Here is a 144,179-nt window from a genome sequence, read left to right on the forward strand (position 1 = left end):
ATATTAAAGAAATGGTTCAAATGGCTCTGAGCACTATGGGACTCAACTGCTGTGGTCATCAGTCGCCTAGAACTTAGAACTACTTAAAGCTAACTAACCTAAGGACATCACACACATCCATGCCCGAGGCAGGATTCGAACCTGCAACCATAGCAGTCGCACGGTTCCGGACTGCGCGCCTAGAACCGCGAGACCACCGCGGCCGGCAATTTCGATATTATTTTCTTTGTTTTTATCATCTAATTTTTTCCGTCAAGGTTATTGCATTCACTGTATCAATTCCTCATTTTGCTTGAATTTCGATTTACTTATCAGTCCTTCCTTGCAGTAAATCGTTATCTACCTTATTTTGTCCATAGTGAATTGGAATTTAGGCTATGTTTCAAATGTTTCTATGACGATTAGTATGCAAAAAAAAAACAAAAAACTACACAGCTTATGTCGAAAAATACATTTTTCAAGTCATTGCACAGTCAGTATAAATACACCACTGGGCATTACAATTGCTACACCAAGAAGAAATGCAGATGATAAACGGGTATTCATTGGACAAATATATTATATTAGAACTGACATGTGATTACATTTTCACGCAATTTGGGTGCATAGACCTTAAAAATCAGTACCCAGAACAACCACCTCTGGCCGTAATAACGGCTTCGATACACCTGGGCATTGAGTCAAACAGAGCTTGGATGGCGTGTACAGGTACAGCTGCCCATGCAGCTTCAACACGATACCACTGTTCATCAAGAGTAGTGACTGGCGTATTGTGACGAGCCAGTTGCTCGGCCACCATTGACCAGACGTTTTCAATTGGTGAGAGATCTGGAGAATGTGCTGGCCAAAGCAGCAGTCGAACATTTTCTGTATCCAGAAAGGCCCGTACAGGACCTGCAACATGTGGTCGTGTATAATCCTGCTGGAATGCAGGGTTTCACAGGGGTCGTAACACATCTGAAATGTAACGTCCACTGTTTAAAGTGCCGTCAATGCGAACAAGAGGTGACCGAGACGTGTAACCAATGGAACCCCATACCATCACTCCGGGTGATACGCCAGTATAGCGATGACGAATACACGATTCCAATGGGCGTTCACCGCGATGTCGCCAAACACGGATGCGACCATCATGATACTGTAAAGAGAACCTGGATTCATCCGAAAAAAATTACGTTTTGCGATTCGTGCACCCAGGTTCGTCATTGAGTACACCATCGCAGGCGTTCCTGTCCGTGATGCAGCGTCAAGGGTAACCGTAGCCATGGTCTCCGAGCTGAGAGTCCATGCTGCTGCAAACGTCGTCGAACTGTTGGTTGTTGTCTTCCAAACGACCCCATCTGTTGACTCAGGGATCGAGACGTGGCTGCACTATTCGTTACAGCCGTGCGGATAAGATGCCTGTCATCTCCACTGCTAGTGATACGGGGCCGTTGGGATCCAGCACGGCGTTCCGTATTACCCTCCTGAACACACCGATTCCATATTCTGCTAACAGTCATTGGATCTCGCCCAACGCGAGCAGCAATGTGGCGATATGATAAACCGCAATTGCGATAGGCAATCCGACCTTTATCGAAGTCGGAAACGTGATGGTACGCATTTCTCTTCCTTACACGAGTCATCACAACAACGTTTCACCAGGCAACGCCGGTTAACTGCTGTGTGTGTGTAAAAGAAATCGGTTGGAAAATTTCCTCATGTCAGGACGTTGTAGGTGTCGCCGCCGGCGCCAACCTTGTGTGAATGCTCTCGCGTCTGTAGCACGTCATCTTCGTGGTGTAGCAATTTTAATGGGCAGTAGCGTAGATTATTTCGTCTTTTCTTTTTAAACCCATAATGCACCTGACGAAATTTGAACCCACTACCTCCCGTATGTGACGCACTTATTCTCTCCATTACACCACCCAACCGGTCTAATTAACACAACTTTTTTTTAACGCCATCGTGCGTCACGCAAAATTCCGAAACTTTTTTCGTCAGTTGCTTCCAAAGGAGGGTCACGAGGGCACGGTGTGATTCCTGGCATCTTAACCTACATCTCCGCTCATTTGTTTCCAAAATGTCGATCCCGCCGTTGGGTAACTCTCCCCATGAGAACCGCTGGCGTCACCTCCCCTCTTGGCTCGGGCCACAGTTTGACGCCCATTACTCCACACCGCTCCAGAGAGAGGCCAATCTAGTCACTCAAGAGCCCTGACTGGTACGTTGTCAGGTGAGCTTGTCAAAGAGCTTCTAAGTCAACAGAAACACGTGGATGACCTGTGCCCGGAATCGGTGTTGAGTACAGGAAATAAATACACACTCACGTTACACGATTATACAGTTTCACTACAAAACGTTTTTATTTTAGCTAAAGTTACATACACACAGTGTATAGAAACTAAACAAAGATGTACATGGCTGTTTATCTATTTACAACACCGCTAAGTTGATCCGCGAAGAGCCTAAAGGTATGATGGCTGACTATGCAGAATGCGATGGTGACGAAAGCGTGACGATGATGAAACATGAAAGTGATACGGGTGCATTAATTCCGCGACATTACATCTTCAACGATGTGGGACCCCGCAGATTCTGCTAGGTCTCGTCGTCGATCTGCAATAGAAATATAAGTCTTAGTGCTGGTATTTCGCTTTTAAAAACATAAAAAATGACAAACAACTGTAGCACATATGGCAAAAGGCCATTTGTCATACACTGAAGCGCCAAAGAAACTGTTATAGGCATGACTATTCAAATACAGAGATATGTAAACAGGAAGAATGCGGCGCTGCGGTCGGCAGCGCCTATATAAGACAACAAGTGTCTGGCACAGTTGTTAGATCGGTTGCTGCTGCCACAATGGCAGGTTATCAAGATTTAAGCGACTTTCTACGTGGTATTACAGTCGGCGCACGAGCGATGGGATACAGCATCTTCAAGGGAGCGATGAAGTGTGTATTTTCCAGTACGACCATTTCACAAGTGTACCGTAATGTCAGGAATCCGGTAAAACATCAAATTTACGACATCGCTGCGGCCGGAAAAAGATCCCGCAAGAAAGAGATCAACGACGACTGAAGAGAATCGTTAAATGTAACAGAAGTGTAGCCCTTTCTCAAATTGTACAGATTTCAATGCTGGGTCATCAACAAGTGTCAGCGTACGAACCGTTCAACGAAACATCATCGATATGGGCTTTGGGAGCCGAAGGCCCACTCGTGTACCCTTGATGATTGCACAACACAGATTTACGCATCGCCTTGGCCCGTCAACTCCGACATTGGACTGTTGATGACTGGAAACATGTTGAATGGTCTGAAGAGTATCGTTTCAAATTGTATCAGGAGGGTGGAAATGTACAGGTATGGAGACAAGCTTATGAATCCATGGGCTCACAAGTCATCAGGGGACTGTTCAAGCTGGTGGAGGTTTTGTAATAGCGTGGAGTCTGTGCAGTTGAGTGATATGCGACCCGCGATATTTCTAGATACGACTCTGACAGGTGACACGTACGTAAGCATCCTGTCTGATCACCTGGAGTTATTAGGTGCATTGTGCATTCTGACGGACCTCGGCAATTCCAGCACGACATACGTCCAGCATTGCTACAGAGTGGGTACAGAAACACTCTTCTGGCCGTCAAACTCCCCAGACAAGAACCTTTTTGAGCATATCTGTGATTCTTTGCAAAGTGCTGTTCAGAAGAGATCTCACTCTGTCATACTCTTACGGATTTATGGACAGCCCTGCAGGATTCATGGTGTCAATTCCCTCCAGCACTACTTCAGACATTAGTCGAGTGTATACCACGTCGTATTGCGGTACTTCTGCGTGCTCGCGGGGGCCCTACACGATATTGGGCAGGTGTACCAGTTTCTTTGACTCTTCAGTATATTTAATAGTAAGAGGAAGTGAAAAAGCTGGCCATTATAAATGAATCTTTCACCATTCTAAAAGTTTATAACTCCTCCAGTGCGCGATATGATCTTGCCTGACATTCACAAAGTGGTGGCTCATTCTTTCATATCCGAAGCCAGTGGCGTTAGTGGTACAGAGTAATGAAATTTCTTGTGAACCTTGCCATAAACCACTGGCCCACTTTCTTTAAATAAAGAAAATCAACAATGCAACACTGGAATTTGCTTAATTTTTCAGCTCTTCCAGGAGCTCCTCGACAGAAGACTTAAAAGTGTTTGGGCTACTGCTAAAATTTTTGAGTTCTTGTGGTACCTTATTGAAAATGGATGCAGCAGAATACTGCACAAGAGTCAAGGAAGTGCATTCCACATGCAGATTTGATTTCTGCCTAGTATTAACCGAGTGAAAGCTGCTAACTCTTGGGAATAAGCTAATATTGCTAACAACAAACGACGTTAAAGAAAATATATGCTGTGAGGGCAATGTCAGAATTCCCAGACCATTGAACAGGGGTCGACAAAAGATTCTCGAACTTTCACCACATATAGCTCGAACAGCCCGTTTTTGAGCCAAAAATACCCTTTTTGAATCAGAAGAATAACCCCAAAAAATAATACCATACGACATAAGCGTATGAAAATATGCGAAGTACACTACTTTTCGTGTTGAACTGTCATTTATTTCAGATACTGTTCTAATGATAAATAAATCAGCATTTAGTTTCTGAACAAGATCCTGAACATGAGCTTTCCGCAACAGCTTACTATCTATCCGAACGCCTAGGAACTTGAACTGTTCCGTCTCGCTTATAATATGTCCATTCTGTCTGATCAAAATATCGGTTCTTGTTGAATTGTGAGTTAGAAACTGTAAAAACTCAAATTATGTACTCAAGATGGATATACCGGCCCCAAGATTCAGATGAAACTCACCTCCTGCGATGTACACAGCTTAGGGCAGATTAATGTATTGGTGCATCTCATAAAGCCGGTACCTTTTGCGATATATCTGCGGTAGATATCGTCGTATGCTCGGTCAGGACCTTTGCAGACAATGTAGTTGTGTATAAGAAGGGATCAGCGCCGGAACACTGTAGCAAAATGCAGGAAGACCTGTAGATGATCAGTGATTGGGGCAGGGAGTAGCAGCTGACCCTAAACGAAGACAAGTGTAAAGCACTGCACGTGAGTAGGTGAAGAGATGTACTACGGTACTGTTTGATTACACTATTGGCCAAAAGTCAGTGGACAAAAATTATGTAGAGTAAGATACCTTCGAGTGACCACGCAGATCGACCTAAAGTGGAATGAACACGTAAAACAAATAGTAGGGTTATCAGATGCCAGAGTCGGATTGACTGGGAGAATCTGAAAGAAACGCAGTTCATCCACGAAAGAAGTGGCTAAAAACGCTCTCGTTGGAGTGGCAGACGCTACACGAGAGGTATTGTACATCACGGAGAGTTTGGCACGTCTATATTTCTGGAACTAATAAGCATACACAATGAATTTTGCTGTTTGATGAACGGGAAATTCAAAAAGTTATTTTTTCATACCTTCTCACAGGTGTTCAGTATGACCCCCTCGAGATGCATGGCATATGTCAATGCGGTGCTCAAATTGTTCCCATACTGCAGCGAGCATATCTTGAGTTACAGCTTCCACAGCTCTGTTATGTCATGCCTCAGAGCATTCATTGTTGTTGGTAACGGAGGCACATTAGCAGAGTCTTTTTATAAAGCCCCACACACTGTCAGGTCAAGTGACCTTGGAGGTCGGTAATGTAAGGTTGAATCGTTTGGTCCAGTGCGACCGATCCATCGCTCAGTAATCCTATGTTTTAAAACTTCACACACTTCCAGATGCCAGTGTAGTGGTGCCCCATCCTGTTGGTAAATGAAGTCATTTGTATCAGTCTACAACTGTGGGAAAGGAAAGTTCTAAAGCATATCGAGATATGTGCTTCCTGTACTAGTGTTGTCCTCAAAGAAAATAAACCGAACACCTTTTCCAGTGAAACTGCACAAAACACATTAAATTTTGGGGAGTCCCTCTCGTGTTGTACAAATTCATGTTGTTGTTCTGTACTCAATATTCTCATATTATGATGATTCACTTTTCCATTTAAATGGAATGTTGCCTCGTCACTAACCGACGTGGAAGGAAACTGTCATCTTCCATCTTGCCGAGAACGAAGTTACAGAACTCCACACACTGTTGTTTCTCACCTTCACGAAAAGCTTACAGTTGCTGAATTTTGTACGGTTTCATGTGTAAACGTCGACGCAACACACTCGACACGGACATCGGGGGTATGTTGAGCTGTCGAGTTACACGGCGAACGGATTTCTGCTGACTCCTCGTGAAAGTACGGTGTACTGTATGCGTTGGGCGTGTGTTTCAGACACCCGGCGACGGCCCGGCGATTTGCCTCTACACAAACAACCTGTTTATCGGAATTGTCCATGCCATCGTCTAACGCTCCGTGTTAAAGGAGGATCCAGACCATACTTAGTACGAAAGTCACACTGAACAGTTATTACTGACCCGTACTGCGAGAAACGTAGAACACATTGTTACTAGAATTGAAGTGGACGAACACTGCAGCTACCTAGCGGGAACCATGTAAAGCTCGAGAGTTTGTTCTTTCCAACAGTACGTTGTTCACACATATATCTCAAATGACATAATAATTATGATTTTTTAAAATCGGGTGATTCTTTTTGATACACCCTGTATTATTTCCTCCCATATACACTGTGTGATTAAAAGTCTCCGCACAACGACAAAAACGTACGTTTCTCATATTAGGTGCATTGCGCTGCCGCCTACTGCCAAGTACTCCACGTCAGCGAGCTCAGTAAACATCGTGAGAGAGCAGAATGGGGCGCTAAACGGAACTGACAGACGTCGAACGTGGTCCGGTTACTAGATGTCACTTGTGTCATACGTCTGCACGCGAGATTTGCGCACTTCTAAGTATCCCTAGGTCTACTGCTTCCGATGTGATAGTGAAATGGAAACGAGAAGGGACACGTAGAGCACAATAGCGTACAGGCCAACCTTGTCTGTTAAGTGACAGAGACCGCTGACAGTTGAAGAGGGTTATAGTGTATAATAGGCAGATACCTATCAAGACCATCAAACAGGAATTCGAAACTGCCTCGGAATCCACTACAAGTACTATGACAGTTAGGTGGGAGGCGAGAAAACTTGGAATTCATGGTCGCGCGGCTGCTCATAAGTCACACATCACGCCAGTAAATACCAAACGACACCTCGCTTGGTGTAAGGAGCGTACACATTGTACGATTGAACAGTAGAAAAACGTTTTGTGGAGTGACGAATCACAGTACACGATGTGGTGATCCGAAGGCGGGGTGTGGGTATAGCGAATGTCCGGTGAACGTCATCAGCCAGTTTGTGTAGTGTCAACAGTAAAACTCGGAGGCGGTGGTGTTACGGTGTGGTCGTGTTTTTCATGGAGGAGGCTTGCACATCTTGTTGTTTTGCGTGGCACTATCACAGCACAGGACTACATTGATGTTATAAGCACCTTCTTGCTTCCCGCTGTTGAAGAGCAATCCGGGGATGGTGATTGCATCTTTCAACACGATCCAGCACCTGTTGAGAATGCACGGCCTATGGCGGAGTAGTTACACGCTAATAATATCCCTGTAATGGACTGGCTTGCACAGAGTCCTGACGTAAATCCTATAGAACATCACTGGGATGTTTTGGAACGTCGACTTCGTACCAGCCCTCACTGACAGAAGTCGACACGTCTCCTCAGTGCAGCACTCCAAAAAGAATGGGCTGCCATTCCCCAAGAAACCTTCCAACATCTGATTGAACGTATCCAGAATGAGATTTTCACTCTTCCATCATAGAACAATTGGTTGCTTTTGGAGTTAGATGTAGACTGAGTACAGGCTGCTCTTTAGTCAGACTTGGGGCACCAGCGGGGTGCAGAGTGGTGACGCACCTGGTCAGCCCTTGATCTGGACGGCCTGTGGGTGGGCTTGCTGCTGCAGCTGCTGGGCGCCCTGCGGCTGGTGCACCTGCTGCAGCAGCTGCTGCGCCGGGCTGAGCGTCTGCTGCAGGTAGGCCGCCAGCTGCTGCTGCGCCTGCGACTGCAGGTTGCTCTGGATCTGCGCCAGGTACGGCGACTGGTAGATCTGGACGCCGCGGCCCTGAGGGACCGCGCCGGCTGCCGGAGCGGCAGCTGCGGCGGCAGCGGGCTGGTAGCTGAGTCCCGCGGCGGCGTCCGGGATGTACATCAGCAGCGGCTGCAACACACGCACAGTGCCACAGTTCAGTCGCTGTGCTGGAACTTGGAACTCCGATCAGGAAAGGCATGGATCCGAGGGGTCAGAAACTCCACAAAAAAAAGTTTTTACGCTACTGGCCATTAAAACTGCTAAACCAAGAAGAAATACAGATGATAAACGGATATTCATTGGACGAATATATTATACTACAACTGACATGTCATTACATTTTCACGCAATTTGGGTGCATGATCCTGACAAATTAGTACCCAGAACAACCACCTATGGCCGTAATAACGGCCCTGATATGCCTGGGCATTGAGTCAAACAGAGCTTGGATGGCGTGTACAGGTACAGCTGCCCATGCAGTTTCAACACGATACCACTGTTCATCAAGAGTAGTGACTGGCGTATTGTGACGAGCCAGTTGCTCGGCCACCACTGACCAGACGTTTTCAGTTGGTGAGAGATCTGAAGAATGTGCTGGCCAGGGCAGCAGTCGAACATTTCCTGTATCCAGAAAGGCCAGCACAGGACCTGCAACATGCGGTCGTGCATTATCCTGCTGAAATGTAGGGTTTCGCAAGGATGGAATGAAGGGTAGAGCCACGGGTCTTAACACATCTGAAATGTAACGTCCACTGTTCAAAGTGTCGTCAGTGCGAACAAGAGGTGACCGAGACGTGTAACCAATGGCACCCCATACCATCACGCCGGGTGATACGCCAGTATGGCGATGACGAGTACACGCTTCCAATGTGCGTTCACCGCGATGTCGCCAAACACGGATGCGACCATCGTAATGCTGTAAAGAGAACCTGGATTCATCTGAAAAAATTACGTTGTGCCATTCGTGCACCCAGGTTCGTCATTGACTACATCATCGCAGGCACACGCCTGCGCGGGATTAGCCGAGCGGTCTAGGGCGCTGCACTCATGGACTGTGCGGCTGGTCACGGCGGAGGTTCGAGTCCTCCCTCGCGCATGGGTGTGTGTGTTTGTCCTTAGGATAATTTAGGTTAAAGTAGTGTGTAAGCTTAGGGACTGATGGCTTTAGCAGTTAAGTCCCATAATATTTCACACACATTTTTTGCAGGCACTCGTGTCTGTGATGCAGCGTTGAGGGTAACCACAGATTCGGTCTCCGAGCTGATAGTCCATGCTGCTATAAACGTCGTCGAACTGTTCGTGCAGATGGTTGTTGTCTTGCAAACGTCCCCATCTGTTGACTCAGGGATCTAGACGTGGCTGCAGGATCCGTTACAGCCATGCGGATAAGATGCCTGTCACCTCGACTGCTAGTGATACGAGGCCGTTCGGACCCAGCACGGCGTTCCGTATTACCCTCCTGAACCCACCGATTCCATATTCTGCTAACAGTCATTGGATCTCGCCCAACGCGAGCAGCAATGTCGCGATACGATAAACCGCAATCGCGATAGACTACAATCCGACGTTTATCGAAGTCGGAAATGTGATGGTACGCATTTCTCCTCCTTACACGAGGCATCACAACAACGTTTCACCAGGCAACGCCGGTCAACTGCTGTTTGTGTATGAGAAATCGGTTGGAAACTTTCCTCATGTCAGCACGTTGTAGGTGTCGCCACCGACGCGAACCTTGAGTGAATTCTCTGAAAAGTTAATCATTTGCATGTCACAGCATCTCCATCTGCCGGTTAAATTTTGCGTCTGTAGCACGTCATCCTCGTGGTGTACCAATTGTAATGGCCAGTAGTGTAAGTACCAGACGGTTCGAGAACTTGTACAGAAACTGAAGGAGGTGGGAAATGAATTTTAATCCAACGACATTGAAATACAGAAGGTGTTCAAAATGTTGCGGCACAAGGTCAATCGCCGGCACGCTAGTCGGGAACGACAGGGACGAGAAGGCCGTGAGAAGAAGTCAGCCAATCGCACACTGAACAACCTCCCTTCCAGGACGACAACGCGACAGCAGCGTCCCCTACGTGGAGCCAATGTCATCGCCGCAATCTACTGGTGACGATCAACTTCAAGATTAGCCATCTAGATAGCAGCGTCAACGATAGCGACTTGTACAGCAATTCGGGAAAGACTTTTGTCAGTTAGAAATCAGCAGTCATTGCAAAGGCTGATTATTTCGTATGTCGCCCTCTGCTTGCGACACATCTGTGTATTTGCCAAAGTTAACTAATAAAACTCATTAATACGAGTTATTTGATTGTTTGTCTAGCGAACCGAGTATGCAAGGCTTCCTAGACATTTTTTTCACTCGCGTTGACTGTACAGTCTACACAGATTCTTTTGTTTTTTGTTTTCCTGTAATCGAATTTTTATGTTGTTCTCAAACTGCAACATTTTCTAAACTTTGTACGTTAATTAATTTTCCGAATTTACTTCTGACCGAGATTTTCGTTAATCCCATCTGCCGAGTTCTTGTAGTGATACTTCCATGGAAACTTTCACACCTTAACACATATTTATTTAGAAGCCAACAACAGATTGTCATAGATTTAGCTTTAAAATCTTTTAATATAACGAAATATTTTCATAAAAAAAATTTTGCCGGCCGCTGTGGCCGAGCGGTTCTACGTGCTACAGTCTGGAACCGTGTGACCTCTAGGGATGCAGGTTCGAATCCTGCCTCGGGCATGGGTGTGTGTGATGTCCTTAGGTTAGTTAGGTTTTAGTAGTGCTAAGTTCTAGGGGACTGATGACCTCAGATGTTAAGTCCCATAACTGCTCAGAGACATTTGAACCATAAAAATTTTCATCCTCTATTTCACCTGTATAAGTGTCGAATTTTCAATAACACTGAAAAATTTTTTTTCCTTAAAGAAAAAGCCAAATACAGATTTTCATAGCCTTTGCTTAAGAAATTATTTCATTGTGAAATATTTTCATAAAAACTTCCGCCCCTATTTCACCCTCTTAGCGGTTGGATTACCAGAACAACTGAAAAATGTATTTCTTTTATTTCTAACGCAGAATACCGTTATCAATTTTCAAAGATGGGGCTTCATAAATGCTTTATTAGTAAATCAATAATTACTTTTTTTTTTTAAATTCAGCGGTTTCCTTAGTGGTAGCATTTCCAAAAACACTGAAGGAGCAATTTTTTATTTTTATTTTATTTTATTTTTCCTTCTGACTGCGAAACCAAATACCAGTTTTGGTACGACTGACTTCAAAATTACTTTAACAGCGTCATGCTTTCAAAAATCTTCTAATCCCCTACTTCAGCCCCTCTGGGGTAAAATTTCGAAGTCGCTTACTAAACGATGCCTATACTATGAGATCAGCACCCTATACATATTTCTAGTTTTTATCCTTAGCGGTTTGGACTGAGCGGTGATGGGTCAGTCAGTCTGTTCAAAATGGTTCAAATGGCTCTGAGCGCTATGGGACTTACATCTGAGGTCATCAGTCCCCTAGAACTTAGAACTACTTAAACCTAACTAACCTAAGGACATCACGCACATCCACACCCGAGGCAGGATTCGAACCTGCGACCGTAGCAGCCGCGTGGTTCCAGAATGAAGCACCTAGAACCGTTCGGCCACAGCGCCCGGCCAGTTAGTCAGAATATTGCCTTTCATGTACAGAGAAATATAAAAGGCTGTCCTAACAGACTCCTCATCGTCCACCCAAGACCGCTAAAGATAGAAACCAGAAATTTGGAGAGGGTGTTGATCTTATACTACAGGCATCGTTTAGTAAGAGACTGTTCGAAATTTTACCCTAGAGGGGCTGAAGTAGGGATTAGATTTTTCAAAACATGGCGCTGCTCAGGTAATTTTGAAGTCAGGATGTCGAAAACTGGTATTAGGTTTCGCAGTCAGAAGTAAAAAAGAAACTTGCTTCAGCACTTTTGGAGTTCAGCCACTAAGGAGGTCAAATAATAGCTGAAAGTGTTCTTTGAAAATGAGTATTTATTACGGTACTAAAAAAGCATTTTTAAAGCTACATCTATGAAAACTGCTATTTGACTGCTCTTTTAGCTACAAAAAATACGCGTTTCAGTGTTTTTGGAAATTAATCCACTGAGGGGGTGAAATAATAGAGGACCAAAATTTTCTTTATATTAAAATATTTTTAAACCTAAAACTATGACAATTTGTATTTGACTTTTAAGAAAATAAGGGTTGGGGGACGAGTTTCTATGGAAATATCACCACAAGAACTAATAAGGAAGGATTAACAAAAATCCCCGACTCTGCGTTTTGGTCGGATTTACATTCGGAAATACTTGTATGGCGTTAACTGACGTGCGAAGTTTAGGAGATGTTGCAGTTTGTGAAAAACATAAAAATTCGATTAAAGGGAAACAAAAAGATCAGTGCAGACCATACTGTCAACGCGAGTGAAGAGGCGGGAGCCAAGATAGTTACTTGCATACAAATGGAATAAAAAAAAAGGTGCTTCACTTTTTGAAAAGTACACATTGGTCATTTGCAAGAAATTAAAACTGTAGATCAGCCAACGATCCAAATTGTAAAACACGTTTTTGGTTATTGCCATTGTGATTCAGGGAAAGAATGTATGAACCACCTCCACGACTTGGGTGCCAGCAGTCTGTCTCTCAAAGCCGTTGGACTGCAGCTAACCCCGTCTCCTCCCAAGGTCGCGTTAACAACTTCTGCAGGAGGATGTCCACCTGCTTAGCTTAGTGGCAACGTGCTTGCCTCCCATGTAGCGGGCCCGGGTTCGATTCCCGACCGGGTTGGAGATTCTCTCCGTTCGTGGACTGAGTGTTCTCTTGTCCTTATCATCATTTCATCCTCATCCCTGGCACTCAAATCGCCCAACTTGGCGTCAACTGACATAAGATTTGCACTCAGCGGCCGAACTTCCCCGTTGGATCCTGCCAGCCAACACCGCCATAGCTCATATCATTTTGAAGGAGGATTACGGGAAATCTGGAAACAGGAGAGAGGTACAGGCAGTATGTAAGTTTGCGAGGACAGGTCCCTGACCTGCGTCTAGACAGCTCAGGTGGGAGAACCACACCCGAGAAAGGCAAAGTCTTGCTCCCCGTTTTGTAGTTTTACATACTGGTCTATTACTGTATGTTTAATTCTTCCGTGATCGGACTTTTAAGGAAGTTGAATTACAACAGATCACGTTCAGCACAAAATTCAAATGTCTACATTCTGTTAGTGAAATATCTGTAATTAATAGCCATCAGGATCTGTTATTAATCACAATAAAAATTAATTTATTTCTTCCCCGGAATGAATCTTCGCAACTATGAATTCCACACTGAGACTACTGTAAACCACGCTGATAATTTGTCATTCTGGACAAGCTACGATTTAACGGATGTTAATTCATTCATTCATACAGTTTTCGATTATTACTACCATATTCCACAGGTCGTTAAGCCACGTAATTTCTAATCAGTAACTTTAGTTGTACCCACACTAGGAAAACTAACGCTCACCCTTGTAGCTCAAGTTATACACTGAAGCAGCAAAGAAACTGCCATACGCATGCGTATTCAAACACAGAGACATGTAAATAGGCAGAATACGGCATTGCAGTCGCCAACGCCTATGTAAGACAACAAGTGTCTGGCGCAGTTATTAGATCGCTTATTGCTGCTACAAATAGCTCTGAGCACTATGGGACTCGACATCTGAGGTCATCAATCCCCTGGACTTAGAACTACTTAAACCTAAGGACATCACGCACATCGCCGGCCGCGCTGGTCTAGCGGTTCTGGCGCTGCAGTCCGGAACCGCGGGACTGCTACGGTCGCAGGTTCGAATCCTGCCTGGGGCATGGGTGTGTGTGACGTCCTTAGGTTAGTTAGGTTTAAGTAGTTCTAAGTTCTAGGGGACTTATGACCTAAGATGTTGAGTCCCATAGTGCTCAGAGCCATTTGAACCATTTGATCACCCACATCTATGCCCGAGGCAGCATTCGAACCTGCGACCGTAGCAGCGCGGTTCCGGACTGGAGCGCCTAGAACCGCTTAGCAACCGCGGCCGGCTATTACTGTTACAATGGCAGCTTGTCAAATTTAAGAGAGTTTGAACGTGGTGTTACAGTTGACGCACGAGCGGTGGGACATAGATTCTCCGAGGTAGCGATGAAGTGCGGATTTTTCATTAAGAACATTTAACGAGAGTACCGTAAATATCAGGAATCCGATAAAACATCAAATCTCCGACATCACTACTTCCGGAAAAAGATCCTGCAAGAACGACGACTGAAGAGAATCGTTCAACGTGGCAGAAGTGCTGCAGATTCCAATGCTGGGACATCAACAAGAGTCAGCGTGCGAACTATTCAACAAAACATCATCGATATAGGCTTTCGGAGCCGAAAGCCCACTGGCGTGCCCTTGATGACTGCATGATATAAGGTTTTACGCCTCGCCTGACCCGACAGCATCGACATTGATGACTGGAAACATGTTGCCTGGTCGGACGTGTCTCGTTTTAAATTGTATCGAGCGGATGGACGTGTAGGAGTATGGAGACAACCTCATGAATCCATGGACGCTGCATGTCAGCAGGGGACTGTTTAAGCTGGTGGAGGCTCTCTAATAGGGTGGGGCGTGTGCAGTTGGAGTGATATGAGACCCCCGATACGTCTAGATACGACTCTGATAGGTGAAACGTAAGCAAGCATCCTGTCTGATCAGTTGTATTCATTCGTTCCCATTGTGCATTCTAACGGACTTGGGTAATTCCAGCAGGGCAATGCGACACCACCCACGTCTAGAGTTCCTACATAGTGGCTCCAGGTACACTCTTCTGAGTGGCCCCAAACGCCCCAGACATGAACATTATTGAGCGTCATCTGGGATGCCTTGCAACGTGCTGTTTAGATCTCCACTCCCTCGTACTCTCACGGATTTATGGACAGCCATGCAGGATTCATGGAGTCAGTTCCCTCCAGCACTACCTCAGACATTAGTCTAGTCCATCCCACGTGGTGTTGCAGCACTTCTGCATGCTCACGGGGGCTCAGGTGTATCAGTTTCTTTGGCTGTTCATTATATATATATATATATATGATTATTAATGGCCACGCGTAATGGCCGTGTGTTTAGAACCGCCATGTCACAGATGGCGCGACCCCAACCGCTGGAGGTTCGTGTCCTCCCTCGTTCATGGATTCTTGTTGTTGTTCTTAGCATAAGTTACTTTAAGTAATGTGTAAGTCTATGGACTAATGACCTCAGCAGTTTGGTACCTTAGGAATTCACACACATTTGAACATTTGATTATTACAGTAATCAATATTGCTCAAATCCTTAATACAACTCTTCCTCTCAACAACATTTCAGCTTTTACTGAAACCAATTACCATATTTACGATCCGACCAATGCTTATATCTCCAGACACGTGTGTAGTTGCAGGGCTACTCACCACATACTGGAAAAATGCCAGTGTGGCTCGAGTTGCTTGTGCAACAAAAGATAGGCACATAACGTATAAAATGTTTCAGATTGTAAGACTTTATGGCAAGTGCATGCTAACCGGAGAGTGCAGGTGTAACAGGCACAATACTCCTACACAGTTTGGCACACAGTTTTAACATAAAATGAATTACTAACTTCGATTCTATAAGTGCACTATGGGTTCAAAAGTATCCAGACACCACCAAAAACGTATGTTTCTCATATTAGGTGCATTGTGCTGCCATCTGCTGCCAGATACGCCATATCAGTGACCTCATAGCAGAATGGGGCGCTACGCGGAACTCACGGACTTCGAACGTGGTCAGGTGATTGGGTGTAACTTGCGTCATACGTCTGTAAGTGGGATTTCCACACACATAAATATCCATAGCTCCACTATTTTCTTATTTGATAGTGAAATGGAAACGTGAAGGGACACGTACAGCACAAAAGCATGCAGGCTGACCCCGTCTGTTGACTGACAGAGACCGCCGACAGTTGAGGGGGGTCGTAATGTGTAACAGGCAGACATCAATCCGACCATCACACAGGAATTCCAAACTGCATCAGCATCCGCTGCAAGCACTATGACAGTTAGCAGGGTGGTGAGAAAACTTGGATTTCATTGTCGAGCGGCTGCTCATAAGCCACACATCACGCCAGTAAATGCCAAACGACGCCTCGCTTGGTGTAAAGGGCGTAAACATTGGACGATTGAACAGTGAAAAAACGTTGTACGGTACGCAATGCGGCGATCCGATGGCAAGTTGTGGGTATGCCGAATGCCTGGTGAACGTCATCTGCCAGCGTGTGTAGTGCCAACAGTAAAATTCGGAGGCGGTGGTGTTATGGTGTGGTCTTTTTGCGTGTGGCCGGCCGCTGTGGCCGAGTGGTTCTAGGTGCTTCAATCCAGAGCCACTCGACTGCTACGGTCGCAGGTTCGAATCCTGCCTCAGGCATGGATGTGTGTGATGTCCTTAGGTTAGTTAGGTTGAAGTAGTTCTAAGTTCTAGGGGACTGATGAGCTAAGATGTTAAGTTCCTTAGTGCTCAGAGCCATTTGAACCATTTTTTGATGACCTCAGATGGTAAGTTCCACAGTGCTTAGAGCCATTTGAACCATTTATTTTGCGTGGGACTATCACAGCGCAGGCCTAGGTTGTCATTTTAAGCACCTTCTTGCTTCACATTGTCCTCGCCGACCGACATCGATACTTCTCCTCAGTGCAGCACTCAGTGAAGAATGGACTGCCATTTCCGAAGGAACCTTCCAGCACCTGACTGAACTATGCGTGCGACAGTGTCATCAAGGCTGAGGGTGGGCGACACTGTACTGAATCCCAGCATTACCGATGGAGGTCGCGGTGAACTTGTAAGTGATTTTCAGCCAAGTGTCTGGATCCTTTTGATCACATAGTGTATCACACATTATTCCACAGTCTCCATCCATTACATCTGTCCTCATTAGCATTTTCAAGATGCCATCACACAGGTCTTCTCAGTGTAGGAAGACGGATGGCACAGAGTCCATTACCTGGTGCTGGAAGAGGTTAGGGCCGAACACGGGAGACTGCTGCAGGCCAGCGCCGCCCAAGCCAGCCAGCTGCGTGTAGGGCGAGACGGCAGCAGCTGAGGCGGCAGCTCCCAGGCCCAGCTGCGAGTAGTCCGGCGCCTGCAGCTGCGGCTGCACAGCTGTGGCCGCCACGGATGCAGGGATGCCGGGCCTCGGGGACGTCGCGTACTTGGCGTACAGCTGCTGTGGCGACAGCGCCTGTGGGTGATGGAGAGTGGCGTCATGTCTGCACGAGATTTGCTACAGTCAGAACCGCAAGGGGAGAAGCTTACAAGGGAACCTCCCCATCGCACCCCCCTCAGATTTAGTTACAAGTTGGCACAGTGGATAGGCCTTGAAAAACTGAACACAGATCAATCGAGAAAACTATCACAGCACAGGCCTAGGTTGACATTTTAAGCACCTTCTTGCTTCACACTGTCCTCACCGACCGACCACGGCGCTCTTGAGCTCACACGGTCCTTGATGTTGCCTACGTTGCCTCAGTTTGTATATTTTGCTAATTTTTTCATAGTTCCACACAACTTCTTCCTGTTTTCTCGATTGATCTGTGTTCAGTTTTTCAAGGCCTATCCACTGTGCCAACTTATAGCTAAATCTGAGGGGGGTGCGATGGGGAGGTTCCCTTGTTAGTAGCATGCATGTGCTGACTGAAAAGCAAGGAAGTTTAGAATAATGTCGTTTCAAGTTTTCAAGCTACATCTCTCCACTACAAAAACTCAAGCATTTGGTAACTACCACCTGTATGTAATGAAAAGTGGTGAATCTTCTTAACTGCTATACTTTCACCAACTGCGACATGGTCGCTTATACAAACAGCGATCCAATACTGTTAAGTGTCTTTATTTATTCCAGTCTTTGATCACAAAATGAATTCTTTGGACGATGACCGGTTTCAGTCCGTAATGGTCATCCTCAGGTGTAAAAAAGATCTGAGGATGGTCATTACGGACTGAAAACGGTCATCGTCCAAAGAATTCATATTGTGATCAAAGACTGGAGTAAAAAAAAACATTTAACTGCTAGACTTACTATGCCGAGTTCTCTTGGACAAGGCGATTTGTTTGCAAAGGTATATCCCTAGATATCCCACAGACCAGTCTTCCTTTTTTGTTTCTTGCAACCTGTGTGGCTTTTTTTTCAGTCTCGTGTAGTTCTGTATGCAACTGTGTTAATGTTGTTTCAGTCTATTCCTGAGCAACTTAATATCTATTGTTTCACACACCGACATAGCGACCAGGTGGCTATAATTAAACTATCCCTATTTAACACGTTATAACACAGAAACTAATTACCGTGTGAGTACCACACTCGGTATCATTAGTGTGAGGAACATATCGAAGAGAAATAATGCAGAATCAGCTAAATTGAAAAACTTACACACCAGTGTCCAGAAGCGTCTGAAAGCGCAGGATTGTATTCTGTACAACAGAACTGGCTACCTCTCTTGATGTGCTGCGTTTCAGATCAGCATACGTGTGGATATTCCCCTGGTTAATCCTGTCCTTCAGGTAGCCCCACAACCAGAAATCACAGGGAGTGAGATCAGATTTTCGTTCCGGCCAAGCATTTGGAAACGATCGGCTGATAATTCGATCGTTTCCAAATGTGTTTGGGAGAAGCAGGTCAAATTCATGAGCGATGAACGGTGGGACCCCATCTTGGATGAAAATTCTGATTTCAATGCGTCTCTCCTCTGTAGGGCGGGTATGACCTCCTGGCAAAGCATATCGCAGTCATGCTGGCCAGTCACACTGCAGGTATTTGGGTCCTGAGCGCCACCCTGTCCAAAAAGCAATGGGCCATTGATGAAAGTAGCCGTGAAGCCACACCATACGGTTACACGTTCATCATACAGAGGAACTTCATGCACAGTGGTTGGAGGTGAAGATCCCCACACTCGGCAATTCTGTGTGTTCGTCTCTCCCATCAGAGAAAAATGAGATTCGTCTCTCCATAGGATGGTCCAGGGCCAGCCCTCGTCAACTTCAATCCTTGCGAGAAAGTGGAGAGCGAAGTCAAAACGTCATTGTGCGTTCTGTGGTGTAAGCTGCTGTACGATAAGGATCTTGTACGGATACCATTTGAGAATAGTTCAAAGCAGCTTCCATACAGTGGACCACGGGGTGTTCAAATATCGTGACACAGCACGCATTGTACCTGACTGTCGGGAATTTGTTTGTCTGCCACAGCAACAGCCATTTCATCAACCACCTGTCGTCGGCTGGTCGTCGGCCTCTTTCCAGAAATACGCCAAGTTCCCCAGTTGATTTGAACTTCTTCATCATGGTCGAGTAGAGAAAGAGGACCATTCCATAATCCTTTAAGCTGGCGATATTCTCAAAGTGCAGCTGCAGTTTTGCTGTTGTTTTGATAATAGAGCTTCACCTGCTTCTTTCATCCAAGCTCGTGTTGTCGTGTCAACAAGTATACTGTGACTGGTCAGGTGCGTGAGACTATGAACTGTGGGCCATAGTTGGAACTGGACGTTGGCGCTGTGACGTATGGAGATTAATTCTACGAGGTTTGGTACTTGTACAGTAATTGGTTTCCATGTTAAATAGGAAAAGTTTAATTATAACCACCAGGTATTTTGACCTATTGCGACTTCTGTCTTGTAGAAAGTAGACTTACGAGAACCATGGGAGGGCTTTAACTATATTGTTTATAATTAGACAAAGAAATCAGTCACAAGTATGGTTTATGAAAGATTGTTTCAATCAAATCGATCCCAATTCCATATTTCTTTCAAATCCATCTTTATATCGATCATTTACACTTCCTCTCTTCACTGTTAGGCCTTGTACTATAATCATGACAAGGTTTTGTGCGCTGAGATAGATAAAGACTTTTTCTTTCAAATTTTATAAACCTACGAGAGAAATTTTCTGTTCCTTACACAAGGATACAAAAGGTTAATAAAGTATGAAATTTGTTGGCACACTTTCCAGGAAAAACAGTGAACTATCAATAATATAACTTAATTAAAAAACCACACTCGTGATAGAATTTAAGTTGTTGGTTTTAATTTTGTAGGTGACCGATTTCGATCTTCTAAGAGCTACAGTGTTCTCGACACCAGCACGACATGACATTTTATTGAACGATTAAGACATGCGTGTGAAAGGTAAGCTTAGGATAAAGAATATACATACAAGGAATGACTTATAGACGAGAACTATGTAATGAGATGTTTTATGTTTTATGCTGTGATCAGAGAAAGTATGTGAACATTTACAGGGAACAGTATTGGACATGGCAATAAATGGTCGACAAAATGTAGAGTATATAAGAAAAATAAAATATGATTTTCTGTTCCAGCGACAAAAATGAGTCTGAAAATCGAATGTAAAGCTACAGTGTACAGTATAAACAGTGTATCACGTATTTTACTCACTGACCACTTATAATGTGACAGGTTATCAGTAAAACTCTATATATCGGTCAGAAATTCAAAATTGATAACGGTTTGACTTAAATAAACTTATTTAAACCGTACTTCTGTCCAAGTGTATTATTGCCTTAGCAAAATTCTTGGGCTGTTCTCTGCCACAACTGCTCTGCCTGATGATAGCTACTGCTCTGCTATGTGGAGCTGAGACAGGGATAGCGAGGTAACTTCTGAATGGGACGGTCTACAGTTCGTTTATAACATACGAACCGTCAGGAGGAAGTAAGAGATCTGTATGAACCATTACAAACTATGATGAAAGTGTAGCAAGTACCATCCCTCCATCCAGCTTCTGGATATCTCTCACACGTTCTACAGACCCTTCAGATAACAGTACGGTAATACCGGGAAACCATTCCGCTGATGGAGAAGGAATCCAACTACACGAAAGTGTGCACTGTTTGCTCCCATACAAGAGGATCTGATGAGAAATGTTAAGGAAATAAACACGGAATTATTGTAAAGAATACGATGTTTCTTTGCGGGTAACACCTTGCGTCAGGAAATACTACTCTGGACACAATGTGTATACAAAGATAATAAAAATAAAACAAATGAAAATATGTGCGTATAGTAGTTTTTCTCACAGACTGATATAGCTTTGGTTAATATTATGCTAATATTTGACCACATACTACGAGAAATTACAACAAATAAAGCGAAATATGGACAGTTATATAGTTTAGGAAGATATAAATAACATTGTAAAAAACTTAAAAGCTTTTTGAGCAGTTCTTTTTATGAAGGTGATCTGTTAAGGTACTAAACCACTCTATCAGCATTGTTACAGTTGTCCGAGCCAACATAGTTTCAATTCATGTTCTCGTTTCCAGTAGCAAAGCGAGAGATCAATGACGCATAACGTGCGGTTGTGTCTGATTCTGGACTAATACACATTATGGAATGCAAAAGTTGAGGGCACCAACTTGAAAATGTCGCCAGATACTGATTACAGGATTGCTATTGTGTCTATTATAAAGTAAAAATTTAATACCGATTTTATACTGCTCCAAATTCTGGAAAATGGTATTCCAGGTAGCCACTGAGAGAAACTTTGGAGTCAGTGATGCTAAAGTTTAACATTCTGTCAAGACTGAGGTTATCAATTGTAAGTGACTACCTCGGCAGAAAGAGAATGTGTGAAAGTATTGGCGGCGTTTGATGCTGAAAGAACAAGTCTAAAATCCCACAGTTGTCTTAATGTCTGTACCACCAAACTCAGTGAAAATATAATTCTTCTTATTCTACATTATTTTAATTCGAGTATCACATTCAGCAACTGGGGGACCACGTTCCAACCAGCTGAAACACAAACATTTGCACGGTGGCAGTTAACCGATGCCTTTTGCATTCAGGAGTTAACAGTGGAAAATTCTTTGGTCCTCTGACTTTGAAAAGATGTTGGTACAACTTATTCGCCATTAGATTCCATGTGGTCTATTAAAACAGAAACCTCTTTCTAATGCCGTCATATGTCAGGACGCAAGTAAACATTTATGACAAACTGATTGCCACACAAAGAGAATTGTGTAGATTTATGATTGATGAAAATTGTGACAGTGTCCCAATAGACAAAAGAAAGTGCTTCCAGCCGCACCAGTGTGATTAAATATACAATATCTCTTGGAAGAGTGCTCCTCATTCATTTTGAAGTGGTATGTAACTGCCGTATCGTTGATGCTTCCATCCTTATGTGAGCACTGTACCACCTGTGACGTCAATGGTGCACACTCAAGTGACATGTGAGGTAATGTTTCCATTCCACACCCACCACACCCTGTTCAGCTCTCTGATGGCCAGGTCCCAATATGGGCCTAGCTGCTGACTACCATCTTTACTGATCATGCTGTCAGATACTTTTACCTCTGTCACTTTTTTTTTTTACACTACAGCAGAAACCATTTGACATTTAATGGTAAAAGTCTCGTGGAATGCAGTTCAGAGTCCCTTTTCCAGGGCATGTCCTACTAGCATTGATTTATCTGGGTGATGTTGGCAGAAACACCTCTCATGTTGTCCGCCCCCGTTAGCTGAGTGGTCAGTGTGGTGAAATGCCACGTCTACGAGCCCGGGTTCGATTCCTGGCTGGGGCAGGAGATTTTCTCCACTCAGGGACTGGGTGTCGTGTTGTCCTCATCATCATTTCATCCCCATCCCCGACGCGCAAGTCGCCTAATGTTGTGTAGAACGCAATAAGTACATGCCCTCGGAACGCGAACTTCCTCGAATGGGGGACTCCCGGCCCACAATACCGTACGCTCATTTCCGCCTCTCATGTTCTGTGCAGTCCTATTCAACAATGTGTGCACTCTGATCAGCACAAAACTGACCTCATGCACACAGTATTTTGTACACTCCTGGCGTTTTGAGGGCTAGCTTTCGGAGGCATCGTCAGCTGTTGAAATTTTGCGGGAGGATTGAATCTATTTTATACCTTTTCTGGAGGAGTAGAACTGCCAAAACAGACTTACCCTCGTTGGAAGCCGTTTGCTTGTGTGTGTTGGGTAAAACAACTTGTGAAATCTGTCTTCAGGTCTCTAGCAGAAATTTCACAACTCATGAGACCACAGAATGTGCACAGTGTACAAAACACCATGAAGGTGTGGACAGTTTTGTGTCATGCACTGTTGAGCAGCACCATATGCAACATAAGAGGCACAGTTATATGAGGCTCAAGCAATGACACCACTTAACAGTGACTGAGAAACACTCATCTGAAGGCTGTTGGGTACTTTACCACTTTACACAGCTGGGAGACTGGGAATATGCTATTACTTTATATTCATGTGAGACTACACATTCCTACAAAAGGAGTAGTGGAAACATTCTACTACTTCATATGTTGTTATGTGTTAGGCATCTGTCATTTGCACAGAAAACATCAATGACACTGAAAACTGGAGGCAGGGACTTAACCTTGAAAACCATGGAATTCGGAATCGAGTCCTAGTCTGTTACTAATATTTTCAACAGTCTCGAATACTCTAATCAACTTTACATGGAATAAAATTTCCACTAACAGGAAGAATCTCGTGCCCTGTGGAGTGCTGTATGTTACAAGGCTGCAGCAGGTACCTGGTGCGGCTGCTGCTGCGGTTGCTGGTAGTAGGTGACCACTGGCTGCTGCTGCTGCTGCTGCAGCTGTTGCTGCTGTGGCTGGTAGAACAGCTGCGCCGGCTGCTGGTAGTACTGGGGCGGCAGGAATGCCAGCTGCTGCTGTGGCAACAGCTGCAGCTGTTCGGGCTGCAGGTACTGTACTTGCTGTGGCTGTGCGTCCAACTGTGCCTGAAGCCACAAAGAACATTGCTTGCAATTGGATGCCACTGCAGAACCTGCAATCCTGACAGACAGTAAGTCAGACCACAATATGTTCAGTCACTAATATAGATTGCTGCAAAAAAACGAATCGAAATAGCATCGAGTATGAAGGGAATTTCTCCAATCCAATCTGCAGAATTTGCTCTCATCAGTTGTTTAGCTAGGCTGATTACTCCATAAGATTTTTGCAGTGCATGTATAACTTAACTGTTGGAAAGAATGTAATAGAGCAATACCATTTTCTTCCCTCTCTGTTCCATCTGCAGATGGGCATGGGAGAACCACCTTCAAAATACATCAAAATTTCTCTAGTCTTCCTGTTCGATGTCATTATTGAATATGTCTGCCCCTGGTAGCTGAGTGGTCAGCACAAAAGAATGTCAATCCTAAGAGCCTGGCTTCGATTCCCAGCTGGGTCGGAGATTTTCTTCACTCAGGGACTGGTGTTGTCCTAATGATCATCATTTCATCCTGGTCGACGCCCAAGTCGCCGATGTGACGTCAACTCGAAAGACTTGCATGCGACGAATGGTCTACCCGACGGAAGGACCTAGTCTCACAACATTTATTTATTGAAGATGTATGGTGAAGCATTTCTTTTATTTTTCTGTGGTGTGGTACTAAGTATAGAAGCCATGCTGAATTATGCAATTCTTCTCCAAATATTCTCACTCTCTTCTTAATTCAGTTTGGTAAGGTTCACACAGGTACAGCATTCCAGAAGGGGTTCAGTCATAGGTTTTTTAACAGTCTTCATTGAGACCCAGTTATCCTTCATAGAATTTTCCCGAATCTGCTGACTGGCATCTAACTTTTTCTTAGCTAGATTGATCTGATCTTTTCACATTAAATCTCTTGGGACAGGCAATACTAGGTACTAGATGCTTGTCACTGAAAGTGTACCAAGTAGTCAAACACTATCTCGCTTTTTCGTCTGTACACATTCGCTATCCTACCATTATTTATTTTGAGTATCAGCTCTTAGTCTTCCCGACAATCCCCGAGCGTCTTGAAGTTTTCCAACAATTCTTTGACCATTTAGCCTGTCTAGGTACCTGTGTGTCACAAATATAGCCTTATAGAGCTAAAAACGTCATCAACCATACAGTTTGTACAATGTAAGCGTATGTAAAACATAGCAGTGCTATCACACTTCCTCGATGTTCCATTAGTCTCCGTTATAAAGATACAGACTCAGTTCTGTTTTATGGCAAAAGACAAATACTTGTCAGTAATTTCTTTAAGGTCAGTACCGCCAATAGACTGTTTTTTATTTGCAGTGTTGGACACTGTGTCTAATAGTGTATTTTGAATTGACAGTATGCAATTTTAGGTACTGTATAACATGAAACACTTTATAATGGAACTTTAAAGCCGAAATCATGATCTTGTAAATGTAACACTGCAAATAAAAAACAGTCTAATGGCGGTACTGACTTTAAAGATATATATTATGACTGTGGACCCACATTATTAAAAAATTATTACTTGTCAGTAAATTCAGTAAGGACGTTTTGTTTCGACTGGATGCCAGCAATGAACTATATGAGACGCTTTTCATAAATAAAGGAAGTAGAATGAATTTGGGTTCCAGTGTCAAAATTCCATGAAACGTAGATGCGTAGGCTTTCCATGAAAAAATGAAACATAATTAATTTGGGTTCCAGTGTAAACACGCCCTTAAGCTCACGTAGTTGCTTCAAACTGCCCACCCACGTTCCTTTGGTGTTGACCATGGGCTACTAGCAACAAATTGTGAAAACTGCGTGAAAAATTTGTCACAAAGCGACAGCTCCTGCCGGTCATAACAGATAAGTTTATGTGATATGACATTTTTCCCCTGCTTTCTTTGTTTCCAAACAGCTCTGGATGAAGCTACAGGATGTTTTGTGTCACTGCGAGTCAGATACATCCATTTGTTTCGTGCCTAACAACAGAACATATCTGTGTCAGAAAGTTTCGTGTTAGATTGCATGGACGAGCTTAGAGATGGGGAATCTCATGCAGCATTCCTCAGTCTAATGTACTGAAATCGTGGCACGTCCTATCTGTTCTATTCGCTCCACGCTTGACTGTAATTCTTTAAGTCTGTGGAAGGTCTGATCACATTCCAATCATATACCGGAACTCGAGGGAAAATAAAACTGTAGAGGGAAATTTTATTAAAAAACTTTTTACTGGGAAACCTACATTTCTAGTAACACAATTTTCCTCTACAATCTTCCTCAACCTTCACATACTTGGTACATCTCTTGACAAGATTCTTAATTCCATCCTAGCAGAAGCTTTGCGGCTTCTTGCACCACCTCCGCAATTTCTTGACGGTGCTCCTTCATCCAGCCAGAAAGTTTGCTTAGGACAGTGTAGTGCTTTCTCTGGAACCTCAGACCAGGAATTTAAAAACCACTAAAGTGTATACCGAGCTGCGGCAAGACAGGGATTATCCTGAAGCAAAGATTCTGTCTCCTGTTCGTCTTCAATTCAGTTTTACGATTTCACAATAGCTCACAACAGCCATCAACACTAGCTGTTTGACTTTTAGAAGTATAATGAATCAGCACTGGAGCTTTCATATCCCAAACCTCCACTGTCCTATTCTTCCCATAAAGATCTCACGAAATTTCAGTAGTAAACCTGTTCTTGATGCACAACGACTCTCTTGTAGCGTCTGTAACTGTAGTTTGTTGAGCATCTCTGTAATTCTCTTGCTCTGACTGAACTTTGGAACAGAAAATAAAAATTGCCTTTGAAACATCTTGGCAGAGTAAAACTGTGTGCCGGACCGAGACTCGCACTCGGGACCTTTGCATTTCGCGGGCAAGTGCTCTACCAACTGAACTACCCAAGCACGACTCACACACCCCGTCCTCACAGCTTTACTTCTGCCAGTACCTCAACTCCTACCTTCCAAACTTTACAGAAGCTCCACTGCAAACCTTGGAGAACTAGCATTCCTGAAAGAAAGGATATTGCGGTGAGCCACAGCCTGGGGGATGTTTTCAGAATGAGATTTTTCACTCTGTAGCTGAGTGTGCGCTGAGATGAAACTTCCTGGAAGATTAAAACTGTGGCCCTGCACACAGTTTTAATCTGCAGAGTGAAAATCTCTTTCTGGAAAATTGCCTTTATTTATTGGCTGGTGCTCCTATTTCAGTTGCTGTAGTGACAGGAGAACACTCTCTGGAAAGCAGACACTATCTGTAATTCAGTTTCTCACAAGTGTGTGACACAGTGTCAACTGATGTTCCAGAGGATTCTTTAAATAATGGCCGAAATTGTTGCACCCTCATAGGCCACATCTGGAGAGGTCAACTGGATGGCTGCTGTATGCTGTAGTATCTGTTCGCTTATCGCTGTCTGGCTTCTGTACATACTGTACTTGTTCCTCCTATTGCACACTGGCTGCTGTTTGCTACTGTACCTGTTGCTCCTATTGTTGTCTTGCTGCTGTATGGTATTGTACCTGTCACTTACGTTGTTTTCTGGATATTGTATGCTGCCATATCTGTCGCTGTTACTGCTGTCTGGTTACTGTATTCTGTGGGAGCAGTTGCTCCTACTGCTGTGTGGCTGCTGTATGGTAATGTACCTGTTAGTTGCATTGCAGTGTGGCTGCTGTATGGTAATGTACTTGTTACTTACATTGCAGTGAGACTGCTGTGTGCTGACGTACCTGTTGCTGCTGCTGTTGTTGCTGCTGGACAGCAGGAGCTACGTATCTGGCGCTGGAAGCGGGAGCCGCAGCTGCTTTGGCGGTTCCCCTCTTCTCCTTGGCCACAGCTGCCGCCTCGGCAGCCGACACCTGTCGCGACTGCGCTGCAGGCGATGACGTAGGAGCTGGACTCAGTGCAGTGCCGGCAGCTGCCACGGCAGCAACCAGCAGAGATACCACCAGAACCTGTCGCAGACCAGACAGCCACTGTATTGGGGGATCGTGTGGAGTAATCTATATTTACATCTATGCTGATGCGCCAAAGTAACTGGTATAGGCATGCGTAATCAAATACAGATACAGGGTGAAAAGTATTTAAACCGACAAACTCTGAAAGGTTGTAGGGGGACGTCAAAACAAATATTTTTCCCTAACGTCATTTTTTCCTATGAGGAGTATTTAAACCGGTAGAGGAAGATTTCTCTGGCGACAAATTAATTAAACCAACAAAAAAGTCCAGAGGGGACATATCTGGGGATCGAGCAGGCCATGGTACAGGACCACCTCTACCAATCCACGTTTCTGGGAACCGTCGGTCAAGGAATCGACGCACACGACGACTGAAATGTGCCGGCGGCCCGTCATGTTGGAACCACATGCGTTGTCTTGTAGGGGGCGGGACTTTCAGCAATTCTGGCAATGCTCTGGCGAGAAAATTGTAATAGTGCCTGCCATTTAATGGCCTAGGTAGCAGATACGGCCCAGTTAAACAGTCCCCAACAACGCCGACATACACATTAACGAAGAACCGCACTTTATGAGCGCTAGTAACTGTGGCATGTGGGTTATCCTCACTCCAAATATGCGAATTATGCACGTTGAAGACTCCATCACTCCTGAACGTTGCTTCATCGGTAAACAACACAGAGGATGGAAATGTAGGATGCATTTCACAGTGTCCCAGGTACCACTGCGAAAACTGTGCTCTGGGTGGATAATCAACTGGTTCCAGGTTGTGGACACGCTGTAAGTGAAATGGACGTAACAATTGCTCTCGAAGGACTGTTCTTACATTCGTCTGATTCGTCCCCATGTTACGTGCAATTGCACGAGTGCTGATTGAATGATGCCGTTCCACATGCTGCAAGACAGCTTCCTCAACTTGCAGCGTTCTTACCGTGCGACGGCGTCCCTGTCCAGGTAATCTGCTAAATGACCCGGTCTCACGCAGACGTTGGTACATAGCAGCAAAGGTCGCATGATGCGGGATACGGCGATTAGGATATTGTTGTTGATAAACCCGCTGTGCAGCTCGTCCGTCGTGGTGCGCTACGTAGTACGCACCAACCATATCAGTGTTCTCACTCCAGGTGTATCGCTCCATTAGTAAACAGAGACAATGCACTACTACACTGGTGGACAGCAGTTGCCTACAGCTGAAGAGCGTAATACGTCGTCTAACAACTGAAGAGCGTAATACGGCCTCCACCGGTTTAAATACTCCTCATAGGAAAAAATGACATTAGGGAAAAATATTTGTTTTGATGTCCCCTACAACCGCCCAGAGTTTGTCGGTTTAAATACTTTTCACCCTGTATACGTAAATGGGCAGAATAAAGCGCTCCAGTCGGCAACGCCTATAACGATAAGTGTATGGCGCAGTTATTAGAATGGTTACTGCTGCTACAGTCACAGGTTTTCAAGATTTAAGTTAGTTTGAATGTGGTGTTATAGTCGGCGCACAAGCGGTGGGACACAGCATCTCTGGGGCAGCGATGAAGTTGAGATTTACCCGTACGACCATTTCACGGGTGTACCGTGAGTATCAGGAATACACTAGAACATCAAATCTCTGTCATTGCCGTGGCCGGAAACACATCCTACAAGAACGAGACCAACAACAATTGAAGAGAATCGTTCAACGTGACAGAAGTACAACCCTTCCGCAAATTGCTGCAGATTTCAATGTTGTGGTGTGCGTACTGTAAGACCTTCGGTACACACACCATCAGATTATTTGACTTGTCGCTCTAACGAAGTAGGCGAGTGTCAGCAATATCTCTCGTGGTCTTATCGTGGCGTGTTTATCTTCTACCATTAGGTAAGACGATAGAAATGCCAGTTGTACGCTTACAGTAGCATATTGACGGTGACCAACTTTAAACAGAACTTGATTAATTTTCACACACATTTATTAAAATAATAATAAGCGTAAACATTACTTAACTTGATTCTGGATGCTATTTACAATTGACTATCTGAAGTCCCTTTGGTCTTGGTACGTTAATCTTATTCTCACATATCTCTGATACTTGACACAGTGTCTATACATTTCTCTTCATGGCTATGTACAGGAATATGATGATCTTATTAGGCGCAGACTGAAACTTGACTGCAGACTAATGCAGACTAATGCAGACTGGTACAGACTAATGCAGACTGGTACAGACAAATGCAGACAAATGCAGACTGACCGATCGGAGGTCTGTACACTCGTTATAATACCTCGCGCGTTCAGGTATCACTGCGCGAGTGTGATCCGCGAGGGGGAAAGGTTCTACGTTAGCAGCAATCTCATTGGCTTAGAGATATATTAATACGCGGATCGGAGGAAGCAGAATTTGGTCCGTCTCTAAGACAGCGCCATCTCGTAGTGCGGAGACGGACGAGCACTGCGCCTGCACTGTTGTGCTTAGCGGGGCGCGCTCTATTGGGAAAGTTGTGTACGCGCTGACTACGCGGAACTATGTACAGAACAAATGCTGGGCCATCAACAATGTCAGCGAGCGAACTATTCAGCGATACATCATCGATATGGGCTTTCGGAGCCGAAGATCCACTCGGGTACACTTGATGACTGCACGACACAAAGCTTTACGCCGCACCTGGACCAGTTAACACCGACATTGGACTGTTGATGACTGGAAAAATTTTAAAATTATAAGGAATGTAGCAACCATTCGCGGAAACATAATTTATTTATCTTGTTGCAAATAGATTTCGACTGATACCAGTCATTATCAGTGCTAAAACAAATACAAGAGACAGGGCATAAACAATAACTGCTTTAACAAAGGATAAATTTGACAATAAAACATAGTTACATCAATTGCAACATATACAGATGTCGTAATTAAAATTCAAAGTCATACCATTTTTCTAACCGATACACGCCATAAGTAAATGTACTGTCCAGATTTCTATCATGAAGTGACATCATAAGCCAACACTGCAAGAAGACAGCATGAGGTGGCGCACCGTTTCAATAAGCGCCCTCTGTGTAAAATACAAAAGTAACGTGAAATATACATTCGTATGTAGAATGACAGATGGCCATTGATACCACTATTCGGTATCGTCATTATGACAAATAAGTTTAATTTACTAAATTTGTGTGAATGGAATCATATTTTAACAAGTTTATCTCTTCTTACAGTTTTGACGATAGTCGTTCTGACATATATATTTAATTTGTTGCTATCATCTGACAAACAACGTTCAGATGTTTTCACTTGTTGTCATTATTTAAATTGGTATTATCAATTACCATCACGGTATAATTTTTTTGTAATGTGATATGTTCCTTATTGCTTGTATGTATTTCACATTACTTTTGTATTTTGCATAGAGGGCGCTTATTGCAATGTGGCGCCACCTCATGTTGTCTTGTTGTAGTGTTGACATATGATGTGTCACTTCATGATAGAAATCTCTTTCGAATAGCAAATGGGGAAAACGAATACAGATCTTTCTGTACGAGCACTGATATCTCTTATTTTATTACGATGATCATTTCTTCCTAGGTGGGGTGGCGCTAACAAAATATTTTTTTGTATTCAAAGAAGTTTGTCGTTTACATTTATGCTCTGCATCTCAGAATAAAGCTGAAGTTTTTGCAAAGCAGGAGAATATGTACTGGTGGAAGAGAACCTGAGAGGGAAGGTGGTGAGTCGTTGTTGGACGGCTCAGTAGGTAGAACGTTTAAGCATGAAGGCATCGATCTAGCTCTGAGTCCTGGTCTAGCACATTTTTAATCCTCCAACAAATTTCACTGTAGAAAAGGCTGGCAGCCTCATTTTTCTACTGTATGCTGTTGGTCCTTCCCCTTTCAGTCAGGAATCCAATGACCACAAGGGCTGGCTGTGCAAGTCGATTATATCATTCACGAGCCGGAACACAAACCAGGTGCAGACAAAGAGCGGATGACCATTGCTGCGAAAGTATCCTACTGTAATGTTAAAACCACGGAAACTGATCTGCAGAGTTTTGTATCAGCCTATAGTATTACCTTTTGTGACAGTACAGCGAAAGTAAATATAGATTGCGCAGACACAGTCAGTAAGGATGCTGCGTATAGTAGACCTTTTTAGAAGGGGGTGAAATAGTCGGTGAAGTTTTTTTGAAAAGAAATAATTACTAAATGATCTTTAAGGTTGCACCTGCGACAACTGCTATTTGAATTCTCGATTAGAAATAAAAAATTAGGTCTTTCAGTGTTAGTGCAAATTCAATCCCTAAGTGGGTGCAATAAGCGACGAAAATTTAAAAAAAAAAATATTTCCTTACATTAAAATAATTTTGCGGATAAATTGATGGAAACTGGTATTTCACTTTTCGGTTAGATGCAAAAAAATATTTCTTAGGAGATGAAAGATGCTGTGAAATACCAGTACAAGAACGCAAAAGGCAAGGTTAACAAAAGATTTGGACTGCAGCTTCCAAAACCGGTTTTTGCTCAGAATTGCATTCGGAAAATACTATGCTTACACGGCCTTCATTAGCGTATTAAGCTTTGGTGTTGCCGTTGTTGCCGTTTGTGAACAACATAAAAGTTCTATGAAATAAAAACAAAACAAAACAAAAATCTAATGGCCATACAGTCTATGCGAGCGAAACAGAGGGTGCTAAGCAAGTGTTACAAGTAAAATCAGTCATCTCTACATATGGTGGAGGCTTCTTCACAGATCATGGAATTCTTTCAGGCTCTTCCCGGTACATCAAATGTATAACAGTGGATGTTGCTGCTAATAAACTCAATTTCTATTGAACAAGTATTTTACACTATACACATTACAGGACACAGAAATAACTTCCATGTTGACTTTGCTGTATTATCTATGGTTGAATAAGGATTCAGCATTCTGGTGTGAACCAAAAAAGTTAAAAATAGGATTGTATTATCCACTGCCTCTTCAAACGTACATCTATAATCACATGACTACTCTGCTACTCACAGTTGAGTGCCTGGCAGAGGGTTCATCGAACCACCTTCAAGATACTTCTCTGCCGGTCCACTCTCGAACTGTGAGCGGGATGAACGAGCACAATCTTTCTGTGTGACCTCTGATTTCTCTTATTTTATCATGATCATCAGCTAGTGGATAGCATATGAAAAAAGGGGGAAAGGAACAGCAGACCACTCTCCCAGCCATCTGGTTATCTAGATGCAGGGGGTTAACAGTCCATGTGGTTACATGATAAGAAATAACGACCGTTACTAAGAGTCTTGTGTTGCCACGGAGAATAGATAGTTATTGCTCTGCAAAGAACATCAGTTAGCCGTGCAATGGGAGGTCAATAGAAGTAATTTAATATACGAGGGTTGGAACTTAAATAGTGGCAACTATTTATTCACAACCGAAACAAAATAGTTACATGTTTGCACCTGTTCCTGTCCTTCGGAGTAGTCACCAGTGTTGTGTAGAACCCGTCGCCAGCGATGTGGAAGACGTAGTATACCGTTAGCAGAGCCTGTTCTGTTGATGGTGCGAATGGAGCGGTCTACTGCCTATCGAATCTCTGGAACAGTTCTGAAGCGAATGCCACGAAGCAGTTCCTTCATCTTCGGAATCAAATCAAAGTCACAAGGACTTAAATCCTGGGAGTATGGTGGATGGTACAGTACTTCCCAGTCCCATCGACCGAACAGAGCAGCCACAGCTTGCTCTGTATGCGCCCGCGTATTGTCGTGCAAAATGATGGGAGGGTCGTGCAGAAAGTGTCGCCACTTCTTTTGCAAAGCTGGTCGCAGGTGATGCTCCAAAAAGGAACAGTAATACTGTGCATTGACGGTCTGCCGTGGAGGAACGTAATGCGTTAGGATAACAGCATCAAAGTCGTACACGAGAATCACCATAACTTTAGACCGCTCCATTCGCACCATCAACAGAACAGCCTCTGCTAACGGTGTACCACGCCTTCCACTTCGCTGGCAACGGGTTCTACACAACGCTGGTGACTACTTTGAAGGACAGTAGCAGCTGCATACTTGTGACACTTTTGTATCGGTTGTGAATAAATAGTTGCCACTATTTAAGTTCCAACCCTAGTAAATGAGGAAGAAGTAACTTTTGCTTCTTCGAAATGACGGCCTTCTTTTAAATTTTAATACACTAAAATTTACTTGTCCAAGCGCAGATAATTTGTAGCAAATTATTTAGGGTTAACTAGTGATACACTAACGGTACATACTCCACTTTGTTAGTCTAAACATGGACTTGTAACACCTTCCTGAAGGTTGTCTATTACGATGGTGCCTCCAGGACATGCTGAATGAAATAAATGAACCGACGATGATGGTAAAAAATATACAGTCCCCGTATGTACAATGTAGAGACTTGAAAGAAATCGTAGAGGATAGAACACGGGAATTCATATCAAATGACAAAAGTTATGGGAGCATCTCTCAATAAAATTCCCTTACACGCAATAGTATAACAAGTGCTCTGCATGAGGTCAAACTCTTTTAATATCTGGGAGTTTTCGTGTAAAAGGGCGCTTGCTGTACTAATCAAATCGGTTGTCCAGCTGACATAGCTGATTGGAATTACGACAGGAAGTACGCAGATACTTGGGGAGAAGTGTATTCTCAAGATCTCTGCAGGTTACTTAGACTGTTTTTTGGATGATGGAAAGAAAAATAATTTCAATAGTTAATATGAATGGCAGAAATTTGTACAGTAAGGAGTTCTTATATTTAATAATATTTGAGTTGTGGTGCCGGTGAAGGCATCACGAAATCATTTAGTAAATGATACAGATGACAGTAACAAATTGTCTTGATCTTCCTCTAAAACTGTTTCCCCACCCACAGATTGACGATTCCTTCAAGTCTCGGCATGGGTTCAATCAAGCGAACCCTTCATTTAGTCAAGTTGTGTCACTTAAATTCAGTACCTCCCCATTAGTTACTCGTTCTGTCCGTCAAATCATAAGCATTCTTTCGTAACGCCACATTTCAAGAGCTTCTGTTCTCTTGTTATCTAAACTTCTTATCGCCCACATTTCGCTTCACAAAATCATGTAATATATAATTAATATTATACAGGGTAATTTAAAAATCATGTCCCATAGAACAAAGTCTACATTGGTAATTCACTAGTATTGGCTCATCGGACGTGGGGTCTAAAATGGTACCTGAAGAGCCACGAATGCTTATTCATCTTCGATACAGAACCTATTTTACTTCGAGCTCTTTGCTTTACACATTTCGGGAGGAGTTAGGGACCAAAACAAAAAAATAAAAATTTCCTGGTGAACATCGGTCCTACAATGCATACCTCAAGTGGTATGAGAACAACTTGGTCAGTAAACGAGATGTATTGCACAGTAGCGAAGAGGAACAAGTTTTCATAGCTGTTAGTGGTATGCACTTTAGAGCCCATGTTCCCTCGACTTTTTTCTTGTTTTTTTTTTTCATTTTACTACTCCTCAAAAGTAATTAGATTCCAGCAGAAGAGATGAAGAAGTGCTCGTAACTCTTGACGCATGAAATTTAGAACCTTCTTTGTTCCGAATGATCGTTCCTGTCATATCCGTAAGGACTGTTTTGTAGTGTGGGCCAAAACTATTGAGTCCTCAGCGCAGGCTTTGTCCTGTGGGGCTTGACTTTTCACTCACCCTAGCAGTTTATAAGGAAGGATGCATGGGAAATGCAGAACGGGAAAATGAGCACAATCGATTGACGACTTGGAGATCAATAAATAATATTCACAGCTGATGGAAGTAATAGTAACTGCAGTTCATTAATATGTAAGGACCTCAATCTGAACCTGAGGAGATGGATTAACCGCTCTGACCGTCTAAGGACTTCCCAGCAGGCAGAGCACCGTTGATGACGACAGTGGAAACCAACTTCTGGTTTCGATCTGGGTGTACCATCACCAAACATATAGCAAGTGAGTTGTGCAGTTCTTTTACAAAAATTCATCCGATTGCTGCCTGTTCCTGTACCCCACTAAGCCTAAAACTATACTGTGCGTAAACATTTGAAGATTTGAAACTTCCTACCAGATTAAAACTGCCTATTAGACTAGGGTTCCAGGTTCAACCTCGTCTTTCACGAGCAATACAAGGCGTCACTCGTGCCTGGACTGTAAAAGTATTGCCGGCCGATGTGGCCGAGCGGTTCTAGGCGCTTCAGTCTGGAACCGCTCGATCGCTACGGTCGCAGGTTCGAATCCTGCTTCGGGCATGGATGTGTGTGATGTCCTTAGATTAGTTGGATTTAAGTAGTTCTAAGTTCTAGGGGACTGATGACCTCAGATGTTAAGTCCCATAGTGCTCAGAGCCATTTGAACCATTTGTAAGAGTATTACCCACTAAAGGCAGGATTCTGGGCTTAAGCACCGGTCTTGCTCCGTAGTATAAATCTGTTTGGCAATTTCAGATCTTCATATGTATACTCAAATTATTACTTTAGACATAGTAGCTAGAGAAAGTTCGGTCTCGAAAACCGTCATGCGGCTGGGACAGCGGTGTGCTTACCACATGTCTCTACATATCCGCATCCAATGACGCCTATTGGCTGAAGATGACACGGTGGTGCCGTTGGGCGTTCATGGCCTGTTCAGGTGGAGTTTAGTTTTTTTAGCTAGAGAAATAGACAATACGCAAAACACCTTACAGAAAAGTGCACATCCAGCTACAGATATATAGACAGGATATGAGGTTTCTTTCTGAAAGAAACAATCTTATCCAAATTTTTTCATGATTAGCCTACGAGGGTGGTTTAGTAGATAAATCCCCAATTTTTTACACCTAAAAGCAAATGTAAGAAAACATACTTGAAGGAGTGTGGTATCTGACGTTTCTTCAGAACGTCGGCGGAGTTTCGAACTATTCCGACAGAGAGAAGAGTCGTAGTGAATGATCAAAATGATCTACGGAAGACATTCATTACTAGCAACGTGCTGTAATTGAGTTGTTGATAGCGGAAAAAGAAAACACCGTGAACATCCAAAAACCTTAAGTACGCTGTACGGCAGTGGTGCCTGTGGTAGTAGTTCTGTGGGGCTGTTGGTTAAAGGGAATTGGAGGGTCAGGAAGGGCTGAAACTGAGTTCCACAATCGGCCACGTTCGAGACGTCCTGCGACAGCATCTGCTGAAGACACTATCGATCGCGCGGTTGCCAGTGCTGGTACACACCAGTGCAGCAGCTATCCACAAGCCACTGGTGAACCCTGCAAGGGCGTGTGCAGTGACTGACACCCTCTGATATTCAGATGTGTGCTCAGGATGGGCTCCACTAATACTTTCAACATATCACAAGACTGAAAGAAAATCCACTTGCCGCCGCTGTGACCGAGAGGTTCTAGGCGCTTCAGTCTGGAACCGTGCTGCTGCTACGGTCGCAGGTTCGAATCCTGCCTCGGGAATGGATGTGTGTGATGTCCTTAGGTCAGTTAGGTTTATGTAGTTCTAAGTCTAGGGGACTGATGACCTCAGAAGTTAAGTCCCATAGTACTTAGAGCCATTTGAACCAAAATCCACTTAGTCCCAATTGTTGCAACTCTTGAAGTACTTTGAGGCCAATGAAGAGGCCTTTCTGTTAAGGATCGATACAGGTGACTAAACAAGGGTGCGTCAGTTTCAGCCAGAAACAAAAAGGCGGCCACTGGAGTCGCACCACCTACCATCAAAAAAATGAAAGTTCAAGGCGGGACGACAGTCTTTTGGGATAATTATGGTGTCATTCTCGTGTTTCCAAAAGGATGAACCATTAATTGAGATGCATGTGTGAAGACTCTGAAGAAACATAAGAACCATCCAAACAAAATCTTTCCAGCCGGTGTGGCCGTGCGGTTCTAGGCGCGTCAGTCTGGAACCGCGAGACCGCTACGGTCGCAGGTTCGAATCCTGCCTCGGGCATGGATGTGTGTGATGTCCTTAGGTTAGTTATGTTGAAGTAGTTCTAAGTTCTAGGGGACTGATTACCTCTGATGTTAAGTCCCATAGTGTTCAGAGCCATTTGAACCAAACAAAATCTTGCTCCAGCACGACAGTTCACAGTGACACACAAGTACCACAACCCAGCTGGACATCATTGCAGGATACACAATATAACCCAGACCGGCTGTCCTCAGGCTTCCTTCTATTTGGGGTAACTACGGATGTTCAAGAGCATTTGGAACGCTCTTTTAAGATGAGGACACCACAACTGAAGCAGGGGAACTGTGTCTGTGAGAACACACGATATTTTACCAACAGAGAATGCAAGCTCTTACACAGCGTTGGTATAAGGCTATACAACGTGAACGAGACTACGCAGAAACGTTGTAGATGTTAAGGAAATATTAGCTGAAACTGTCACCTAAGTCCAGTCCTCAAGAGTGAACATAATACGTTCTGAGGAAAATAAGTTGTGGGGTGTATTCAACGAGCCTCGTAACTGTAATGCTGAGGTGAACACTCGGGTATCGTATTAACGACGCACCACTGAAAGTACATCCTTTTGTGGGTGGAGACGTCCTTGCACGGTCGCCAGCGGTACTCACCGAGACGGTGTGCATGGCGGCCAGGGGCGGGTTTGGCGGCGACGGCAGCAGCGGCGGCGGACCTTGGCGAGGTGTGACCGTGGCGGCGGGCAGCCGCGCGCTCTTATAGCCGCTGCCGGCTGCTCCACTTTCACTGACAGGCGGGCATGCTGGGGCTGCGTCCCCCTCACGGGAGGAGCGGCGCCTCTGATGTCGCCCAGACCAGCGGCCGGCCGGTCCACGCCCTGGCAGCAGCAAATTTTCCTCGCGAGCTTCCGCCGGCGCGTCTCCGCCATGCACGCCAATACAGCGCCGTCGTCCTTACTGTAGCTAACCCTTCTAAGCGCCTCACGTGTGGGACCTACGTTGTTGTTGTTGTGGTCTTCAGTCCTGAGACTGGTTTGATACAGCTCTCCATGCTACTCTATCCTGTGCAAGCTTCTTCATGTCCCAGTACCTACTGCAACCTACATCCATCTTAATCTGCTTAGTGTATTCATCTCTTGGTCTCCCTCTATGATTTTTACCCTCCACGCTGCCCTCCAATACTAAATTGGTGATCCCTCGATGTCTCAGAACATGTCCTACCAACCGATCCCTTCTTCTAGTCACGTTGTGCCACAAGCTCCTCTTCTCCCCAATTCTATTCAATACCTCCTCATTAGTTATGTGATCTACCCATCCAATCTTCACATTTCGAAAGCTTTTATTCTCTTCTTGTCTAAACTATTTATCGTCCACGTTTCACTTCCATACATGGCTGCACTCCATAGAAATAGTTTCAGAAACGACTTCCTGACAGTTAAATCTAGATGTTAACAAATTTCTCTTCTTCAGAAACGCTTTCCTTGGCATTGCCAGTCTACATTTTATATCCTCTCTACTTCGACCATTTGCTCCCCAAACAGCAAAACTCCTTTACTACTTTAAGTGTCTCATTTCCTAATCTAATTCCCTCAGTATCACCCGACTTAATTCGACTACATTCCATATCCTCTCTACTTCGACCATTTGCTCCCCAAATACCAGAACTCCTTTACTACTTTGTCTCATTTCATAATCTAATTCCCTCAGCATCACCCGACTTAATTCGACTACATTCCATTATCCTCGTTTTGCTTTTGTTGATGTTAATCTTATGCCCTCCTTTCAAGACACTGTCCATTCCGTTCAACTGCTCTTCCACGTCCTTTGCTGTCTCTGACAGAATTACAATGTCATCGGCGAACCTCAAAGTTTTTGTTTCTTCTCCATCGATTTTAATACCTACTCCGAACTTTTCTTTTGTTTCCTTTATTGCTTGCTCAATATACAGATTGAATAACATCGGGGATAGGCTACAACCCCGTCTCACTCCCTTCCCAACCACTGCTTCTCTTTCATACCCCTCGACTCTTATAACTGCCAACTGCCATCTGCCTTCCGCTTCCGGTATTTTACCCATACCACCTTCAGAATTTGAAAGAGAGTATTCGTATCAACATTGTCAAAAGCTTTCTCTAAGTCTACAAATGCTAGAAACATAGGTTTGCCTTTCCTTAATCTTTCTTCTAAGATAAGTCGTAGGGTCAGTATTTCCTCACGTGTTCCAACATTTCAACGGAATCCAAACTGATCTCCCCCGAGGTCGGCTTCTATCAGTTTTTCCATTCGTCTGTAAAGAATTCGCGTTAGTATTTTGCAGCTGTGACTTATTAAACTGATATTTCGGTAATTTTCACATTTGTCATCATCTGCTTTCTTTGAGATTGGAATTATTATATTCTTCTTGAAGTCTGAGGGTATTTCGCCTGTCTCATACATCTTGCTCTCCAGATGGTAGAGTTTTGTCAGAACTGGCTCTTCTAAGGCTGTCAGTAGTTGTAATGGGATGTTATCAATTCCGGGGGCCTTGTTTCGACTCAGGTCTTTCAGTGCTCTGTGAAACTCTTCACGCAGTATCATATCTCCCATTTCATCTTCATCTACATGCTCTTCCTTTTCCATAATATTGTCCTCATGTACATCGCCCTTGTATAGACCCTCTATATATTCCTTCCACCTTTCTGCTTTCCCTTCTTTGCTTAGAACTGGGTTTCCATCTGAGCTCTTGATATTCATACAAGTGGTTCTCTTTTCTCCAAAGGTCTCTTTAATTTTCCTGTAGGCAGTATCTATCTTACCCCTAGTGAGATAAGCCTCTACATCCTTACGTTTGGCCTCTAGCCATCCCTGCTTAACAGTTTTGCACTTCCTGTCGATCTCATTTTTGAGACGTTTGTATTCCTTTTTACCTGCATTTTTATATTTTCTCCTTTCATCAATGAAATTCAGTATTTCTTCTGTTACCCAAGGATTTCTACTAGCCCTCGTCTAATTACCTACTAGATCCTCTGCTACCTTCACTACTTCATCTCTCAAAGCTACCCATTCTTCTTCTACTGTATTTCTTTCCCCCATTCCTGTCAATTGTTCCCTTATGCTGTCCCTGAAACTCTGTACAACCTCTGGTTTAGTCGGTTTATCCAGATCCCATATCCTTAAATTCCCACCTTTTTGAAGTTTCTTCAGTTTTAATCTACAGTTCATAACCAATAGATTGTGGTCGGAGTCCACATCTGCCCCTGGAAATGTCTTAGAATTTAAAACCTGGTTCCTAAATCTCTGTCTTACCATTATATAATCTATCTGATGCCCTTTAGTATCTCCAGGATTCTTCCATGTATACAACCTTCTTTTATGAATCTTAAATCAAATGTTACCTATGATTAAGTTATGCTCTGCGCAAAATTCTACCAGGCGGCTTCCTCTTTCATTTCTTAGCTCCAATCCATATTCACCTACTATGTTTCCTTCTCTCCCTTTCCCTACTGTTGAATTCCAGTCACCCATGACTATTAAATTTTCGTCTCCCTTCACTACCTGAATAATTTCTGTTATCGCGTCATACATTTCATCAATTTCTTCATCATCTGCAGAGCTAGTTGGCATATAAACTCGTACTACTGTAGTAGGCGTGGGCTTCGTGTCTATCTTGGCCACAATAATGCGTTCACTATGCTGTTTGTAGTAAGTTACCCATACTCCTATTTTTTTATTCATTATTAAACCTACTCCTACATTACCCGTTTTTGATTTTGTATTTATAACCCTGTATTCACCTGATCAGAAGTCTTGTTTCTCCTGACACCGAACTTCGCTAATTCCCACTATATCTAACCTATACATTTCCCTTTTTAAATTTTCTAACCTACCTGCCCGATTAAGGGATCTGACATTCCACGCTCCGATCCGTAGAACGCCAGTTTTCTTTCTCCTGATAAGAACGTCCTCTTGTTTAGTCCACGGCCCGAGATCCGAGTGCGGGACTATTTTACCTCCGGAATATTTTAACCAAGAGGACGCCATCATCATTTAATCATACAGTAAAGCTGAATGCCCTAGGGCAAAAATAACGTCTGTAGTTTCCCCTTGCTTTCAGCCGTTCGCAGTACCATAACAGCAAGGCCATTTTGGTTAGTGTTACAAGGCTAGATCAGTCACTCATTCAGACTGTTGCCCCTGCAACTACTGAAAAGGCTGCTGCCCCTCTTCAGGAACCACACGTTTGTCTGGCCTCTCAACAGATACCCCTCCGTTGTGGTTGCACCTACGGTACGGCTATCAGTATTGTTGAGGCACTCAAGCCTCCCCGCCAACGGCAAGGTCCATGGTTCAAGTAAAGTAAATACACTGCTGGCCATTAAAACTGATACACCACGAAGATGACGTGCTACAGACGCGAAATTTAACCGACAGGAAGAAGATGCTGTGATATGCAAATGATTAGCTTTTCAGAGCATTGACACACGTCTAGCGCCGGTGGCGACACCTACAACGTGCTGACATCAGGAAAGTTTCCACCCGATTTCTCATACACAAACAGCAGTTGACCGGCGTTGCCTGGTGAAACGTTGTTGTGATGCCTCGTGTAAGGAGGATAAATGCGTACCATCACATTTCCGACTTTGATAAAGGTCGTATTGTAGCCTACCGCGATTGCGGTTTATGGTATCGCGACATTGCTGCCTGCGTTGGTCGAGACTGTTGGTCGATGACTGTTAGCAGAATATGGAATCGGTGGGTTCAGGAGGGTAATACGGAACGCCGTATTGGATCCCAACGGCCTCGTATCACTAGCAGTCGAGGTGACAGGCATCTTATCCGCATGGCTGTAACGGATCGCGCAGCCACGTCTCGATCCCTGAGTCAACAGATGGGGACGTTTGCAAGACAACAACCATCTGCACGAACAGTTCGACGACGTTTGCAGCAGCACGGACTATCAGCTCGGAGACCATGGTTGCGGCTACCCTTGGTGCTGCGTCACAGACTCAACGACGAACCTGGGTGCACGATTGGCAAAACGTCATTTTTTCGGGTGAATCCAGGTTCTGTTTACAGCATCATGATGGTCGCATCTGTGTTTGGCGACATCGCAGTGAACGCACAATGGAAGCGTATGTTCGTCATCGCCATACTGGCTTATCACCCGGCGTGATGGTATGGGGTGCCATTGGTTTTACGTCTCGGTCACCTCTTGTTCCCATTGACGGTACTTTGAACAGTGGACGTTACATTTCAGATGTGTTACGACCCGTGGGTCTACCCTTTATTCGATCCCTGCGAAACAGTACATTTCAGCAGCATAATGCACGACCGCATGTTGCAAGTCCTGTACGGGCCTTTCTGGATACAGAAAATGTTCGACTGCTGCCCTGGCCAGGACATTCTCCAGATCTCTCACCAAATGAAAACGTCTGGTCAATGGTGGCCGAGCAACTGGCTCTTCACAATACGCCAGTCACTACCCTTGATGAACTGTGGTATCGTATTGAAGCTGCATGGGCAGCTGCACCCGTACACGCCATCCAAGCTCTCTTTGATTCAATGCCCAGGCGTATCAAGGCCAAAGGTGGATGTTCAGGGTACTGATTTCTCAGGATCTATGCACCCAAATTGCGTGAAAGTGTAATCACATGTCAGTTCTATATTTGTCCAATGAATAACCGTTTATCATCTGCATTTCTTCTTGGAGTAGCAACTTTAATTGTCAGTAGTGCAGCTACACTGAGGCGCCAACGAAGCTGGTATGGGCGTGCGTATTCAAATACAGAGATATGTAAAGGGCAGAATATGGCGCTGCTATCGGCAACGCCTGTATAAGACAACAAGTGTCTGACACAGTTGTTAGATCGGTTACTGCACCTACAATGACAGGTTATCGAGATTGAAGTGAGCTTTAGCGCGGTGCTGTAGTCGGCGCACGAGCGCTGGGACACAGCATCTCCGAAGCAGCGATGAAGTGGGGATTTTTCCGTACGACCATTTTACGAGTGCACCGTGAATATCAGGAATTCGGTAAAACAACAAATCTCTGACATCGCTGTGTCGGCATTTCCGGAAGTTGCTGCAGATTTCAGTGCTGGGCCACCAACAAGTGTCAGCGAGCGAACCATTCAACGAAATGCCTTCGATATTGCCTTTCGGAGCCGAAGGTCCGCAACTGTACCGTTGATGACTGCACGGCACTAAGCTTTACGCCTCACTTGGGCCCGTCAGCACCGACATTCGACTGGTGGTAACTACAGACATATTGCATGGTCAGACGAGACTCGTTTCAAATTGTATCAAGTGGATGGACGCTTACGGGTGCAGGAACAACTTTTCAAACTGGTTGAGGGTCTTGAATGGTACGGGACGTGTGCAGCTGGAGTGATACGTCTATATATGTTTAGACACGACTCTGACAGGTGGCACGTACGTATGCGTCCTGCCTGATCACCTGCATCCATTCATGTCCACAGTGCATTCCGACGGACTTGAGGAATTCCAGCAGAACCCTGCGACACCACACACGTCCAGAATTGCTACAGAGTTGTTCCTGGAACATTCTTATGAGTATCAACAATGGCCATCAACCGCCCGAGATATGAACATTATTGAGAAAATTGGGATACCTTGCAATGTACTGTACAGAATAGATCTCCATTCACTCGCACTCTTACGGATTTATGGACGACGCTGCAGGATTCACGGTGTTAATTTGCTCCTGTACTGCTTCACATAGTCGAGTCGACACTACGTCGTGTAGCGGCGTAGGGACCCTACACGATAGGTAGGTGTACCTAAGGCGTACCTTGGCTCTTCAGTGTATTTCAGTGTGCTATCATGCATGCCATCATCTCGCTCTTGAAGCACAGAGTGTTGCGTCGATGGAAGGATAAGTGGCTGGAAGTGACAGATGTGAGCTGCTTCCAGTAAAGCCGACTAGGCGGCAGTGGAGCACCTCCTTTCAGCCACAAAGGCGGCATGAGGCTCTCCTTACTTGTCTTCACATAAGCCACAGTCTTATGATGCATGGCTTCTTGCTACAGTGAGATGATCCTCCAATGTGTGGTATTGGTGGCATATAGATAACAGCCACATTTTAGTAGACTGTATTTTGTTTTCGGACCAGAGGGCAGTGGTACATTTGTCTCAGATTTGCCCTCTATTTTATGTGACATTGAAACGAATGTGGTCAGTGTTTTAAGACACTGTGATGTGTCCAACTTATTTACAAAAATTGTAGGGAGTCGTTCTTAATATGTTAACAGGATGACTGGCTTTCCCACGTATTTTGTAATTTGTCCGCAAGTCATATTTCCCTGTACTTTTCTTTTACCTCGTCGGTGGTTTTACTTCTATTTTAACCCCATGAACAGCAGCTTTCACCTTCCTCTGTTGTATTAAGGCGTGTGGGACAGAGCGACTGTAGGGTGAGAATGAGTAGGTGTGTCGTTTTATAGGTTTCCTCCTCACTGTGTGACAACTATTTTAGCCGTTTCATCCACATTCGTTTCCTTTTATATGCGTGAGGGAGCTGGTAACCTAAACGCTAAGCATCTGTAATCTTAAAACTTCCTGGCAGATTAAAACTGCGTGCCCGACCGAGACTCGAACTCGGGACCTTTGCCTTTCGCGGGCAAGTGCTCTACCATCTGAGCTACCGAAGCACGACTCACGCCCGGTACTCACAGCTTTACTTCGGCCAGTACTTCGTCTCCTACCTTCCAAACTTTACAGAAGCTCTCCTGCGAAGCTTGCAGAACCAGCACTCCTGAAAGAAAGGATATTGCGGAGACGTGGCTTAGCCACAGCCTGGGGGATGTTTCCAGAATGAGATTTTTACTCTGCAGCGGAGTGTGCGCTGATATGAAACTTCCTGGCAGATTAAAACTGTGTGCCCGACCGACCTTTGCCTTTCGCGGGCAAATGCTCTACCAACTGAGCTACCGAGGCCAAACTTGGAAGGTAGGAGACGAGGTACTGGCAGAAGTAAAGCTGTGAGTACCGGGCGTGAGTCGTGCTTCGGTAGCTCAGATCGTAGAGCACTTGCCCGCGAAAGGCAAAGATCCCGAGTGCGAGTCTCGGTCGGGCACACAGTTTTAATCTGCCAGGAAGTTTCATATCAGCGCACACTCCGCTGCAGAGTGAAAATCTCATTCTGGAAACATCCGTAATCTTCACAAAAAAAAAAGGCTCAGTGAATTTAAATACGGACGTGCACTTTCTCTGGGCATGTCGCGTTGTGATAATTCTTCATATAGAGAAATGTCCTGTTTCTACGCTGAAAATAATAAATATACACTGACGTGACAACAGTCACGAGATAGCGATATACACACAAACAGATGACGGTAGTATGGCGTACATATCGTATAAAAGGGCAATGCTTTGGTGGAGCTGTCATTTGTACTCAGGTGATTCATGTGGAAATGTTTCTGGGGTGATTATGGCGGCAAGACAGGAAATAACAGACTTTGCACGTGGAATGGCAGTTGGAGCTAGACGCAAGGAACATTCCATTTTAGAAATCATTAGGGAATTCAATATGCCGGCCGCGGTGGTCTAGCGGTTCTAGTCGCTCAATCCGGAACCGCGGGACTGGTACGGTCGCAGGTTCGAATTCTGCCTCGGGCATGGATGTGTGTGATGTCCTTAGGTTAGTTAGGTTTAAGTAGATCTAAGTTCTAGGGGACTGATGACCGTAGATGTTAAGTTCCATAGTGCTCAGAACCATTTGAACCATTTTTTTTTTTAGTTCAATATTCCCAGATTCACGGTGTCAAGAGTGTGCCGAAAATACCAACTCTCAGGAGTTACCTCTCACCACGGACAATGTAGTGACCGATGGCCTTCACTTAATCACCGAGAGCAGCTCGAAAATACAAAAGCGTTGGTTCATGCATCTACATATTGGGACTCTGTTATGAAGGAAGCGGCCGAGATTTGTTTAAACAACAATTTCAACAGAGACCACGGATACACTGTCCACAAGGCATGGGGGCGGGCGTTGGACATCGAAAGAAAGCAAAGACAGATGCGCGACGCGGGAGCGGCGGCTTCAAATGTTTTTTCAAAGAAAATTCCGCCTTGGCTGTATGAATGATTATTAAATCTGCGACAGGTTTCGCATCACTTATCGGTGCACCCTCAGGCAATATATATTGGACGTGAATGGTGGGGAGTGGCTACAGGTCAATGTTCAACGTTACTATGTTACAAATAGCGTGCGTATATTGCCTGAGAATGCACCGATAAGTGGTGCGAAACCTGTCGCAGATTTAATAAAAATCACTTTTAAAAAATGTCTAAGTTTGGCTGTGGTTGCCCGCCCTACAAAACAACATGTTTCAAACGTGGCGCCTGACCCTGGTGCCACCTGACGTCACCGGTGCTGCCACGGGCAATAGCTCCGCTGGCCGACCGGGTCGACTTAAGCGCGCACAGCACATTGGGTCTATCTGATTGGCTACTGATGATATCATCATGCCTATATAAGCGAGAAACCGTAGCAGCCCCAGCAGTCAGTGAACTCCTGACGACGACGGCGGAGATGGTCATCGAAAGCTCGAGGATTTTATTCGAATTGACGCGGCTTGAGAACCGAGAACGTGTTATTCAGTCGCGTTTCGTACAGTTTCCGGTGGTAGCAGATAAGCAACACTGCATAAAATACACACAGAAATCAATGTGGGACGTACGATGAAGTATCCGTTAAGATAGTGCGGCGAATTTTGGCGTTAATGGTCTGGCAACAGACGACCCATGTGAGTGCCTTTGCTAACATCACGACTCCGCTTGCAGCGCCACTCCTGGGCTCGTGACGATCTCGGTTGGACGACTAGGAAATCATGCCGTGGTTAGATAACCCCCGATTTCAGTTGGTAAGAGCTGATGATAGGGTTCCAGTGTGACGCAGACCCCGAGAAGCCATGGACCCAAGTTGCCAACAAGGGACTGTGCAAGCTGGTGGTGGTTCCATAATGGTGTGGGCTGTGTTAACGTGGCATGCTCTGGTTCAAGTGATGAATGAAAATGGTTCAGTTCGGCTGGTTTGAGACTATTTGCTGCCATTCATGGACATCATGCCCCCCAATAAGAACGCAATTTTTATGGATGATAATGCACTGCGTCAGCAGGCCGCAATTGCTCGCGATTGCTTCGAAGAACATTCTGGGTAATTAAAGTGAACGATTTGGCCACCCAGATTACCCGACATGATAACGTTTATAGAACATAATAGGGAGATCGATTCATGCACAAAATCCTGCACCGTCAACACTTCCACAATTATGGACAGCTATAGAGGCGGCATGGCTCAGTATTTCTGCAGTGGACTTCCAATGACCTGATGTTCCGCTTCATGTTTGTTGCAGCATAAGAACTGTTCCATAAAATTTTGGGCTTGCAGCCGCATAAATTCAGCTTCTTCTTCTAATATTTCGGCTGAATACTGTCCAGCCATCTTCAGAGCGAGTCGAGGTGACTGACGCTCCAGCACTTGCTCCGTCCTTTTAAACTCGAGGACAGAACCACTGCGGATGCGGCCAAAGCTACACAAGGCGCCAGAGACGTTGATAGGCGACAAGGAGGTGCAACACATGCGATAACTTGTTGAATCCATGCCGCGTCGAGATGCTGCACTACGCCGGGAAAAGGAGACCGACACGATATTAGGAGGTATCGAATGACTTTTATCACCTCACCGTTAGCTTATATGAGTATGAAGTTTCAGTCTACGCATCCCGCAGGCACGAAAATACTAAAGTATCCTTTTAGTAGAACTTTTTATTGCTATTCTGCATCTACATCCGCAAGACTTTTCTGCAATTCGCGGAGGGTTCACAGAACAAGTTTTAGGTTATTTCTCGATCGTTCAACTCGCGAACAGCACATAGGAAATGCGATTCCTCTCATTTAATAACGATGGTCATTTCTCCCTTTATAGATGGCAGTCAAAAATGTATTTTCGCAATCTAAGGACAGAGTTCGTGACTGAAATTTCGTGATAAGATCTCGCCACAACGAAAAAAACCTTTGTCTCGGTAGTTGCGACTTCTGATCAAGTAACACATGTCACACAATCTCTCCCTAGTTCATCATAATACAAAATCAACTGCCCTTCTTTGAACTTTTTTTAAATTTTCTCCGCCGATCCTGTGTGGCAACGAGGCCGAACCAGACATCAGTAATCCAAAAGAAAACGGAAAAATGTAGTGTAGGCAGTCTGTTTAGTAGAGTTGTCGCATCTTCTAAGTGTTCTGCTAAGAAAACGCAGTCTTTTGAAGAGCAATTCGGGGATGACGATAGAATCTTTCAACACTATCGACCACCTGTTTATAATGCACGGCTTGTGGCGGAGTGTTTATACGACAATAACATCCCTGTAATGGACTGGCCTGCACAGAGTCCTGACCTGAATCCTACAGAAAACCTTAGGGATGTTTTGGAACGCCGAATTCGTGCCAGGCCTCACCGTCAGACATCGATATCTCTCCTCAGTGCAGCACTCCATGAAGAATGGGATGCCATTCCCCAAGAAACCTTACAGCACCTGACTGAATGTACGCCTGAGAGGGTGGAAGCTGTCATCGAGACTAAGAGTGGGCCACCACCATATTTAATTCCAGCATTACAGATGGAGGGCAACACGAACTAGGAAGTCATTTTCAGCCAGGTGTCCGGATATTGTTGATCACATAGCGTATGTGCCGCTGTAAGCGTTGGTCTTTTCTCGAGGTAACTGAATCCAAATGTATATTGGATGCGTTTCCGCACCCCATGTTCGTTCGTAAATTGGTTGAAATGGCCTTGCATTTACCGGTAACAGCTGTCAGATTTGAAGCCAGTTGTACACTGAGCTGATAAAAGGAATGGGGATAGTGACATGCGCGTATGCAGATTAGTATCGCGTACACACAGTATAAAACTGCAGTGAATTGACGCAGCTGTCATTTGTACTCAAGTGAGTCATGTGAAATGGTTACCAACGTCATTGTGGCCGCACGACGGGAAATAACAGACTGCGAACGTGTAATGGTAGTTGGAGCTAGGGAGTTCAATATTCCGAGACCCAGAGTGTCAAGAGTGCGCACTGGAATACCAAATTTCAGGCCTTACCTCTGATTACCGACAGCGCAGTGAGTATTGGCCTTCACTTGACGACAGAGAGTAGCGGCGTTTGCGCAGAGTCATCAGTGCTAACAGGCAAGCAACACTGCATGAAATAACCGCAGAAATCAACTTGGGACGTTCGACGAACGTGTCCGTTAGGACAGGGCGGCGAAATTTGGCGTTAATAGGCTATGGCAGCAGACGACCGACTTGAGTGCCTTTTCTGACAGCACGGCACCGCCTGCAGCGGCTTCGTGGGCTCCCGACCATATGGATTGGAACGTAGGCGACAGGATAACCGTGGTATGGTCAGATGAGTCCAGATTTCAATTGGTAAGAACTGATGGGAGGGTTCGAAAATGGTGCAGAACCCACGAAGCCATGGATTGGAACATAGGCCACAGGATAACCGTGGTCTGGTCAGATGAGTCCAGATTTCAATTGGTAAGAACTGATGGGAGGGTTCGAAAATGGTGCAGAACCCACGAAGCCATGGATTGGAACGTAGGCCACAGGATAACCGTGGTCTGGTCAGATGAGTCCAGATTTCAATTGGTAAGAACTGATGGGAGGGTTCGAAAATGGTGCAGAACCCACGAAGCCATGGATTGGAACGTAGGCCACAGGATAACCGTGGTCTGGTCAGATGAGTCCAGATTTCAATTGGTAAGAACTGATGGGAGGGTTCGAAAATGGTGCAGAACCCACGAAGCCATGGATTGGAACGTAGGCCACAGGATAACCGTGGTCTGGTCAGATGAGTCCAGATTTCAATTGGTAAGAACTGATGGGAGGTTTCGAAAATGGTGCAGAACCCACGAAGCCATGGATTGGAACGTAGGCCACAGGATAACCGTGGTCTGGTCAGATGAGTCCAGATTTCAATTGGTAAGAACTGATGGGAGGGTTCGAAAATGGTGCAGAACTCACAAAGCCATGGATTGGAACGTAGGCCACAGGATAACTGTGGCCTGGTCAGATGAGTCCAGATTTCAATTGGTATTCGAAAATGGTGCAGAACCCACGAAGCCATGGATTGGAACGTAGGCCACAGGATAACCGTGGTCTGGTCAGATGAGTCCAGATTTCAATTGGTAAGAACTGATGGGAGGGTTCGAAAATGGTGCAGAACCCACGAAGCCATGGATTGGAACGTAGGCCACAGGATAACCGTGGTCTGGTCAGATGAGTCCAGATTTCAATTGGTAAGAACTGATGGGAGGGTTCGAAAATGGTGCAGAACCCACGAAGCCATGGATTGGAACGTAGGCCACAGGATAACCGTGGTCTGGTCAGATGAGTCCAGATTTCAATTGGTAAGAACTGATGGGAGGGTTCGAAAATGGTGCAGAACCCACGAAGCCATGGATTGGAACATAGGCCACAGGATAACCGTGGTCTGGTCAGATGAGTCCAGATTTCAATTGGTAAGAACTGATGGGAGGGTTCGAAAATGGTGCAGAACCCACGAAGCCATGGATTGGAACGTAGGCCACAGGATAACCGTGGTCTGGTCAGATGAGTCCAGATTTCAATTGGTAAGAACTGATGGGAGGGTTCGAAAATGGTGCAGAACCCACGAAGCCATGGATTGGAACGTAGGCCACAGGATAACCGTGGTCTGGTCAGATGAGTCCAGATTTCAATTGGTAAGAACTGATGGGAGGGTTCGAAAATGGTGCAGAACCCACGAAGCCATGGATTGGAACGTAGGCCACAGGATAACCGTGGTCTGGTCAGATGAGTCCAGATTTCAATTGGTAAGAACTGATGGGAGGGTTCGAAAATGGTGCAGAACCCACGAAGCTATGGACCCAAGTTGATACGTTGGGGGCGGGGGGGGGGGGGGGGGCACCGGCGCCAGTCACTTTCTCCGTTCGCTTCACCCGGATCGATTGTTTCCCCCTGGCGTTGCTTATCCTTGCCTCGTTACCCGGCGGTGGTGCTGGTGGGCTGGCGGGCAGACTGGGTTTTGGCTTCGGAACGGCCGGTACGTGTCGCTGCTCAGAGGGCGAAACTTGTGTTTGCGTGGAGTTGGCTGGATTTGACCGGTCTATGTGGCTCGGATTGCGGAAGCGGGCCTGTTATTGCAGGTTCTTAAGGCGTGACTGGGCCATGGTCTTCCACACAGGACGCTGAGCAATGTGTTATTCATTTTGGCTAGTGGAGTTGAACTATGTACCACGCAGCTGTCTTCTGAAGAAGTAGACATTCAAGCTTTATAGTTTTGCACTCAGGCCTACCCGTGTTATAACTAGCTTCTACCTTTCCTCATGAGTGTGAATATTGTATTAGAACTGCGACGTACTGGTGTAATAATATTATGCTTTGTATTATCGTTGCCCTTTCAAAACTAGTCTGTTTGTGCTGGGGCAATTTTACATATTTTGAAATTTGAATTCTACAGTTAATGCTTTTAACCATTTTTAATTTGCCGTTGTCTTGATGTGATCTATCTTTGCAGAATTTTATCTTACTATATTCTGGGGCTCTTAACATTGTTTCTTTTGGCTCTGGCTGTGTGTTTGTGCTTTTCTGTTGCAACACTGCAGCGGGCACCTAGTCCATGTGTAAATCGATGTCCGGAGTACGACGCCTTGGCCGACCAGTACCAGAGGGAACGGGAGGTTCTCGCTTCCCGCGCCCGGATTCCCGGGTTCGATTCATGGCGGGGTCAGGGATTTTCTCTGCCTCGTGATGACTGGGTGTTGTGTGATGTCCTTAGGGTAGTTAGGTTTAAGTAGTTCTAAGTTCTAGGGGACTGATGACCATAGATGTTGAGTCCCATAGTGGTCAGAGCCATTTGAATTTTTGAACGGGAGGTTCTTTAGGCGGCGGGAAAAATGGCAACCGGTACGGCTGCCACTGAGTTCTTCGGGTTGCAGTGAGTGGGGATCTTGCATCAAGTTAAGTTTCCTCTGCATTGGGATGCCAAGGCGTCTGTTTCGTTTGCTATACTGCTGATATATTTATCTTCAAAACCATAAAGGAAGGACACTAGTGTTCTGAACTATACCTTACGTGCAGCGGGAGTTGAACTTATTTACATGTTAAAGAGAAATACTTGATGGGTAGCGGAAATTGGAAATTATGTGAATTGTTCTATTGTGCTTGCCCGAGTGACCTATTTAAAAGAAACTTATTTCATTTTTATTAGTAAAGTGCCCTTTATTAAATGAAACTGATTTTACGTTTTATTGTTTAAGTGCTTACAGTTAGTGTAGAAGTTATAAGAAGTTCTTGCTTGCAAATAATTCAGTCAGAAAGGTTTTGTGTAATGTATTTTTCTGACGGTGAATAACAGACACTTCTAGAAACCCTTTGGGTTAAACTGTTGATCAGTAATAAATTAGTTGTATCTTGCAAGTTCTCTGTACGTGTTATTACTTCACTTGTCACCGGTTTGCACGTACCACATGTTGTCAACAAGCCACTGTCGAAGCTGGTTCCATAATGGTGTGGGAATGGAATGGACTGGGTCCTCTGGTTGCACTAAACCAATCACTGACTGAAAATGGTTATATTCAACCACCTAGAGATCATTTGCAGCCATTCGTGGACGTCATGTTCCCAAGAACCCGTATCATGTCACCAAGCCACAACTGTAGTAACAGCCTGTCCGAGTTTTCCCGGAAACTTTGTCTTGAAATTTCAATAGCAGACCTCTCCTTGATGCACAAAGCCTCTCAGGCAACGTCTAATAGTGGAGTTTGTTGAACCTGTTTGTAACGCTCGCGCGCAGACTAAACGATACCGTGACGAAACTCGCCACTCTTCGCTGAATCTTCTCTATCTACTCTATCAGTCCCATCTGGCACATCTGTATCTACATGGATACTCTGCAAATCACATTCAAGCGCCTGGCAGAGGGTTCATCGAACCAGCTGCACAATAATTCTCTATTATTCCAATCTCGTACAGCGCGCGGAGGAAACGAACATCTGTATCTTTCCGTGCGAGCTCTCATTTCCCTTATTTCATTAAGATGATCGTTTCTCCCAAATTAGGACGGCGTGCACAAAACATTTTCGCATTTGAAGGACAAATTTGGTGATTACAATTTCGTGAGAAGTTTCCGCTGCAATGAAATACGCCTTTGTTTTAATGATGTCCACTGCAATCCTGTACGATATCAGCGCCACTCTCCCCCTATTTCGCGATAATACAAAACGTACTGTCCTTCTTTGAAATTCCTCGACATAAACCGTCAGTCTGGTAAGGGTCCCATACGCACAGTAGTATTCTAAAAGAGGACGGACAAGACTAGTGTAGGCTGTCTCCTTAGTAGATCCGTAACACTTTCTAAGTGTCCTGTCAATAAAACGCAGTCTATGGTTAGTCTCCCCCACAACATTTTCTACGTGGTCCTTCCAATGTAAGTTCGTAATTATAAATCCTAGATATTTAGCTGAATTTACCGCTTTTAGATTTGACTGATTTATCGTGCGACCGAAGTTTAACGGATTCCTTTCAGCACTCATGTGGACGACCCCATGCTTTTCGTTATTTAAGGCCAATTGCCAATTTTTTCTCCATACAGATATCTTTCCTAAATCGTTTTCCAATTTTTTTGATCTTCTGATGATTTTACTACTCGATAAACAACAGCATCCTCTGATCCCGGTAAGAATCCCAGATACACGAACAGTACTCAAAGGTTCGGCGGGACAAGGGTCGTATAAGCCACTTCTTTCGTGTTTGAGTTACATTTTCTTAACATTGTTCCTATGAATCTGTGTCGGGCATCTGTTATTCCCACCATTTCTTTTATGTGGTCATTGCACTTACGGTCGCTCAGCACAGTTACTCCTAGATATTTTACTGCAGATAGTATTTCCAGCGGTTTGTCGTCAACTATACGGTAATGGATATATTTTCCTATGTATGCGCAATATGTTAAGCTTCTTTCCTTACAGGGTCAACAGCCGCAGCCAGCATCATCCATCAAACCTCTGCAGGTCATTCTGCAAATCGATTCTGTCTTCTGGCGTTGCTTTTTTGTTATAGACAACCGCAACATCTGCGAAGAATCTTAAAGTCCTTGCGACGCTTGCTACTGCAGCAATTACATACACTGTAAGCAATAACGGTCCTACGACACTTCCTTGGGGTACTCTCGAAATTACAGTTACATCTGTCTATTTTGTTCCGTTAACACGATGTCTTGAGTACTGTCTACAAGGAAGTTCTGACTCCAGCTGAAAATCTGGTCTGATACTTGACAGACTCGTATTTTTGCCACCAAACGGTAGAGCACGTCATCAACCTGAGCGTCGTTGTCTGCCGCAATGTGGTGTCATGGGGGACCAGAGTGACCTATTAGTGGAATCCATTTTTAAAAAGGAGATTTTTGTTCTCCAAAAAGCCATAATTCCTGAGTATAAAATACCTTCCACAGTTCTACAACAGATTGCAGTCAACGCTACAGCCCTATGATTATGTACACTCTGCAACCTGCACAGTCAGTTTAGAAATATTTGCTATACACTCAAGTTCCAAAGAAACATGGGTTTCAGGCGGAATGTTACCATCCTGATTTAGTGTTTTTTCCCAAATTTTTTTTTTTTTTTTTTTGGTCATCAGTCTACTGACTGGTTTGATGCGGCCCGCCACGAATTCCTTTCCTGTGCTAACCTCTTCATCTCAGAGTAGCACTTGCAACCTACGTCCTCAATTATTTGCTTGACGTATTCCAATCTCTGTCTTCCTCTACAGTTTTTGCCCTCTACAGCTCCCTCTAGTACCATGGAAGTCATTCCCTCATGTCTTAGCAGATGTCCTATCATCCTGTCCATTCTCCTTATCACTGTTTTCCACATATTCCTTTCCGATTCTGCGTAGTACTTCCTCATTCCTTACCTTATCAGTCCACCTAACTTTCAACATTCGTCTATAGCACCACATCTCAAATGCTTCGATTCTCTTCTGTTCCCGTTTTCCCACAGTCCATGTTTCACTACCATACAATGCTGTGCTCCAGACGTACATCCTCAGAAATTTCTTCCTCAAATTAAGGCCGGTATTTGATATTAGTAAACTTCTCTTGGCCAGAAATGCCTTTTTTGCCATAGCGAGTCTGCTTTTGATGTCCTCCTTACTCCGGCCGTCATTGGTTATTTTACTGCCAAGGTAGCAAAATTCCTTAACCTCATTGACTTCGTGTCCATCAGTCCTGATGTTAAGTTTCTCGCTGTTCTCATTTCTACTACTTCTCATTACCTTCGTATTTCTCCGATTTACTCTCAAACCATACTGTGTACTCATTAGACTGTTCATTCCGTTCAGCAGATCATTTAATTCTTCTTCACTTTCACTCAGGATAGCAATGTCATCAGCGAATCGTATCATTGATATCCTTTCACCTTGTATTTTAATTCCACTCCTGAACCTTTCTCTTATTTCCGTCATTGCTTCCTCGATGTACAGGTTGAAGAGTAGGGGCGAAAGGCTACAGCCTTGTCTTACACCCTTCTTAATACGAGCACTTCGTTCTTGATCGTCCACTCTTATTATTCCCTCTTGGTTGTTGTACATATGACCCGTCTCTCCCTATAGCAGACCCCTACTTTTTTCAGAATCTCGAACAGCTTGCACCATTTTATATTGTCGAACGATTTTTCCAGGTCGACAAATCCTATGAAAGTGTCTTGATTTTCTTTAGCCTTGCTTCCATTATTAACCGTAACGTCAGAATAGCCTCTCTCGTCCCTTTACTTTTCCTAAAGCCAAACTGATCGTCACCTAGCGCATTCTCAATTTTCTTTTCCATTCTTCTGTATATTATTCTTGTAAGCAGCTTCGATGCGTGAGCTGTTAAGCTTGTCAGCTCTTGCCGTCTTCGGAATTGTGTGGATGATGCTTTTCCGAAAGTCAGATGGTATATCGCCAGACTCATATATTCTACACACCAACGTGAATAGTCGTTTTGTTGCCACTTTCCCCAATGATTTTAGAAATTCTGATGGAATGTTATCTATCCCTTGTGCCTTATTTGACCGTAAGTCCTCCAAAGCTCTTTTAAATTCCGATTCTCGTACTGGATCCCCTATGTCTTCTAAATCGACTCCTGTTTCTTCTTCTATCACATCAGACAAATCTTTACCCTCATAGAGGCTTTCAATGTATTCTTTCCACCTATCTGTTCTCTCCTCTGTATTTAACAGTGGAATTCCCGTTGCACTCTTAATGTTACCACCGTTGCTTTTAATGTCACCAAAGGTTGTTTTGACTTTCCTGTATGCTGAGTGTGTCCTTCCGACAATCATATCTTTTTCGATTTCACATTTTTCCTGCAGCCATTTCGTCTTAGCTTCCCTGCACTTCCTATTTATTTCATTCCTCAGCGACTTGTACTTCTGTATTCCTGGTTTTCCCGGAACATGTTTGTACTTCCTCCTTTCATCAATCAACTGAAGTAATAGGTATGCGTATTCAAATACAGAGATATGAAAAATGAAATGATCGTCTGGCATTTATTCGCCGGGATATCCCCTTCGCGCTTCGGTCGCCGTATCACAAGTCTTTCTGGTTGACGCCACTTCGGCGACTTGCGTGTCAATGATGAAGAAGGACACACAACCAGTCCCTACCGGGAATCGAACCCGGGCCCCCTTGCGTGATAAGCGGTAACGCTACCGCTGCGCTACGGAGGCATAATACGGGCATAATACGGCGCTGCCGTCAGCAACGCCCATATAAGACAAGACTCCGGCACATTTGTTAGAATGTTTACTGCTGCCACAATGGTAGGTTATCAAGATTTAAGTGAAACAGAACGTAGTACTATAACCGGTGCACGAGTGATGCGACACAGCATCTCCGAGGTAGTGACGAAGTGGGGATTTTCACGTAAGATCGTTTCACGAGTGTACCGTGAATATCAGGAATCGGGTAAAACATCAAATCTCCGACATCGGTGCGGCCGGAAAGACATCCTGCAAAAAGGGGACGAGCGGAAACTGAAGAAAACCATTCTTGACAGAAGTCCAACCCTTCCTCAAATCGCTGCAGATTTCAATCCTGGTCCATAAACAAGCGTGCGAACCATTCAACGAAACATCATCGATATGGGCTTTCGGAGTCGACGGCCCACTCGTGAATCCTTGACGACTGCATGACACAAACTTCACGCCTCGCCTGGACACGGAAACACAGACATTGGACTGTTGATGACTGGAAACACGTTACCTGGTCGGACGAGTCTCGTTTCAAATGTATCGAGCGGATGGACGTGTGCGGGTATGGAGACAACCTCATGAATCCACGTCCCCTGCATGTTAGCGGGCGACTGTTCAAGCTGGTGGAGGCTGTATAATGGTGTGGGGCGTGTGCAGTTGGTGTGATATGTGACCCCTGATACGTCTAGACACGATTCTGACAGGTGTCGCGTACTTAAGCATCACCTGCATCCATTCATGTTCATTTGCATCCCGACGGACTTGGGCAATTTCAGCACAACAATGTGACAGCCCCACACGTCCAGAATTGCTACAGAGTGGCTCCAAGAACACTCTTCTGAATTTAAACACTTCTGCTGGCCACCAAACTCCCCAGAAATGAACATTACTGAGCGTATCTGGGATACCTTGCAACGTGATATTCAGAAGAGAACTCCACCGTCTCTTACCGATTTACGGACAGCCCTGCAGGATTCATGGAGTCAGTTATCTGCAGCACTTCAGACATTAGTCGAGTCCATGCCACGCCGTGTTGCGGCACTTCTTCGTGCTCACGGGGGCCCTGCACGATATTAGGGAGGTGTATCAGTTTCGTTGGCTCTCCAGTGTATTAATCACTGCCTTTCTCCTCCTTAATTTATTTTGGAACAGTTCCGAAACGTCGGCTGGTATGTCATCGTTTTTCTCCTGTTTCCATCTTTACATCGTCTATCGGCTTGTTTCGATACTCCTTCTTGGTCGCTTCTCTCTAGGACAATGCGCACCGACAGTTTCAATAACATTGTTGTTACCGAGCGAGGTGGATCTGTGGTTAGCACACTGGACTCGCATTCGGGAGGACGACGGTTCAATCCCGCGTCCGGCCATCCTGATTTAGATTTTCCGTGATTTCCCTAAATCGCCCCAGGCAAATGCCGGGATGGTTCCTTTGAAAGGGGACGTTCGACTTTCTTCCCTAATGCGATGAGACCGATGACCTGGCTGTTTGGTCTCTTTCCCCAAACAACCCCAACCTAATGTTGCTGTTAGGTGGCCTGGGTTTCCAATTTCAGGCATAGTCACGTCTCCACAATGTGGCTTTTACGGTCGTCTGTTGATTTTTCATCAGTGGTGAGTCTTTATATTTTTCCAATCAAACACGGATTCATTCCGTACAGTTTTTCTCCAAGGCCTTATTTCAGCTCCTTCTTTAGGTCAGTACCTGTGACTCCTAGTGCTCATGTGCGCCGCCTGTGCCTGCTACCCTCTGGACTTATCATCTTGTAATCATCCAATTTAGGTGGTTTTGGCAATTCGAATACAATACGAACGTTGGGATACAGTGTATTTTTACGAACCAGTGTTAAATTAGTCGTATTCGTTCCTCTGTCCTTCTGTTAAAAAGCTAATTCTTACCTTCTAATTCATATTATACTTTTTCACATATGTATACCCGAGAGGATGCGATTAAATCATCGCAAAACCGGTTGCATATGATCCTGTAACAAAGGAAATGCTAAAAGCTAATGCGTCTACCAAGAACTTTTTAAAAGATTGTAGAAGCTTTTAAAAATTGGCAAAAAATATTTCTATCATGTACCTAAGCTGTGTATGCCCAAAGAGTACAGAGAGTTTAGTTTATTTCCTGAACTGGAAAAAAAAGAAAAGTAGGATGTAGTATACACGGCTTATAAGGACGGAAGAGTTTATACTGACAAGGAACCCCTTGAGTACGAGGTCACTTGTTCAATCTTTAGTAAGGCTCATTTGAAGGTGTTGTGTAAACAGTTACGACAGGAAAAATATTAACTGCTAATGACTCACCATGTGCATCAGGAGGGCGACAGAAAACGGAGTCCGGTAGGGGTAGAGATCAACCTCCTATTATATGTTTCTATTACACTCCACAAAATGTGCATCGTCGACATTCATGAAATTTTCAAAACAAAGCATTAACTTGCACATGAACACCGAATGAAAAATGATGAGCAACAGTGATCACAAAGGTTCACACCATCAAGATCTAAGGTGAACTCTTTTGGGGTTATAAACCGTGCAGGATGTTCAGCTAGATATCCACTCTTAAAGAATGCGTATAGAATCATATTGATGTAAAGGGATGATGAGAACTGATGGATTGTGATGCCATGCAACCAAATGCTAAACAGTCTGTCGTGGAGCTTATCGGGAACTAGCTATCCTTTAAGGCGTAGCTGCAGAGAGTGCGATAGTATGTTTTATACTCAGGATAAAAACATCCAGAGACCGAATTTGTCAACTTGTATCAGGTGGTACGAATTGCAACTTCACATACTTTTCAGGAGGGATAGTTTCCCCTAAAGGAGTATAATATTATACGCAAACCAGAAATCAAGCAGACGTAAGTTATTTTCATCAGCTGCTGGCCAGATACAGTGGTCATACCATAGTTATAGTTCTCTAACGCTCATTTTCCCTCTTTTGCTTGCTGTGACGCAAATATTCCCTATTGTCCTTGCAAAATCTCGCACACAAGAAAGAGTCATAGATTGCAGAGCACTTCCAACTTCTGACAGCACTATAAATAACTTTCCAGCCAATTTACCTTCCAGATTAATAGACGGTATTATTTTCCATGAATGCCTTAAGGCAGTTATATTAGTTGATCTTGCACAACTCTCTTCGTACCTATAATTTCTAGGGTTCCCTTCACATGTATTTCATCTTCAAGCTCCGATTGGCCAGAGTTGAAAACAAATTCGTTATTGAACGATGGGATAAGTTTGTTAACTGATCTACAAATTTTCGGGCCGATTCAGCAGTTTGCTGCACATCGTTAAGTTGACGGTTTGCTTGGAATTTCGTTATCTTACGTTTTTCATTTCTGCAGCACTGTTTGAAGTCATGCAACGATCCATTGTTTCCCTTGAAATCATTTTAATCTATGCCGCGTGCAATTTGATGTGCATAACGTAGTAGGTTACTATCATGCACATCCTGTAAATTGTATCGAGTATTCTTGAAACGTGCAAAGACCAGTTTTTGTAACAAGTGCGCCTCGTCTTCCCTTGAATATCCGTAGTTTCTCGTATGCAGTGCACAGTGATATTGCTGCGGACTTATTCGAAATCTGATCATAATTGCTTTTTCACTATGTTCAGGATGATCTTCCACGCACGTATTTATGTTTAGCACCTCCACCTTGGACAACGATTGCCCTTTACTGCGTTTGACTGAAGACGAGATTTGTGGCTCCCTGTCCGACAAGAAATATGATCTACACGGGTCGATACAGTTTCAATACCACTTATTATCATTGCTCTCCTCATGTACACTGTCCGTACAGTTGAGCGTATATAACACCACATATTCCACTGACTCATCTAGCAGAAACGCTAATATTTCATCTACCACACCTTTCTCAAGCTGCGAAATACCTTGGATTCCTTTGTGACGCTACGTCTACTCCAGCAACTGTTGTTGTAGATACACTAATGGCCATTAAAATTGCTACACCAAGAATAAATGCAGATGATAAACGGGTATTCATTGGACAAATATTATACTAGAACTGACATGTGATTACATTTTCACGCAGTTTTGGTGCATATATCCTGAGAAATCAATACTAGAACAACCACCTCTGGCTGTAATAACGGCCTTGATACGCCTGGGCATTGAGTCAAACAGAGCTTGGACGACGTGTACAGGTACAGCTGCCCATGCAGCTTCAACACGATACCACAGTTCATCAAGAGTAGTGACTGGCGTATTGTGACGAGCCAGTTGCTCGGCCACCATTGACCAGACGTTTTCAATTGGTGAGAGATCTGGAGCATGTGCTGGCCAGGGCAGCAGTCAAACATTTTCTGTATCCAGAAAGGCCCGTACAGGACCTGCAACATGCGATCGTGCATTATCCTGCGGAAATGTAGGGTATCGCAGGGATCGAATGAAGGGTAGAGCCACGGGTCGTAACACATCTGAAATGTAACGTCCACTGTTCAAAGTGCCGTCAATGCTAACAAGAGGTGACCGAGACGTGTAACCAATGGCACCCGATACCCTCACACCGGGTGATACGCCAGTATGGCTATGACGAATACACGCTTCCAATGTGCGTTCACCGCGATGTCGCCAAACACAGAGGCGACCATCATGATACTGTAAACAGGACTTGGATTCATCCGAAAAAATGACGTTTTGCCATTTGTGCACCCAGGTTCGTCGTCGAGTACACCATCGCAGGCGCTCCTGTGTGCGATGCAGCGTCAAGGGTAACCGCAGTCATGGTCTCCGAGCTGACAGTCCATGCTGCTGCAAACGTCGTAGAACTGTTCGTGCAGATGGTTGTTGTCTTGCAAACGTCCCGATCTGTTGACTCAGGGATCAAGACGTGGCTGCACGATCCGTTAGAGCCATGCGGATAAGATGCCTGTCCTGTCGACTGCTAGTGATACGAGGCCGTTGGGATACAGCACGGCGTTCCGTATTACCCTCCTGAACCCACCGATTCCATATTCGGCTAACAGTCATTGGATCTCGTCCACCGCGAGCAGCAATGTCACGATACGATGAACCGCAATCGCGATAGGCTACAATCCTTTATCAAAGTCGGAAACGTGATGGTACGCATTTCTCCTCCTTACACGAGGCATCACAACAACGTTTCACCAGGCAACGCCGGTCAACTGCTGTTTGTGTATGAGAAATCGGTTGGAACCTTTCCTCATGTCAGCACGTTGTAGGTGTCGCCACCGGCGCCAACCTTGTGTGAATGCTCTGAAAAGCTAATCATTTGCATATCACAGCATCTTCTTCCTGTCGGTTAAACTTCGCGTCTGTAGCACGTCATCTTCGTGGTGTAGCAATTTTAATGACCAGTAGTGTATAATATAGTCTTTGGTTTGTTTATTGTTGCCTTTGCTGTGCTCTATATCAACACCCCTAGCACCGCAGCACTGCTGTGAGTTACTCATCGACTAGGCAGTTCAACTACGCTCCGCAGCCTCATGCTGTGCTCGCTATTCGATACCTCCACCGTCCTGCCCCCTGTTGCCAATAGCAGCCCATGTTGTGATTGCACGGTAGACAACTTGTGGGGCGTTGAATGCCGCAAACATTGTTAGCCTTTTGCGATCTCCCACTCGAGGGGTTGCTAGTGAGTGAGGTAGCCCTACGGTCCCCACAGAGCTCACCGATTCTGCTGACTTCGCCTGTGGTATGAACAGGCGTGTGGGATCGCGCCATGTTAGTACAGGACCATATCCGCTGTGCAAAGCGAACGTTTATCTAACTGGTTTCCTGCTTGCTTTCGAAGCCTTAGGCCCTACCGGAAGCTTGCGCACCAGTGGAATAGACTGAGTCCCGAGGGCGCGGTGGGAACGGCCCACTTTTACGGAGAGCGCGTGGTGCGACTGAGGGCCCCGGAGCGCGCCGACCGTCCACCGTGCAGAGCGGAAGCCCGAGGCCCGGCAGGCGGCGAAATCTCGCCCCTCCCACGCGGGCCAGCGGATCGGCTTTCCGGCCACCCGGTCCTGCACCCCCAGCTCACTTTACGGAAGGCCACTTCCACTACACTCGAGAGAAAATTTTGGGACTCTATGAAACATAATCAAACGTTATGAAATACCTGGAAGAAAGCGATCTACTGGTACGTAACTGGCATGGATACTCACGAAATACCGTTCTTGGGAATAACAACTGGCTATTTATTCATACAGAGTAATGAGTCCCTCCGACATGCGCCATCAGCTTTGTTTCTTAATTCGAGATTTCCATAACGCTTTCGTTATCATTCCGCACAATCGGCTTGTGATTAGGTAGTAACGTCTCAGATGTGCGACTATATTCGTAAATCCTATCAGAAAGCTCACAGTGCGTAAGAACTCACAATAAGCCATCCAGTGAAACGGGAGTAGTAACTGGGGTTCCCCAAGGGAGCATTCGGGTATTTACAAATTCCCATTAACAAACACAAGACTGCAAATCGTCAATACATTTATCAATGCGCTAGCTATACTTCCCTTAGTTATACATTACATCATGCAATACATGTACTCGTGTCTGATAATAAGCGCGTAATCTTTTGCCATATACTCACATAAATTCTGAAGGCGACAGGCGTAAAATACAGGGAGCGAAAGGCAATTTACAATTTGTACAGAAACCAGATGGCAGTTATAAGAGTCCAGGGGCGTGAAAGGGAAGCAGTGGTTGGGAAGGGAGTGAGACAGGGTTGTAGCCTATCCCCAATGTTATTCAATCTGTATATTGAGCAAGCTGTGAAGGACACAAAAGAAAAATTCGGAGTAGGTATTAACATCTATGGACAAGAAATAAAAACTTTGAGGTTTGCCGATGACATTGTAATTCTGTCAGAGACAACAAAGGACCTGGAAGAGCAGCTGAACGGAATGGACAGTGTCTTGAAAGGAGGATATAAGATGAACATCAACAAAAGCAAATCGAGGATAATGGAATGTAGTCGAATCAAATCGGGTGATGCTGAGGGAATTAGATTAGGAAATTCTAACGCCGGAAATGCATATCCTCCTATTTCCATCTATTGTACTGTAAATTTTTTCCTTATTTTGTTACCTGAATATATGACATTTCTTTGCCTTTATATATTGTAATTGTTTTACTATTTGTATATATATATATATATATATATATATATATATATATATATATATTTATGCATTTATGTCGATGTATAATTGGTTTGTTGTGTAAAGATTATTTGTGTTTTTACGCTGGGTCTTGCCTAGGGAAAACTGCTATCGAACGATTACATCGATAGGTTGTGTGAAGAATCAAAGTGTGTAGGATCTTTGGTAGTGTTAACTCTGCCGCGTGGAGCGCGGGCAGAGCAGGAGAGTCTGGCTGGAGTAGCGAGTGGAGCAGGTGTGTTGTGTGACGCTCCCGCGAGTTGCCGCGCTTTCGGGGTTTGGCAGCATGTAATTGCGCTCGACTCGCGATGATAGTTTCTGACATGGTGTCGCGGACGGGAAGTATTAGCTGGCGCACATCAAGAGCCCGTTTCGCCTGGTGACCGTGTCGAGAAGAAGGCGCGCCAACATCCAGCTTCTGCAACAGCGACGGCCGACAATGAGTGACTGTCGCCACCTCCTCGATCGACGGCTTCAAACATTCAATCAACCAACAAGGAAGACTAAAAGCACGTAAAGTTTCAGAACTGTATGGCAGACCTCAGCTTTTCAAATTGTTCCATTTGCCTCGCAAAATTACAGCAACTTAGCATGAACGTTTGTTGCTCATTGTCCCAACTGCATTGCCAAGCAGGGTCCCTTCCTTTTCCGAAATGAACCCGAGTGTCGTTGAAATTCAAACGCCAGCATAATTCCATTTCACTGCTTTAATTTCAAAGTTCAATTTAAGTATTCATAGCTGGCTACAATAGTTAGATTACACAAGCACAAATTAAGAGTGCGAGTTTTGTTACCGTATTTTAGCTTACCTGTGACTGCAGCTCAGCTTGGTACGTACTAAATTTTACTATTGTTAATTGTTCAGAATCGTTTAATTCAAGTTCAAAGTTAAATCTCTTCTTTCTAAATTGCGTAGATTCAAGTAGCTTTAGAAATGATTGTTGAGGTAGTCCAAGACTAACTGTATTTCGATGTGCTTCAGAAAGAAAGCTCACTATTAACTTCAGTCACTAAATTAACTTTCGATTTTCCGGTTTCATTAATTCTTTTGCTAAATGAAGTGTAGCGAAATTTATTACTTCTGACAAACTTTCAGTTTTCACACTACACGTGTCAACCTTCAGTTGCCACGCTTCTAGTGCTAATTATATGTGTAATAACCTTTCTTTTTCAGTTATTATAGTAATTGTCCATAGGACTGGCGACCGTAATTTCCCCCAAATCTCAAATATCTAATTACCGCTAGTTGATTGTTAACGTAACGGCCGCACATTTACTTTCTTTATTAACTTTATCCCTATTTCAAAATTAATTTCCACCGGTTTCACTTGCATTTTTCCTTTCATTTAGATGTAACCCTTTCCTCCCTCTTTACCGACAGGTTAACTTCGGTGACGATTGCTTTTCCAAAATTCCCATTAGGTACACGCGGTTTCATTTTTCACTGTCATTAAGGTCGATAAGTGAGGGGGAGGTTACAAAATGAGACACTTAAAGTAGTAAAGAAGTTTTGCTATTTGGGGAGCAAGATAACTGATGATGTTCGAAGTAGAGAGGATATAAAATGTAGACTGGCAATGGCAAGGAACGCGTTTCAGAACAAGAGAAATTAGTTAACATCGAGTACAGATTTGTCAGAAAGTCGTTTCTGAAAGTACACTCCTGGAAATGGAAAAAAGAACACATTGACAACTGTGTGTCAGACCCACCATACTTGCTCCGGACACTGCGAGAGGGCTGTACAAGCAATGATCACACGCACGGCACAGCACACACACCAGGAACCGCGGTGTTGGCCGTCGAATGGCGCTAGCTGCGCAGCGTTTGTGCACCGCCGCCGTCAGTGTCAGCCAGTTTGCCGTGGCATACGGAGCTCCATCGCAGTCTTTGTGTCCGACACAATTACTGACAAAGACTTCTTAGAGTGCCTCTATGACCAAAACCTAAGCGACGACTTCTCGAAAGACGACTTTGACAGCGAGGTCAAAATAAGATTTCGAACAGGACCCAAGGGCAGGGGTTACAACCATCAGGTCCTTGAAGTCCCACCGAAATTATACTGGTACCTAACAAAAAAGGGCAAAGTGTACATAGATTATCAATCACTAACTGTCAGGGATTTCACAGCCGTTAGCCAGTGTTACAACTGCTGTGACATTGGGCACACAACGAAAGGGTGCACCGAACAAGCCGCTATCTGCTCAAGGTGCGGTAAGAAGGGCCATAAACGTGCCGAGTGCCGAGCCAAGGAGGCCATCGACTGCATCCCTTGTCACAACAGGAATCGAAGGTGCAACAAAAGCAAGGGAGGTGCTTGTCAAACGTACAAACAACTCCTAGACCGCCTAATTGACAGCACAGACTATGGAAACTAGCAATCCCTCAAGTCCAACCGGTGGGAGACATAAACCTACCCAAGCACAGACGCACCCATACAAAGCACCCTCGACAATAAATCGCAATCATCAGCGTGCCATAACTTGGCGTAGGAGGCAGAAACTTCTCCCTGACGGCTACATCCCAGGACTGTCACACAACACGAACTTGGAAGACAGCCACTATGCAACCATCGAATTCATAGACGACCTCACGTTAACTGGGCAGATACCATCAGACGCAGCCAAACTAATCAAGAGACAAATCCTGCATTGGATAACTTTCCATACGACGCTAATGAACAGAATTGACGAACTAGAAGACGAATTAATAGTAACAAGCGTTACATCCTCACACAACCAAGACAACCATGACACATATAACCAACCGCAGCAACATCACAAAAGCACGACGCCGAAGAACCAAGACTACACTTCTATTCCAGTGCGCCCCCGTACCTACGACACCAAAAAATGCGAGGGGCGCATAAAGCCTGTCAGATTTGTACAAGGTGAGACCCTAAACCCCAAAGAAACAGACGTACTAGACATCCAAATCAACAAGACTGGCATACTGACGAAAGACCAACACACTGACAACACCACTCATCATCTGCAAAACAAACGAAAGATATGGCACACTGACATACCCACAGAAGACGACGATGACATATACTGCTGCCCTTACGCCAATGAGTGCAGCGTACACAATCATCAAAGTAACAAGACCACCCCTGGGCAACCTGAAGCGACACCCGAAAGAGCCAACAGCACACGTGTGACAGAAACATCCAAGGAGTCTAAACAACCGAAACGCGAGGGGAAAGTAGTTGCGTGTGACGATAATTTCCGACAACCGCGGGCGCCTCCACCCAGTGCCACAAAAGTTCCTTCTACAGGCGACCCCGGCCCCCTCTCATCACCCAAGTCCGTGTCTGCAAGAGGAACACCAGCACCACCAGCTGCTCCCCCTGCGCACACCAACAGCAGCATCAACAAAGCACCCATCGCAGAGGGGCAGCGTGTAGCTGCCACTCAGCCACGACACCCCAAGACGGCGCAGACGCCGACACCCGCTGCCACCACCAGCGATTTTAATTATAACAACATAGATTTAAACTTAAAATTAAGTAGATTAGAAAAAAGGGAGCTCTTCGAAACAGCGCAAAGAATGGTCATTAGGCTATACCACCCCCATGGCAACTCAGTCTGCTTTCGTACAACGGAGCAGACGGACAGAATAATCCTGAAAACAGAGAACATCCCCACGGACTCAGATAGTCTGCTAGACCTACTCCTGCAGGTTTGCGCTCGCAGAGAAGAAAAATTTGATCTCGAAAAATTATACAAAGATCACGTTAGGGCCTATGGAAGGACCTACTTCGATTTCAGTCAAACAGGAAGTAAGTGCTACGTTCACGTGAAGCATCCGATCTGAGGGTTGCTCAACTGAACGCCATGAGAAGCACACACGTCAGTCTGGAACTTCCACAGGTCCTGAATGAGCTAAACTGCGATATCCTGTGCATACAGGAGCCATATACGAAACAAGGCCATATCACCAATATCCCCACCCACGCGATATCAATATCGGGTAAGGCAGACTGCAAGGCGTCAGTCATAATCCTCAACACAGACATTCACCCAGTTAAAATAACGGAATTATGCACAGAACACGTTGCTACAGTGGAGATTACGTACAGGGGCGATACATGGGTCGTTGCATCGATTTATGCTCAATACAGCCATTGCATTAATCCCTATGCAAATGCTATCAGAAAAATTGCACAATACGCCGGCAATAAAAAATTATTAATCTGTGCAGATATTAATGCAAAATCCACTCTATGGCACTCCAACAGAACAGATGACAGAGGACGAATAATCAATGACGTAATACATGAAAATGGACTGAACGTCATCAACGAGGAAGGACACCATCCTACATTCACAGGGCATGACGGCTCCTCATCCAACATAGACATCACCCTTGCAAATAACGCCGCGACTACCTACATACTAGACTGGACGGTACATGACCACATTACCACGAGTGACCATAATGTTATCACACTAACTCTACAGAAGACAGCAAACAACAACACTGCAACACAACCCAGAAGACTGCTCTTTCATAGGACAGACTGGGACACAGTAAGACACAAGATACAGGAACAATCACTGCAGAACATCAGAGGCAGTGTTGACTACAGAGCACACAAGTTAACAGAAATCATTACACACATACAAAACACCTGCATCCCCACATCACGCAAAACAAAACAGCAGACCAGCCCTTGGACAGCACACCTAACACAACTCAAGCAGGACACCAGACGTAAACGCAGACTCTACCAAAGGGCAATCTCAGACAGAGAAAGACAAGTAAGACTACATGAATACCGGCTTGCCAAGGACAGATACAAACAAGAACTAAATAAGACTAGAAAAGACCAATGGAATGACTACGTAGCAAGACAAACACAACTTAACATATGGGGGGAACCTTACAAGATCGTGACCGAAAAAATCAAGAGCCCACTGGTTCTGGGAACGCTACGACAGGATGACGGGGTGATGACTAAAGGATGGAGAGGCACAGCGGAGTATCTGCTAGGCAAACTCCTTCCTGACGACATCGCCACCACAGACACACCTGAACAAGCAGCATTGAGACGAGAACTTACCACAGCCTACACCACACCAACCGTCACCTGTCCGTTTGCGCAGGAAGAGGTGGCGATAGCGATCTCAGAACTTAAAAATAAGAAAGCGCTTGGACCAGATGGTATCCACTCTGAGGTACTAAAACAGATAGCACCGCAGATCACCCCCTACCTCACAACACTGCTGAACGACGCATTAAGGCTAGGCCGTGTGCCTGCAGTGTGGAAAGCCTCTAGGGCGGTCATCATCAAAAAAGCACCAGACAAAGACCCCTCAGAACCCAAATCATACAGACCCATATGCCTCATCAATACACTCGCTAAAACACAAGAAAAACTCCTTTGCAAAAGATTACAAACACATCGCACACTTCGGGGACTGACACCACACCAATATGGCTTTCGGGAAGGAAAGTCTATTGACGATGCAATCAACAAAGCACTTCAAATTGTACACAACACACCTACAAAGTACACACTAGCCATTATGATTGACATCTCGGGTGCATTTGACAATCTATGGTGGCCGGCCCTCTTCAAGAGGCTCAGACACCTGCAGGTACCGGAATCCCTGTACAACAGTCTTGTAGACTACTGCAGGGACAGAACAGTCGCTTGGCACATGGATGACAAGAAAGTAATCAAACGCATTACCAAAGGTTGTCCACAAGGATCGATCTGCGGCCCCATCTTCTGGGACATAATGTTAGAACCGCTCCTAGAATTACTTGAGGAGCACAATGCGACAGATGGAGTTGTCGCTTACGCTGACGACCTGCTTGTGGCAGTGTCAGCAAACAACCGTGCCCAGCTAGAAGACAGAGCCAATGATACACTCAAAACAATTACACAATGGTGCACAGACAACAAGCTCAAGGTAGCAGAAAATAAAACAACTTACACACTACTAAAGGGCATCCTGCATAGGAACCCAGCAGTCAAAATCGGGGACACAAACATTAAAAGATCAAAAGTAACACGCTACCTTGGAGTCTACATAGACGAACGGTTGAACTTCCACGAACACATACGAATATCCACGGACAAAGCAGAAAAAATACTGCACAAACTGGCAAGGCTAAACTCGAAACAATACAGACTACCACTGTCAGCCATACGAACATATCATTGCGCTCTCTTCGAGTCTGTACTATGTTTTGCTGCCAGCACGTGGGCCCATAGACTCAGCCTATCCACTAACAGAACCGCCGTACGGCGGGGGCAAAGAAGCATTCTGCTTCGACTAACAGGGGCCTTCAACACAACCTCAGTCGACGCACTTTGCGTCGTGATGGGAATCTTCCCAATAGACGTAACCATAAGATACCGTGCGGCAAGGTACTGGCTAAAGATGGGGAATCTAGACCAGGTTCGGCAGATCACTGGTGTACCATATGCTACATCACGTCAACTCAAAGCATGGCGTGTGGATACCTGGCAGAGCGAGTGGGCTAACAGCGATAAGGGCCGACGAGTCTATAGCTTTTTCCCTGACATCAAAGAACGATTAAGACTGAAGCATATCGATCCTAGCCGCGGTATGGTACATTTTCTGACAGGCCACGGCCCTTATCCCATGCACCTGAGCCGCATGAGTCTGCAGCAGACTACCAGATGCACATGTGGGGAAGAAGGCTCCCCAGAACACACTGTCCTATTCTGCGGGCAACGCACAAACATTAGACACACACTACACATTACCCGGCAGAATACCCAAGATGAAATATACACCATTCTACGAGACCCAGACCTATGTGACAAACTTAATACACTAACTGACGAAATATCCAGGTCTCTGTATACCGAATATCTAAACAATAGACCATTCAGAAGGCAAGGCCGGGGACGCAGACCACAGAGTGCCCATGAGATGGATAGCAGTACAAACACCTCGGGCGAAGACACAGATGTTGAGATAAGCCATGTCGACGACCCATTGTGGCAACCTGCGGATGAGTAGTCTAGGTACCTGAACAACATCCAACACTAAAGAACACACACATGCACACAAAATCACAAATGAGTAATAGTCAAAAGCCAGGCACTTACCCCAGGGACCTACGCATCCTGGCGAGAAGCAACACCCAGCCTGGATGGAAGGATCTTAACTGTGGTTCCCCTTAGCTGGGCCCAACCCGACGGATACTTAACGTAGATCGGGGAAAACCACCGTCCAGGCTGAGTTGCCGCGTAACCAGGAGGCGGGAACTGGTCTTACATGCACATGTACACACATACACACACACGCACATAGCACATATATATAAGAACACACACAAGAGGATATGCAGTCAAAGGTGACATGACACCTGTAAACAAGGGTTAACTCCAAGATAGGCACCTACCATACGAACATACGCCTCCCGACGAGAGGCAACACTGGGCCTGGATGGAAGGATCTTAATTGTGGTTCCCCTTAGCTGGGCCCAACCCGACAGATACACAATGTAGATCGGGGAAAACCACCGTCCAGGCTGAGTTGCCATATAGCCGGGAGGTGCCAATCATTCATCAAGCGAGAACTTGTCTGACAAGCACACACACACACCCACAACCACACATAATGACACAAACACAGACCTAAACAAATTCAATAAAATCACTCCATCACATCTGGACTAGTTAATATTTAATTTTGCACTATGTAAGTAGTAATAAGCTAATGAAGTATACAAGTACATATGTGAACTGTGAGTGGCGGCCAGCGTCTTGAAGGTCATTCCAAGACCCTGACCGCAACCCACACATAGGTGGTGGTAATTTCTCTATCCTTTTCTTTCCTATCTTTCTGTTTACTCCTTCTTAAATTCAAAATGAAATTGTTTTCCATTTCCGTATTATTTATATTATTTGTAATGTATCTAAAAGCTGCACAACGAACAAAAACGAACAAATAACGTAAAAGCCCGCCTCCACGTGGCAAGACTTGGGCAACAGTGTGAGTGGGATCGGGAACAGGGGAGGTAACTCACATAACCACTCCTGGGCCCGAGCCCAGTCACAGTGGCTAAGAGGCTTAATACGACCCACCATAAGCAATTAGAAGGTGGGTCAATAAATAAAGAAGCAGCAAGTGAAAAAAAAAAAAAAAAAAAAATGTCTTTAACACTGGTAGCATGCCGCGACAGCGTGGACGTGAACCGTATGTGCAGTTGACGGATTTTGAGCGAGGGCGTATAGTGGGCATGCGGGAGGCCGGGTGGACGTACCGCCGAATTGCTCAACACGTGGGGCGTGAGGTCTCCACAGTACATCGATGTTGTCGCCAGTGGTCGGCGGAAGTTGCACGTGCCCGTCGACCTGGGACCGGACCGCAGCGACGCACGGATGCACGCCAAGACCGTAGGATCCTACGCAGTGCCGTAGGGGACCGCACTGCCACTTCCCAGCAAATTAGGGACACTGTTGCTCCTGGGGTATCGGCGAGGACCATTCGCAACCGTCTCCATGAAGCTGGGCTACGGTCCCGCACGCCGTTAGGCCGTCTACCGCTCACGCCCCAACATCGTGCAGCCCGCCTCCAGTGGTGTCGCGACAGGCGTGAATGGAGGGATGAATGGAGACGTGTCGTCTTCAGTGATGAGAGTCGCTTCTGCCTTGGTGCCAATGATGGTCGTATGTGTGTTTGGCGCCGTGCAGGTGAGCGCCACAATCAGGACTGCATACGACCGAGGCACACAGGGCCAACACCCGGCATCATGGTGTGGGGAGCGATGTCCTACGCTGGCCGTACACCACTGGTGATCGTCGAGGGGACACTGAATAGTGCATGGTACATCCAAACCGTCATCGAACCCATCGTTCTACCATTCCTAGACCGGCAAGGGAACTTGCTGTTCCAACAGGACAATGCACGTCCGTATGTATCCCGTGCCACCCAACGTGCTCTAGAAGGTGTAAGTCAACTACCCTGGCCAGCAAGATCTCCGGATCTGTCCCCCATTGAGCATGTTTGGGACTGGATGAAGCGTCGTCTCACGCGGTCTGCACGTCCAGCACGAACGCTGGTCCAACTGAGGCGCCAGGTGGAAATGGCATGGCAAGCCGTTCCACAGGACTACATCCAGCATCTCTACGATCGTCTCCATGGGAGAATAGCAGCCTGCATTGCTGCGAAAGGTGGATATACACTGTACTAGTGCCGACATTGTGCATGCTCTGTTGCCTGTGTCTATGTGCCTGTGGTTCTGTCAGTGTGATCATGTGATGTATCTGACCCCAGGAATGTGTCAATAAAGTTTCCCCTTCCTGGGACAATGAATTCACGGTGTTCTTATTTCAATTTCCAGGAGTGTATTTGTATGGAGTGTAGCCTTGCACGGAAGTGAAACGTGGACGATAAATAGTTTAGACAAGAAGAGAACAGAAGCTTTCGAATTGTGATACTACAGAAGAATGCTGAAGATTAGATGGGTAGATCACGTAACTATTGAGGAGGTATTGAATAGAACTGAAGAGAAATTTGTGGCACAACTTGACTAGAAGAAGGGATCGGTTGGTAGGGCATATTCTGAGACATCAAGGGATCACCAATTTAGTATTGGAGGGAAGCGTCGAGGGTAAAAATCGTAGAGGGAGACCAAGAAATGAATACACTAAACAGATGCAGAAGGATGTAGGTTGAAGTAGGTACTGGGAGATGAAGAAGCTTGCACAGGATAGAGTAGCATGGAGAACTGCATCAAACCAGTCTCTGGACTGAAGACCACAACAACAAACTCACATAATCTATGCCAAGCGTATTATGTGGTCCAATGGGCCTCCTCTCATACTACACATTGGTCTTGCCTTCTGCTGTTCTTCATATACACCATGTGATCAAAAGTATCCGTACAATTGGCTGAAAAGACTTACAAGTTCGTGGCGCCCTCCATCGGTAATGCTGGAATTCAGTGTGGTGTTGGCCCACCCTTAGCCTTGATGACAGCTTCCACTCTCTCACGCATACGTTCAGTCAGGTGCTAAAAGGTTTCTTGGAGAATGGCAACCCATTCTTCACGGAGTGCTGCACTGAGGACAGGTACCGATGTCAGTGAGGCCTGGCACGAAGTCGGTGGTCCAAAACATCCCAAAGGCGTTGTGTAGGCTTCAGGTCAGGACTCTGTACAGGCGAGTGCATTGCAGGGATGTTATTGTCCCGTAACCACGTCGTCACAGGCCGTGCATTATGAACAGGTGCTCGATCGCGTTGAAAGATACAATCGCCATCCCCGATTTGCTCTTCAGCAGTGGAAAAGAAGAAGATGCTTAAAACATCAATGTAGACCTTTGCTGTGATAGCGCCACGTAAAACAACAAGGGGTGCAAGCCCCCATGAAAAACACGACCACACCATAACACCACCGCCTTCGAATTTTACTGTAGGCACTACACACACCGGCAGATGCCGCTCACCGGGCATTCGCCACACCCACACCCGTGTTCCGTATACCATGATTGTCACTCCACACAACTTTTTTTACTGTTCAAACGAGGCTTCGTTTGGCATTTACTGGCGTGATGTGTGGCTCTATGACAGTGTCATAAAGTCAGCACCCAGCATTATGCTAGAAATAATGATGTAACTTCCAGAAACCATCTGAAGATGAACCTAAAAAGGTTCTAAAACCGGCTCATGGAATAAAACATAATTATTCAAAACAGTGACTAGTTGCAGTTTTATATAACTTATTTACATTCAATTAACAGTCACGGTCCTAAAATATTCGTAATGGAAAAGCATAATAAATACTTTTGTTTGTGGAATATTAATTTATTGTACTTCTTTGGTTAGGATACACCGATTATATCGATTGCACATGAATATCTTTGTATATGAATTTTTTTAATCTTTGTATTGAATGGAAGTAGTTAGTCTCTTTACTGTGCACTGTGCAATTATGGAGTAACATGTAATACATAGTCTGTTGTCTGTTATGGAGTGGCAAGTTGGAAGTTGGAGTCAGTCTCTTGTCCAGTGACGGAAAGTAGTTTGACGTTCATTAAAAAGTTAATATGAAGAAAGTAACCTGCATAATAATATTGTTTCGGTGTACAGTTTCTAAACAACAATCATATTTCGCAGCAAGCACTATATATCATCTAGACAAACAGCCAAATAACGACTACAAGCCCAAAGATAATTAGATACAAGAAACTTTAATTGTTCCACCTGCACTTGCACATACTAATTTGTGTTTATTAAGCAATTTCATTCAAGGTCAGTAGACTGTGAAGTTAGCTATTATATTTAGTACTGCGATTACTGTAGACAACCGAGCAAGGGGTGGGCCAGAACTTGGGCTCTCTATGTCCGGGATAGAAATAAACATAGACATGTACTGAAATTATATGTATGTTGCAGGAAATCAAGGAAAACTGAGATATTATTAACTGAACCAGAATTGTTTTCGAAACAAAGGACGACTGCCAATAAAGGAAATGGCCTAACCAACAATGGTAGTTCAGCATCTGTAGTTAAGTAGTGATTTTAACTTTTTATAATTTTCTTGTGTGGATGTGAAGAACGAACGTTTAGCGAAATGACTATTGTTGAGCCAAAAGTCGAAACAGAACAGATGCAGGCCAATGAAGAGATGTCGGCCTAGAGGGACTCAGACGTAACAATTAAAAACGAGGGCGAAATGCTTGAACAAGCGGAAGAGGAAAATTCAGAAATGAAAATAATATTATCATTAATAGGTCAATAAATTTAAACTGGAGTTACGGAGTTGGTGAGCCAATCGTTAAACGCTATAGAAGTATGGGTTGAACAAAATTCACATCATCTCGTAAATCCGAGTCAAGAAGTAAAAGCAATAGTTATTTTAGCTCAGGAAATTACAAAAAAAAGTGTAATTGTAGCTCCAAAAGCCTTAATTTTAGAGTCCATCAAATATGATGAAGGCGGTTTAGTAAATTTCCAGGCTATGAATGGAAATGATAATTTTTTTGAGTGCAGTACACAACTTTTACTAAAATGCCAGTGATGGTCCTGTTATTGAGACAGATTGATTTGCTGTTGTGAAAAAACTAACTTTCGCTATTATATGCAGGAAGTTTTGTAAAACATAAATTTACTAAAAACAAAACTGTTTAGGAAAGGTTGTCAGAATTCTGTGAAACGTTAAAGCTTAATCGGTGGGAGGAGTACCTGAAAGTATTTTGTAGAAAACTTTACGCTGATTCGAAAGAATTTAACGTTAATGCGGTAAGCTGTGATGACGTTCCTAAAATATTTCACTCTGTTGAAAGAACAGCCGATAAGAACTCTGCAGTAAAACTGTGAATGGAAAGTTACGCATTTTTTTCTTTTTTCTTTTTTTTTTTTAACCACGTCACAGACTTGGACTGACTGTTAGATTAGTTGAGAAATTGTTCCAAAAATGCAACAGCGAAATTATTTTTGAATTTAATTTCGTATTGGTAAAGATGTCTTGTTGAAAAAGGTCAAGGGGCCATCAGAAAAGAACATGTTTCAAAGGAACAATAGTGATGTTTTAAATTTCTTTTGTTTCTCACAGTCAATGGCAAAGACTTTATTTACGTTTTGGTAATGAACATTTTCGTGACATATTAGGCTATACTATATATTAGGCTATATATGAGCTAATGATACATAAAGAACATTTAATATTTGAATCTACACAATTGTTGGATAGTTACTGTACAGTGATTACCCAATGCTTCTGCCTTTAATATCACTATTATTTGGCTTTAGTTATGTTGTAGGATGATCAGTGCTGAAGGACTAATCATTAGATGTTCTCTAATCTTTGTCATGTTTTTCTGTAATAGAAAAATACTAGTTGATGAAGTCTATGGTTATTTGGAACTTTGTTACAGAAACTGTATTGAAAATGCTTACGGGAAAATATGTCTTCTGGATTTCTTTGGTGGTTGGTGTGTACAGAAGATTTTGGATACTTTGGGAATTATAGGAAAACATTTATATTTTGAAAATATGTCAGACACGATCTTTTGCTTTAATCGTACGCCATAGTTAATTATCCTTGTGATATTGTTGTACTGTAGCTCTGAAAGTTGTATAGTTTTGTCACTGAGGTCTCATTTCACATTTCAGAATGGAAGCACTAATGTTGCAACAACGGTACTGTTAATCTTCACGTTCAAGCCTCTGCTACACTACATCAACGAAAAAATTACTCTTTGGTATGCAGTCACTGCACAATGCATGATTGCACCCGTTTTTAGTGTGGAACCTGTCATAAAAGAAGGTAGAACTGGAAAATGAATGTGTATCGGCTGCATGCCGCCGCCGAATGCTCTGGAACTTCTGATTCATGGAAACGTCCACACCATATGGTACTGCGGACGTCTTCCATTTCCTTTGGGCGACATACAGACACTGGGTCGTCACCCTGGACATCTTAGCATTCGTTGGGCTTCGTTTAAAAGGCCACTCTTAGAGCCACACTCTGAAACCGTGTGATTATTTATTATGGGGTCCAGGCACTTCGTACTGAAATTTCCAGAGAGATTAGCGCAACCGAAAATGATGTTCTTTTGAAAGTCATTCTGGAATTAAGTTCAAGGTTCTTCACAGTCATTGCTGCAGAACTAAACCACTCTATAAACCTTCTATATTAAATTTCACCTTGTCTGCTATAGCATAAATACGATAACACGAATATATCCCCCTACATAATGTCATAGTAGACAAAAACTTTCTATCACCTGTTTTGTAGCATCCATTATTTACTTTCAGCACTTGAACGGAACTGTCGTAAAAAACGAATGTACAAAGAGTGTTCCACATTAAATATGTAATACATTAACCTGAGACCATGTTAAACAACTTTTAATCCCATCCCAGCCACCTTTTTGATGAGAATTTTTTTATATAGAAAGAGAAGTGTTTATTCAGATCATATAGGTAGAATTGGAAAACTAAGTCATTACATGGAAGCCAGGAGAGATTTTAACAGATACTGAGTTATTATAATTTGAATAATATATCTGCTATGGTGAAAATTTTTTTGTTTATTTCCACATTGTGTAGTAGATTGTAGTTTTAAGATGTCTACGTATTTTGAGAAATGAAGCGACTAAGGTGATGCTGAAACGATAACGTATTCAAAGTTGAAGTTGATGATGTGGGAAGATGATTAAGTTGGGGTTGTGGAACTGTATTCCGATTTGTAGCGTAGTATTGTCAGTTGTGAATATCAAATATGTATCTGCATAAGGGAATGAGCTGAAAGTTTTAATGTACTTACTGCGGATCTGATAGCTAAGAAAAACACTAATTTCAATACGTTATTCGGAAATCAAAACATGTTATGGGATAACTAATAGTAGAAATATTGAAAACATTGAAAGTATGGTAATATAATAAATAAAAGTGTCGTGTGACTAGGGCCTCCCGTCAGGTAGACCGTTCGCCGGGTGCAAGTCTTTCGATTTGAGGCCACTTCGGCGACTTGCATGTCGATGGGGATGAAACGATGATGATTAGGACAACACAACACCCAGTCCCTGAGCAGAGAAAATCTCCGACCCAGCCGGGAATCGAACCCGGGCCTTTAGGATTGTTATTCTGCCGCGCTGACCACTTGTTTTTTAAATCTCATTTTGTTCGCTTTTTGTTCGTTGCATGTGCTTGGGGCGGACGTCGTAAGACATCCGTTTAAGTTCGTTGTGAGTTGATTAACTCAGTTTTTTATTACAGAAGGCAGTTAAACCCTCTGACCGAACACGCTGAGCTACCGTGCCGGCACCCTCTCAGCTACCGGGGGCGGACGGTAATATAATGAAGAATGCTGACCCACATTTTATACCACCTGTTTGATAAGGCAGGTCTGATAGGATGAAGGGCAGAGATCAATCATAAAGAAATTAAAGATGGAGAAAAATATTTTGTGCCTGAGGAAGATTTGAGTATTTTACTGTACTAATTAAATCTTGAAAGATACATTTACAAAATTATCAGATTTGTGTGTCTATTGTACGAGGGCATGCTTAAAAGTAATGCCATAATATTTTTGTGTGAAACCTCTTGAAACTTTTTAAACAAAATAAACGTTGTTTACTTTCTACGTCTTTGTTCTGTATGTCTACATATTTAGTTCTCAACATAGTCACCATGATGACAAACGCATTTCTCCCAACGATACAGCAATTCGTTGATACCGTCAGTGTAGAATCTCTGACGTTTCAGGCGCAGCCACAGCCTCACTGCTGATTGTGCCGGTTCTTCACTATCAGAGTGGAGTCCTCAAAGGTGATCCTTACGTTTTGCAGCTAGTGCAGCACTCGTGCGTTGTGTGGCATTGTCATGCGACGGAGAGGGCGCTCCACATGTAGCCGAACTCTTCGAATTCGAAACTCGGCTACATCAGGCTATTTCCCAGCCACCGACGTAGTTACATTACATGGCGTCATTTCACGCACTGCAATTCGGTGTCCTCTAGCGGCAGAAGGGTGCAAATACGTATAGACACAAAGAATACAGATGTACCGGGTGATCAAAAAGTCGGTATAAATTTGAAAACTGAATAAATCACTGATTAATGTAAATAGGAAGGTACAAATTTACACACATGCTTGGAATGACATGGGCTTTTATTATAACCAAAAAAATACAAAAGTTCAAAAAATGTCCGACAGATGGCGCTTCATCTGATCAGAATAGCAATAATTAGCATAACAAAGTAAGACAAAGCAAAGATGATGTTCTTTACAGGAAATGCTCAATATGTCCACCATCATTCCTCAACAATAGCTGTAGTCGACGAATAACGTTGTGAACAGCACTGTAAAGCATGTCCGGAGTTATGGTGAGGCATTGGCGTCGGATGTTGTCTTTCAGCATCCCTAGAGATGTCGGTCAATCACGATACACTTGCGACTTCAGGTAACCCCAAAGCCAATAATCGCACGGACTGAGGTCTGGGGACCTGGGAAGCCAAGCATGACGAAAGTGACGGCTGAGCACACGATCATCACCAAACGACGAGTGCAAGAGATCTTTCACGCGTCTAGCAATATGGGGTGGAGCGCCATCCTGCATAAACATCGTACGTTCCAGCAGGTGTTTATCAGCCAGGCTGGGGATGATGCAGTTCTGTAACATATCGGCATACCTCTCACCCGTCACGGATTTCCTCGAAGAAAAATGGCCCGATAACGGTAGATGTAGTAAATCCAATCCACACCGTGACTTTCTCGTCGTGCAATGGGGTTTCCACGACAGTTCTAGGATTTTCGGAAGCCCAAATTCTGCAGTTGTGGGCGTTGACAGACCCTCGGAGCGTGAAATGAGTTTCATCGGTCCACAACACGTTACTCAACCAATCGTCATCTTCCGCCATCTTTTGAAACACCCACACCGCAAATGCCCTCACGTTACGGTTCATGATGCCGATGGATTTTGTACGGATAGCATCGGAGGGTACGCCTAAGTGCCATCCAAACAGTAGTGTATAGAATGCCGGTGCGACTTGCGACAGCACGAGCGCTGACTTCCCCGTGCACAGACGAACCCGCTACTGCCTCCATTACTTCCTGAACTGTCTCAGCTGCATTGCGCCTTGTGCTCGGTCGGCCACTACGGGGTCTATCGTCTAAACAACCCGTGGCTTCGAACTTTGAAATCATTCTCGCCACAGCTGCATTTGTCAACGAACCTCTACCCGTTCGAATCCCCTTCCTATGGCGATAGGATTGTAGCGCTGAACTAGCACATTCCCAATTCTGATAATACAGCTTCACTGAATGCGCCTTTTCAAGTAACGTCAATATGCTGCGACTGCTGGCGCTCCTTTTATACACGATTGTCATGCTCAGTGACGTTTTGCTGTCCAGCACCATCTGTCGGACATTTTGTGAACTTTTTTTTTTTTAATAAAACCCCATGTCATTCCAAGCATGTGTGTCAATTTTTACCTCTCTATCCACATTATTCCGTGGTTTATTCAGTTTTCAAATTTATACTGACTTTTTGATCACCCGGTAGAATGTTAATACCATTTGTTTTATCTAAAAAGCTTCAACCTAACAGTTTTCACGTAAAAAATTCGGAGGCATTACTTTTCAGCACGCTCTCGTAATTAGCATTATTTTCATTATTTTGGTTGCAATATGTTAACGATGTGTTATGATAAAAATAATTCCTCCAGAGGAATAGACACTCATTGGTATATTATGTGCTTAGCGAGTACAGGGCCTAGAGCCGTCGTAGCACTGATTCCTCCTCATTTATTCTGCTGCATCCTCTATCTCTTAAATTTATCAACATCATGTCTCTCTCTCTCTATACTAACTCTCTTCCGTTTGAATGAACAATGGTTTTGATATACACATTGCGGCTTGTAAATAATTTTATTATGTGCTGAGTTTTATCAGTAATTCAAATTTGTCTGCAACATATTGCATATCGCAGAAATCTTCATTAAAATCTGAGAATAAGTTGTTGGGCATTTATCACTTGTATGACTATGTCAAGTACATCATTTAGGTTCTTTCTATGTGTCAATACACATAATGATGCTCATTTTTCATCTTCTGTGGCACACAGAGTTAAATTCCGACAAATTTTTCAGTCATAACGTTTCTTATGCTGCTGTTAGTGGAACGACTACATTCGTCCCTTCTGGCAACCTCCGCTGTGATTTCATATTGGTGGGCGGTTGCCATCGGGTGTTACTCAGCTTAATTTTTGAGCGCTCCCCTTTCACATTCTTTTCCTGTCACCCTATCACTGTTGCTGTCCTTTCCTTCTTCTTCTGTTGATGAGCAGTGGTTTCGGCTAAACTTTTCCAACTATACCGGCTTCCTGTGCCTCTTTCCATCCACATTTTTTGAGGCATCACCCTTCTTATTACAACATCCGAACTATACTTATCTCTGCTTAGAGTTACATGATCTTCGCTTCGAAATCAAGGCTAATATTTTATGGCTGATGTCAAATGCGTCATTTAACAAGCTAAATTTATTTTGCATTAGTTACTTAAAAGGTATTTGAACAGGCAAATTCACATATGAATAAAATGTTCTCGGGTTTCCAACCACGTAAATTGCTTAAAACTACACGAGCTTTCGGCCAAGCACTCATTGGCCATTGTCAAGTGGTCATACCACTTGGCTGAAAGCTCGTGTAGTTTTAAGCAATTGACGCGGTTGGAAACCCAAGAATATTTTATTCAATGTTATCGCTGCGAAACTCTCCATTCATAAATTCACATATGTTATTACTGGAACCTTTTTATGTTATTTTGAAGATGAATCAGACTTGGTATGTCGCTGACTCACTGTCAGTACTTGTTTCAGGTACTATAATAACTTTGAACTATTGGCCTAATGGTATTAAGTAATAAATGATATCTAAGCAAGGAAACTGATTTTCAGAACGCAATGAGAATAACATTGCTAATGGTAGTAACATTCCTGAAAGAATAGTTGGAGCACATATATACTAAAACTGATTGTAGTTCACCTATGAACACACTGTATACAGAATGATCTATTACATGAAGTTGATGGGTTTAAGAATACGTTGAGATTATATATGAGGAGCAGAAAGTACAAGTGCTAGACGAAACATTTCATAAGCAAATAATCTAAGCTCACATTTGGGAAGCTAAACTGCGAATTCCTTCCGGGTAAAAGAATAACAAGCGAATTCCTGCAGAGTTCTGGGCTCTGTGATGGTAAAATTTAGGCTCTAAGCCAATGCGTGAACTGCATTTAGAATACAGCCAGTACAAGTGAGATGGCACCTGAAAAAAAATTGCGGCTATGTATAATGAAGCTTCAGGTACGCACTATATTGAAAGTAGAGCAAAATCTAATGTGTATGTTTTTAAGATTGGTTAGAACAATATTTCATTGATATTTAAACAGATTCTGTTCTGAAATGATGGATGTATATCTTTAGGCAAAATCAGCATATTGACACAAAAAATCACAAGTTCCTTGAACCTCTTCATACGTTCATTGTATGTGGTAATGCAAAGAAACACTTGAAATGTTTATTTACTCCCCACGATGGGATGGAGGCAGTAAAGGAGATCAGTCTAAAGTTTTCCAAAGTGGAAATGAAAAAAATTAAAACTTCCTTTCAGTGAAAGTCATGGACATGCTAGCAAAGGAAAAAGTTGCAAAAGATACTGAAAGAACAACATACATTGGAGGAATATAATTATCAGAATCAGAATCAGAGACGAAATGCCTCTAAGAATGCAGTTCAAGTGTTCACTAAAACGCGATCTTGAGTTTATTGAAGGGGATTTCAGGAGGTAGAAAATTGGTGTCCCACCTATGTCTTTTCTGAAGCCTTTGCGTCAAGATGAGTATTAAATAACGTTTGAGAAGTGGAAAAATCTTCAGGAAATAAAGAACTGCATCCCTCTAATTCATCATTACTTCTAAGACCAAAACATCCCATTTCGAGACACCATTTACCATGGTTGTAAGAGGGAGTGGATAAAGAAGAGGACATGGTCAAATAAGGAGACGATGAATTCTGCCAAAAGGCGCAACACAATGGTACTAAATTACAAATGTTGCCCAAGAGGTATATTCTTCAGGAGATACCGCAAAGTGAAATGATTCAGATACTGTATTAAGGTACTAACTGCGAGAAGGTTATAGAGAGTGACAATGAATAATTTCTTGCACATGTTGGAACGACACCAATATACTCAAGTTTTTGTATTTTTGTTCTGTCTGCTATCTACCTGTTGTTTTACAGCTTGTTATATTAATTTTGCATTAATAATGCAGTTGTTCTTGTTTCATAACGAACATGTAGTGTACTATGAGTATCATGTATGTTGTGCAAAAGAAAACAAAAAAAAGGTCTGAATAAGGCGCAGAACAGAAAGTTTTTTGCTCTTGTACCTTTTTCTTGTAAAAAGTTTTAAGCTGCACATGTATTAATGTTTTTAATATACTATAAAAAATAATCGTGAATTATACCTCCAGCTATGTACTGAATAACTGATCATTAGAAAAAAATATCGGAAGTTATGATAGTAACTAACATAATTTTTAAACAGTCATTTAGCTTTAGCAGCCAGTTTACTTCGGAAAGCACTTGTTCCACTTCTAGTTTCAGTCCCACGTCTACTGAAGTTGTCTTCGTGAGGTGTTGAAAAGATGCTGAAGATGTCGAGGAAATGTTGATGAAAAGGTCGAAGTCAGGTTTGGGGAACTTTAGTCTCTACTTGGTGCCACCTGTAGCTATGCTCACCTACCGGTGGTTTCGTTATGATGAGTAATGGTGAGTAAATAAGACTGTACATACAGTAGCAGCAGCAGCCCTCATTTGTCTCCTATTCGGATAAGAATAGCCTGTGATGTTCACTCAACTGCCCCTCGGCAAGCTATCCACAAGCACAATGGCTGGGCCCTTCGCAGTTTGCTGCCAAGCAGTGCACACAGAGGGACACTGGCAGGAACGTGCATCTATGCATCGTGCTATTGAGGTACCTATGCATCATATAATGTATATATTGTGCCACAAATAGTGTGGAAGTGCGGATGGAATACATTGTTTGTTTTGTAAATAAAAAATGCCTTCTCTTGCTGCACTGTACTTTACTCTCCCAACCGCGTTTCGCCTTTTTTTCACTTTAAGGCATCATCAGTGGGATCTATAATGGTACAGTTATGATTTTTGTTTTGTATGTATTATTCGAAGATTATAAAACTGTTCACTTCTCGCTTTTTATGTAAATAAATGATTATTTACAGTTCTTCGCGTCTTTAGTTGGCATCAGCGTTTCCTCTCACCTGGTCTCATTCTGGAGGTCTCACAACCGCTCTATTACGAAACATAAGCATGTTTACGTGTTTCCAACATTTTTCTTCCCACTTTTCATTTTGTTTGCCCTTGTTGTCGTAATGCACTATCACTCTTCTGACGCTAATACAGATATAACACTAATATAAACATAACTACTTTGAGTTCACCGCGTATCTAATCCTGTTTGGTTTGTTTACGTAAACGTACCTGCTGCCAACCTAACGAAACATATGCTGAAAAGTAACGACACACACACACACAGATATAAACATAACAGAATCGAATAGTCGTTAGTTTTCGGCATGTACTTTGTTAAGTTGGCAACATGTACGTGTGCGTGTACGTCAATCCGGAATCACAAGAGGAGGAAGTGTACCTGGGAAAGTCCTGGAGAATCCAGTGAGATAACAACACGGTCAGCAATAGATTCCGAAATCAGATTCTGGATTGTAAAGCGTATCCAGGAGCAGATATAGACTCATATTACAATTTAGTAATGATGAAGAGTAGGCTGAGGTTTGACTCACCAGCCAAGAAGGAGCAGTGAGCAATGAAGTCGAATACAGAAGCACTAAGAAATGACGACTTACAATTGAAGTTCTCTGAGGCTATAAATAATGCGATATTGAATAGTTCAGTAATCAGTTCAGTTGAAGAGTGATGGACATCTCTAAAAAGGGCAGTCACAGAAGCTGGAAAGAAAAACATAAGTACAAGGGAAGTAACTGCGAAGAAACACACACACAAGAAGTGCTTCAAATGATCCCCGAAAGAACGAAGTACAAAAACGTTCAGGGAAATTAACGATTACTGAAACACACGTGATGAGGAATGAAATAAATAGGAAGCGAATGGAAGCTAAGGTGAAATAACTACATGAAAAAGTGAAGAAATCGAAAAAGAAATTATTATTAGGATGGACTCAGCACATACACTACTGGAAATTGAAATAAGAACACTGTGAATTCATTGTCCCAGGAAGGGGAAACTTTATTGACACATTCCTGGGGTCAGATACATCACATGATCACACTGACAGAACCACAGGCACATAGACACAGGCAACAGAGCATGCACAATGTCGGCACTAGTGCAGTGTATATCCACCTTTCGCAGCAATGCAGGCTGCTATTCTCCCATGGAGACGATAGTAGAGATGCTGGATGTAGTCCTGTGGAACGGCTTGCCATGCCATTTCCACCTGGCGCCTCAGTTGGACCAGCGTTCGCGCTGGACGTGCAGACCGCGTGAGACGACGCTTCATCCCCAAACATGCTCAATGGGGGACAGATCCGGAGATCTTGCTGGCCAGGGTAGTTGACGTACACCTTCTAGAGCACGTTGGGTGGCACGGGATACATGCGGACGTGCATTGTCCTGTTGGAACAGCAAGTTCCCTTGCCGGTCTAGGAATGGTAGAACGATGGGTTCGATGACGGTTTGGATGTACCGTGCACTATTCAGTGTCCCCTCGACGATCACCAGTGGTGTATGGCCAGTGTAGGAGATCGCTCCCCACACCATGATGCCGGGTGTTGGCCCTGTGTGCCTCGGTCGTATGCAGTCCTGATTGTGGCGCTCACCTGCACGGCGCCAAACACGCATACGAACAACATTGGCACCAAGGCAGAAGCGACTCTCATCGCTGAAGACGACACGTCTCCATTCGTCCCCCCATTCACGCCTGTCGCGACACCACTGGAGGCGGGCTGCACGATGTTGGGGCGTGAGCGGAAGACGGCCTAACGGTGTGCGGGACCGTAGCCCAGCTTCATGGAGACGGTTGCGAATGGTCCTCGCCGATACCCTAGGAGCAACAGTGTCCCTAATTTGCTGGGAAGTGGCGGTGCGGTCCCCTACGGCACTGCGTAGGATCCTACGGTCTTGGCGTGCATCCGTGCGTCGCTGCGGTCCGGTCCCAGGTCGACGGGCACGTGCACCTTCCGCCGACCACTGGCGACAACATCGATGTACTGTGGAGATCTCACGCCCCACGTGTTGAGCAATTCGGCGGTACGTCCACCCGGCCTCCCGCATGCCCACTATACGCCCTCGCTCAAAGTCCGTCAACTGCACATACGGTTCAAGTCCACGCTGTCGCGGCATGCTACCAGTGTTAAAGACTGCGATGGAGCTCCGTATGCCACGGCAAACTGGCTGACACTGACGGAGGCGGTGCAGAAATGCTGCGCAGCTAGCGCCATTCGACGGCCAACACCGCGGTTCCTGGTGTGTCCGCTGTGCCGTGCGTGTGATCATTGCTTGAACAGCCCTCTCGCAGTGTCCGGAGCAAGTATGGTGGGTCTGACACACCGGTGTCAGTGTGTTCTTTTTTACATTTCCAGGAGTGTAGAAAAGTAAAAACAACGTTCTATGAAATTAAAAGCAAGAGCGGTAAGATTAAGACAGCAATGGGAATTCCACTGTTAAATGCAGCGGATAGGTGGAAAGAGTACACTGAAGGCCTGTACAAGAGGGATGACTTGCTTGGTGATGTGGTAGAAAACGAAACAGGAGTCGATTGGGAAGAGATAGGGGATCAAAAATTGAAATCAGAATTAGAAAGAGTTTCAGAAGACTTGGAATCAAATAAGGCCGAATGGATAGATAACATTTCATCAGAATATGTAAAATCGTTGGGGGAAGTGAAACAAGATGACTATTCACATTGTTGTGTGGAATGTATGATTGGGATACAGCATCAGACTTTCGGAAAAACATCATCCGCACAATTATGAAGATTGCAAGAGCAAACAAGGTCTAAAATTATCATATAGGAAGCTTAACAGCTAATGCATCCAAGTTTCTGACAAGAATAATACACCGAATGGGAAAGAAAACTGCGGATCTGTTAGAGGAAGATCAGTTCTGCTTTAGGAAAGGTAAAGCCAGCTACCAGAGAGGCCCCTATGACGTAGCGGTTGCTAATGGAAGCAAGACTGAAGAAAAATCAAGACACGCTCATAGGATTTATCGATCTGGAAAAAGCGTTCGACAATGTAAAGTGGTGCAAAATGTTCGAAATTCCGAGAATAATAAGGGTAAACTATAGGTTAAACTGTAGGGAGAGACGGGTAATATACAATATGTACAAGAAACAGGAGGCAACGACAAGACTGGAGAACCAAGAACGAAGTGCTCGGGTTATAAAGAGTGCGAGACAAGGATATTGTCTTTCGTCCTTCCTGTTTATTCTATACATTGAAAAAGCAATTACAGAAATGTAAGAAATATCTAAGAGTGGGATTAAAATACAAGGTGAAACGATATCAATGATAAGATTCGCTAATGACATTGCTATCCACAGTGGAAGTGAAGATTTACAGCATCTGTTGAACGCAATGAACAGTCTAATGAATGCAGAATATAAATTCAGAGTAAATCAAAGAAAGACGAAAATTATGAAAAGTAGCAGATATTAGAACATTGAGAGATTTAACAGCAGGATTGTTGATCACGAAGTAGATGAAGTTAAGGAATTCTGTTACCTAGGCCACAGAATGAATCATGAAGAACGGAGCTCGGAGGGATAAAAAGCAGCCTAGCAATGACGGAAAGGTCATTCGTGGCGAAGAGAAGTCTGCTGTTATCAAAGATAAGCCTTAATTTGACGAAGAAATTGCTGAGAATGTACGTTAGGAGCACATCGTTGTATGGTAGTAAAACTGCTCTGTGGGAAAACCGGAACAGAAGAGAATCGAAGCATTTGAGATGTGGTGCTACAGAAGAATGTTGAAAATTAGGTGGACTGATGAGGTAAGGAATGAGGAGGTACTCCACAGAATCGGCAGGGAAAGGAATATATGGGAAACACTGACAAGAAGAACAGATAGGGTGACAGGATATCTGTTAAGACATCAGGGAATCACTTCCATGGTACAGAGGGAGCTATGGAGGGTTAAAAAATTGCATGGAAGACAGAGACTGGAATACATTCAGAAAGTAGTTGAGGACCTAGTTTTCAAGTGCTACTCTGAGATGAAAAAGTTGACAATTCGTAGGAGGGCCACATCAAGACAGTCACGAGACTGATGACTCAAAAAAGAAAAAAGAATGATAGGATATCTACGATTTATTAATTTATTTACGCAGCTGCTTTTTTTCCATTAGTACCCCGACATCTGAGATGTGAAAGTGTGAGATACGACGTGAGGCTTAGTTATGTGGGAAGAGTTCGTTCTTTCACTGGAATTTGTGTGAAACTGTTTCTTTGTCCGTGTGAAACTCTTTTTCTTGCTACAGTTTCAACAGTTAAACGCGTTTCTTTGTATCCTTCATCTGTGTACTTTGTCCCACTGGATTCGCGTGTTTGCGTTTCATTAAACCAGCCGCCAGCTCCAACTTTTCTTGATTTCATTCATAAGCTTTCGTCACTTTGAACTCTGTGTTTAAATCAATTTTCCGTGTGGATTTCCGTATTTCTGAATCTTGGTCTGTTCGCGTGTACCACTTGTTACTGCAAGCAAGTAGAGTTTTCAGTTTCTGCTGTTCGTTAACTAAGCGGTACCGCCGAATATTTCTTAGTCCCTTGCCGAATATGCGTGAGTTACTTTCATGGTAATTCGCGTACCTGGTTTCTTTGTTAGAATACTCAGCCAAGTACGCTTTTCCTTTGCAAGTGCATTTCTTCGGATCATTTACTGTATACCGTGCGTGAGATTATTTCACTTATTGTTCATCTAAAGTCAGTCGGTACGAACCTCTTTGGTGTAATTGCGTGCATATAGCGATCATGTAACTTCTGCCGGTCTTTAATACCTTCTGTGTGGATCCAGTTACCTATGTATTAATCCTTCCTTTCTTTTCCTTGCGTTTCATATGTGATTTAACAAAGTGAACCCTTTTACTATACACAGTGATTCCTATTTAGTGTTTGTTTTTACAACATAGTGCACTGTGAGCTTTAGCACTTAGAAGACAGTTTTACATCAATCAGCACCGCAGCCCACACGTATTGGCTGCTTATAACTTTCAGATATACACCACTACTGACTTTAGTACTGTTAGAAAGTTTTAAAGCGTCATTTTTGTTTTCTCATTGCGCCTTTCATCCAGTTACCTTCGAATATAATAAACTTTCTTGAGACTCAGAGGCTCATGTCCACGAATCTCCATGGTTTTAGGAAACATCGCTCGTGCGGAACTTAGATTGCATCACGAGGGAAAGCATAGAGCGCTACTTCAGATCCTTTAGTAGTGCGACTGTCAGAATTACAGGCAACAACAGCACAACCTGGAATTCTTCGCACGCACTCAAAACGCTTTCAGTTTTAAATTACTCGCTACGCAAAACTAATTAACCGAAAACGAAAACTTGAAGGCGGACTGTCTGATTTTCCACGTCGATTTTCAAGAAGTTTTGGCAGTAATTGCGAATGAAGTTGCGAATCTGATAAATGCACTCGACATCTGTAGTATCGATATAATCATATTCTTTCTAAGTCTGCGTTTTGAGACGGAATGTCAGAGTAAGTCAGGGAGCAGTAGTGTGTATTGTGTGTTGAACCGTCTAGTAATGCACTCGGTTTGAAAACGATGGAAGCCGGCCTGCCGTGTAGTGGAGCCAGCATTATTTTAGAAAGAATTTTGTACTAATATTATTTGAGGAAAGAAAAGGAAGTTATGTTAGTAGAAGTATGACAAAAGAGGAATTTTTAAGGTACTTACATTTGTGTAACTTCTTATTGTTGTAACATTGCATATGGTTAAAGTTTATTGCATAAATATTAAAACGCAACACATGGTTGTGTCTTATAACTGAAAAAGTGTCAAGGAAAGTAATTGTACAGAGGAAAATTAGTAAGAAATACTTTGCTAACTTTTCTAGGTACGTGAAATTCATGGAAATGTGTGTTGTTGTTATGGCTTAAGGAATCATAGTTTAACTTGGAGTCTTGTTCTCATTTATTAGTCGTTAAGACTAGTTTTCCACGCTTATTTTCCTTTACGACTGTGTATGGTTACTCCCATTGCACATCACGAGTTGGTTACTAACAAGCATTTTGTGTGAATTGATAAGATATGGTCTTGCACTGCGCATCGCAAGTAAGACAAATTATATATGAATTTTGATAGTCTCATTATGCTAAAAATGACAGATGCAGAGCAGAGGAGAGTTCCGTGCGCACAGGTAAGCCAACAAATGTAATTGCTATTTCCATTACGTTTATGATATAATTGCTTTTGTTTATGTTTCAGCAGGGATTTATAATGCTTCCTACGCGTTATTTTATGGTTGGAGATAGCAACTTCATTTTCTGTTTGCATATGAAACTGTACCAAAAATGTTCACCAATGATAGTCTAGTCCTCTGCATTACCAAGTAACTTGTCATCGAGATGTTTTTTATACCGTATGACGAATATATTCTTTTAAAGATCTTTGACCAACTTCTGAATATTTTGTATAAAATAATACTTGCAGTCCTGATCTTCTCTTCAGTACTGCTCTGTAAAATATAGTGTTCGTATGTTTGATTTTAAAGTCCTGTGCAATATATTTACATGCATGCCAAGCACTACACATTTTAAGTAATGCAATATGGTGGCTTAGACCATTTCAACCCTGTAAGAATTCATGTTATTTTGCACTTCTTTGTAAAGAACTGTTAACGTTTCCTGTATACCACATAATATAATTATTTGTCTCTTTGGGTAGCGTCCGTGGAGGCGGTCCAAGACCGAAACCGGTAGATGTTCGGGTTTAGAATAGAAACAGGTGATGGTTGAGATATGCATTTTATACATTACTTAACAGCTGTTGACAGCCATCTTCCAAAAATGTTTAAATGTAATTGCCATCAAAGTCTATGTCCACTGTAAGGCACAATGATTGTCAGAGTGCATTTGTGAAAATAGTATCAGTGTCAGCTCTGAGCCTTAATTTTCAGTAAACTGCTTTCCTGTGAATTTTCTAGCAGTTTTATCAGAGAATCGGGAGCGTTAACTAAAGACAAAGATCAGATATATTCAGGTCCAACATTGAAATCTGAATCATTTTGTTTTGCGGTCAGATAGCGTATGTAAATTCTATTGAAAACGAATTGCTTTCTTGCAGGAGAGTTATTTGATGTACCAGCTAGATTTCGATTTCGCATCGTGTGTCCGGCCATACTGATTTAGGTTTTCCGTGAGTTCCCTAAGTCGCTTAAGACATCTACATCTACATCTACATGATTACTTTGCTATTCACAATTAAGTGTCTGGCAGAGGATTCAATGAACCACCTTCAAGCTGCCTCTACCGTTCCACTCTCGAACGGTGCGCGGGAAAAACGAGCATTAAAATTTTTCTGTGCGAGCCCTGATTTCTCTTATTTTACCGTGATGATCATTTCTCCCTGTGTAGGTGGGTGTCAACAAAATGTTTTCGGAATTGGAGGGGAAAACTGGTGATTGAAATTTCATGAGAAGGTCCCGTCGCAACGAAAAACGCCTTTGTTTTAATGTTTGGCACTCCAATTCACATATCATGTCTGCGACACTGTCTCCCCTATTTCGCGATAATACGAAACGAGTCGCCCTTGTTTGTACTTTTTCGATGTCATCCGTCAGTCCCACCTGATGCGGATCCCACACCGCACAGCAGTACTCCAGAATAGGGCGGACAAGCTTGGTGTAAGCAGTCTCTTTGGTAGACCTGTTGCACCTTCTAAGTGTTCTGCCAATGAATCGCAGTCTCCGGTTTGCTCTACACACAATATTATCTATGTGATTGTTCCAATTTAGGTTATTTGTAATTGTAATCCCTAAGTATTTAGCTGAATTTACAGCCTTCAGATCTGTGTGACTTAACGCGTAATCGAAATGTAGCTGATTTCTTTTAGTACTCATTTGAATAACTGCACACTTTTCTTTACTCAGGGTCAATTACCACTTTTCGCACCATACAGATATCTTATCTAAATCATTTTGCAAGTCGTTTTGATCATCTGATGACTTTGCAAGACCGTAAATGACAGTATCATCTGCAAACAATCTAAGACGGCTACTCAGATTGTCTCCTATGTCGTTAATATAGGTCAGGAACAATAGAAGGCCTATAACACTTCCTTGGGGAACGCCGGATATTACTTCTGTTTTACTCGATGACTTTCCGTCTATTACAACGAACTGTGACCTTTCTGACAGGAAACCACGAATCTAGTCGCACAACTGAGGCCAGATTCCATACGCAAGCAGTTTGGTTAGAAGACGCTTGTGAGGAACGGTGTCGAAAGCCTTTTGGAAATCTAGAAATATGGAATCAATTTGAATCCCCTGTCGATATCACTCATTACTTCATGAGTATAAGGAGCTAGTTGTGTTTCACAAGAACGGTAAGACAAATGCCGGGATGGTTCCTTCGAAAGCTCACGGCCGCTTTCCTTCTCCATCCATTACTAGTCCGAGCTTGTGCTCTGTCTCTAATGACCTCGGTGTTGACGGGACGTTAAACAGTAATCTCCTGCTTTTCCGGATACCCTTTTATAAGATCCCGTATACGACAACGATTAATATTTCGACGTTTGCTACGTTTACTGCTGTTGCAGTTTTAATGTCCGACACAGAGATTGAGTCGCTGAGAACCAAAACCGTCTAAGTCAAAAAAATTTAGTTTTTCAGCTATAGTGCTCAGTTTACTCGCAACACATGGCAATTTGTTGCCAAGAGGTGGTATAATGACAATTCCCACCGGAGCCCTTGATAGCTCCGAATGCATTCATCCTCTCATGCCAGAGTGGAGTGCGTTCGCGGTGGTATAAGTGAGGCGGCAAGGCCACGTAGTCTTGTAGTTCTGTGTTGGTTCAAATGGTTCAAATGGCTCTCAGCACTATGGGACTTAACATCTGAGGTTATCTGTCCCCTAGAACTAACTACTTAAACCTAACTAACCTAAGGACATCACACACATCCAAGCCCGAGGCAGGATTCGAACCTGCGACCGTAGCTGTCGCGTGCTTCCGGACTGAGGCGCCTAGAACCGTTCGGCCACCGCGGCCGGAGTTCTGTGTTGTTTTGCATGTTTATTTTCTCTCTAAAATCAAAAAGGTACTGCAGCAGTGCTAGTAAGTATTAGCATTATTTTCTTTTTTTTTGGATTTGTAATATCCAAATGTTATTAAAGCAAAAATTGTCTTTATAAGGAAAGTTTGCACTCTACGTCGAAGTCTAGGTTAAAGCCTGCACGACTCAAGCAGTGACGTCTCACATTAAGTACATAAACCATAAAACTCATCCCTCTCAACAATGCAGTGCGACCTGCCACCGAGGCGAAAAGGAAAGACATGATGACACTTCTGACGTACATCCCTCCAGTGCACCACGCTTTCTTCACTCAGCCGACAACTGCAAGATCGTCTCAGAAATCTGGATGTGGACATGTTGATCCTTAGAAATAGGAAGGTGAGGTGGACGATGAAACCGAGTAAACAGACATGCTCCATTATAAAGCGTCTTCAAATAACAGCACGACAAGAATTTAGGAAATTTAGAGATTTAGGAACAACAACTTGTTTATAACCTATAAAAAACTGAAAATTTGTGGTAAGTTCTATGGGACCAAACTTCTGAGGTCATCAGTCCCTAGGCTTACACACTACTTAATCTGAAACTAACTTACGCTAAGGACAACACACACACCCGAGCCCAAGGATGGAAGGAAGGACTCGAACTTCCGAGGGGGGGGGGGGTGTAAACCGCGGCAAGGCGCCTAAGACCGCACGGGTATGCCGCGCGGCCATAGTCTGTAGATGAACGCACTGCCGAAGTAGGAAGTATTAGACAGAGTCAGTAGTTGGCATTCTAGTAATTAACAACAACAATGCAATTATTTTGACTAAATTTGTGAAAGAAAAATGCATAATGGCAGCAATAAGTGCAGACTCACATTTACTGTATCACATTAAGTTTATGTTTTATGTAAGAGCGTATTCCTACTCAGGTATTCAACTTCACCAACACGTTTACAAGAAGGGTGGTAGAAGTCTTGATTTACCAGGTGTACCGGTATGAACTGTGTCGGTAGGGAACATTTGTTGTGAACGAGCCTTAATTTTTCTTTGTTTGTTTGTTTGGTATGACATCTGTCAAAGATATTTAGTATACATCAAGTCATGGAACAAACAACATCATATGCTTTCATCCTGTTAATGTCAAATTTTGTACCAGAAAGTGATGATTTGCGGAAAGCATTAACCTTTTGTTTTCATTTGAAAAAAAGTGCTGCAGAGTCGCATCGAATGCTTGTCGAGGCATATGGTGATCATGCTCTATCAGAAGCAACATGCAAAAGATGGTTTGAACGGTTCAGAAATAATGATTTTGATGTAAGAAATGAAGAACATGGAAGACCAAAAAAGTTCGATGAAGATGATACTTTGAGTCAGAAGCAAATGGCATAAATGCTAAATGTTGCACAACAAATTATTTCTGACTGAAAGCTATGGGAAAGATCCAAAAGTCTGAAAAATGGGTGCCACATGAATTGAATGAAAGACATTTGTCAAATTTTGTTTCAAAGACATGAAAGAAAATCAATTTCGCATCGAATTGCTACTGGCGATGAAAAATGGATTTACACTCCTGGAAATTGAAATAAGAACACCGTGAATTCCTTGTCCCAGGAAGGGGAAACTTTATTGACACATTCCTGGGGTCAGATACATCACATGATCACACTGACAGAACCACAGGCACAGGCAACAGAGCATGCACAATGTCGGCACTAGTACAGTGTATATTCACCTTTCGCAGCAATGCAGGCTGCTATTCTCCCATGGAGACGATCGTAGAGATGCTGGATGTACTCCTGTGGAACGGCTTGCCATGCCATTTCCACCTGGCGCCTCAGTTGGACCAGCGTTCGTGCTGGACGTGCAGACCGCGTGAGACGACGCTTCATCCCCAAACATGCTCAATGGGGGACAGATCCGGAGATCTTGCTGGCCAGGGTAGTTGACTTACACCTTCTAGAGCACGTTGGGTGACACGGGATACATGCGGACGTGCATTGTCCTGTTGGAACAGCAAGTTCCCTTGCCGGTCTAGGAATGGTAGAACGATGGGTTCGATGACGGTTTGGATGTACCGTGCACTATTCAGTGTCCCCTCGACGTTCACCAGTGGTGTACGGCCAGTGTAGGAGATTGCTCCCCACACCATGATGCCGGGTGTTGGCCCTGTGTGCCTCGGTCGTATGCAGTCCTGATTGTGGCGCTCACCTGCACGGCGCCAAACACGCATACGACCATCATTGGCACCAAGGCAGAAGCGACTCTCATCGCTGAAGACGACACGTCTCCATTCGTCCCTCCATTCACGCCTGTCGCGACACCACTGGAGGCGGGCTGCACGATGTTGGGGCGTGAGCGGAAGACGGCCTAACGGTGTGCGGGATCGTAGCCCAGCTTCATGGAGACGGTTGCGAATGGTCCTCGCCGATACCCCAGGAGCAACAGTGTCCCTAATTTGCTGGGAAGTGGCGGTGCGGTCCCCTACGGCACTGCGTAGGATCCTACGGTCTTGGCGTGCATTCGTGCGTCGCTGCGGTCCAGTCCCAGGTCGACGGTCACGTGCACCTTCCACCGACCACTGGCGACAACATCGATGTACTGTGGAGACCTCACACCCCACGTGTTGAGCAATTCGGCGGTACGTCCACCCGGCCTCCCGCATGCCCACTATACGCCCTCGCTCAAAGTCCGTCAACTGCACATACGGTTCACGTCCACGCTGTCGCTTGTTAAAGACTGCGATGGAGCTCCGTATGCCACGGCAAACTGGCTGACACTGACGGCGGCGGTGCACAAATGCTGCGCAGCTAGCGCCATTCGACGGCCAACACCGCGGTTCCTGGTGTGTCCGCTGTGCCGTGCGTGTGATCATTGCTTGTACAGCCCTCTCGCAGTGTCCGGAGCAAGTATGGTGGCTCTGACACACCGGTGTCAATGTGTTCTTTTTTCCATTTCCAGGAGTGTATTTTAAGAATCCTAAACGGGAAAAATCTTGGGTTAATCCGGGGCAACCATCAACATCGACTGCAAAACCACATCGATTCGACAAGAAGACAATGCTCTGTGTTTTGTGGGATCAGAAAGGTTTGGTGTATCATGAGCTTCTAAAACCCCGTGAAACTGTGAATACTAATAGCTACAGACAACAAATGATCAATTTGAACTATCCATTGATCGAAAAAAGACCAGAATGGGCCAGAAGACATGGCAAAGTAATTTTTTTACACGACAATGCACCTGCACACAAAGCAAAACTGGTTCAGGTTACAATCAAAACACTTGGCTGGGAGCTGCTACCCCACCCGCCGTATTCACCAGACTTGGCCCCTTCCGACTACCATTTGTTTTCATCAATGGGACACGCATTGACTTAGGAACACTTCGATTCCTACGAAGAAGTCGAAAATTGGGTGTCTGATTGGTTTGCTTCAGAAGACGAACATTTATATTGGCGTGGTGTCCACAAATTGCCAGAAAGGTGGTCAAAATGTGTAGAATGCAATGGTTAGTAATTTGAATAAAATGTTTTTACTTTTCAATTCAAAATTAGTGTTTCATTTTCACAAAAAAAATCCTCATTTCATACCGGTACACCTGGTATACCAGTTTACGTTCCTTAGTTAACATCGAGTATAGATTTAAGTATCAGGAAATCGTTTCTGAAAGTATTTGTATGGAGTGTAGCCATGTATGGAAGTGAAACGTGGACGATAAACAGTTTAGACAAGAAGAGAATAGAAGCTTTCGAAATGTGGTGTTACAGAAGAATGCTGAAGATTAGATGGGTAGATCACGTAACTAATGAGGAGGTATTGAATAGGAAATGGGAGAAGAGGGGCTTGTGGCACAACTTGACTAGAAGAAGGGATCGGTTGGTAGGACATGTTCTCCTTTTCTCCTCGCTGCCAGCCGCGTGTGTCGCCCAGTGGAAAGCGGGGCTGAGACGCAGCTCTCATTGACAGAGCTGGTGGGCGAACGCGGCGCCACGCCCAGCTACAGTCTTGGCCTCTCCTCACCCGAAGATTTACAAACGCGCCGCCACACACAATGGGGCTCACTCGTCAGGGAAAGGAGGATAGACTCTTGCGTCAGACCTCGATCACCCGCCTGTTACCTTTCTCGCTCTCTCTGCCCTCGAACAGTTTCACTAATTGGCAGACACTGCTTTGCGTGAGGTGTTTCGCGGGATAGCTGAGGGGTCCATTCAGTGCTTCCGTGAGGCTTCTGAAAGCTGCGTCGGCGCTCAACAACACTGATGTTCGGAATACGCACATAGTGTTTCAGCACAACGATCACAGGTTTCCAGGAGAGACAGAGTACACCTACGCGATGGAGAATCACGTAACAGCCCATGGTCGGAAACTCTCTCCTGGTGTGATAGTTTTATTTAATCGTATGATTTTATACACTATGCAGTTTGAGGCGTCAGGTCAGAGGGGTGTTCTGAACACAATTTCGACAAAAAGCAGCTCAATATGTTGTGAAGTGGAAGGGGTGGGCTAGCAATAGAACAGTGCATCACCATTGACTAGACACTCTTTTATTGAACACATAAGTCAGATATTACCCAAAAGGAACAATCAGTACAAATTACAAAATAATATTCTTTTCCTTTAAGTCACTCAAACATTTAAACAGGCAAATAGCAATCATTTAACTGAAAGCCTTTTAAGAAAACAAGACTAGAAAATTTGAATGATGAGCTAAAACCATATTTAAATAGGCTCTGACCGAGCACATATTTTAAAACGAAATACTTCCTTTAAGGAACCAGCGATCAAAATTAATTACATAATCATCAACAACCATAGTACATCCAAGACATTTAAGATGAAACGGTAATATATAACATCAGAGAGCTGCAGTCCCGAGTTTTAAGCAGCACGTTTCAGATGGACTGCACTGCAACAGTACAATACAAGTCCCTCAGAGGATCTCCGCACACAGGAAGTTATTGCCGCAATCGACAAAATATCAATATCATTCCATGTACAGACCTAAAACAAACTAAAAGCTCTCTTAAGTTTGGTACAGTTAATTCCCTTTCAACATAACATACATCACAAGTCTAGCCCTAGGACGGCACCGACACCCCGCAATAAAGCACGCGAAAAGCTACAGCGATGCACTCATCACGTATCCTTAGCCTGCCAGGCTGGCCGAGCGGTTCTAGGCGCTACAGTCTGGAATCGCGCAACCGCTACGGACGCAGGTTCGAATCCTGCCTCGGGCATGGATGTGTCTGATGTCCTTAGGTTAGTTAGGTTTAAGTAGTTCTAAGTACTAGGCGACTGATGACCTCAGACGTTAAGCACCATAGTGCTCAGAGCCATTTGAACCATTTTAACGTATCCTTACAAAATCCAAGAACAGAGAGCCGGCTCCCCAATAGCGGAACATTTAACCACACGCAGCGTGCGGGTTTGCGGGCTGCTGATCTCGCCCTTATCCTCAACACCAAATACTAGTCAGCCTACAATCTTGAACCACCATGCACATTGCTTTAGTTGTTGCATAGAATGCCAATGTGATAGGCAAACAGACCAGCATATAATAAAAGCTTAAAGCAATTTCTTTACTAGACAACCCTTATGATTAGTAGCCGTAATTTTTTTTTTTTTTATTGTGAGCACACCCACAATCAAAAGACAAACAACGCCAATCTTAAGGACAGTAGCACATTAGCAAGTAGCAATGGTAACTTCTGCTTCGATTGGCTACAAATCAGCTGTGATTTAACACACTAGAGAACAGTCTTTGCAACATAACCATCAATACAATAGCAAATTACTCACATGTGTACTCCCCCACGATTTCGATTCGCAAAGCCATAGACAAAACGTGGAGAACGTATCACTTACACCAACATGATGGTGCTCCCTCAGTTACCCCAAATGACTGACTCCCTTAGTTGCACAGCAAAGAACCAGACCTAGTGAAACCACCACAGTTTTCGCCTCTAAATTGTCACAGTACAAGTGAGATTCACTCACAAATGTAATTTTACATCACCAGTTCCCGTATAGTCAAAACAAGCGCCTGATTTTCACCCGTTTATAACAGCAGGCAGCAACATCGTACGGAAAAGAGCGTAGACACAAGCTCTTACCAATTCTTTTCTCCGAAAGCAGCCATCGCAACTCTCGCGAACCACCGGGACATCCAATGCAAAAATCGTTACTCATTCACACAAATTACAGGACGCCCGCTTCCCGCTGCTTGCTACGGCGCCTTCCGTTCAGAGCCAACTTGTATATCTCCATGCGATAGGTCCGGTCCCACACTCGCTGCGTCAACCCGACAACCGTCGTCCACCACGTCCCGGAGCACACTCCCCACAGGACCTCGCCTCGTTACTCCTCGCGTAGGCCCCAGAGGGCACTGATTACCACCCTGACCATGGCAGGAAAGATAAACCACCAGAGTGTCACTATCGATATGAGCCGCCACGTCTCACAGTTGATATAAGACAAGTGATTTTACACAATATACATATGATATAAGACAAGATTAAACCTTAAAGTCCGTGTTTTTCAACCAATTAATGAAGCTGGGTGTGAGAGTGAATAAGTCGTCGGGAATTCCAGGGTATGAATGAAGTGGACAGCGTTCGACTAAATGTTCAGTTGTCTGCTCTTCTTGATTACATTCACACATTGGTGACCTGGTCCAGCCCCATTTGTACCTGAAGTAGCTACAACAACCATGTCCAGTCCTTAACCTGTTGAGGCGGCACCAGAGGTTCCTCGGAAGGTCAAAACCTTTTGGCTTCTTTGTGGGATCAACGTGATGGGCTCTTGTTCCCAATGTTTTTGTTGACCAGCTTTCATTTAGATCAAAACCATCATCGATGATCATAGCGTGTAGGCTTTCACGGCCGGCGTCTTCAGTAATTAAAACTTCCGGGCTAAGAGGCCGTGGTCCCATAGTAGAAATACTTCTCCCTGACGTTTCGTTGCCAGCTGCGGGCAACATCATCTGAGGTGAGTCTACTCACTCATCATCGATGAGTTGTTCTGCAGTAACACTTGCTGTGGCGGATGACAGAATCCCTGGTGCAGTGGTAGAGAAGGTGATGCAGAGGTTTTCTCGGCCTCCCTCAGTAGAGCTTGTTTCCGCCTTTAGTGAGATGGAGGGATGTGACTCAGTACAGGTAACCAGTGGCATGGGGTTGATTTGATGGAACCAGTAATGCAGCGCATTGTGTCGTTAAGTTCTGTGTCTACCTTCTTCACATGTACACTTTCCAACGAGACAGGTGCGCAGTACTCGGCAGCAGAGTACACAAGACTGATGCCAGTTAAACGCAGTCAGCAGGGGTTCCCCAGGTGGTACCACTGAGCTTATGTAGTATGTTGTTCCTTCCAGCAACTTTATGAGAAAGTTTGGTGATGTGCTCTTTGTAGCTCAGGGTTCTATCTAGACTGATTCCGAGATATTTTGGGAAAGGATTCTACCTCAACGTTTGTCCATTGAGCAGAACTCTTGGTTTGTAGTTCGCAGCACGATTCGCTAGATGGAAACAGGAGACTTCAGTTTTTGATGTGCTTGGGATCAATCTCCAAGTCTTAAAGAAAGTTGACATCTTCTCCAGATCCTCCGTAAGAACTCGTTCACCGTCTTCGAAATTACTGCTCTGTGCTACCAGTGCGATGTCATCAGCATAGATGAATTTAGTTGATCTTGAGGTTCATAAATCATTAATGTATAAATTGAATAGTGATGGGGCTAAAACGGATCCCTGTAGTAGTCAATTATAAAGTTTCCGTTTGTGGCTTTCAGAGCTGCCTAAAAACAACGCAGAACAAAAGAAAGAAACGACAAGCACAGGGCGAGAAAATATGTTTCTTTTTATTCTTAGTACAGCAAATCCCACGAAACCGGAACAAAAACAGGCAACGATCGTCATGAAAGAATGTGTTCGAAATTACGTCCTCGGATCGTGATGCTCCACTCACACCTTCGGCGCATCGAAGTCCATCCTGTAGACTACTAATACAGGGTGATTATAATTAAAGTTAAACTTTCAAACCGCTGTAAAAATAACACCACTGGTCAGAATGACGTCAGATTGCAAGGGAATATTATCGGAGAAAGGGGAAAACTTACGGCAGAAGAGAAATGAAGAGTTACAAATTGTAGCAATAGATGGTGCTGTAAGCATCATAATAGTGGTCGACTACAAATGACAAATGAATCATACATCAATGCCTAAGGTGTACGTTTGACGTTAAACAAACTGTACTAGTCAGTGTTCATCGGTGTACAGGTGTGATCCTGTAACTTGCGGAAGCCCATCCACCACGGCAAGGTCATATCAAATCGGATGGTAAAAATCGGTTTTCAATTGTCCTGAGGCCAAAAACCGGATAAAAAACATCAAAAAAGTCAAGTTGGATTATTAATTTCCGTCGTGTGACTGGCGCAAAACATGTTCAATATGCTGTCAACCGTTTTCTGCAACGAGTAGAAATCAAGAAATAGCATGTTCCACAACTGATCGAAGTGTTTCCGGAGTCACGTCCAGATTGTGTTGCGCAATGCGTGCCTTCAATGCAGCTAATTTTGCAATCGGAACGCTGAACACAACATCTTTCAGGTAGCCCCACAGCCGGAAGTCACACGGATTAAGATCAGGTGATCGCGACGACCAGGCTGTAGGGGAATGGCGGCTGATAATTCTCGCATTTCTGAAATGGCGCTTCAGCAGCTGCTTAATTGGATTTGCAATGTGTGGAGGTGCACCATCTTGCATAAAGATGATCCCATCCACACATCCACGCTTTTGGAGAGTTGGTGGTCAAGGAAGGCAGGATTCGGCTACGATTGTGGACGGAGCCGTAATCAGGTGCTATTGATTGGATTTTCTTTTACTCACACACAATTTACTTAAAATCAACAACAAATTAAAATAATGGCTATAATTGAAGAATTGTTTCACGGCTGAAGGCCTTAATGGCAATAAATTGAGAATTGATTGAACTTGCTTCAAATTACAATTACAGTTATTAAAATATAAAAGACAAGTGACCAAGGTCTTAAAGCTCGCTCCGAAAAATAAAATTCACAAATTAAAATTTTAAGACAAGTAACGACGCTCATGGCTGAAGGCCATAATGGTAATAAATTAGGAATTGTTTTTACGGCTGAAGGCCTTAATGGCAATAAATTAAGAATTCTTTAACTTGTTGCAACTTTACAAACTACTATTATTAAAATATTGAAAACAAATCAGCAAGGTCTTAAAGGTTAACTGCTAAAATAAAATTGCCACATCAGAATTTTAAGACAAGTAGCGACATTCACAGCTGAAGGCCTTAAACGCCAAGAATGGCAGTTATTAAAAAACTTTAACAAGCAGCAAGGCAGTAGCAAAAGTTAATTTAAAAGACAGGCAACTGATCACCAAACAGGTGAGACAAAATGTTAGTAAAGAACCGTTTCAGCAAGCTGTAGCGCCAAGAATGGTAATTATATTTAAAAAAATTAGAAACATACAATAAAACAGCAAACATAATAATAAGGTTAATTCAAAAGGACAAGTAACTGATCGCCAAACAGGTTAGACAAATGATAATACAATAATAAAATAATAACACAACAATAAAACACAAGGGATAGTCACAGACGGTGCTCCAGGAACCGACCACTGAGTAGGTAAGGCAAAAAACACTTTCACGAGCGATGAGAAAGGCAGCCAAGAGTTGCATTCACTTCACAAGATGGTAACTCAGAGAAGTGGCAATCTAACGAATGACTGATGATAATCTGCTTAAGCTACCTAACGTCAGATAACCAATGCAACGGTGGAACACCACCCCAAAGCCGGAACCGATGGTCAGCACTACGTCCTCAGAATGCTGCGTTTAGAGCGTCTGAAAGGAGAAAAGAACCACTACTACCAGAGTAGAAGGAACACAAATCAAGGAAACTGTCAAAACTACACGCCTTACCAGACAGCAGCGGCAAGGCGAGGAAACGTTCACTGCCGTTACATACACCAACTTCCAGGGCAGGTAACTGGGGCGTTAGCGGCCACCAGTCAGGAAAAATACCGATGGTTGAGCTCAACAAACAGTAACACATAGAATGCAGCAATTAGTAACAAGAAGTAGAGGAAATCTAATTAGATCCGCCTTCCCCAAGCACTCCACTCGCTGCTCTTCGTCTCGGCGACATTGCGAACAGCAACACAAACCCAAGTCAGTGGAGAATCGCGAGATCTCACAATGGTGGAGGTTTCACTGCTAGAATTAAAATCCACTCAACTTGAGGCTTGTTGGATCCGGTTGACGACTAGGTCGTGTACCCTCGCGACCACAGCCCTTCCATCTGGCAGTGCATGCGTGCCTCCAGCCATCCCTCTTGGCTCCTCCGGAGTCCCCAACTGAACTGCTCACTTACACGACCTGGAAGAACAACGACATCACCCCAAAAATAGGGCCACAGTTACTACATATCGATAACGCCGCTGCTGCCACTAGCGGACAGGCAACAAACACTTGCGAAACCAAGTGGCGTCAGTCAACACAAGAAGAAGACAAACAACCTCAACCATGTCAGCTAAACGATACAGTGTGGCCTCCAACAGAAGACGGAAACCTACAACGGCACCAACGCAAGCCGCAGCATAGCTCAGTGGTCTTTCCTCAATAAGTCACTCTTTACAGATACTCCACAAATAGATGTGACTGCTTCAAGAGGTTGTCTGGCAACCGTGCACTGAAACAATCCGGGATATTTGTGCCTGATAAATTAACAGGGAAGTAAAGGCTACTCAGGGGAAGAAAGTCCCCCAGTGCTCCATAGTAAGGGCTCTTCTGGTGTACGTCAATGACCTACCGAAAAATTTACCATCCAAAGCCTCTGTGTTATTTCGTGTTGATATGAACCTGCCCTTTCAGAACACCTCACTGGAACTTACGAGAACTGACATTATTGACAGCTGTGAAACACTCCCGGTAAAGAAGAGGAAAACAGCCGTTACGGTCCTTATACCATCATAGACCATTGGAGTCCACATAGAGCTCATGTCTCTTCAGAATGAAGTAGTTGTGCACCTAAGGGAAATCAAGTGTCTTACACTTCACTACACATAGACTGCTCTCTACAGGCTTTCAAATGGTTCAAATGGCTCTGAGCACTATGGGACTTAACATCTGTGGTCATCAGTCCCCTAGAACTTAGAACTACTTAAACCTAACTAACCTAAGGACATCACACACATCCATGCCCGAGGCAGGATTAGAACCTGCGACCGTAGCAGTCGCGCGGCTCCGGACTGAGCGCCTAGAACCGCTAGACCACCGCGGCCGGCTACAGGCTTTCTGTAACTCTCTCTATATCATATAGCTACTGAGACACTGAAATTGCTTCGCTATTGCACTGACATAGGTATTCTGCAGACGCCACGCCATGACATTCCTGCCGGCTTTCACGGAATGTCTTTCCAAGACACTCGTGCTGGCCTGCTGCAAGTGTCTCTGCATCACACTGCTGGAGTCATTCTGGAAGTGCCTCTCGGTTAGACTGCTCATGGCATTCTGCAAGTGCCCCACCATGGAACCTCTTCTGGGTGTCTAGTAACCTGTCAGCGAGGCGCAGCTGTTGGCTTTTTGTAACTCTCAAAAATGGCTCTAAGCCCTACGGAACTTAACATCTGAGCTCATCACTCCCCTAGACTTAGAACTACTTAAACCTAACTAACCTAAGGACATCACACACAACCATGCCCGTGGCAGGATTCGAATCTGTGACAGTAACAGCAGCGCGGTTCCGGACGGAAGCGCCTAGAACCGCTCGGCCACAACAGCCGGCGTGTGACGCAGTACAATTATTAGGTAACAGTTCAAGAAGAAACATAACGAAACATCCATTTGCCATTTGAGTGCATTGGTTTTTATTAACACTTGAACAATACATGTTGATATTATTGTAGTGACGTAACAAGACTGTTACGCCACTTGAGGTAGCCGAAAGAAAGGCACGCGTACACACACGCCGACTGGCGTCAATTCTGGAACAGGATAACTATTGAATGGTAGCAAGAAAAGTACGTAGCTGCTTTATACTTAACTTTTATTATGTGATGAATACAGCGTTCTTCTTGAGACATTTATACTATAACTCTCAAAGTAGGTAAGGCTAATGGCGCCTTGCTAGGTCGTAGCCATGGACTTAGCAGAAGGCTATTCTAACTGTCTCTCGGCAAATGAGAGGAAGGCTTCGTCCGTATTGTCGCTAGCAATGTCGTCGTACAACTGGGGCGAGTGCTCTATCGTATCTCGAGACCTGCCTTGTGGTGGCGCTAGGTCTGCGATCACACAGTGGCGACACGCGGGTCCGACATGTACTAAACGGACCGCGGCCGATTTAAGCTACCACCTAGCAAGTGTGGTGTCTGGCGGTGACACCACAATTATTCCAAAAAAAAAAAGAAGAAAAAAAAAGGACACCGAGCCTGGCGGTGCAGCGGTTAACACACCGGACTCACATTCGGGGAGACGACGGTTCAAACCCGCGTTCGGCCATCCTAGTATTCCGTGATTTCCCTAAATCACTGCCGGCCGCTGTGGTCGAGCGGTTCTAGGCTCTTCAGTCCGGAACCACGCGGCTGCTAGTCGCAGGTTCGAATCCTGCCTCGGGCATGGATGTATGTGATGTCCTTAGGTTAGTTAGGTTTAAGTAGTTCTAAGTCTAGGGGACTGATGACCTCAGATGTTAAGTCCCATAGTGCTTAGAGCCATTTGAACCACACCTAAATCGCTTCAGAGAAATGCTGCTGTAGTTTCTTTGAAAGGGCACAGCCGACTTCCTCCCCCATTCTTCCGTAATCCGATGGGACCGATCACCTTGCTCTTGGTCCCCTCTCCGAGACCAGCCAACCAACCAACCAAAAAAGAACACAGCATACTGTACGTATGAACAGTAGTGATGCATGACAACAGGGGCTCGATGTGGACACTACCAGCGTCGTTACAGACACTGTAACTACGAGGCACGTTCTGGTACACACTCTCCATCCCATCTGGTGTCTCTTCTGCTTCCAGTGCAGTGGGCAGAACTCGTGCCAGCAGATGTTCCTGTGTCTGTATAGGAGTCTCGTACTTAAACTCCTCATTCGACCCCACAAGAAGCAGTCCATAGCAGTTAAATCCGGCGATTGTAGTGGTCACGTGATCTGACCATCTCGGCCTGTCCATGTTTCACCATATCGCCTGTTGAGATGTCTCCGAACTACATGTGAGGTGGTGCAACATCATACTGAAACCACATTTCCTGACGGAAATTCTTTGGCTCAATTCCCAAGAACGGGTCCAATATGTTTTATACGAAGATCCAGTATACAGAGCCAGTTATCTTGAGTCGAAGGAGGTATAACCCATTCATTCGTCCGTCCAAACCGGTGCTAACATCTTTGAACATGCGTGACATGACGGTTATCGTAGGTGGAGGAGTGTTTCAACATCCCGCGACAGCGAGGTCTGGGTTTCCGTCTGCCCAGATGAGGCTGCTCCGTGAATTCAGAACACGGTCCATAGCGAATTTACATTCATCTCTGAACAGAACTCGACTTGTAAACAAGGTGTCATTGGGCCGGTGTGGAAAATCGGCTGGACCCATAGCATGTACCCTCTGTAAGTGGTACGGATGTAACTGTCGCTCACGCAGATCGACCAAGAAGGTATTGTGACTAACACCCATTGCACGGGAAATTGTTCGAGTACTCACTGATGTGTTCTGTTCACCTTTTTCAAAGCCGGCCGTGGTGGCCGAGCGGTTCTAGGCGCTTCAGTCTCGAACCGCGCTGCTGCTACGATCGCAGGTTCGAATCCTGCCTCGGGCATGGATGTGTGCGATGTCCTTAGGATAGTTACGTTTAAGGAGTTCTAAGTTCTGGAGGACTGATGACCTAAGTTGTTAAGTCCCATAGTGCTCAGAGCCATTTGAACCATTTACACTTTCTTCAAAGTCTAGCTCTGGTGTTGCCGTGGATCATCACAGTCTTGCCTCCTCACAGTGAAGGTCCATGTTTCTTGGAGCCACTGAGTAACTTGGGCAAAAAGTTGGTACGATGGCGTGCCATGTTGTGGAAAACATCTGTGCCGGCCACTGTGGCCGAGCGGCTCCTGGCGATACAGACTGGAACCGCGCGACCGTGATGGTCGCAGGCCCGAATTCTGCCTCAGGCATGGATGTGTGCCATGTCCTTAGGTTAGTTGGGTTTAAGGACTTCTAAGTTCTGGAGGACTGATGACCTAAGTTGTTAAGTCCCATATCGCTCAGAGCCATTTGAACCGTTTAAACCTTCGTCAAATTCTAGCTGCGGTGTTGCCGTGGAACACCACAGTCTTGCCTCCTCACGGCGAAGGTCCCTGTTTCTTGGAGCCACTGAGTAACTTGGGCAAAAAGTTGGTACGATGTCGTGCCATGTTGTGGAAAACATCCATGCCGGCCACTGTGGCCGAGCGCCTCTTGGCGCTACAGTCTGCAAAGGCGCAACCGTGACGGTCGCAGGCCTGTATCCCGCCTCAGGCATGGATGTGTGCGATGTCCTTAGGCTAGTTAGGCTTAAGGAGTTCTAAGTTCTGGAAGACTGATGACCTAATTTGTTAAGTCCCTTAGTGCTCAGAACGATATGAACCATTTAAACCTTCTTCAAATTCTAGCTATGGTGTTGCCGTGGATCACCACAGTCTTGCCACCTCATGGTGAAGGTCCCTGTATCTTGGAGCCACTGAGTAACTTGGGCAAAAAGTTGCTACAATGGCGTGCCATGTTGTGGAGAACATCCGCGCCGGCCACTGTGGCCGAGCGGCTCGTGGCGCTGCAGTCAGGAACCACGCGACCAAAACGGTCGCAGGCCCGAATCCTTCCTCGGGCATGGATGTGTGTGATGTCCTTAGGTTAGTTAGGTTTAAGGTCTTCTAAGTTCTGGAGGACTGATGAGCTACGTTGTTAACTCCCATAGTGCTCAGAGCCATTTGAACCATTTAAACCTTCTTCAAATTCTAGCTGCGGTGTTGCCATGGAACACCACAGTCTTGCCTCCACACAGTGAAGGTCCCTGTATCTTGGAGCCACTGAGTAACTTGGGCAAAAAGTTGGTACGATGGCGTGCCGTGTTGTGGAAAACATCCATGCCGGACACTGTAGCCGAGCGGCACTGCAATCTGGAACCGCGCGACCGCGACGGATGAAGGCCTGAATGCTGCCTCGGGCATGGATGTGTGCGATGTCCTTAGGCTAGTTAGGTTTAAGGATTTCTAAGTTCTGGAGGACTGATGATCTAAGTTGTTAAGTCCCATAGCGCTCAGAGCCATTTGAACTATTTGAGGCCAGCCGAAGTGGCCGTGCGGTTAAAGGCACTGCAGTCTGGAACTGCAAGACCGCTACGGTCGCAGGTTCAAACCTGCCTCGGGCATGGATGTTTGTGATATCCTAAAGTTAGTTACATTTAACTACTTCTAAGTTCTAGGGGACTTATAACCTCAGCAGTTGAGTCCCATAGTGCTCAGAGCCATTTGTTTGAACTATTTGAACATTCTTCAGTTTCTAGTTGCAGTGTTGCCGTGGATCACCACAGTCTTGCCTCCTCACGGTTAAGGACTCTGTTTCTTCGAGCCACTGAGTAACTTGGGCAAAAAGTTGGTACAATGGCGTGCCATGTTGTCGAAAACATCCGTGCCGGCCACTGTGGCCGAGCGGCTCTTGGCGCTGCAGTCGGGAACTGCGTGGCCACAACGTTCGCAGGCCGGAATCCTTCCTCGGGTTTGAATATGTGCGATGTCCTTTGGTTAGTTAGGTTTAAGGAGTTCTAAGTTCTGGCGGACTGATGACCTAAGTTGTTAAGTCCCATAGTGCTTAGAGCTATTTGATACATTTAAATCTTTTTCAAATTCTAGCTGCCGTGTTACCGTGGAACACCACAGTCTTGCCTCCTCATGGTGAATGTCCCCGTTTCTTGGAGCCACTGAGTATTTTGGGCAAAAAGTTGGTACGATGGAGTGCCACGTTGTGGAAATAATCCGTGCGAGACACTGTGGCCGAGCGCCTCTTGGTGCTACAGTCTGGAACCGCGCGTCCGCAACGGTCGCAGGCCCGAATCCTGCCTCAGGCATGGATGTGTGCGATGTCCTTAAGTTAGATAGACTGAAGGAGTTCTAAGTTCTGGAGGACGGATGACCTAAGTCCCATAGTGCTCAGAGCGATTTGAACCATTTAAACCTTCTTCAAATTCTAGCTACGGTGTTGCCGTGGATAACCACAGTCTTGCCACCTCACGGTGAAGGTCCCTGTTTCTTGGAACCACTGAGTAACTTGGGCAAAAGTTGGTACGATGGCGTGCCATGCTGTGAATAACATCCATGCCGGCCACTGTGGCCGAGCGGCTCTTGGCGCTAGAGTCTGGAACCGCGAGACCACAACGGTCGCAGGCCCGAATCCTGCGTCGGGCATGTATGTGTGCGATGTCCTTAGGTTAGTAAGGTTTAAGGAGTTCTAAGTTGTGGAGGGCTGATGACCTAAGTTGTTAAGTCCCATAGAGCTCAGAGCCATTTGAACCATTTAAACCTTCTTCAAATTCTACCTGCTGTGTTGCCATGGAACACCACAGTCTTGCCTGTTCACGGTGAAGGTCCCTGTTTCTTGGAGCCACTGAGTAACTTGGGCAGAAAGTTGCTACGATGGCGTGCCATGTTGTGGAAATCATCCGTGCCACCCACTGTGGCCGAGCGGCTCTTGGCGCTACAGTCTGGAGCCATGCGACTGCGACGGTTGCAGCCCCAAATCCTGCCTCGGGCATGGATGTGTGCGATGTCGTTGGATTTATTAGGCTTATGGAGTTCTAAGTTCTGGAGGACTGATGACCTAAGTTGTTAAGTCCCATAGTGCTCAGAGGCTTTTGAACCATTTAAACCTTCTACAAATTCTAGCTGAGATGGTGCTGTGGATCACCACAGTTTTGCCTCCTTTCGGTGAAGGTCCCTGGTTCTTGGAGCCACTGAGTAACTTGGGCAAAAAGTTAGTACGATGGCGTGCCATGTTGTGGAAGACATCCATGCCGGCCACTGTGGCCGTGTGGCGCTACAGTCTGGAACCGCGCGACCGCGACGGTCGTAGGCCCGAATCCTGTTTCGGGCATGAATGTGTGTGATGTCCTTAGGTTAGTAAAGCTTAAGTAGTTCTAATTTCAGGAAGACTAATGACCTTAAATGGTAAATCCCATAGTGCTCATAGCCATTTGAACCATTTAAACCTTCTTCAAATTCTAGCTGCGATGTTACCCATGATCACCACAGTCTTGCCTCCTTATGATGAGGGTCTCTTTTTCTTGGAGCCACTGAGTACCTTGGGCAAAAATTGGTACGATGGCGTGCCATGTTGTGGAAAACATCCGTGCCGGCCAATGTGGCCGAGAGGCTCTTTGCTCTACAGTCTGGAACCACGCGACTGCAACGGTCGCAGGCCCCAATCCTGCTTCGGGCATGGATGTTTGTGATTTCCTTAGGTTAGTTAGGTTTGAGGAGTACTAAGTTCTTGAGGACTGATGGACTAAGTTGTTAAGTCTCATAGTGCTCTGAGTCATTTGAAAAATTTAAACCTTCTTCAATTTCAAGCTTCTGTGTTGCCGTGGAACACCACAGTCTTGATTCCTCACGATGAAGGTCCCTGTTTCTTGGAGCCACTTACTAACTTGGGTAAAACGTTGGTACACATGCGTGCCATGTTGTGGAAAACATCTGTGCGGGCCACTGTGGCCGAGGGGCTCTTGGCGCTACAGCCTGGAACCGTGCGACCGTGACGGTCGGAGACCCGAAATCTGCCTCGGGCATGGATGTGTGCAATATCCTAAGGTTAGTTAGGTTTAAGGGGTTCTAAATTCTGGAGGGCTGATGACCTAAGTTGTTGAGTCCCATAGTGCTCAGAGCCATTTGAACCATTTAAGCCTATTTCATATTCTAGTTGCGGTGTTGCCGTTGATCACCACAGTCTTGCCTCCTCACGGTGAAGGTCCCCATTTCTTGGAGCCACTGAGTAACTTGGGCAAAAAGTTGGTACAATGGCGTGCCACGTTGTGGAAAACATCTGTGCCGGCCACTGTGGCCTAGCAGCTCTTGCAGCTGCAGTCTGGAACCGCGCGACTGCGACGGTCACAGGACAGAATCCTATCTCGGGCATGGATGTGGGCGATGTCCTTAGGTTAGTTAGGTTTAAGGAGTTCTAAGTTCTGGAGGACTAATGTCCTAACTTGTTAAGTCCCATAGTGATCAGCGCCATTTGAACCATTGAAACCTTCTTCAAATTCTAGCTGCGGTGTTGCCATGGAACACCACAGACTTGCCTCCACACAGTGAAAGTCCCTGTTTCTTGGAGCCACTGAGTAACTTGGGCAAAAAGTTGGTACGATGTCGTGCCATGTTGTGGAAAACATCCATGCTGGACACTGTAGCTTAGCGGCACTACAGATTGGAACCACGTGATCGCGACAGTTGGAGGCCTGAATGCTGCCTCGGGCATGGATGTGTGCGATGTCCTTAGGTTAGTTAGGTTTAAGGAGTTCTAAGTTCTGGAGGACTGATGACCTAAGTTGTTAAGTCCCATAGCGCTCAGAGCCATTTGAACTATTTGAGGCCAGCCAAAGTGGCTGTGCGGTTAAAGGCGCTGCAGTCTGGAACCGCAAGACTGCTACGGTCGCAGGTTCAAACCTGCCTCGGGCATGGATGTTTGTGATGTCCTAAGGTTAGTTACATTTAACTACTTCTAAGTTCTAGGGGACTTATAACCTCAGCAGTTGAGTCCCATAGTGCTCAGAGGCATTTTATTGAACTATTTGAACCTTCTTCAAATTCTAGTTGCGGTGTTGCCATGGATCACCACAGTATTGCCTCCTCACGGTGAATGTCCCCATTTCTTGGAGCCACTGAGTAACTTGGGCAAAAAGTTGGTAGGATGGAGTGCCACGTTGTGGAAATCATCCGTGCGAGCCACTGTGGCCGAACGCCTCTTGGTGCTACAGTCTGGAACCGCGCGTCTGCAACGGTCGCAGGCCCGAATCCTGCCTCAGGCATGGATGTGTGCGATGTCCTTAAGTTAGATAGGCTTAAGGAGTTCTAAGTTCTGGAGGACAGATGACCTAAGTTGTTAAGTCCCATAGTGCTCAGAGCGATTTGAACCATTTAAACCTTCTTCAAATTCTACCTGCTGTGTTGCCGTGGAACACCACAGTCTTGCCTGTTCACGGTGAAGGTCCCTGTTTCTTGGAGCCACTGAGTAACTTGGGCAGAAAGTTGCTAGGATGGCGTGCCATGTTGTGGAAATCGTCCGTGCCACCCACTGTGGCCGAGCGGCTCTTGGCGCTACAGTCTGGAACCACGCGACTGCGACGGTCGCAGGCCCAAATAATCCCTTGGGCATGGATGTGTGCGATGTCCTTAGGTTAGTTAGGTTTAAGGAGTTCTAAGTTCTGGCAGATTGATGACCTAAGTTGTTAAGTCCCATAGTGCTCAGAGGCTTTTGAACCATTTAAACCTTCTTCAAAATCTATCTGAGGTGGTGCTGTGGATCACCACAGTCTTGCCTCCTTTCGGTGAAGGTCCCTGGTTCTTGGAGCCACTGAGTAACTTGGGCAAAAAGTTAGTACGATGGCGTGCCATGTTGTGGAAGACATACATGCCGGCCACTGTGGCCGTGTGGCGCTACAGTCTGGAACCGCACGACCGCGACGGTCGTAGGCCCGAATCCTTCCTCGGGCATGGATGTGTGTGATGTCCTTAGGTTAGTAAAGTTTAAGAATTTCAGGAAGACTAATGACCATAAATGGTAAATACCATAGTGCTCATAGCCATTTGAACCATTTAAACCTTCTTCAAATTCTAGCTGTGATGTTGCCGTTGATCACCACAGTCTTGCCTCCTTATGATGAGGGTCTCTTTTTCTTGGAGCCACTGAGTAACTTGGGGAAAAAGTTGGTACAATGGCGTGCCATGTTTTGGAGAACATCCATGCCGGCCACTGTGGCCGAGCGGTGCTACAGTCTGGAACCGCGCGACCGCGACGTTCGCAGGCCCGAATCCTGCGTCGGGCATGTATGTGTGCGATGTCCTTAGGTTAGTAAGGTTTAAGGAGTTCTAAGTTGTGGAGGGCTGATGACCTAAGTTGTTAAGTCCCATAGAGCTCAGAGCCATTTGAACCATTTAAACCTTCTTCAAATTCTACCTGCTGTGTTGCCATGGAACACCACAGTCTTGCCTGTTCACGGTGAAGGTCCCTGTTTCTTGGAGCCACTGAGTAACTTGGGCAGAAAGTTGCTACGATGGCGTGCCATGTTGTGGAAATCATCCGTGCCACCCACTGTGGCCGAGCGGCTCTTGGCGCTACAGTCTGGAGCCATGCGACTGCGACGGTTGCAGCCCCAAATCCTGCCTCGGGCATGGATGTGTGCGATGTCGTTGGATTTATTAGGCTTATGGAGTTCTAAGTTCTGGAGGACTGATGACCTAAGTTGTTAAGTCCCATAGTGCTCAGAGGCTTTTGAACCATTTAAACCTTCTACAAATTCTAGCTGAGATGGTGCTGTGGATCACCACAGTTTTGCCTCCTTTCGGTGAAGGTCCCTGGTTCTTGGAGCCACTGAGTAACTTGGGCAAAAAGTTAGTACGATGGCGTGCCATGTTGTGGAAGACATCCATGCCGGCCACTGTGGCCGTGTGGCGCTACAGTCTGGAACCGCGCGACCGCGACGGTCGTAGGCCCGAATCCTGTTTCGGGCATGAATGTGTGTGATGTCCTTAGGTTAGTAAAGCTTAAGTAGTTCTAATTTCAGGAAGACTAATGACCTTAAATGGTAAATCCCATAGTGCTCATAGCCATTTGAACCATTTAAACCTTCTTCAAATTCTAGCTGCGATGTTACCCATGATCACCACAGTCTTGCCTCCTTATGATGAGGGTCTCTTTTTCTTGGAGCCACTGAGTACCTTGGGCAAAAATTGGTACGATGGCGTGCCATGTTGTGGAAAACATCCGTGCCGGCCAATGTGGCCGAGAGGCTCTTTGCTCTACAGTCTGGAACCACGCGACTGCAACGGTCGCAGGCCCCAATCCTGCTTCGGGCATGGATGTTTGTGATTTCCTTAGGTTAGTTAGGTTTGAGGAGTACTAAGTTCTTGAGGACTGATGGACTAAGTTGTTAAGTCTCATAGTGCTCTGAGTCATTTGAAAAATTTAAACCTTCTTCAATTTCAAGCTTCTGTGTTGCCGTGGAACACCACAGTCTTGATTCCTCACGATGAAGGTCCCTGTTTCTTGGAGCCACTTACTAACTTGGGTAAAACGTTGGTACACATGCGTGCCATGTTGTGGAAAACATCTGTGCGGGCCACTGTGGCCGAGGGGCTCTTGGCGCTACAGCCTGGAACCGTGCGACCGTGACGGTCGGAGACCCGAAATCTGCCTCGGGCATGGATGTGTGCAATATCCTAAGGTTAGTTAGGTTTAAGGGGTTCTAAATTCTGGAGGGCTGATGACCTAAGTTGTTGAGTCCCATAGTGCTCAGAGCCATTTGAACCATTTAAGCCTATTTCATATTCTAGTTGCGGTGTTGCCGTTGATCACCACAGTCTTGCCTCCTCACGGTGAAGGTCCCCATTTCTTGGAGCCACTGAGTAACTTGGGCAAAAAGTTGGTACAATGGCGTGCCACGTTGTGGAAAACATCTGTGCCGGCCACTGTGGCCTAGCAGCTCTTGCAGCTGCAGTCTGGAACCGCGCGACTGCGACGGTCACAGGACAGAATCCTATCTCGGGCATGGATGTGGGCGATGTCCTTAGGTTAGTTAGGTTTAAGGAGTTCTAAGTTCTGGAGGACTAATGTCCTAACTTGTTAAGTCCCATAGTGATCAGCGCCATTTGAACCATTGAAACCTTCTTCAAATTCTAGCTGCGGTGTTGCCATGGAACACCACAGACTTGCCTCCACACAGTGAAAGTCCCTGTTTCTTGGAGCCACTGAGTAACTTGGGCAAAAAGTTGGTACGATGTCGTGCCATGTTGTGGAAAACATCCATGCTGGACACTGTAGCTTAGCGGCACTACAGATTGGAACCACGTGATCGCGACAGTTGGAGGCCTGAATGCTGCCTCGGGCATGGATGTGTGCGATGTCCTTAGGTTAGTTAGGTTTAAGGAGTTCTAAGTTCTGGAGGACTGATGACCTAAGTTGTTAAGTCCCATAGCGCTCAGAGCCATTTGAACTATTTGAGGCCAGCCAAAGTGGCTGTGCGGTTAAAGGCGCTGCAGTCTGGAACCGCAAGACTGCTACGGTCGCAGGTTCAAACCTGCCTCGGGCATGGATGTTTGTGATGTCCTAAGGTTAGTTACATTTAACTACTTCTAAGTTCTAGGGGACTTATAACCTCAGCAGTTGAGTCCCATAGTGCTCAGAGGCATTTTATTGAACTATTTGAACCTTCTTCAAATTCTAGTTGCGGTGTTGCCATGGATCACCACAGTATTGCCTCCTCACGGTGAATGTCCCCATTTCTTGGAGCCACTGAGTAACTTGGGCAAAAAGTTGGTACGATGGAGTGCCACGTTGTGGAAATCATCCGTGCGAGCCACTGTGGCCGAACGCCTCTTGGTGCTACAGTCTGGAACCGCGCGTCTGCAACGGTCGCAGGCCCGAATCCTGCCTCAGGCATGGATGTGTGCGATGTCCTTAAGTTAGATAGGCTTAAGGAGTTCTAAGTTCTGGAGGACAGATGACCTAAGTTGTTAAGTCCCATAGTGCTCAGAGCGATTTGAACCATTTAAACCTTCTTCAAATTCTACCTGCTGTGTTGCCGTGGAACACCACAGTCTTGCCTGTTCACGGTGAAGGTCCCTGTTTCTTGGAGCCACTGAGTAACTTGGGCAGAAAGTTGCTAGGATGGCGTGCCATGTTGTGGAAATCGTCCGTGCCACCCACTGTGGCCGAGCGGCTCTTGGCGCTACAGTCTGGAACCACGCGACTGCGACGGTCGCAGGCCCAAATAATCCCTTGGGCATGGATGTGTGCGATGTCCTTAGGTTAGTTAGGTTTAAGGAGTTCTAAGTTCTGGCAGATTGATGACCTAAGTTGTTAAGTCCCATAGTGCTCAGAGGCTTTTGAACCATTTAAACCTTCTTCAAAATCTATCTGAGGTGGTGCTGTGGATCACCACAGTCTTGCCTCCTTTCGGTGAAGGTCCCTGGTTCTTGGAGCCACTGAGTAACTTGGGCAAAAAGTTAGTACGATGGCGTGCCATGTTGTGGAAGACATACATGCCGGCCACTGTGGCCGTGTGGCGCTACAGTCTGGAACCGCACGACCGCGACGGTCGTAGGCCCGAATCCTTCCTCGGGCATGGATGTGTGTGATGTCCTTAGGTTAGTAAAGTTTAAGAATTTCAGGAAGACTAATGACCATAAATGGTAAATACCATAGTGCTCATAGCCATTTGAACCATTTAAACCTTCTTCAAATTCTAGCTGTGATGTTGCCGTTGATCACCACAGTCTTACCTCCTTATGATGAGGGTCTCTTTTTCTTGGAGCCACTGAGTAACTTGGGGAAAAAGTTGGTACAATGGCGTGCCATGTTTTGGAGAACATCCATGCCGGCCACTGTGGCCGAGCGGTGCTACAGTCTGGAACCGCGCGACCGCGACGTTCGCAGGCCCGAATCCTGCCTCGGGCATGGATGTGTGCGATGTCCTTAGGTTAGTTAGGTTTAAGGAGTTCTAAGTTCTGGAGGACTGATGACCTAAGTTGTTAAGCCCCATAGTGCTCAGAGCCATTGGACCATTTAAACTTTCTTCAAATTCTAGCTGCGGTGTTGCCGTGGATCACCACAGTCTTGCCTCCTCACGGTGAAGGTTCCTGTTTCTTGGAACCACTGAGTAACTTGGACAAAAAGTTGGTACGATGTTGTGCCATGTTGTGGAAAACATCCATGCTGGCCACTGTGGCCGAGAGGCTCTAGGCGCTACAATCTGGAACCGCGCAACCGTGACGGTCGCAGGACTGTACCCCGCCTCAGGCGTTGATGTATGCGATGTCCTTAGGTTAGTTAGGTTTAAGGAGTTCTAAGTTCTGGAGGACTAATGTCCTAACTTGTTAAGTCCCATAGTGCTCAGCGCCATTTGAACCATTGAAACCTTCTTCAAATTCTAGCTGCTGTGTTGCCGTGGAACACCACAGTCTTGCCTCCACACAGTGAAAGTCCCTGTTTCTTGGAGCCACTGAGTAACTTGGGCAAAAAGTTGGTACGATGGCGTGCTGTGTTGTGGAAAACTTCCATGCTGGCCACTGTAGCCGAGCGTCACTATAGTCTGGAACCACCCGACGGCGACGGTTGCAGGCCCGAATGCTGCCTAGGGCATGGATGTGTGCGATGTCCTTAGGCTAGTTAGGTTTAAGGAGTTCTAAGTTCTGGAGGACTGATGACCTAACTTGTAAAGTTCCATAGTGCTCAGAGCTATTTGAACCATTTAAACCTTCTTCAAATTCTAGCTGCGGTGTTGCCGTGGATCACCACAGTCTTGCCTCCTCACGGTGAAGGTCCCTGTTTCTGGGAGCCACTGAGTAACTTGGGCAAAAAGTTGGTATGATGGCGTGCCGTGTTGTGGAAAACATCCATGCTGGCCACTGTGGCCGAGAGGTGCTACAGTCTGGGACCGCGCGACCACGACGGTCGCAGGCCCGAATCCTGCCTCGGGCATGGATGTGTGCGATGTCCTTAGGTTAGTTAGGTGTAAGGAGTTCTAAGTTCTGGAGGGCTGATGACCTAAGTTGTTAAGTCCCATAGTGCTCAGAGCCATTTGAACCATTTAAACCTTCTTCAAATTCTAGCTGCAGTGTTGCCGTGGATCACCACAGTCTTGCCTCCTCACGGTGAAGGTCCCTGTTTCTGGGAGCCACTGTGTAACTTGGGCAAAAAGTTGGTATGATGGCGTGCCGTGTTGTGGAAAACATCCATGCTGGCCACTGTGGCCGAGAGGCTCTTGCGGCTACAGTCTGTAACCACGCGACTTTTACGGTCGCAGGACCGAATCCTGCTTTGGGCATGGACGTGTGCGATGTCCTAAGGTTAGTTAGGTTTACGGAGTTAAGTTCTGATGGTCTGATGACCTAAGTTGTTAAGTTCCATAGTGCTCAGAGCCATTTGAACCATTTAAACCTTCTTCAAATTCTAGCTGCAGTGTTGCCGTGGAACAGCACAGTCTTGCCTCCTCACGGTGAAGGTCCCTGTTTCTTGGAGCCACTGAGTAACTTGGGCAAAAAGTTGGTAGGATGGCGTGCCATGTTGTGGAAAACATCTGTGCCAGACACTGTGGCCAAGCGGCTCTTGGCGCTAAAGTCTGGAACCGCGCGACGGCGTCGGTCGCAGGCCCGAATCCTGCCTCGGGCATGGATATGTGCGATGTCCTTAGGTTAGTTAGGTTTAATTAATTCTAAGTCTAGGGCTCTGATGACCTCAGATGTTAAATCGCATGTTGCTTAGAGCCATTTGAATCATTTGAAAACGTTCGTCATACAACCGACTACTAGGTCTCCTGTTACCTCGAGCTTCGTCATATACAATGAGCACATCTGTGTACTCCGAAAACGTGGGTCGAACCATGTTTACTGTATCTGACACCCAAAGGTCTCCAACACGACAGACTAAGTGACATCAGGTTACCGTCTGACGGAGTACACGTCATCCTGTCTACACTATTGTATACCAAGATAAGCAACACTGAGACACTTTCCTTTCCCTGAGGAAAACGTGGACCCATTATAATTTGAACTGAAACTGACATACATGGGTCCCTATTCAAAATTTCATGTCTTAGAAGTTCGCATTTCCAAACATCCTGTATGTTGGAACGCGTACCATGGCAAGCAACGTACCATGACGAGCAGCTTTTCCAGTGCTTGAAGACTATTCCGTCAAATTGAGACTTAATTGCCTGTGGGTCTGTTTAGTTTGCTCTAGAGCATTCCGTCACGCACAAGAATTTTCAATATGAAGAAACGAATCTTAAACGTATGGGAAAAGTTGCAGCTCCACAACACCAATGTTCAAGACATTAACTGGGTCGCCTGTTCCGCGTATTTGTATTCTTGAGACATCACTTTCCAACTGAATAATCATATTCATTGCCATCAATTTCGAAACAGAATTCACATACGCCTAAAGAGCCGTAGTCTTGGCAAATGTCACAGTAGTTTGAGATGTATATGGGGAACTGCTTTATAGGAAATTGCCAACCTATATAAAATAACTGAAAAGTCTGTTTCAGAAAAGTTGTCGCAAAACTTGTTTCTCCAGTACAGTTTCTACTCTGAATGACTACATAGTGGTCACTCATATTCGATCTGGGTTACCACCTACTGCCAGTATTTGTTTTTAATGATAATGTAGTCAACGTAAATACATATGTTCAGTTGTTTTCACTTACTATAAAGCCACGTAAAAATATTTACTTCGTTGTTTTGTATATAGCCTACTTTTTTTTGGTAAAACAGTTGTGAGATGAAACAGTTGTTCTGATCCTACACTGCATAATTAATTCATAACTTCGTACATTGCAATGCACCCTAATTTTAATCCGATTTACTGGACTAATTAATTTACAGTTAACTTCCGGCTCCTGCACCTGGCATCAGCACGTCCATGTGAAGCGGTTTCGTAGTATCAACTTCAGTTTTACTCAAATTTATAAAATTTGAAATATTGTTACTTCTTCTTATTAACAAATTTTTATATATGTTTGTGTGATTCCCAGTCTCACCGGCCAATATGTTATATCGCTGGCGCGAGTCCATGTTGCAGAACTTGTTTGAGGAGTTATTCTATCTATCGTCATTCGTTTTCTGTGTTGGAATGAGCTAGAGAGGAGTATCATATTCGGCTGCTCCTTTGATTACTGTTATTCTACTAAGAAACGATTGGATCGTGTGCTCAGAAGTTGACCTTCGAATTTACTTAGTATTTATGAAAAAAGCACAACGCCAATTCATTATAAATAATGAATGGAGACAAGAAATTCGTTATTATTATTAGTTCCTACAGTGACGCATTGTTAAAGTTTGGATTATGGGTTCGAGATAATGACGATCGCTGCTGCTGCATGAGCTATTCTGTGGTTATCCTTTCACGCCAACAGAATGAAATCAAATGGAGCTGCTGAATCATATTTGGATATGAAGTAACAACAATACGGCTGACTGCCAGACATCCTACAAGGTTTTAAAAAAAAGATTTTTCTAGGTAGTAGTTCAAATTAATATTCTGTTACCATACGAGGTGTTTAAAAACCTTTGCATCATACCACGTTGCTGGGAACAACTTTCTTTTACAAACAAAATGTTTGCCGAGATTTCCGGAAGACGCAAGGCGTCCTTTAGTCTCCACGAGCCCTGCGACGATGAGACCACACTAGACTGCTGGAGTCTAGTAATCAGTTGTACTACATATTCCCTACCCCAGTAAACTGATACAGCGATTTTCAACAAGAAAAACTTAAGAATAGGAGTATCTAAGTGGAGAAAGATATTTTAGAAGCGAATCCGGCACCTTAATTTTGCTTTGCTTAGACCCCGTATGGGCAGTGACTGGGTTATAGGCAACACACATGGCGTATATAGGCCGCAGAGCGCCTGTGCCCAGTCACCTATCAAGGCATAACCAGCACTAGTCAAAGCGGACAAGTATATACAGGGTGATTTTTTACTCCTTGTACAAACTCTACCGATTGATCGATGAGAGAATACGCCATAAAATACGTCTAACGAACTTATGTCCGGAAATGCATGGTTTCCATGTCATAGATCATTTATTCAATCATACATTGTTACAGAGACTGCGGTCTAATACGCACTGTACCATGCATCGACGGTTACAGTATGTGCTGCAAATGGTTTCCATGTGCCTCAACGCATGGGTACACAAGCGCCGTAGAATGTTTATTCTCACATGTTCACATCGGCCGGGCTGCATCCGAACAGTGTGAAAGGGAAAATGAATACGGTGCTCCAGTGTCTCCACATCTGGAAAGGCCTCTATATATGCTCTCGAGATGAGCCATTACCAGAAATGGCACGGGTTGAGATCCGGTGAACGAGGAGGTTATGCAACTGGACCCCCTCGTCCAATCCATCGAGCCGGCCGCGGTGGTCTCGCGGTTCTAGGCGCGCAGTCCGGAACCGCGCGACTGCTACGGTCGCAGGTTCGAATCCTGCCTCGGGCATGGATGTGTGTGATGTCCTTAGGTTAGTTAGGTTTAAGTAGTTCTAAGTTCTAGGGGACTGATGACCACAGCTGTTAAGTCCCATAGTGCTCAGAGCCATTTTGAACCAATCCATCGACCAGGGAAGAAACGATTGGAATGCGTCCGGACGTTAACGGCAAAGTGGGCCGGAGTACCCTCATGTAGCAGCCATATAACTCTTCGAATCATCAATGGCTCTTCTTCCAGCACGGGCGGCAAACTCACCAGCAAGAAGCACCGATAGTTCCGGCCTGTTAGGTGACGTGGAATAAAGACTGGTCCCAAAATGCAGTCGCCAATTAGCCCGGCCCACACATTCTGGCTGCAGCGATGCTAATGATTCGCTGTCACCTTGCTATGAGGGCTCTGGGTACCATCCCATGGTTGGCTGTTATGGAAGTTGAAGATACCACTCCGTGTAAAGGTGGCCTCATCTGTGAATAGGATGGATGACACAAATCCCGGAATCATGGTTGCCAGGAAAAGAAACCAGTGACAAAACTGCTCCCGATGTGGAAAATCGAGCGCTAAAACGCCCTGCACAAGCTGTAAGGGATAAGGGTAGTAACAGTTTTCATGTCTCAGACAAACGGCGAAACACTGTTGGAAACATTGACTGCTGTGAGCGGTGGGGTAGGTTTCCTAATGCAACCTTACTGCCCACCGCCCGTTGCCACTCGCCTTTCCGTAAGTAAACACCATGTCGGCAAGCTCTCGATTCGAATACGGCACCGTTGTATACAACGCTGCGTCAAATCGACTATGAGATGAGTCAGCAAGAGAGGTGAATCGGACACAACATTACCAATTACTATGGCAGGAGAGGGCGCTAGAACATGACGTTTGAGAAACAGCGCCACCCTCTAGGCGGAAATCGTGCAAACTGGAACTGTGGCTGCATGGTACAGCGCGTTTAAGACCGCAGTCTCCGTAGCAATGTATGATTGAACAAATGGTCTCTAGTACGGAAACCATGCATTTCCGGACTTAAGTTCATTAGACCTTTTTTTTCCGTATCCTCTCATCGATCAATCCCTAGAGTTTGTATGTGGTGGAAAAAATCACCCTGCACCTTATACCGATAATCCGGTGTGGCTCAGTGGCCTCGTGCAATTCTTTCTATTAGATGCCGTTTGGACAATTTCTGTATCCCTGACCTACCCACGTTATCCAAATGGTGAAAGAGGGCCTGCACTTTAAGGAATAATCCTGGTGATTCCTCACATTGTTGAGAGGTGAAGGTTAGGTTAAGACGAAGACTGAAAAATACAAGGCCTGACCAAGATTCGAGCCAGCAACCTCTTGTTTTTCAGGCACGTGCTTTATACCGCTAGACCACCTGGAACGACATGTAAGGAGATAGTATTTCCTCGAAGGCATCGTAGGCTGGTTGATAAGCAACCGGTTTTCATAGTTACATCCAAAGTAAAACCGTCACCGTTGTAAAGTTGTTTTTATTTAAAAATAACGCGTTTCACCGCGGTTAGGCATCATCAGATTATTTAAAAGGAAAAAGGAGGGCAATTAAATAACTATCCAACAAACATTATAAGTCAGGAGCATGAATATACACATAAAAAAGGTTTGCATCACCACGGTTCCGAGAGTTCCGGAACCTGTACAGGAAATTGGAATAGAGATCAACATCTACATCATTTCCGCCCTTTTTATTGCTCATGAAAACCACACATAGCACGTTGTCCCATCATACAGCGAGACCTTCAGAGTTGGTGGTCCAGATTGATGTACACACCGGTACCTCTAATACTACAGAGCGAGACGGCGCATTCGGTAGGACGACGGTTCAATCCCGCGTCCGGCCATCCTCATTTAGGTTTTCTGTGATTTCCATAAATCACTCCAGGCAAATGCCGAGATGGTTCCTTTCAAAGGGCACGGCCGACTTCCTTCCCCGTCTATCCCTAAATCGACGAGACCGATGACCTCGCTGTCTGGCCTCTTTCCTCAAACCACCAACCCCCTCTAATACCCAGTAGCACGTCCTCTTCCATTGATGCATGCCTATTTCGTCGAGGCATACTATCCACAAGTTCATCAACGCATTGTTGGTCCAAATTGTCCCACTCCTCAACGGCGATTCGACGTAGATCCTTTAATGTGGTTGCTGGGTCACGTCGTCCATAAACAGCCCTTTTCAATCCATCCAAAGCATATTCGATAGGGTTCATGTCTGGAGAACATGCTGGGCACTCTAGTCGAGCGTTGTCGTTATCTTGAAGGAAGTCATTCACAAGATGTGCACGATGCGGGCGCGAATTGTCGTCCATGAAGATGAATGCCTCGCCAATATGCTGCTTATATGGTTGCAGTATGGTCGGAGGATGGCATTCACGTATCGTACAGCCGTTATCACCAGCGGAGTATGTCAGCCCCACATAATGCCACCCCAAAACAGCCGGGAGCCTCCATCTTGCTACACTCGCTGGACAGTGTGTCTGAGGCGTTCAGCCTGACCGGGTTGCCTCCAAACACGTCACCGATGATTGTGTGGTTGAAGGCATATGCGACACTCATCGGTGAAGAGAACGTGATGCCTATCCTGAGTGGTATATTGGGCTCAACTGTACCGCGCTGCATGGTGTCGTTGATGCAAAGATGGACCTCGCAATGGACGTCGGGAGTGAAGTTGCGCATCCTGCAGCCTATTGCGCACAGTTTGAGTCGTAACACTACCTCCTATGGCTGCACGAAGAGCATAATTCAACACAGTGGCGCTACTATCAGTGTTACTCCGAGCCATAATCCGTAGGTAGCGGTCATCCACTGCAGTAGTAGCCCTTAGGCGGCCTGTCGAGGCATGTCATCGACAGTTCCTGTCTCTCTGTATCTCCTCCATATCCGAACAACATCGCTTTGGTTCACCACCTGACGCCTGGACACTTCCTTTGTTGAGAGCCCTTCCTGACACAAAGTAACAATGCGGACGCAATCGAACTGCGATATTGACCGTCTAGGAAAGGCTGAACTACAGAGGACACGAGCCGTGTACCTCCTTCCTGGTGGAATGACAGGAACTGATCGGCTGTCGAACCCCCTCCGTGTAATAGGCGCTGCTCATTGTTGGTTTACATCTTTGGCCGGGTCTGGTGACATCTCTAAACAGTCAAAGGTGATGCAAGTGTGACACAATATCCACAGTCAACATCTATCTTTAGGAGTCCTGGCAACTGGGGTGATGCAAAACAGATTTTGATGTGTGTAATTTAATTAAAACTGTACATAGTACTCATGCAAAACTGTCAAATGAAGTTGACTGTGTCGGCTACCAAAGCTCTATGTCAGACACACACACATAAAACCATCCGGATGAAAATCCGTTCGTCAGAATAACTAAACGTTACTGTGGGAAATTGGAAGCAAAAATTTCGGAAATCAACCCACAACTACAAACGAGACGAGGTCTAAAAAACTGATAAAGGAAACTACCGAAGAATTACAAATACGTTTGAAGTGTTATAGGAACAAGTAGAGTAGAGAGTAGAACCACGCATACACCAGACAATGAAAGTACGACAAAGGCGCTAGTGTCTTTAAGTTACCGACAAGGCTAATATGGAACGATTAATCCAAACACGATAACAAGGATTAAATTGCATTAGAATTAAAATTAAAAGCGTAATGAAAGTAAAATTACTGAACAGTTGATATGGGCCATCCAAATCACCTTCTATGCTATGATGCTTACGGTTGTTTTTGTTGTGGTCCTCTGTCCTGAGACTGGTTTGATGCAGCTCTCCATGCTACTCTATCCTGTGAAAGCTTCTTCATCTCCCAGTACCTACTGCAACCTACATCCTTCTGAATCTGCTTAGTGTATTCATCTCTTGATCTCCCTCTACGATTTTCACCCTCCACGCTGCCCTCCAATGCTAAATTTGTGATCCCTTGATGCCTTAGAACATGTCCTACCAACCGGTCTTGTCAAGTTGTGCCACAAACTCCTCTTCTCCATAATTCTATTCGATACCTCCTCATTAGTTATGTGATCTACCCATCTAATCTTCAGAATTCTTTGTAGCACCACATTTCGAAAGCTTCTATTCTCTTCCTGTCCAAACTATTTATTGTCCACGTTTCACTTCCATACATGGCTACACTCCATACCAATACTTTCAGAAACGACTTTCTGACATTTAAATCTATACTCGATGTTAACAAATTTCTCTTCTTCAGAAACGCTTTCCTTGCCATAGCCAGTCTACATTTTATATCCTCTCTACTTCGACCATCATCTGTTATTTTGCTCCCCAAATAGCAAAACTCCTTTACTACTTTAAGTGTCTCATTTCCTAATCCAATTCCCTCAGCATCACCCGACTTAATTCGACTACATTCCATTATCCTCGTTTTGCTTTTGTTTATGTTCATCTTATATCCTCCTTTCAAGACACTGTCCATTCCGTTCAACTGCTCTTCCAAGTCCTTTGCTGTCTCTGACAGAATTACAATGTCATCGGCGAACCTGAAAGTTTTTATTTCTTCTCCATGGACTTTAATACCTACTCCGAATTTTTCTTTTGTTTCCTTTACTACTTGCTCAATATACAGATTGAGTAACATCGGGGACAGTCTACAACCCTGTCTTACTCCCTTCCCAACCGCTGCTTCCCTTTCATGCCCCTCGACTATTATAACTGCCATCTGGTTTCTGTACAAATTGTAAATAGCCTTCCGCTCCTTGTATTTTACCCCTGCCACCTTTAGAATTTGAAAGAAAGTATTCCAGTCAACATTGTCAAAAGCTTTCTCTAAGTCTATAAATGATAGAAATGTAGGTTTGCCTTTCCTTAATCTATTTTCTAAGATAAGTCGTAGGGTCAGTACTGCCTCACGTGTTCCAACATTTCTACGGAATCCAAACTGATCTTCGCCAAGGTTGACTTCTACCAGTTTTTCCATTCGTCTGTAAAGAATTCGCGTTAGTTTTTTGCAGCTGTGACTTATTAAACTGATAGTTCGGTAATTTTCATATCTGTCAACACCTGCTTTCTTTGGGATTGGAATTATTATATTCTTCTTGAAGTCTGAGGGTATTTCGCCTGTCTCATACATCTTGCTCACCAGATGGTAGAGTTTTGTCAGGACTGGCTCTCCCAAGGCCGTCAGTAGTTCCAATGGAATGTTGTCTACTCCTGGGGCATTGTTTCGACTCAGGTCTTTCAGTGCTCTGTCAAACTCTTCACACAGTATCATATCTCCCATTTCATCTTCATCTACATCCTCTTCCATTTCCATAATATTGTCCTCCAGTATATCGCCCTTGTATAGACCCTCTATATACTCCTTCCACCTTTCTGCTTTCCCTTCTTTGTTTAGAACTGGGTTTCCATCTGAGGTCTTGATATTCATACAAGTGGCTCTCTTTTCTCTCTTTAATTTTCCTATAGGCAGTATCTATCTTACCCCTAGTGAGACAAGCCTCTACATCCTTACATTTGTCCTCTAGCCATCCCTGCTTAGCCATTTTGCACTTCCTGTCGATCTCATTTTTGAGGCGTTTGTATGCCCTTTTGCCTGCTTCATTTCCTGCGTTTTTATATTTTCTCCTTTCATCAATTAAATTCAGTATTTCTTCTGTTACCAAAGGATTTCTACTAGCCCTCGTCTTTTTACCTACTTGATCCTCTGCTGCCTTCACTACTTGATCCCTCAGAGCTACCCATTCTCCTTCTACTGTATTTCTTTCCCCCATTCCAGTCAATTGTTCTCTTGTGCTCTCCCTGAACCTCTGTATAACCTCTGGTTCTTTCAGTTTATCCAGGTCCCATCTCCTTAAATTCCCACCTTTTTGCAATTTCTTCAGTTCTAGTCTACAGTTCATAACCAATAGATTGTGGTAAGAGTCCACATCTGCCCCTGGAAATGTCTTACAATTTAAAACCTGGTTCCTAAATCTCTGTCTTACCATTATATAATCTATCTGATACCCTCTAGTATCTCCAGGATTCTCTCATGTATACAACCTTCTTTTATGATTCTTGAACCAAGTGTTAGCTATGATTAAGTTATGCTCTGTGCAAAATTCTACCAGACGGCTTCCTCTTTCTTTTCTCTCCCCCAATCCATATTCACCCACTATGTTTCCTTCTCTCCCTTTTCCTACTCTCGAATTCCGATCACCCATGACTATTAAATTTTCGTCTCCCTTCACTACCTGAATAATTTCTTTTATCTCATCATACATTTAATCAATTTCTTCATCTGCAGAGCTAGTTGGCATATAAACTTGTACTACTGTAGTAGGCGGGGGCTTTGTGTCTATCTTGGCCACAATAATGCGTTCACTATGCTGTTGGTAGTAGCTTACCCGCACTCTTATTTTTTATTCATTATTAAACCTACTCCTGCATTACCCCTATTTGATTTTGTATTTATAACCCTGTATTCACCTGACCAAAAGTCTTGTTGTTCCTGCCACCGAACTTCACTATTTCCCACTATATCTAACTTCAACCTATCCATTTCCCTTTTTATATTTTCTAACCTACCTGTCCGATTAAGGTTCCTGACATTCCACGCCTCGATCAGTAGAACGCCAGTTTTCTTTCTCCTGATAACGACGTCCTCTTGAGTAGTCCCCGCCCGGAGATCCGAATGGGGGACTATTTTACCTCCGGAATATTTTACCCAAGAGGACGCCATCATCATTTAACCATACAGTAAAGCTGCATGCCCTCGGGAAAAATTACGGCTGTAGTTTCCCCTTGCTTTCAGCCGTTCGCAGTACCAGCACAGTAAGGCCGTTTTGGTTAGTGTTGCAAGGATAGATCAGTCAATCATTCAGACTGTTGCCCCTGCAACTACTGAAAAGGCTGCTGCCCCTCTTCAGGAACCACACGTTTGTCTGGCTTCTCAACAGATACCCCTCCGTTTTAGTTGCACCTACGGTACGGCCATCTGTATCGCTGAGGCACGCAAGCCTCCCCACCAACGTCAAGGTCCATGGTTCATGGGGGTAGGATGCTTACGGTACATGCGAGGTAAATAGTATCGTAGCCTGCCGAAGTGGCCGAGCGGTTCTGGGCGCTATAGTGCGGAACCGCGCGACCATTACGGTCGCAGGTTCGAATCCTGCTTCGGGCACAGATGTGTTTGATGTCCTTAGGTTGGTTCGGTTTAAGTAGTTCTAAGTTCTAGGGGATTGGTTCAAATGGCTCTGAGCACTATGGGACTTAATTTCTATGGTCATCAGTCGCCTGGAACTTAGAACTACTTAAACCTAACTAATCTAAGGACATCACACACATCCATGCCCGAGGCAGGATTCGAACCTGTGACCGTAGCGGGCGGTTCCAGGCTGTAGTGCCTAGAGCCGCTCGGCCACACCTGCCGGCTAAGTTCTAGGGGACTGATGACCTCAGAAGTTAAGTCCCATAGTGCTCAGAGCCATTTGAAGCATAAATAGTATCGTGGTAAACGACAGTAATTTTAAAAGTTAGCTAGCAAAAACGACATGGGTAAAACATACACAAAAGCAGTGACCATGTACAATTAAATAAATAGCCCACCTGTAAAATTGCAATAAAAGTTTTCCAAATTTGGAAACGTTAAAAAATTACATACGTCTGTGTGAAAGGAAGAATGCTGTGACACCGCAGTAATAAATCCGTGCTCAAAAGCCAGACAGTTATAGTGGATGTTCATACAGGTTAACAGAAACTATATTTGAGCGCCCACAAGGTGGTCGTGGAATTAAAACACGTTATACACCGTAGAAAAGAACATAAATAGAAGGTCGGTAACCAATGGTGTACACTGAGTAGGTCTTTTACGTTAGAATACGAGAATACAGTGATAAAATAAATTATTAGAATAGTAATGCTGAGACAATGGAGTGACGCTCTGACTGGAACCATTAAATCGTAAAATGTTTTATTCTTGCTGATTAGCTGATCATTAAGAAGAGTACCACTATGTTCACGTGAGTGTATAACAAATTACATCTCTTCTAATAAGCTGAAATTTTTTCCCCTTTTCGGCCGCCCGGAGTAAACGCCTAGTGATGTCCACTTACTTTTAGGTGGTGTGGCGTTTAATACAGAGATGTACAGAGATAGGTCATCTATAGGTTTTGATGAGTGAGTTTGCGAGGACCGAAATATGCGACATAAATGGCCATATCCTTCGGCTGCACTGGCTTAAGAAGCTTAAAGTTTTCACACTTCATTGGGAGCGTAGACCTTAGTATGTGACATAAATGTCATCTGGACACCGGCTCCTGTTCCTGAGAAAAAGGGATCTTAACAGCTGGTAACAGAAATTGTTGCCTATGAGGCGATATACGAATCACTACGGAGGGCTGTTGATAAAATATCGAAATATCGATAACTTGAGTGCCGATATTTTTACTTTATATTATAATTTTCGTAATTTTCGGTAAATACACTACTGGCCATTAAAATTGCTACTCCACGATGATGAAGTGCTACAGACGCGAAATTTAACCGACAGGAAGAAGATGCTGTGATATGCAAATGATTAGCTTTTCAGAGCATTCACACAAGGTTGGCGCCGGTGGCGACACCTACAACGCGCTGACATGAGGAAAGTTTCCAACCGATTTCTCATACACAGACAGCAGTTGACCGGCGTTGCCTGGTGGAACGTTGTTGTGGTGCCTCATGTAAGGACGAGAAATGCGTACCATCACGTTTCCGACTTTGATAAAGGTGGGATTATAGCCTAACGTGATTGCGGTTTATCGTATCGCGACATTGCTGCTCGCGTTGGTCCAGATACAATGACTGTTAGCAGAATATGGAATCGGTGGGTTCAGGAGGATAATACGGAACGCCGTGCTGGATCCCAACGGCCTCGTATCACTAGCAGTCGAGATGACAGGCATCTTGTCCGCATGGCTGTAACGGATCGTGCAGCCACGTCTCGATCCCTGAGTCAACAGATGGGGACGTTTGCAAGACAACAACCATCTGCACGAACAATTCGACGACGTTTGCAGCAGCATGGACTGTCAGCTCGGAGACCATGGCTCCTGCATCACAGACAGGAGCTCCTGGGATGGTGTACTTAACGACGAACCTGGGTGCACGAATAGCAAAACGTCATTTTTTAGTATGAATCCAGGTTCTGTTTACAGCATCATGATGGTCGCATCCATGTTTGGCGACATCGCGGTGAATGCACATTGGAAGCGTGTATTTGTCATCGCCATATTGGCGTATCACCCTGCGTGATGGTATGGGGTGCTATTGGTTACACGTCTCGGTCACCTCTTGTTCGTACTGGCGGCACTTTGAACCATGGAGGTTACATTTCAGATGTGTTACGACCCGTGGCTCTACCCTTCATTCGATCCCTGTGAAACCCTACATTTCAGCAGGATAATGCAGGACCGCATGTTGCAGGTCCTGTACGGGCCTTTGTTGATACAGGAAATGTTCAACTGCTGTCCTCGCCAGCACATTCTCCAGATCTCTCACCAACTGAAAACGGTTGGTCAATGGTGGCCGAGCAACTGGCTCGTCACAATACGCCAGTCACTATTCTTGATGAACTGTGGTATCGTGTTGAAGCTGCATGGGTAGCTGTACCTGTACACACCATCCAAGTTCTGTTGGACTCAATGCCCAGGCGTGTCAAGGCTGTTATTGCGGCCAGAGGTGGCTGTTCTGGGTACAATTTCTCAGTATCTATGCACCCAAATTGCGTGAAAATGTAATCACGTGTCAGTTCTAGTATAATATATTTGTCCAATGAATACCCGTTTATCATCTGCATTTCTTCTTGGTGTAGCAATTTTAATGGACAGTAGTGTATATGAAACTGTTCTTTTGAAATTGTAGTAGAACACAATTTTATTTGCACTGTGTGGAGTCTTACTGCTTTTTCAGCTGTCATCACATCCATTCTTTCTCTGTGTGAAACAATTATAGATGTCACAAAGAAGAAGTCCGATTGCAATCAGGGAAGGCGCTGTCAATAGCAAAATTTCGAGTGTGAAGAAAAAGCACACCAGTTGCATGAAAAAATCAATTAAACGCGACTAGTGCTCTGTTTCTTCACATCGGCATCCTTCGAAAACAGCTGTATCGTCCGAACAAGACACAGCCAGGACAAAAGCACCACAGGCGTCAAGATGCGAGCTACGTCAAGGCAAGATTCAACAGCTAGGTCGCTCGCTTTGGCAGAAATGAAAAAACAAAAGTCGAGATGAAGTGTTTCACACGAATCCTATATGTGACGAAAGTGAACGACCGACTCCTTTTATTGTTTGACGTACAGAGTACGTAATAACAAATCAAATCTTAAATACACTGAAGCGCCAAAGGAACTGGTATAGGTATACGTATTCAAATACAGAGATATGTAAACAGGCAGAATACGGCGCTGCGGTCGGCAACGCCTATACAGGGTGTTACAAGAAGGTACGGTCAAACTTTCAGGAAACATTCCTGACACACAAATAAAGAAAAGATGTTATGTGGACATGTGTCCGGAAACGCTTTATTTCCATGTTAGAGCTCATTTATGTAGCTTACTTCCTCGATTCACCGCATGATTTCATACAGGATACTCTACCTGTGCTGCTAGAACATGTGCCTTTACAAGTACGGCACAACATGTGGTTCATGCACGATGGAGCTCCTGCACATTTCAGTCGAAGTGTTCGTACGCTTCTCAACAACAGATTCGGTGACCGATGGATTGGTAGAGGCGGACCAATTCCATGGCCTCCACGCTCTCCTGACCTGAACCCTCTTTCATTTATGGGGACATTTGAAAGCACTTGTCTACGCAACCCCGGTGCCAAATGTAGAGACTCTTTGTGCTCGTATTGTGGACGGCTATGATACAATACGCCATTCTCCAGGGCTGCATCAGCGCATCAGGGATTCCATGCGACGGAGGGTGGATGTATGTATCCTCGCTAACGGAGGACATTTTGAACATTTCCTGTAACAAAGTGTTTGAAGTCACGCTGGTACGTTCTGTTGCTGTGTGTTTCCATTCCATGATTAATGTGATTTGAAGAGAAGTAATAAAATGAGCTCTAACATGGAAAGTAAGCGTTTCCGGACACATGTCTACATAACATATTTTCTTTCTTTTCGTGTGAGGAATGTTTCCTGAAAGTTTGGCCGTACCTTTTTGTAACACCCTGTATAAGACGACAAGGGCCTGGCGCAGATATTAGATCTGTTAGTTCTGCTACAATGGCAGGTTATCAAGATGCGAGTTAGTTTGAAGGTGGTGTTATAGCCGACGCACGAGCGATGGGACACAACATATCCGAGGTAGCAATGAAGTGGGGATTTTCGCGTATGACCATTTCGCGAGTGTACCGTGAATATCAGAAACCCAATAAAACATAAAATCTCGGACATCGCTGCGGCGGAAAATGATCCTGCAAGAAAGGGACGAACGACGGCTGAACGTACGCAAGAGCAAGCCTTCCGCAGATTGCTGCAGATTTCAGTGCTGGGCCATGAACAGTTATTAGCGTGTGAACCATTGAACGCAGTATGATCGATATTGGCTTTCGGAGCCGAAGGCCCACTCGTGTACCCTTGACGACAGCACGACACAAAGCTTTACGCCTCGTCTGGGCCCGTCAACGCCGACACTGGACTGTTGATGACTGCTAACATGTTGCCTGGTCGTACGAGTCTCGTTTCAAAGTGTATCGAACGGATGGACGTGTGCGAGTATGGAGGCACTCTAATGAACCCATGGAACGTGTATGTCAGCAGGGGACTGTTCAAGCTGGTGAAGGCTCTGTAATGGTATGTGTAATGGTATGGGGCGTGTGCAGTTGGAGTGATATGGGACCCCTCGTACGTCTAGATACAGGTGACATTTACGAAAGCATCCTGTCTGATCACATGCATCCATTCATGTCCATTGTGCATTCCGCCGGGCTTGACTAATTCCAGAAGGACAATGCGACACCCCACACGTCCAGAATTGCTACAGAGTGGCTCCAGGAACACTCTTCTGAATTTAAACACTTCCGCTGGCCACCAGACTCCCCAGACATGAACATTATTGAGCACACTTGGGATGCCTTGCAACTTGCTGTTCAGAAGACATCTCCACCGCCTCGTACTCTTATTGGATTTATGGACAGCCCTGAAGGATTCATGGTGTAAATTGCCTCCAGCACTACTTCAGCAGTCGAGTCCATGCCACGTCGTGTTGCAGCACTTCTGCGTGCTCGCGGGGGGCCTACACGGTATTAGGTATACCAGTTTCTTTAGTTCTTCGGTGTATAACTATACATTCCCATACAACGAGCTCTAATTAGCTACTTTCACTGTTTTAGCGGCTGAGGCACGAAACGCTAAAAGGCCGTTTTGTGTGTGACTAAAGTTGTTCCCAGCGAGATGATCTATCACTGCCGGACGTTTGATGCAAAGAGTTCACGTTAAAGTGTGCGCGCCTGCCAGTTAACGACGTCCTGTAGCACAGGGTCAGCGAACCTCCGTCGTTGATTCGGCCGCGGGCAGCCAATTAATCTCGGCCCGCTTGCCCGCTGTCCGCACACCTGCGCTACCCAGGGCAGCCGAGGTGAAAGGGAATTTCCGCCTCTGCGTGTCGACGCCGGCCGGTTCCCCCCGCCCCCCTACCCAAGCCACCTCGTGCTCCGGTTTTCTCCCTGGCGTCGCGACCCGTTCCCTAGCGTTCAGCTCTGCCTGTCTTCGACCGGACCGCCCAGCCACGCTGCGTCCCGAGTTGGAGGATCCCACGCGTGACCTCGCGCAGAAGAAGCGCTTTAAGCCGTCGGCACACGGACCGTGCTGTCGAAAGTTTACGTTGAGCGTGCCAAGTTCAACGTGCTGCTGAACGCCCAGGAACGATGCGGCTTGTGCCTACGCTACGTGAGCCCCATCGTGGTACACGCGATCGCAACGCACTCCAGCGGCAGTTGAGGGATCGTAAATCACACTGATTACTCAACGGGCGCTCGTAAAATTCCCACGTTAGCTCTATAAAAACGCACATTGCCTCCATCGTCCTCGAAAAGGAAAGTACCATGTCCAATCAGTAAGGACACAGGCTTATAAAAGTTCCATTACAAACAGTGCGGTACAAATTTGGAATACTTCTCCGCATAAGATAAACGTTATTTCATCATTCCCACACTATTCCTACCCAGTAGGAGAATCTTTGGAACATGTGAATTACGAAGCGTAAAAGGAAAAGGAGCTAAATATCTTTATACAAGTAGCGCAAGCTGTCCTGCAGATTAAGCCAATCGAACAAAGTCAATCCTCAAAAAAAGTTGAACTTATATTTACATAACATCAAATATTATACTATATTACTCATTATACACTAACAATAAAGTATCAGAACCTAATAAAAAAGCGAATAGTTGGGAAAAAAATTTGGAAGTGTCAGGACGCGAACCTCCACCCCCAATAAAAAACACTTCTCAAGACAGTTACGCCACTCATTACGCTAAACTAACAACACAGCATTTGTACATAATCATATTGTGTTACGCCATGCTGAAAACCTTAATCGTAGATATATTGCTAATTGAAATTTAATTATAACAAATTGTACCAAGGACAATGCGTTTTGGGTGGATCTGCAGTATGTCGCTGCCTTCAAATAGCCTACTCGCATAATAAGCAAGTTACAATAATTCTTTTGCCACGAATATGATGTTTCTCATTATTTTATTGGAACTAATCACACAGTTAACTACGGGTTTTCCAGTGATTCTCAATTTGCTGGTGCTCAGAAACGGCTTATATACGTATAGTCTTGTAATGGATGCCAATATGGCGCCTCACAACTCCGTACTGAAGGGAGACGGCGTGCGTGTGACGTAGGTGGCGTTGTGCCATCTCATTGGTCAACGCTCAGACGCACGCTCGGAATATCTGACATGTCAGATACTGCTCTGCACGTTCGGAAAGACTCCCGAACGTGCTATTCCACGCTATGAAGTCAGAAACTGGGCACGCTCAACGCTCAACGTTGGGATGCACGGTCCGTGTGCCGACGGATTTAGAGATGGGGCCCCTCCACGCCCGCACCAACGTGGTGACCAAACCAAAAGTTTATTGATTGGCGACTCCATGGAGTTTTGTGTCCACCACGACCAAATACTGGATAGAATTGGGAGGAGAATCAGCATTGGCCGTATTTTCTTGTTTTATTATCTGCAAAATCGATATTTGGTCACTTAGTGACCATCCTCAGTGCTAGAAGTTAAAAATTTCACATAACGGTCAGAGAGTATAAAACAGAAAATCGCAACTACACATACGTATGAACATAACTGTTGGTAGGAACATACCTGTAATATACAATTAAAATTGGTCGCGTCATTAAATATGATAACAAAATTATTTGTCCACACCCTCAAACCTTTATTGTTGTGGTAATGAATATTGTTTATGGCATTTGAATTGTTACTTAGTGGCATTTTCCGTACTATTACTATTTTTGTATATTTGACTCCTCAGTTTTAACGTAATATTTTACGTAAATCAGTAACGATATACTTCTAACTTCCCACGGCAAATGGTGGGTGCTATGTTTTACATTAAGCAACCGTGTATATTTGATGACAGGTATGTATGGGTTCTGACCCAGTGCTTATGCGGAAGCGTATAACCATTGTTATAATAATGCTAGCTTGTCCAAAGGGACAAACGAGAGGTACATCATCATGTCGGTTAAATATGAGAACAAAATTGTTTATCCACACCTACAAACTTTTTTTTAATGGATATTGTGTTTCACGGCATTTTAATTATTGCGTAATGGCATTTTCGTACTATTACTATTTTTTATATATTTGACTCATTAATCTTAACGTAACAAATGGTTCAAATGGCTCTGAGCACTATGGGACTTAAGAACTTAGAAGTACTTAAACCTAACTAACCTAAGGACATCACACACATCCATGCCTGAGGCAGGATTCGAACCTGCGACCGTAGCAGTCCCGCGGTTCCGGACTGCAGCACCTAGAACCGCACGGCCACCGCGGCCGGCTTAACGTAATATTTTACGTAAATCACGAACGCTGTACTTCTAACTTCCCACGCCAGATGGTAGGTATTATGTTTTTTTAAAAAAAAACTCTATCATACCTCATGTAATTCATATAATTCTTTTTCATTGGTTTTTTCTCTTTTACTTGTCCTGCACTCTGACAACCTATTATCGATCTGTTTTATGTTTTGTAAGTTGGTTTTTTAAAAACAATACGCCAATGTATTTTAGATGTTTCCTTCCCCCTTCGTCTGCTATGTTTTTTATGTACATTTTAAATTTGAATTACTTCATGATTCACAAATGCACAAGAGTTATTTTGTGTTAATATCTTGCAAAACCGGTAATATTAAGTCTTCACGTGACACATGTCACATAGAGGGCGTTCCAAGCCCTGTCACACCGAGGTCTGCTGAACAGGTGCATGTAAACAGCGACCTCAGTTTATGTGATTGCTCTAAGCTTGTTGATACCAGTGATTACCAATTTTAATTGTATATTACAGGTATGTTCCTACTAACTGTTATGTTCATACGCAGGTGCAGTTGTGATTTTCTGTTTTGTACTCTCTGACCGTTATGTGAAATTTTCAACTTCTAGCACTGAGGATGGTCACTAAGTGACCGAAAATCGATTTTGCGGATAATAAAACAAAAAAATACGGCCAATGCTGATTCTCCTCCCAATTCAAATCAAAAGTTCTACTGCCACCTCCTTCAACATGTTGGTTATCTAATTGGTGGATCACAGGATGCTGTGCCGTGATGTTATCCGTGTGTCTGGGTAAGACTACGCATTAACACAGTCCATCAGGTGATAGATAGTGCACGAAAAATGAGGGTAGCAATTTGAAAAGCAGAGGGAAAAACTGCCAAGGCTCGTGCCGTGGGAAAAAGCCTCTGCGACAGTGGGATGGGTAGTAAGAGCAGTAGTGGCTTACTAGCTGCTATAGTTCATGCAAGGTTGGGTTTGTTAGTGTGGGTATCATGCATCATTACCGTGGCAGGCGATGGCGATGTATCCCAGCTGCTGCAGCCGCTGTATTCCTGGAAAAATCAGGATCGTTATATAGTAGTGGGAGATCGGCCATAGATCATCTCACTGTGTGGGGGGTGTGTGGAGCTTGTCTGAATGCAGTGTACGGTACGGCTTCCCTGCTTGGTGCCAGTTATTCAGCAAGTGTGTTCCAGCTGGATATCCAGTAGTGGTGTCTGATTAACAGGGGCTCACCTGTACCGTTGTGTTTGCGTGTACTTGGCCATAGAAGTTGGGTCCTTACAAGTATGTCTTTTCGTCTATTATGTTTCCATCTATGGTTGTGGTCGTAGTTCCCCAGATTCAGAACAAACAGCTTCTGCGAATGTCTGGAGTATCTGTATAGTCTTGTGGTGAGTTTGTGGATTACCTCCGTGACAGTCTCAAGTCGGTATTCCCGGTGAAGGTCCGCGATGCGTATCGTGGAGCATTGCTTGTGATTTTGGGTACTTTGTTTTGTATGATCTGCAGACGGCGCAGGCGTGTGGGCGCAGCGTATCCCCAGACAGGAGCTGTATACGTCATCAGGGGTCGAATAAGTGTCATGTACATGAACCTCGACATCCTTCTGTTGATTGTGCTACGCCTGTTGAGCATAGGGTAGAGATGTTTGAGCCTCGCGCTTGCTCGGTTGGTCATGTGTTATATGTGGTCCCCCCAGAGTAATTTCCGGTCCAGCCAGACACCGAGGTATTTGACTTTCTCTCGGAAACGTATTGGGCGTGCATGTAGAGTTATTGGTCTGCAGTAGCGGTGTTTGCGCAGTTGCTTCGGTCTTCTAGTGAACAGAACTGCTTCGCACTTGTCGACGTTTACTGTAACACGCCATTTCTCCAACCAAGACTCAGCCACTCTGAGTGGGGTCTGTAAGCGTGACGTAATGTTTGATGGTTTCCAATCTTGCGCGAGGATGGCTGTGTCATCCGCGTAGATTGCCATCGTTGTGTTGTGTGTGGTTGGGAGATGGTTTATGTAGAGGTTAAACAGTAGGGGCCCTAGGATGCTTCCCTGGGGTATTACCGCGTGTATACCGTGTCGTGTTGATTGTTTTCCCTGCACGTCAGTGTGGAAACTCCTGTCTGTGAGGTATGAGTGTATTAGACGCACCAGCCCGTCGGGGAATCGCGCGTCGCTGAGTTTGCGAATGAGGCCGTTGTGCCATAGACGGTCGAAAACCTTTTCGGTGTCCAGGAACACCGCCCTTGTTGCTTTGTGTTGAAGCCATGTGTTATATGTTCAACGACCCGTAAGAGTTGTTGTGGAGTGGTGATTCCTGAAGCGGAATTGCTCCGGTCTCAGGATGTCATTTGTTATGCAGCGCCTAGTGCTGCGTTTCAGAATCACCTTCTCAACAATCTTGCTGATCGAGCTCAGAAGGCTGATGGGTCGGTAATTTTGTGGGAGGTTATGGCCTTTCCCCAGCCTCCTGAACATCAGGACCTTGGCCGTCTTCCAAAAGGCGGGGAAGTGTTGATGTTTCAGTATGACATACGTTATGTGTGTTAGGCATTCAGTGGCTTTATCCGTGAACTCCTGGAGGACATGACCAGTGGCTTTCCTAGCAGCGGAATGCATTATAGCCCAGAAGACTTCAGCTGTACTAGCATGTCGAATGTCGTCGCGCGATAGTTGGGCTAAAATGCGTGTAACCTCCTGGTCAGTAGCAAGTGTGAACACTGGATCTGATGGTACCAGGTTCGGTGTGAATGACGCTGCGAGTGTGCGGGCCATTAGTTCTGCTTTCTCTTCCGCTGAGTATGCAGGTCTGTCAGGCCCTCGGAGCGTTGGGGTGTACATTTTCTCCCTGGTGAAGTGTCGGGTTAGTTGCTACACGCCAGGTCGCACGGTGTCCAGCCCTTCGTTTTTGGTTCTATGTATTTGTATTTTGTAGTGTATGATGCCCTGTAGCCTGTTAATGTGCCGTTTGAAGTACTGACTCCTGGTATGCTGCCATTGTCTCCTGAGACGATTCCTCATTGGGATTAGGCCCAGGATTTCCTGGGGCAGGGCCGCACCGTGTTTTTGTGAGGTGCGATGAGGTATGGTGCCCGCCATTGCGTCCTGGACGGCGTTAGTGAGAGTTTCTACTGCCTCGTCAATTTGTGCTGTTTCGTTAATTTCGTGTATGGGTGGGATGTGACTATCGAGCGTTTCCTTGAACAATGTCCAATTCGCACGCCCGTAGTCCAACATCCTGCGTTGTTCCATGTGCTGCAGTGTTTCCTCAATGTATAGTATTACAGGATGGTGGTTTGAGGGCAGATCGTTTTCAACGGCAACGTTGAGTGTCGATGTAATTCCCTTGATGAGGGCCATGTCTATCACGTCTGGTCTGTGTCCCCTATGATAGGGAATGTGCGTCGGTTCAGTCGGCGCTAGTGTAATGTACTTTCTGCCTAGTGAATGTTCGTACAGTTTTTTGCCGTTGGGATTTCGTATGCGGGAATTCCATTCCGGGTGTTTTGCGTTCAGATCTCCAGCGACTATTACTCGCGGTGAGATGTTGATTAGTGTGTTGATATCGCGTGTTGAAATGCCTGCGGGTCTGTTTTATACCGATATCAGTGTAATGTAGACTCCGTTGAACTAGACTCTGACGGCCGTGGCCTCGATTTTTTCCAGTTCAGGGAGCTCTATGTTTGTGTGCTCAATGTCTTTGTGTATGACGATCGCAGTTCCACCCGCCATGGCGTCGCCCGGTCGGTCGCTACGATAGACGCAGTAGCCAGGAAAGTTTAATTGTTTGTGCGGTTTAAAGAAGAAGCGCTTCCTCCACGTCGCCCTTCCGTTGCCTAGTGGCACCACGCAGCTTTTGTTTATTTTTTCCTCTTCAGCAACGTAATACTACCCCCACGTACGCCTGTAATTCACACTGAAGTGCGTGGCAGAGGGTTCTTCGAATTACCTTTATTCCACTCTCTAACAAAGCGTATGAAGATTGAGTACTTAAATACCGGGTGATCAAAAAGTACAAATTTGAAAACTTAATAAACCACGGAATAATGTAGATAGAGAGGTAAAAATTGACACACATCCTTGGAATGACATGGGGTTTTATTAGAAAAAAAAAAGTTCACAAAATGTCCTACAGATGGCGCTGGACAGCAAAACGTCAGTGACTGCGCAGGACAATCGTGTATAAAAGGAACTGTAATGAGAGAGAGAATCAGATGCGCCAGCAGTCGCAGCATGCTGACGTTACCTGAAAAGGCGCTTTTGGTGAAGCTGTATTATCAGACGCGTGAAAGATCTCTTGCGTGCGTCGTTTGGTGATGATCGTGGGCTCAGCTGCCACTTTCGTCATGCTTGGCCTCCCAAGTCCCAGACCTCAGTCCGTGCGATTATTGGCTTTGGGGTTACCTGAACTCGCAAGTGTATCGTGATCGACCGACATCTCTAGGGATGCTGAAAGACAACATCCGACGCCAATGCCTCACCATAAATCCGGACGTGCTTTACAGTACTGTTCACAACATTATTCCTCGAGTACAGCTATTGTTGAGGAATGATGGTGGACATATTGAGCATTTCCTGTAAAGAACATCATCTTTGCTTTGTCTTACTTTGTTATGCTAATTATTGCTATTCTGATCAGATGAAGCGCCATCTGTCCGACATTTTTTTGAACTTCTGTATTTTTTTGCTTCTAATAAAACCCCATGTCATTCCAAGCACGTGTGTCAATTTGTACCTCTCTATCTACATTATTCCGTGATTTATTCAGTTTTCAAATTTATACTGACTTTTTAATCACCCGGTATTTCTGTACTGGCTCCAACTTCTCTTACTTTACTACGATTATCATTTCTCGATATGTAGGCTGGCGACAGTAAAATATTTTCGCATTTGGAGGACAAAGGCGGTTTCGTGAAAAGATGTCACCCCAACTCGCTTATCATATCCGTGACACTGTATCCCGTACCTCGCAGTAATAGAAAACGAGATGACCTTTGTAGCGGGACACCTTCCTCTAGTATTACTCTTCCTCAACAATAGTTGTCGATACCAGTATTAGTTTTCGAATTGTGGACAGGCCAATATTACCTCAGTTACTCTCACCAAACTCTTCCACCTCAAATGTTGGTTCAAATGGCTCTGAGCACTATGGGACAACTTCTGAGGTCATGAGTCCCCTAGAACTGGGAACTACTTAAACCTAACTAACCCAAGGACATCAGACACATCCATGCACGAGGCAGGATTCGAACCTGCGACCGTAGCGATCGCGCGGTTCCAGACTGTAGCGCCTAGAACCTCTCAGCCCACCTCAAATGTCTCTGGCACAACAATAGATATTCGAAAACGGTTTTCACCAGGGGCTTAGGAAACCAAACACTATGCAAAATTTTAAAACGTAAACCAATACTATTTTCAACACAAACTTGTGTATTTTAAATGGACACCCCCTACCGTTTCGTATGCAGTCAATGGCATGAAAAATCACAGAAATAATGGCGTTGGTTACATCGCAATACGTCAATTACATCCCGAGAAATTGCGAAGCGGAGTTGACGCTTGAAATACATGAAGCGCACAGCTAGCGCAAGTCCTGAGAATCAAGCGTGCACCTCATGCTGCCGGTAATTGTGATGTGATTGACGTACTACGTAAGTGCAGTGTTAATGTTAGGTGTGGTATTGTATGACAACACATCATTGGCCCATGTTTCACTGATGGCACTCCTAAAAGGGGATAGTTTAACCCCTTCTTGAGCTGTACCTTACTTCAACCGGTCCACTTCTTATAATGTGTCAAATAATGCGGTATCAGTATGAAGGATGTTCAAATGGTTCAAATGGCTATGGGACTTAACATCTGTGGTCATCATTCCCCTAGAACTTAGAACTACTTAAACCTAACTAACCTAAGGACATCACACACATCCATGCCCGAGGCAGGATTCGAACCTGCGACCGTAGCAGTCGCACGGTTCCGGACTGAGCGCCTTAACCGCGAGACCACCGCGGCCGGCGTATGAAGGATGTCCTGTGAATAATATTTATTGTTGCGAAATGACAACTAGAGGTACAATTAGTGCTAACACTCTTGGTTTCACGTTTATAAACCTCATAAGTTCTGAAATATGTGGCTTGTAAAGCATAACAACGGCATCACAGTTTGTGACGTAATGCATCGCATGTAGTACTGTGCTCAGAGCAGGAGTTGCCTGCACTGGAGCCTGTATCCTGCCGTAAACATACCAATATCACCACGGCATGCTCTACCTTCAGTGTAAAAGTGTCTCCTAATCTGGTCTGCTGAACTGCCCTCATACTGTAACGTAATTTAGATACGTTGCCACTTTAAAACCTGTTTTCTTATGGCCTGTTTCATTTGCCGTGATCTAGTCGATATGCCGGCCTCCAGTAACGAAGAGAAACTAGATATTACTTTAATTTATGGCGGATGTCACAGAAATGCAATCGCAGCTGTGACACTGTATGCTGAATGCTACCCAGATCGACCTCGTCCGCCCCCGGTAGCTGAATGGTCAGCGTGACGGA

General features: G+C 44.8%; 1 protein-coding gene across 1 annotated transcript; it reads right to left on the reverse strand.

Annotated features, from left to right (window-relative positions):
* Window positions 1-2,324: 2,324 nt before the first annotated feature.
* Window positions 2,325-67,970, reverse strand: LOC126424658 (mediator of RNA polymerase II transcription subunit 15-like). Its single transcript, XM_050087389.1, has 7 exons — window positions 67,820-67,970; window positions 38,340-38,605; window positions 27,585-27,809; window positions 23,669-23,878; window positions 17,104-17,340; window positions 7,888-8,191; window positions 2,325-2,598 (listed from the first exon to the last, which is right to left on the reverse strand). Exons 1-6 carry the CDS (start codon window positions 67,968-67,970, stop codon window positions 7,892-7,894), a joined length of 1,389 nt encoding a protein of 462 aa, XP_049943346.1. The 3' UTR covers window positions 2,325-2,598; window positions 7,888-7,891.
* Between the last annotated feature and the right edge of the window lie 76,209 nt (window positions 67,971-144,179).

The sequence above is a fragment of the Schistocerca serialis genome, chromosome 10 (assembly GCF_023864345.2).
Source record: "Schistocerca serialis cubense isolate TAMUIC-IGC-003099 chromosome 10, iqSchSeri2.2, whole genome shotgun sequence".
In the NCBI taxonomy this organism is placed as follows: Eukaryota; Metazoa; Arthropoda; class Insecta; order Orthoptera; family Acrididae; genus Schistocerca; species Schistocerca serialis.

Coding starts and splice junctions, on each gene's coding strand:
- LOC126424658 (XM_050087389.1), bottom strand. CDS start 67,970: ATGGGTGCTTTGTTGATGCTGCTGTTGGTGTGCGCAGGGGGAGCAGCT. Junction 23,879..27,584: donor AACAACAGCAGCAGCAACAG/GTACGTCAGCAC, acceptor TTGTGGCTTCAG/GCACAGTTGGACGCACAGCC. Junction 8,192..17,103: donor CTAACCTCTTCCAGCACCAG/GTAATGGACTCT, acceptor CGTGTGTTGCAG/CCGCTGCTGATGTACATCCC.